The following is a 127,921-nucleotide window of genomic DNA, read 5'->3' as shown; positions in this document are numbered from 1 at the left end:
TGACAGTCTGTTCGATGCTTCTCTGCCTCTGTATCTATTTTGTTCATCAGTTATAATGTTCTTTATATTCCACAAATGAGTGAGATCATGTGGTATTTTTCTTTCACTGACTGGCTTCCACTTTCATTCTTGTTCCAAATAAAAGCACGAAAAAAAGCTTTGCATTGACATTTGAGAGGGGAGGAAGATAAATGCCGAGTAAATTTGTAAAGCCAGATGCTATGGAACCCAACAGGTGTTGAATAGGAGAGAAAATAATGGAGAAGCAGGTGACCAGCATTTAGCGGGAGAAACTAATAGGAAAGAGGATCCATAACAATACATATAGCCTCAGGTGGCTGTATGGTCAACAATGTCCAGCGCTCAGCAATGAACAATTGAACTTAAAGCTTTACCTAAGAGGGTGAATATGATCTCTTAGGCATTATGGAGACTTGGTAGCATGGAACAGAGAAATGGATCGATGTCACCATTGGAAGCCAATCTTTGGGTGATGTCCCTAACTATCCATCCATGCCACCAATGAAACTCAATTTTATCTCTCCGTTTCTTTCTAGTTCTGACATTTCATGAGCATCACCCATGGGTCATCCTCACAATTGGGCCTGTATATTATGGGTTTATGCAATCATTGTTTTCAGGTTTTTTAGTTACACATGTCCCAGCAATGGAAGAACAATTCTAGTTGTTGGGAGATGATGGTATATGAAACCAGCTACATCAGTTATGAAACATTTGTCATTGTGCAGTATTTATTTCTGGTTTCATAAAAATCACAATATTTTGACATCTACTCCATGGAAAATCTACCAATATCAAGTGAATTTGCCAGCTCCCTTCTCAATAATTTACTTTTTTTCCCACATGATGCTTCCAAACAGTGTTTGAGAGCTTTTTGGGTGAAAACTTTTTAATGCACAGAGATTATGGGGAGCACAGGTCATAGAATAAGGAAGCATTAAGGATAAGGAGCCTTTTGCGTTTCCTGGAGATGCAGAAATGTGAGAGAAAGGAGCGTCAATGAGCTGGCCTTTCAGTTCTGATACCAGGATGTCTATAATCCAGAATGCCGGATTCAGCCAAATTTGCATTTGTATCCCCACTCTGCGTTAATGATTTTGAGTAAGGTATTTAGTGTCTCTGAACCTCAGTTTCTCATATGTAAAATGGGAAAACATTACACATTTCATCCATTTTAAGGATGAAAAGAAGTAACATAGGAAGCATTTTTTGGCACATAGGACATAATAAATATTATTTTTTATCATTATTACAGGAGATATTGAAGGTTCAGTTCCAAACCACCACAATAAAGTGAGTATCTCAATAAAGTGAGTCATAATCTTCTTGTTGGTAGAGGGTCTTAACTTCAATTTGTAAAACAATGTGACATCTGTGAAGTACAATAAAGTGAGGTGTGATAAAATAAGACATGCCTGTATTTACTGTTTAGGAAGCATTCAATGTAGGAAGTATACCAATACAGGCTAAAGTGAATTTCTCACCCCAAATTTCATTTTCTAACTATCTAAGTTCTTATCTAAAATTAGACTTCATAATTTAAAATTACAAATTTTGATTTCTAAAAAATTAAGAAAAATGTAATTTAGAAATAAGATGAAAATGCAAGAATATTCAAAGGAGAAATCTAAATTCTCTAAATAGGCTATGAAATTGGAATATGCTTTATATCTTTCCAGTATGAAAGGCAACCTTTCAGTTTCATGTTGCTCTTATGATAACACTAGAGGCCTAGTGCAGGATGGTGCACAGATTCATGCACCAGTGGGGTCCCTCGGCTTGGCCTGTGCCCTCTCACAATCCAGGACTCCTCAGGGGATGTCGGATTGCCAGTTTCGGCCCAATCCCCGCAGGCCAGGCCGAGGGACCCCACTGGTGCACGAATCCATGCACTGGGCCTCTAGTATGCATATAAGATCTTTGGTTAATCTTTTCCCACCCTCCCCTTCCCCCTCCCCTCTTCCCGCTGAGATTCATCAGTCTGTTCCATGGTTCTATGCCCCCTGGTAGTCAGTGTGCGTCATAGCTACCAGTCGAATGGTTGAACGGTCAGACGGTTGCTTAGGCTTTTATATATATGGATTTGTAAAATAGCAAAAACATTTTTTACAGAATCATTTTTATTTAAAAAACTAATCTTATTTATTGGACAGTAAGTGACCACCACTGGCTTTTTATTTGCCCTCTTCTTTGTTTTATTTGTAAACTAAGTAGACAGTCAGTAGAAATGGTAAAAACATGTCTTTGGACAAATCATACTTTTGGATATGCATGCTCTGAACTGTAGCTATAAAAATATTTATATTTTTTATAAAGAAAGTGATGGGAAACCATGCAGCATCTTCAGAATATTACGAATTCTTGAGAAGGAATACTTGGGTAGATTTTCTAACCTACAGCCTACTTTGGGAAAAAGTAATGATAATAGAAACATAATTATATGATATTTTTAAGTACTTACAGGAGTTTAATAAACCTGTATTTATAGGTATTCTGAAACCATGTTTTTGAATGAATGGACAACTGTCCAGTTTTCCTTCTACTGAGGATGAAACTCAGAAAAGGAGTAAGTTGTTCTTTAAATGTGCAAGCAAAATCTTGATTTCTGTTTGATTTTGTTGGATAAAGTATTTTCTTCAACATTCTTAGGAATTATAATAGCAGCAGTTATTATTACTTTTTTCATGGAATCTCTCTCTCTAATTTTTATGTCTGAGTCTAAGTAGCACTTCTACTTACCTCCATATCCCTCTATACTTCATTCACCTCTATTATAGCTTGTCAAACTATACTGCGAGTAATTGAGGGCAGGAGCTTAATGAGTTTTGAATCTCTGCTGTTTAACAGGACATGTGCTCAATCAAATAGGCCGAATGAACAGTTGGAAAATGAATGAAATGTGTCTTGTGGAAGGAATAAAGGTGATATGTATGCCCATAGATGGAATGTGGGTAGCAGCCACAACATCAGGCTTCCTGTTTAATGAAACTTACTGGGAATGGAGGTATCTGAGAATTTTAGAGTGGCCTCAGTTAAGATTCAGTCCCTATTGAGTCTATTTTCCAACGCTCCCCCCCCCCCCCCGAGGCTAGTGCGGGCTGGAAAGAAAGGGAACAGAAATTAGTTCAGTGGTTCTTAGGGTGGGAAGTATGCCCCTAAGAGCATTCTGGAAATTGTGAGAGGGTGTTTTTTGGTTGTTAAACATTTGGGTAGGGGTCTCCATTATCATCTAATGAAGCTGGACCCAGGGATTCTAGATGCCTTGCCATGTATAGGAGCCTCCTGCACAACAAATGTAGATGTAGTCTGTGCACATTGCATATTCTCTTATCCTTGAGATAAGCGCTATCTGACATATGAATACAAGGTGCTTTTTATACAGTTTTACTTTATTTTCATTTTTAATTGCAGTTATTTTACTGACATTGGTTCACAAAACCATACAGGTTTCAAGTGCATATGGGGTTAATTTCCAAAATATATAAAGAACTTATACAACTTAACACCAGGAAGACAAACAACCCAATTAAAAAATGGACAAAGGACCTGAATAGACACTTCTCCAAAGAGGGTGTACAGATGGCCAATAGGAAAAAATGCTCAATGTCACTAAACATCAGCGAGATGCAAATTAAAACCACAATGAGATATACAATTTTAATATAGTTTATTTTCCAGGAAATGCAACTGATGTGTAAATAGAGAGGAGTCCAGTATTTTTTTGGAGTCCAGTATTTTTTGTTGGTTTAGAAATCTATCAAAAGTTATTTCAGACAATTATGTCACTATGTTGATCACAGTTGACATGTTACAGCCTTGCTAGTTTGCAGGTGTGCCTGTGATACCCATTGATGGATGGTTCTATGTCTTGCTTCCAGTAGCAAACCACTACAGTACTTCTACTCTGTCAAGTTCAAGGCTTACATCATGAAATGTATAGTTTCTTATGAATTAGTATTCTTTTATTTTTTTCTTCATGCTAGGGTTAGGCTGCTACATTTAGTTTTTTTTTTTTTTTATGTGAAGGTATGTTACATAGTTCCACAAGCCCTTTTCTGAATCTCTTAGCTCGAAGTGTTTTCAGTCTTGTTTAGATTTTAAGAAGGCCAATGGTGTATATATACCTGATAAAATATAACAATCTCAGTGGAATACAGAAGCACCCAGTAACCAAACACATTGATTTTGCTATAGCAAATACTCATAATAGGTGGGATAAACAGAATAAATCACTTCCATCAGTTCAGATCAGGGGATGTAGTCATGTGAGGTTTGGTGCCAAACTCTGATAAAAGTTGTCAGATTTCAGTTTATTGGGCTTTATGTTATCTCTGCATAGATTGACTATAGTGTCTGTGCATTTCATTTCAAGGTAGTAGGAGGGGGTATTAAAATATTTGGAGATCTGAGGTGTGTTATAGTTAGAGACCATTGACATAGTTAAAGAAATTCAGACTTTTACCAGTAAGTAACTATAAGCAGTGAAATCATTGACTGAGTTATGACCCAGATTCAAAGTCTGAAATAGTTCCCTGAGGCTAGAGTCCATTCATAAAATATGGAGATGGATAAGCCAGGTTATTTATCTTCATCTGCTTCACAACAAGGGATTGCACTCAGGGCCATAGGTGCTTTGTTGATCTGAGGATGTTATTTAGTCCTCTACAAAAATGAAACATACAAGCAACAGTCAAAAAAGCCAGATGAACTCTCTAGGTTGTTAAAAGGAGGTTTTGTTCCTTTCTATTTCTCATAAGTTCCCAGGTGTATCATGTTCTAAAATTGGGACTTATTCATGCCCTCACCAGGTACCAGGGCTTAAAAATCAAAAGTGGAGAAAGCTGAGACAAGATATTTCAAAAATAGGAAGTAGGAATAAGGATAGAGGTAAATGAAAAGGTAGAATAGAAAGAAAAAATAACCATATGGAAACACTTTGGTGCGATAAAGTGCACAGAGCATTTTATTAAACAGAGTGAATTGATTGGAGAAGAAATTGCCATTAATCCACCTAATTGTTTTAGTTGGATTGGCTGCTACTGGTTCATCCATTCACATTCTCTGGCTTACATTTTTACATTTAAAACAGAGGGGGATAAATGGTAATGGAAAAAATTAAATTAAATTTTTAAAAAACCTCACACACCACATAGGACCCAAAAGCCAGTTGAGAGGGGAGTTTGGAATAAACCCAGACTACTAATTCTGAGTGCAGTTTCCTTTCACACAGAGTAATTGGGCTTCAGTGGAGACTCCAAGAAGGAGGAGAGAGGACATACCTGAAACATGTTTAGAAGGGAGTACAAATAGTACTTGTGGATTTGGTAACCATGTAGAGGGAGATAGAGGAAAGAGTTGGAGAGCCAAAGTTTTACATCTGTTCAAAAGAAGAGTGCTATTGCAAACGTGGAGATGATTAGAAAGAAGAGAAGGAGGAGTAATGAGGTTCTAATTCAGATATATGCTTAGGTAACAGAATCACACCTTGTTGGCAGAGGGATGTGTAGAGCCTATGAAATGCCCTGACCCTGTAGAGCACTGACCCAGTGCAGGGACATTTGAACCAGATGATAGGTGAGACCCTATTATCCTGTGAGCAGTAAGAAGGTACTGCAGGGTTGGAAATTAAAATGGAAATGGGCAAAATAATCAACTCACAGGGAGTCCAGATAAGAGGACCTGAGAGGACATTGCTGTGGTCCAGATGTGTAACAGGCCTGCCAGAAGCAGGAAGCTGGCACCATTTCCCAATAGGGTTCCTTAAATCCCAAGTCCCCCAAGAGAGATCTGCAGCAAATAGGCTAGAAAAATGCATTCTCCTGAATCAAGACCAGAACCAGTGATAGGAAGGAACTAGGAACCAAGGAATGTCTTTCTGTTCTGCGATGCCCCTCCCACCCCAAAACTCTGCTGTGTTTCCTTCGGGATATCTGTATCTCCTCTTTCCCTCACTTTGCAAACAGTTTCTTAATTTCTCTGTGAATGGAGTGAAAAATTATCACTGAGAATGCTCCTGAATGCTAGGGCTCACAAAGTCTGATGGGAATCACTACATCTGGTTATAAATTGCCCAAGACAAGCTGATTGATCAAGGTTGGGGTTGAGGTCCCATGGACCCAGGGGTGGGTTCTGTGCACACTCTTTAAGGAGGGGACAGTGTACTTGGCTGTAATTAAATTGAGCAGCTAAGTTTATTTTCCTGTGCCCCCCTGCCCCCCCCTTGTGTGTTGGTGCTCACTCAGGAATCCCTTCATAGCCTCTCCCAATAGTGAGGTCTGCCTTCCCTCTTCTCAAGCTGTCCCCTGCCACCAGAGGCTGTGATGTCCTGTTTCCATGCTCTTCTGGGCTCCAATAAATCCAATACATGGTGGTGTTGGTTCCAGAATAAGACTTGGTCTGATCTTTGTTTTTGTCCTGAAAGCCCCTGGTCCCAGGACCCGCCCCCCTGGTAAACTGGGACTATTGGTCACCCTGAAAGTCCAATGAACACCTTGTTTGTCTCTCTGGACTAGTTACAGGGGTAGAGAAGCCTATTCTATTTTTCTGGTCCTCATTGCGCTAATCCATGTTGTTTATCCCTACAAATCTATACTAGCTTTAAAAAAATGTGTATTTCTTTGAGCTGAATTTCAATAAATACCCAATTTAGCAAGTATGCATTTATTACATCATGCATAGCTATAAGGACTATTCCACATAAATATTTCAAAAATTCTGTCTTACTTGTTCTAAAATAGCACTTCCCAAACCTTGATGTTCACAGGAATCCCCGGGGATCTTGTTAAAAGTCAGATTCTGCCTCACTAACTCTGGCTGGGGTCTGAGTGTCTGCATTTGTGACATGTTCCCAAGTGGCATGATACTAATCGTCTGAGGAACGCATGTTGTCTAGAAAGATTCCAAATCAATTAGAATACTGTTTGGGGGTATGCCTCTCTATGATCAGTTTCCCGAAGCAGTGAGAGCCAAAGAGAGGTTGATAACTTTATATAATTTCTACAACACAAATAGATCCTTTGGACATCAAATTTCAAACTTGTTCACTTGTTTTAATTTTTAAAGCTTGGATGTGCTTTGCTGTACAATGCATATGCAGAACTAGCTATGCTTCAGTTACTAAATGTCTGAGTGCACAAATAATTCCTGATTGAATATTCAACCTGTTTGGCTGCCAGCATCATCATCTGATGGAATATTAGATTTTTTTCTCACTAAGAAGCTATTTGGATGATCATGTTGCAAAATCAGCTTCTTCAGATCCCACTTTCATGACTTGATGTGAGAACCACTGGAAACGAAGGCCCTGAGAAAAATGCAGAATCCTACTATCATAACGTCATGAGTTGAGTGCCACCTGGACAGTAGCAAATACGTCTCAAGAGTCTAGTCTCAGTTGCCCTTGGCCGTCCTCCAGATTACAGAACATCACTTGGTGATCTTTGCATATTTCTGTTCGAAATAAGAACCTGAAGAAGGGATCCACTTAAAGGTGCCGGTCCATTTTCTATGTCCCCTCATTGATACCCCTTTGGCGTGTGTGTACTGTGCTGGCTGAGCCTGCGCAGACGTTGATCTTTTGAACAGCTGCCCATGACAAAAAGTTAGACGGGCTTTAGGGACGGCTAATGTCTCCGCGGGCTGCAGACTGTTATTAAGGCTTGATTGCAATCTCCTGACATGATAAAACTGAATGAAAGAACAGGAACAGCCTGCTTGGCAGGGCCAAGTGCAGTTGGAAAGCTCAGAGAAGGCCCAGGCATTAGGGAGAAAGAAGTTGACAGAAGCTGGGCAGGCAGACAGGGCTATTTAATTCAGAGGGGAGGTATTAATTAATTGATTTGGGGTGAGGGAGATCTGATTTCTAAGCTAGACTACAAGCTGTTGCCAGTCTAGTTGGGGACAATGCCCTCACAGCTGTAGGAATATCATCCGTCGTCTGGGTGGCTGACCTCATATCATATCCATCTTCCTGGGGCCAGACTGGCCAAGTTGTGCCATTTGGACGCCAGCAGCTCGTTTTTCTTACCCTTCAATGTGTCTCTTAATGTACCTGCCTGTCTAGTTGCTTGTCTCTGCTCCTAATTTCTCCTCCGACTCCCCTGGACCACAGAAACAATCCAGGCAGGTGGAAAAGAGGAAACTGGGAGTGAGTTGGAAATTATTGCTCCTTAAATTATTGCATAATTTTAAGTGTATGAAGTCTTGGCTTTCTATATTTTTAAGATAGGTCAAATGCTAGCCACAAAAAAAAAGTCAAGTCACTTAACATTTACTAAAGCAAATGTCAGACTCATGGTGTCCTGATTTCCTGTCTAGTCTCTGCTTTTTTCACTGCCCCAAATTATTTTCACTCAATTCCATTGTTTCACAAAACAAAGGACATGCCTAATGAGGTCCTCCCACAGTAGTTCTGTGGAGGCTTTTATTATAGTAATTAATGTTTCAAGGCAAACAAACGCCATGATGTATTCTGAAATACAAGGTGAAATGAATGAGTTTTGAGGTAACTTTTAAAAGTATTTTGATGGAGTGGAAAAAGCTTTGGATTTTGGTACGGAAGATCTGGTTTAAGCAAGTGACTTAAAAATCTAAGGATTCCTGTACAAATTTGTCAAAGCTCATCCATCTATAGCATTAAAACAGTATTTTTTGTATTTAAATTAAACCCACATAAATATAACTGAAAAATGTGAGTAATACTACGCTTTATTTATTAAATATGAAGCTAACACAGACTCATCGGAAACTACATAAAAGCATAGAATAATTAAAAAAAAACTAGCCACAACATTTCAACTATCAGATAATCACACATCCATTATCTGGTTACAGTGGGGTGAATTAATCATAAGCTGTTGATCGTGGTGCTCTATCACCATTGGTCCATGCAAATTGCCTCTTTCCCCCATAGTCCCCATTCCCATTCCCATTCCCCTCCTCTGTGTTATGTCTGAGCTTTATGTAGCTTTTATGTAGAGAATGAGGAAAACTTCTGAAAAGATGAAATAACCTTCCATGAAAACACTCTCTTTTGATATCACTTGTTCTGCACTCTGCTTTGTACCAGAACAGTCAGATTGAAGTTATTTAGGAAGGGCAAATATATTCCTTAATATGGGAGCTCAAGGCAGACTATACACTAGGAAATGTCTAATGTTTTTCTTGTGTACTTACTTGAAACAAAGAGATTTTTTTTCCATGAATAACACTATTTTTAGAGTACTACCATTTTAAACACGAGTGATTACTTGGGAACTTTTGGAGGTTAAACTATTCATGTTCAAATTGTTCTCTGTTGGTACTGGAACTGGCTAATGACTAGAAGAGAAAGCAGAGCAGGCCACTTTCTATGTGGGTGAGGATTAGCTTTGCGCATCAATGTGTGGGCAGGGCCAAGGGCAATGCTGAATACATGAGAAGTTCTAAGAAGTACTTGCTGAATAAATGAATGGGTTGGGAATTGAGCAATTGGATATCTAAGGAAAAAAGTAAAAGTCTAAAAATGAGGGTTGATTTTCTGACTTCCTGAAAGATTACTGGCATTCAACTTCAACTCAAACATTTCATTTATATAGGACATTAAATTGGGATAAACAGTGAACTTGGAATAATTTTATCTCATTGTGCCTCACTTTCTTAAATATGCAGATTGGACATAGTAATTTTTACCTCCTTTTAATTTTTTCTATGCCTCCCTTTTTCTAATTGCTTTAAATTTATGCTGCTATATGGTATGCATTTTTGTAAACTTCTTGTACTTCCTATAAGAATTGGGTGGAGTAAACATAAATTAAAAATAATGATTGCTATTTTATTTTAAATCAAGTTACACCCTCTGCAACTAAGCCGTCATAAATTCTCCATAAATAAATATCTGTAAACATACATGAGGAGTCATTATTAACACACACTTTGCTTATTACTATTATAATTAAATAAAAGATTATTTCCCCCCAATGTAAGTCACAGCTAATGTGCTGCTCTACCTGCTCATTCTATTGGTCCATGTTAGAGTTAATCTGTGACTCACCATTTAGTCTCACTTTTCCTATTTGTCAAATGGGTGTTTCATATCCCCTAGTCTCGGGAATGTTATAAGATTAGATAAGGTAACAGGGAGTGTCCTCTGCTGGTTTCACCCTGTTCATTCCTTCTCATTCTCACCTTTCCAGAAGGTACTCCCCTCCCCACCCACAGCGGTAGCATTAACATATTGCATTTGTGCCATGAGGTGTGATCAATATTGATGAGAGAACATGGTTTCAGAGGTGCTCCATTCTGAAAGCCCTGAGCCTGTTCCCACAGTGGGGTGAGAAGAGCCTGATTCAGTGGCTGTTACCACATGGAGGGACAAATACATGGAGCACTGGGACCCTGGGAAGAGAACAGAGAGGAAGAAAAGGAAGAGGGTAGTGGGGAAGATGTACATGGGGAGAGGAAAATCTTGGAAGACCCTCTGAGGCTGACTGTATTAGATAGGAAGGTGACCCTGTGGAGACAGCAGATAGCGAATGGCCTGTCCCCTGGATCCCAGTGTTTTCCTGACTAGTAAAGATGCCTCTTTTTACTATGACATGCACTGACCACCAGGGGGCAGACAGTTGACCAGTCGACCAGTCACTATCATGTGCACTGACCACCGGGGGGGAAGATGCTCCGACCTGTAGGTTAGCTTGCTGCTGGGGTCCATCCAATCGGGACTGAGCAAGATAGGCTGGACATGCCCTGGAGCCCTCCCGCAGTCCCTCCCTGGCTGACCAATCTCCTGCATCTCTCCTTGGCCCCAATCGTGCACTGATGGGGTCCCTCAGCCTGACCTGCACCCTCTCGCAATCTGGGACCCCGCAGGGGATGTCAGAGAGCCGGTTTTGGCCTGATCCCACAGGCCAGGCCAAGGGACCCCACTGGTGCATGAATTCGTGCACTGGGCCTCTAGTATTCTAATAACTATGTATGTGTGAGATGAGTTTTCAGATTTATCAGGATGATCACTTAGTGATATTTCTAATCACTGGGGTGTACATCTGAAATGAATATAATATTATATGTCAACTGTAACGAATTTAATTTTAATCATAGTTTGTTTCCCTAAAGATGACAAACTCCTTGAGAGCAAGGGTTATCTCAAATACCCTTTGTGCAAATCTTCTAATGGTGGACAGTCAATATAAGTGATTAAAGAATTTTTATTTAGCTTCTAATATGACTTCTATAGTCATACAGAAAAAAATATTCTATTTGCAAGCAGAGCTGATCTAAGACAAATCACTCAATTACCATCGAGTTCCAAATGCTTTGGAAACTGCATTAACTCACTTTGCAAAAAATTGATGAGAATTATATATCTACAAAAGCCCTCTCTACAATGTATACTTGGACTTTGGGAGAGGTGGCTGAGCTTCTGGGATGATGTGCTTTTTCAGCCACAGAGCTCACAATTCATATTGCATCATGCCTTCTCTTTAGGGGAAATTTGACCTCTTCTTGGTAACCCTCAAGTGCTCTTAAATAATTTTCTAGTTTATTTGTGGACTCAGGACTACAATCCCACCAGAAAGCCAAAAACATCTCTAGATCTCTAATTTAATACAGGGGTTTTTTTTGTACCTTGCTGTCTCCCCATTTTTCCTCTCCCTGCCAGCTTTAACCTTCATCTCAGACACTAGAATCAACAGTCCTCTGTAACCTTGGCAACAATGATGATAGGATAATAGAATTAGAATTTCCCAGGGGTTCGTTCTATCATCATGCTCTTGGAAGAAAAAAAAATACAACACAAATCGAATTATAATTTGTGATACTTTAAAGTGGCAGTGTCCAATCATTTTAAACTTATTACATTTATTGATAAAACATAATGTGTGTTAAAATTTCATTGATTTAAAAAAGTTCAACCACAAGAATAAGACAGGAAGTCTGTCTCATTTCTTTTCTTGTTCATTTTTTAAATATATATATTTTTAGCCAGACTTGTATGTTTCTCTTGACATTCTGCTTTTTCATTAATTTAAAATGAATAAGAAAAATTTATCAGCAGAGTAGTCTCTGAGAGGATTGTCATTTTATTTCAATGGATTTGAAATCCTGAAGGATCTTTTTATACTTTCCACCAGAACATTCTCACTATGGAAAAATAAATTGCCACTCTAGGGATTTACACTCCCAGCTGCCACAGGAAGCACTGACATTCTATTGTGCTGTTGATTTGAAGAACTGCATTTAAGTTCTAGGCTGATGTTTCTAAGACTGTGACTTAACGTCTCTGTTCTCTTATTTCTGTCCTGATTTTGGAAAAATCTCAAGGATAAACACTGGTCTTTTTTATATTTAGTAGGCTGTCTTGAGTATCCCTGAGTCTGAGTTAGTAATTTTGATGGTTTATTCATCAATCTTTATTCTTGAGTGACATGTTCATTCAGACTTTTTTCCTACCCCACAGCAGTTGGATTTGCTTTGGGTATGGTTCCAAGCAGAAATTTAAGAAGTAAACTCCCCATGTATAGGATAAGAATAGACATAATTCCATTCATTATTATCTCATTTCTTTAGGAATTAAAATATGTCAAATCCATATACTAATATCTTAGAGCTGTGGTCGGCAAACTGCGGCTCATGAGCCACATGCGGCTCTTTGGCCCCTTGAGTGTGGCTCTTCCTAAGCCTTAGGAGTACCCTAATTAAGTTAATAACAATGTACCTACCTATATAGTTTAAGTTTAAAAATTTTGGCTCTCAAAAGAAATTTCAATCGTTGTACTGTTGATATTTGGCTCTGTTGACTAATGAGTTTGCCTACCACTGTTTAGAGTAATAATGCAGTTAGTTTAAAAATCTTTTTTACCATAAGGCATATTTCTAAGTATTCTATAGACAGTGACAATCTGATTGAAGGACATAAAAGTGATTCTTTTCTGTATTGCAGTTTGAAAAATCTTAGCCACATGATACATAAGAAACTCATTATTCAAGAGGAAATAGGAAAATCCTTGTTTTGTGCTTGAGAATGAAGCGTAAGCTTATTAAGTGGGAAGTGGACTGGATGTGTGAGTCACTTGGCTTTTGTAAATTGAAGGCAGCTAAGTCAAGTTTTTAACACCATTTAACAGGTAAGCTTGATTCGTGATTCTTTCATTTCCTCTGGGACTTGGATTCTGTAGGCAGAGTATATTTTTGTTGTCCAGCATTCAACAATTTCTTATGTAGTGTAGATGGTCCTTTTATGATACCAATAGCACTGACTGAGATATTTTGCCCGAAAAGTTAATAAGCATTATTTCTTACCTTGCATTTGGACTGGAAGCAGGACAAGAAGAGATGGAAGTAATCATATTAGTTGTTATTTACCTCTCTCTTAATGTCAGTTTGTTTTGACTTTAAAATCTAACTTATCTAATTTTAATTCAGCAAACATTTATCTAAGCATTGTTTATATGCAAAATCCTTTACAAGATCCATTGGGGAATCAAAGATGAAAATTGAACTGTAAAAATTTATTTTGGGAAGCTGTTGCACTGTGGACTCTATTTACCATCCTTGTGTTAATTTTAAAGAGTTTGGGTATAACTATAAAATGGAAACGCTAGGTATGTGTTGGTTCCACAGCTGAGCAGCCCCAGGAGTCTGAGACAACTATGGCCTCTCAGGATCCATAGTGACAGGATGTATGCCATCCCCGCGGCTCCCTGCCCCAGCACAGCTCTTAGATACACTAAACTCTCAGTCCAGAGACATACAGCATGCTGGAAACCGGAGCCCTTCTCCAGGATCTACGTAGTGGCAGGCTGGTTTAATCTGGAAGCCCTAGAGTCAGACCCAAAACAGAATGGGTTGCCTTTATTCCCTGTCAGTTACTTATGCTTTTCCAGTTCCATTCTTCTCACTGTCCCCAAATAGTATGTATATTTAGCTAGTTTAAGTAAACAAATAAGAATTCATAGCTATTGCCCTAACTGGTTTGGCCCAGTGGATAGAGCGTCGGCCTGCGGACTGAAGGGTCCCAGGTTCGATTCCGGTCAAGGGCATGTACCTTGGTTGCGGGCACATCCCCAGTGGGGAATGTGCAGGAGGCAGCTGATAGATGTTTCTCTCTCATCGATGTTTCTAACTCTCTATCCCTCTCCTCTCCTCTCTGTAAAAAAATCAATAAGATATATTTAAAAAGAAAAAAAGAATTCATAGCTATCGTTTGTTGAGCAGCGTGCTAACCATTTCATATACATCACTCTATTTAATCTTTGAGACCACTCTATGAAATAGAAACTCTTTGACAGGTGAGGAAACAAAATGATGAACATCTCTTGTGAGATTATTTGTGACTTTCCAGCTTTGTGCTATTATTTTCTGCATTTTCTAACATAGGTATCAATTAAGGTCATAATCAGTTAAAACTATAAACATGAAAAAACTTGAGGGGTAGTAGGAGGGCCAGCTGCTTAATTTCTCTCTGGAGATGCAGACAGGCCAGGGCCCTCACTGCAGTGTGAGTTTCAGTATGCCTCTCTACCGCACGCAGTCCTTCAGGTGCCTGCCAACGTGACAGAAAATACACTGAGCACAGCATAAGGCGGACTCTTCTCTATGCATGGGTGATTTGGATATAATATTTATCAATGCCGATCACCTGGATTGCTTTGGCTGATCTGGCTGGCTTCGGGGATTTTCCATTCTTCCTTCATTGCTCCATATGTTTCATTTCCAAACCTTTCCCTCTGTCCAAGAGAACATTTCTCTACTAGCAGAAGTGGGAAAGTTCTCTCTTTTCACAGCCTGTTAAAAAATTATTCCTTAGAAAAGCCCCTTGTGCATAACGATGTAGGTTGCAAATTCGCTGTATACAAAGCTGGTAGTGATCAATGATTTAAGAACTAGTAATGAGAGCTCTATACAGAAACAGCATGTTCACTGCCCTTTTTAAAGACTGCTGGTTGAGAGTGAAATACAGAGGAAATTAGTCCTGTGAGAAGACTGTGACATCTCTGATGCTATACATTTGAGTCCCTATTTTATCTCTGGCCTCCACTCTGGACCGTGAACTGTAGAGATACTTCTGTCACTAAGATCCTTTTCAACAGTCCCTATTGGCTTCGAAGTCAAGTCTTTCATTTCCTTGCCCTTACTTATTTTCTGTTTCATTGCATGCCACTTTCTTGCACTTGTCCTGTTAAAGAGCCCACCATAGCTATTTAATATTTAATGGCTGGGATCGTTTTGCAGGTTTTAGTTTAAAGGTAACCATAGCACACACACACACACACACATACACATTCATTATTAATAACCGAGATGCACTGTAAGTTCTTGGGAATCTTCTTTCCTTTCGATGTTAGTTTCATATGAGTGCTGCTGTCAGCAGAATTACGTCCTGATATCGTTATGTGGCAGGTGGACTCATGCAGTGACGGGGGATCGAGAACGATGTGACCTGTTGTGTGGGTGGCTGTGACCATGCTCAAAAGGGAGATGAAGCCGGAGAGCGACAGGCCACGGAAAGTCCGGTTTCGGATCGCATCGTCCCACAGCGGGCGAGTTCTGAAGGAGGTGTATGAAGATGGGCAGCCGTCAGGCTCCCTGGACTCCGAATGTGCCAGTCTCTGCGGCATCGATGGACTCAGTGAGTCTGATGGACAGCAAAACGGCCACATAGGATCAGAAAGTGACGAGCACGAGAACGACCAGGATAACTTGCTGGTGTTGGCGAGGGCCGCCAGCGAGAAGAGTTTTGGTACCAGAAGGGTCAACATTTTAAGCAAAAACGGCACAGTCAGAGGCGTCAAATACAAAGTGAGTGCCGGCCAAGCTCTGTTTAACAATTTGACCAAAGTATTGCAGGTAAGTCACTGCCCTTCGCTCCTCCTGAACTTGTTCCCGGCTCACCATCTCCACACCGCTCTGCGCTCCAGTTTAAAGCCTCTCTTATTCATGGCTCCTACATACTTCATGAGCCACTTTCCCATCTAAGATATTGTCTCCATAGCCACTGGTTAAAAACGGGGTTATTACGCTTAGCAAACTAGATTGACTTCTCAGAGCCAAGTTTCTACCCGTGAAGGGGTCTTTTCTTCCAGCCTGTAATGACTAAAACAACATATTTATTTCTTAACCAAGAAAAAAAAATGACACACTATAGTGTTCAAAGCATCTGAGCGAAACTAGAAGTTAATTTCTGGTTTATCTTCCTTAAGACACCGGCTTGGTGTTTATCATTACTGGTGTAGGTATTTAAACCAGACAAAGAGTGAGTGCTGCACTCAGTGGGGAGGGATTCAGTTGGCTGTTGTAAAGAGAGGAAGGCTAATTCTGCCTCTCTCATTCCTGGGGAGGTTGCAGGCTCATTGGAGTTGCATTTCTCCATTAATTTGCTCTTTAGAACTCTGAGAACGGTACTTACAGAATTTATTCTTCTATAAAAGTACAGACTGAGATCCAGATTTCATAGTAAAGAATCCCCCTTAAAATGTGATGGATTCTGCACAGTGATGTAGGAATGTGGTATTCAGGTCCTGGGTCCGTGGCAATGATCTAATGTTAAGATAGTTTTTGAAATTGCCTGGAAACATTGGTAAAAATGATTTTCAGTTAAAAATAGGGCTCAGATTCAGGAATGAAATTCATTGTCCCTATCACTAAGGTAGCAAACCAATATTTTTCATTGTAATACCATTTTATATTATTCTCAGTATTTAAATAAAATATCTTGTGAATTATTTAATGCCTGACTTTATATAAAGCTGCTAGAGAAAGGATTTTTAAAAAGGTACTTGACTATTTTTTTTAATTTCAAAGGAAGTATTTAGAAAGATTATGCCATGAGGACTTTATAAAAGAAATTAAAGGGTAAAGGCAGTTAAGATATAAGGTTATCTATAATAATAAAAGCATAATATGCTAATTAGACTGGACGTCCTTCTGGATGACCTTCCAGATGAAGCTGGGGCTGCGAGAGAAGTCGGGGTCCCGGGTGCCAGAGGGAAGCTGGTGCCGGCAGCTGGGGGAAGGAAGGCCTATTCTTGCACAAATTTCGTGCATTGAGCCTCTAGTTTTCATATATAAAACCTGTGAAGGATTTCACAGATTAAGGGTGGGAGTGGGGAACCAAAAAATCCGAAACGGATGATTAGGTTTTACTAGGTTGGAAAAAATCTTGTTTATATTTCTAGATATGCTACTATTAGGTTGAAATCATCTTAGTGGCCTCTATGTTTCACTCAGTGCAGATATTATTTTTGCCAAGGGGCAGACTAAGACTGTACAACACTAAATTAAAAAATGATTGCATTCATTGTAATTCATTTAGCTTGTCATGATTCTAAAGGCTTTATAGTTTGGAGTATTATTTATAAAACTGCTGTACCAATTTTAGTACTCTGACTTGAATTTATTCAAATCTCTTGAAAAACTATCTTTTTTGAATAAGTACCTTAAATCTTCAAAACCTACAAGAGAACAAATTTTCCTCCTATGGCTTTATTTTGATGGTGCTATAAATTTGCAAATAGGAAATGGGAAAAAAATTCCAAGTAAATTTTAGTACTAGATTAGCTTATAATATTTACATGTATATTTTTCTATGCATAATTCCATTGCCCTTTTGGGGGGAGAAATAAATGAAACTGTCAGTTTTTAATACTTTAACCCCATTCCAATATACTTTAAGAAGAAAATAGTGGTTAATAGCAGAGGTCTCTCAAAGTCTTTGATATTGAATCAGTCCCTCTTCCCTCCCCCCCAACCTAGTCCTTCTTTCTTTATAATGTGGGTAATCAGCATATTGTAGGTATTCACAAATGTTGGCCATCAGCATCAGTTTCACCATCATCACTATCATCATTGCCACAGAATATTCTCTGGTCTCTCCAGGACAAAACATAAGTTAAAGGCGTTCCTACCTTGAATCAGGGCTGCCAGATGCACTATTTCAAGGGCTCCATTCACCTAATTGTCTGGGTGAACAGCACCCCCTGGAGTTGTGCAATAGAACTTACACAGCATTAGGTAGAGAGCTGACTTGGATACTTGCTGCTTGCTAAGGGATGTGTCATAAGTGGTGATAAGTGTCTTAGGCATGTGTCTTAGAATGATTGTTTCCACATGCATTCCACAATGCAATAGCAGAGAAGTTCTAGGGGCTAAAAGCAGAGGTTACATTTCATTTTTTCCCATACTTGGGTTATGGGACCAGATGTGACTCTTCCTTGGATCTCTTTATATTTTCCATATCCCGTGGAAAGTAAGCAGCAAACTTAGCTACATGCAATTGTAACAGCAATTTCTTAGCAAAGAAAAAGTGAGGACTTGTATCTTGGATATTTGATTAAGGTTCCAGTGCACAGGTAGTCTTACTGAAGCAAGGAACTGTGATTGGAGAAACAGTCAGCTCTTTCTTCCTATTTTCAGTTATGAAATCTTGAAGCACTCAACTTGAAACTTGAGAGGAAACTAAATATAACTAAAATCTTTCAAAAACCCTATAAATCACTTTGCTTCCTCTCTATTAGTTTACCATTCTGTTATTCCTATCTCATTAAATACTGGCCTGTGCTGTGTAAAAATTTTAACTGTGCAGAGACTAGTCATTGAAATCATTTGCTTAAAACATTTTTACTTCTTAGCAGCACTTATTTAAAAAGTCGTCTATGAAAGAGTTATTAGAACAAATTTCCATTTGATTTATCAATTAGTTTTTCTTATAGAATTCTGAGCAATTGAGGATGTACAATCTTAAACAAGGTTGCTACGGGTAGTGATGGATCAGAAGACGTAGAGAAAAAAAGTCACTTGGATTCTCAGGGGAGTCTTATAGCAGGTGGATTTTTGGTTCCTTGGTGAACTGCTCAAGGACCTCCAGCCGGTCTAGATTGTAGCTCTTCAGATCCAGATGTTTGACTTTTCTAGCTCTCATAGAGATGCCAAAAATTTAATGCTCAGGAGAGATCAGTTTGGAAATCTGAAAACCTAGAATCTAATAGAGGCCTGGAAGTATGCATTTATTGGAAGCTCTTCAGGTTGTTCTTACATACATTAAAGTTTGAGTATCATTGACCTAGAGTGTAAAAGGGAAATTCATCCAGTTTCCTAAAGTTAAACATATCCCATAATGTTTTTTATGTCTTCAATATTTAATGAGAACAAAGAAGATATAGATTGATCTATGATTTGTTAGATTATAAGGAGGGTCTTTCCTGAGTCAAAGATGAATAAATATATCCTGACAGACATGTTTCCTATGAGTACGCTAACATATCAATTAGTTGGTTCAGGAGCAGGCCCAGAAATCTTAACAGTACACTCTGATATTGGCCTAATGTTTTGGTTATTTTTAAGACATTCTGCTCTAAGGATATTTTTACCTAGATAAATGATTTTATTCCTCATTAATGGAATATTTTAGAACGAAATTATTATTTTTAATTTTTAAAAGAAGTCACTGTGTTACGCTATGCAACATAAATTACAGAACCACTGTATAGATCATAGCTCTCATCACTCAGTTTGCATGATTGGATTTGAACTATACCTTGTTCTTAGCAGCAACATATTTCCAAAATCTCTTAGGATGGGTCAGTGATTCAGATAATTAAGGTAATTAATTTTTCTAACTTATGCTTACAGGATTAAATTTCAGACAGTAATTAAATTTCAGACAGTAAGCTTATCTTGACCTTATCCTCAAACTTGTATACTTCATTGTATACTCCATTAGAATCTTCTATTGTAATTTTCAAAATATCATTTCCCTCTTTTTATACAAATTTAAAGTTGTCGTATAGAGAAAAATAGATACAAAGAAGGCAAATCATTACACCACATATTATAATTTGGCGGCTCCTTCTAAGAACTCAACTATGTATAAACATGCACATCTGTGGTTAGTGTGCTTATATTTATGAGTACTCTAATATTTCAAGACAAATAAAATAAGAGTACTATTGAATTTGCAGAATGAGTTGCATTTTGCAGAAGGTTTCCACATACATAATTTTGCTTCAGTATACCCGAAATTTTGTGAAATAAGCAAGAAAATTATTATTATAATGCAATTTTTAGATAATTGAGTGTCAGAGAAATCAAGCATCTGGCCCAAAGCTAGTAACATAAGAACTATGCCTTTCTCTGTTTTAGCTATGTACATTTTACAAAATATAATGCCATGTGCAAAAACTCCCAACTTTACCTTTTGAAGTGTTATAATTACAAATATGAAGATTTATAAGACTAAGTCATGTTATGGTTTAATCTGGTCTTTTGAAAGGTCAACATTTGGTTAGAAGATTTTAAAATCTATTATTTAATTATATTCAGTCTTCAGCCAGGGAAGGTTTTTCTGTAGAATTAAATCACCTCCATTCATTTTAAAATTGTATTTTTTAAATGTATCAAAACTTACCATGTCTATCACATCATTTGATTAAATTACCATGAAGTTACAAGGGACACCTTCGGAACAGGATGCCTTGATTATTTCAGTAAAGACTATGCTCAGTGTTGTTCACTGACTTTAGGATGGATAATATTAACAGAGCCATACTTATTATCTGTCTCTGGCTCACTGACTCTAGCTTTGTTAATAGAATATTACTCCAGTGAAAGCAAGGTGATACTCTTGATGACTCCTTGGTCTCAGTGGTTTATTTGGGCCACTTTGGAAAAGCAACAACAACAAAATTAACATTGATTAAGTGTTTACTGAATGTCAGGCACTGTTCTTATTACGTATGAACATTGACATCTTTATTTTTCACAACTTTATGACATAGTGTTATCATTAATCTATTAATAAGTTTAGCTTCTTCTCTGTGTATGAAACATTAAATTGTAGGATTAAAAGATTATTTTTTGAAAGCAGAATATAATAAATAAGTACCCACTATCAAAATAAGCACCCACTAATGGAAATATTGCCTTTTAGCTATCAGGGAGTAGAAAGAAACTCTAGAACTTTTAATACAATTACAAACGGTACAAGAAACTACATTAAGCAATTAGGTGACTTGTAATTCAAGAAACAGGAAAAAAAGAAGCCCCCATATGCGTTGGTACTACTGATATATTTTTATGTGCAATTAAAGACTTGCAAACCAATATTCTTTAAAATCCTGTGACCACCTTCCACATACTGTCTCTTTGCTATTCTTAGTCACAACATTTGACACTGATACTGACTAGGACCTCAATAAATTCTTTCTTTGAATTATGAATTAAGTGAAATTCTTTAAGACAGTGGTTATTTTGTTCTTTTCCATCTCTTTTGGCTTTGGAAATTTTCCATCTTGGATAAGAATAGAGTTTGCATCATGAAGCATTAGTAGCTTGCTCCATTCAATCCTTTCTGCTTCAATATTTTTTTCAGTCATTCATTTAATAGCCATTTACTGCCGATCTATTATGGAGCAAGCACTATGCTACATAACTTGAGGGATGAAAACCAATTCTTGCCTTCATGGAATATTCAGTAGTGTATTGTGAGTGGGTGTGTTAAGCGATTCAGGGAAGAATTCAGGTATGAAACTCACTTTTGTTTCTTATTGCCATAGGACTCTCCTCTGTTTTCGTGTTGGCTTAACATAGCCTCTGCATTTCTCCAATGCGTATATTTTTCTCCTTTTAGTCTTTCTCTGATTAGACTATAATTTTATTGCATCCCTTTCTTCAGCTTCTCTTGCTTTCTAATCTAGTTGTCTCCAGGCCTAATAACTGTAATTAATGACTCTTATCTTGATCCTGCAAGTCTCCAGAAGTCTGTAATGATGACTGACCATGAGCACTGACGTATCCATGTTCTATGAATCTTACTGAAACTTTCTCTCTTTAGTTCATTGAATATCTTGTTGGAATATCTCTTATTCTCCTCTGTTCATTAGAACCCTTGTGTCATCATGACATTTTAATTTATGGGAGCTTGGTTTTAATTCTTTGACGCTATGAATCTATCTGAATTCTGTCTTTAGAATAACATGCTGAGCAAAACCACAGGTTCCACAGATAACTTGGAACTGCTTAATGAACTCATGCTGGCAACCCATGGGTACCACATAATTAGGGAATTATCTTTAAAAGCCATATAACTGTAGAACTATACAGACATTCTTTGGGTGGCCTGGTCATGCTTGCAGAGTTTCTGATATTTTCTCTAAAATTCAGTATTCTGAATGTTGTATAAGAACAATATAAACATTTAATAGTCTATGAATTGACACACTATGTAACTATATCAGTCCCTCAACCATTATTGCCTGGGAGGAATTTAAAAATTATAAACAGAATAAAATATCATAAAGAAATTTTTGGTTATGGAAATTATATTTATGATCTCTTTGCTCAATTTCATTTTTCTAACAATTCATTATCTCAGCTAATTGCTGGCAAATTATTTGTGTCTTAGAATATTTCATTAGAAAGGAAGAAATAAATGTACATTTGTTCATAAAACTCTCCCACACAGTTAATATATCAAATTGTGGGAGTAGTCCTTATTTTATTGATTTCTAAACAATAAAATTAGGTCATGAAAGAAGCTGCTCTTTTTCTGAATCTTTTATGTAACTAGTGGTATGGAATTAAAGATCTCTTCTATTATTTCTTGCTTGTAGATAGACAGCAGGCTGACAGCTGGAATGGGGACATTGGGGTGGAGGTATTGAGCAAAAAAGAAAAAAAAGAGAAAGAACTCAGGAAAGAGACAATAGCATGGTGATTGCTGGAGGGAGATGGGGTGGGTGGAGGTGGAGGAGGGTATGGGGGGATAAATGGTGATGGACGGTGAACACACAATACAGTGTGCAGGTGATATGTGATGGAATTGTGTGCCTGAAACCTGGTGGATCCATCGTCATTGCTGCCCCTTCAGCCCTGTGATGCTGCAGGCAGCCCATGAGGCCTGTCACATAAGTCCTTTCCCAGGATGCCCAACTTCTACTTCTTCTGACTCTTGGAATTACCCAACCTCATTGCTTTATGCCCAGCTCTTTAAAGCATAGCTATATTGATTACTCCCAGGGGCAAAAGAAGACCCATGTTTCTAGGAACCAAAGCCCACTTTCTATGTGAGAGAAAGAAGAGACAAGTATCATAATCCTCTACTAGTCTCTTAAAAGATTTTGGTGCTTATTTTCTTTCCACTAATGGGTCAAGGTACTGTTCTCTGGGGGCAGATGACCTGGTTCAGAAGCAGAGTCTGCCGCATCCTAGTTGGGCGTTCTGGGAAAATTTACTTCTGTAAATGCCAGTTTTCTTCATTGGGAAAGTGGGGATAATGATAGTGACTATTTCCTATGAACTAGATGAACTGTCATGGATAAAGCATTTTGCACAGTGCATGGAACATGGTAAGGGCTCAGTGAACACTGTTACTATTTTTATTACCCATCCCTCAAACAAATTTTGAATTAATTTTTGCTAAAAACTCTGCTAGGCAATGCCTATGAAAATATGAATAAAGCATCATTCCTGTCCTCAGAGAAACTAAATTCCTTCTTATGAGGGAAACAAACACACAGTTACTGTAAAATGTAAGTATTCAGGAGCTTCCTGGGGGACAGAGGCGGGACTCATGTCCCAATTCTGTACATCTTAAAGAGATTCTGCCCCCTTCATTCTCCCCTTCTCCCCCACCTTACATCTTTTAAAAACAGGACTGCGTGGGAAGTAAGTCAAGGCCACTCCTGAAAAGCCATTCTGGTGCTTCACGCTTTATTGGTGGAACTCACTTCCCTTTGGGAAATTTCAGCTGCTGCCTCTACACTTGGCTTAGCCCCTGTCACACAACCTGCTTCCCCAAGGCTAATTCCTTTGTTCAAGACCCTGTCTTAGTGGCAGCCCCTACCTGGTTTGCTTTGTCTTGGATTCTGTAGTTCTAACCTCCCGTGGCTACTTGGCCATGTCGGTCAGCCTGGCTCTGCTGCACTTGGCTCCAGACCTGTGAGCTCTGCCAGCCGGGCACCCATGCGCCTTGTGTCTGAGCATTCCTCTGCAGTGCCTGTCATCCTGAAAGCCTGCTCCTTCTGCATAGACCTGGGCTCTTTCTCTTCTTTAACAATAGCCTGGGTTGATTTCTGATGTCTTGCAACACTAATCCGGGTAATTGTTTGTACCTATATGATGTGCTGTGCTACAAGCCACATTGTGTAAGAAGCTCAGGGGAGGCCTCTGGGGTTGTTTGCTGGCTTCATAATGTGATAAACAAGCCAGTTCCTGCTCTGCTCTTCCCTCTTTAGCTTATTTGTGATGTTCCCTCACAGATTCCAGATGGCTACTATAGCTTACAGCCAAGCCAGAATCAAAAACAGAAAGGGAGGAGTGACAAAAGAGAAGGTTTTTGTAGGTGTGCCTTTTCTATCAGAAAAGAAAAGAAAATTCCAGAAACTTCTTAGATGCTTTCTCATACAGTTCATTGGCAGAATAGAGTGTTATGGCCACTCCTTGTTATAACAGGAGGCTGGGAATGTGAAGTCATTTATGGCAGTGCCTCTATGGCAGAAGAGAGCATGGAGCATGGGGTTGGGAACGTACTTATCCTTGGAGCTTGTGGATAAGTAAGCAGTGGTGCTTGACACCTCATCATCCAAGAACTTTGAAGAGACCATTCTAATTTTATGCAATTTAACTCACATTTATGCTACTTGAATTACAAAACCATTTTAATAGTGATCTTATTTCACAACCTGCCTACATTAATTTTGCCTGTCCTTGTTTTTCTGTCTTTCCAGTTTGTTTTTTTCTTAATTATTTTCAGTTTCAATTCCTTTTGATTTCTGACTGTTACCTATTTTTTTCTCAGGCCTAGAGCTTTTTTTTTACTTGATGGCTTTAATTATTCTAACATGGAAACTTCAGCACCTCAAAGTGACCTTAGGGGTGCTAAACCATTTATTTTCAACTAACAGCAGTTAAAAGTCTTAAGTATATTAGTTATCTATTATATCTGTCGTGGGGTGTTAATTGTGCAATTTTAAAGAGGTTCATGCCACATTAGACCTAAGCTGAGCAATCTAAAACAGAAAGGAACTTCCCCCAAACGGTACATATTGCTTTATTTTTCCCCTCCTTATCTGACTCCTTTAAATCAAAACTAAAATACAAAACAAAAACTTAATGACTGCAGAGTCACAGCGATCATTCCCACAGCTCCTTCATTCCCTCCTCGCTTCCCAAGCCAGGCACCTGGGGGCTCGGGAGTCAGTGGGCTGGAACTCTTTCACACTTGAGAACAATGATAGAAAAGCTCTCTGCAGATGGAATAGGGCAGACCCTTCCTCAGAAAGCCGTTCAGCAGTGCTGCTCCAGCTCTCCTGCTTCTGTCGGTCATAAGCAAGCTTTCACAAAATTAAAAAACAAAACACAAAACCCTGAAGCGTATTATGCTAAGTGAAATAAGCTAACCAGCCAGAGAAAGACAAGTATCACATGATCTCACTCATATGTGGAATCTAATGAATAAAACAAACTGATGAACAAAATAGATCCAGGGACATTGAAGCATGGAACAGAGTGATGAATTTCAGAGGGAAGGTGGGGTTGGGTGGGTGGATGGGGAGAAGTTAACCTGGGCAACTTGTATGCATATATGCACAGCCCATGGACACAGACAATAGTGTGGTGGAGGCCTGGGAGGGGCAGGTGTTGGGTGGAGGGGGTCAGTGGGGGGAAAAACAAAGATGATATCTGTAATACTTTCAAAAATAAAGATAAAAATTTTTAAAAATTATTTAAAAGAATACTACTATAGGGTGTCCCAAAATTTACGCAAGATTTGCAGTTCTTTTCAACTTGCAAATCTTGCGTGCATTTTAGGACACCCTATAGTATTCATAATAAGGACAACTCTTTATTGAATGCCTACATGTGACAAATTATTTTAAGTCCCTTTCTTATAATAGTTTCTTTAATCCTCAGGGAAATTTGCAAAGTTGATATTAACTTGTTTTACTTGATAGGAGCTGACAAAACCCCAATATGATTTAAAGGACCATGAGAAAACATGGTCCCCAAATATTTTGGCCTTAAGTGTTGATTTGCTATCTGAAAATTGTTCTGCTGTTTTTCCTACTTCCCTGCTCTAGTAATCTCCTTTGTCCTAAGTTGAGTTCCCTAGAAATAGAATCTGAAATTGGCTTCCTATGGAAAGTGATTTGTTAAGTGAGCATTCTCCGAAGAAAGGGGGAGAATGGAGCCGATTAGGACAGGGGAAGCAAGCTAAGCCGGGCAGTGATCTTGGCTGGAAACCAGCTTCAGCCTGGACATTCACAATAGAAATTGCACCGTGCACTTGGTCCCCCTTACAGCAAAGAGTTGGCATTTTGTATGCCTGTGTCAGTCTGTCATTGGCCATTGGCTTTGCCTGTGCATATGTGTGTGTGTGTGTGTGTGTGCATGCATGCGCGCACGCGCGCGTGTGCCTTATAAATTCTGCTGAGACATTTTGAAATATTTATCTAGGGAAGGGGGAATTTTACCTTTTAGCAGCCAGTATTTATAGTACCCACTATAGTCTGCCTTTTGCACTATTCAGAATTAGTTGCTTCTTCCATTAAGTTTATTCTATCTGCACACAGCCTTGCCACAATTAGTGAGAAAATTAGGGGAATAAATTATAGCCCCAACACTGTTGTTGGTCTTAAAGTAATAACTAATATTTACTCTCCCTCTTTTATTATCCGTGTTAGACACCCCTCCTCTTAGCTACCACTTTTGCTCATCCAGGCAATTTGCAAGGTTGGGTTAGTCCCTGTGGAATCTGAGCCTCTGGTCACTATGCCTTTAATAGGCAGTGGTTGCTGTACTTGCCTATTTACATTGAAAACCACGGGAGGTACTCAAGCACCAGGCATATTTTTACCTGCCTTTAATATGTTCTTCCTCCTTGAGGAAGCAGTTGTTCTTCCTCCTTGAGAAAGCAGTTTTTCTTCCTCCTTGAGCAGCAGTTCTTCCTCCTTGAGACAATCAAGCTCTATTACCCCTGCCGGTTATGTAACTCCTTTTCATGTCAGCTGGATTACTGTCATGATGAGCCCAAGGTTACCAGGTGTCAAGTGTAGCTTTAGGTTTAGTGGGCCCCTTTCTGCATTGCTTGGTGGAAGTACTCCCTTCTGGGACCAAGGACATAGACTAACCATGCCTGAAGTTGCAGGGATGGAAAGCACAATTGTCCAGGTGGGTGGCTGGGAGTGATGGTGAATGGGATCATTCCTACATCTACCCATTGGTTCCTGGACCCATGAATTCTAGTTATTTGGCAATATAGCTCCATATAATGACCATTGGTTTAAAGTGTTGACTTTAAACAAACAGCCAGATATTTCTTTAAAAAAATGGATTTATTCAGGAACAACAAAGGACTGCAATTTGGGACCTGCAGTCTAATGACAAACCACTTTGTGCAAGTGCAGAGAACAAAGGAGAGAATGTTCTTCTATAGAGGAAAGGGTTATTATATATTCAGAAAGTTTGAGAGATGTTATGAAACCCTTGGCAGTTGAAATTGGCCATGGTGTGAGTATTCCCAGCAAATACTACAAAGTAGTATTTTGCTTTTTTCTTCCCCTTGAGAGTAACTTACCAGCATACCACTGCTACTAAAGAGGCCGAAAAGAACATCATCAAAATAGGAAAAGGTGAAGGCTCCTTAATAATTTATCCTGGAGCCAGAGCCAGTCCCTGCACATTTTTCCCCTAAAATGCACTCAGAACATGCCATCTGGTTAGTTATTTTCTCATTAAAAAATTGATCTACCTCCTGGATTTGGTCAGTAAGTCTATGTTGCTGTAGACATGAAGACATTCTTTCTATTTAATTTTCCAGCCTCCAGGCTTGCCTTTGGCGATCCTTTTTCCTGCAACTGAAAAGCTAATCATATTGCTCCCCTGCTGAAAACAAACCAATGGTTCTCTGTAGCATTTACATTTAAAATAAAAACGTTTTAGTCTAGTAGATGAGCTTGAGTTCCTCTCAAAAGCAGAATGTGAAGTAGGATGTGGGTACAGGTCGTGTATTGGGGAGGTCATCTCAGGGCAGGAGGGAGATGGAGGAATGAAGAGGGAAGGGGATAAACCAATGCAAATGTGCACTGACTACTGCCATGGGCAACTGGGTTTCTTTCCATCCTGGATCCTGCTGGGGCCTTCTGAGGAAGGACTAGAATGCCTTTCAGAACCCACACCACCTGAGTACAACAGGAAGAAACATGTATGGACTCTCTCCCCTTGGTGAGGGTGGTCCCAAGAGGTCTATAACCCCCACCCCACAAGGATGCTTCTGAGCACCATATACTGAAGAGCTGAGTGGTCTTCTCCCAGCGCCCCACACTGAGGACCTGGAGGAAATGAGGGCAGGAAGCAAAAGATTACACAAGCTCATGGTGAGCTTCTATCACTAAAAAATGACTTGAAGCTCATAGAGCAGCGGTTCTCAACCTGTGGGTCACGACCCCTTTGGGGGTCAAACGACCCTTTCACAGGGGTCGCCTAAGACCATCGGAAAACACATATATAATTACATATTGTTTTGTGATTAATCACTATGCTTTAATTATGTTCAATCTGTAACAATGAAAATACATCCTACATATCAGATATTTACATTACGATTCATAACAGTAGCAAAATTACAGTTATGCAGTAGCAACGAAAATCATTTTATGGTTGGGGGTCACCACAACATGAGGAACTGTATTAAAGGGTCGAGGCATTAGGAAGGTTGAGAACCACTGTCATAGAGCTTTCCTTGAAATGGGATTGTGAAGCAGAACAAGAGGCGGCTGATCCAAGGGCGTAGGGTGCTCTCCAAAGGCTTTCCATTTTCTCCTCCAGTCTCTCCCTGGACCTGTTCTCCCTGACAGCCTACACATACCAGTGCAGTCATCCTAACCATACTTTGCCATTTTATATAACCCCTTTTTGGGGGGCAGGTGGGAGTGGGTATATGCTTACCTGCTGATTTCTAATCTCAAAATGCAGTCGCTTGCTTCCCTTAGTTAACTAACCTCAGATGTGACTCTTTCCTGGAAGCTTCCATGTTTCCCCCAGTCAGTGTTCAATGTGCAATTGCTCTTGCGACCTCCTTATTGTAGCTCTACCAAAGCCCTCATTACCACATGCTGTAACTCTAACAGAAGCATCTACTTATACTCTGCACAGGGCTGTGAGGATCTGAATTCCAAATGCCCATGTTCTGAGGGCCTAGCATAGTACATAATTACATAGCTACATAATAAATGTTCTAGAAATACTGTGGACTGAATGAATGAGTACATTTTGATTTTGCAGTGGATTTATTTTACAAATTTATTTATTTTTTAAAAAAAATCGAATCTAAGACCATTCCAAAGCAATTGAAGCATGGATCTATTTTGAAAGAAGTCTACTAGGTGTCCAAGTATGTCATTCATTATACATATAAATAAATAAGTAAATAGCACTATAGAACTATATGTATAACTAACAAAGCAATAACAATGAAACTGTAAGAAAATCAAGCAAGAAATCAATAGTAATGAGTGTATGACTTCTGCTTAGAAGAATTAGATGAATAAGGCACAAACATAGAACAAGATGACTAATGAATGGTAAAGGGGAAAATAACATGCTGAGCTATGAAATAGTATGCTGTGGTGTGGGGGGGGGATGGGGGAATGAGTAGCAGGAAATATATTTGCTATGGTATCTGAGGACTCTGAGCCCTGTGGGGATAGAGGACAGGGAGGCTTCTAAGCGGCAGACTGGATTTGAATGAGGTGGCATGTGCAGTCGTTATCAGCAGTGACTCTGGGGAACTCTGAGGTTCAAACTCCTGTGTCACATATCACCCAATTGCTGTGTAGTCTTGGGTACATTTTGGCTGCCTCATCTATAAATGGGAGTTTATAATTATGCTTAGTTCTTGTGGTTATTATAAGGATTAAAATATTAATGTATTTATAGAGATCAAAACAATGCCTGGCATATAGCACACCTATTAGATATGATATACGGTACTTACTCTCAAACATGGGGAGGTTAGTCTCTCAGCAGACACATAGGATATGTTTGGGAGCCAGTAAAAGGACTCGTTTACTTTTAGCAAAGAGTTTATGTGGGGAAATGGCAAGGGATGAAACTGGAAAGCTGCTTTGGATTCTTAGTGAGAACCCCAAAAATCAGCTAGAGCCAGTAAGGACAGCAAACAAAGAAGATAACTGTATGTCTTGCTTCCCCTGGATAATTGTGGTTTAATTATTGTCTTGATATAATTATCAGGGCAATTTTCACATCCCAACATGTCTTGTTTGGATATAAGATACCTTAAAGAGTGACATTTAACCAAGGATCATAGCGATTTATGGAGATTATCTGGCATAAATATAAGGGGCACTGGAGCAGAGCAGTGTAAAGGTAGGTTGGTAGCAAACCATTGCATGTTTCTTTAAAATCATATTTATTGCCCAGCTCGTGTGGCTGAGTGGTTGAGTGTTGACCTATGAACCAGGAGGTCACTGTTCCATTCCCAGTCAGGTCACATGCCACGGTTGCAGGCTTGATTCCCGGTAGAGGACTTGCAGGAGACAGCCAATAGATGATTTTCATTCATCATTGAAGTTTTTGTTTCTCTCTCCCTCTCCCTTCTTCTCTGAAATCAATAAAAATATATTTAAAAAATAAAATAAAATAATATTTATTTCCTTTAGAATCATAAAAGCTCAGTACTGGAAGGGACCTAGAGATAATCTGGTATAACTCATTCTTCATTTTTTATATCAGCACATTGTGATTTGGTGTTTCCTCATGATTAGATTCAGGCTATGTATTTTTGGCAAGGATATTATATAACTGACCTGTCTTCTCTTTCTGGGGGCATCAGATATGAAGTCATATGATGTCCATTTGCCCCCTATTAGTGATCTTAATTTGATCACTTTATTATGTATTGCCTAATTTCTTCACTGTATAGTCATTTTCCCCATAATAATTAATAAATAATGTGATGGGATATACTTTGAGGCTGTGTGATTATCTTGTTACTCATCAAACTTCTACATCCAAGATTAAGCACCCATTGATGTTTGCATGGATCAATGTTTAACATCATGTTTACAAAATGATTATTTTTTTCTATAGTTATTAGGCAGCATTTTTCTGTAAGGATGATTCTTTGTTTATAGATTTATTTACCCATCTATGTACTATCAGCATGTAGACTCATAGATTTTTTAAAAAATATATGTCTTTATTTATTTCAGAGAGAGGAAGGGAGAGGGAGGGAGAGATAGAAACATGAATAATGAGAGAGAATCATTGATCAGCTGCCTCCTGCATGCCCCAATTGGGGACTGAACCCACCCTGACTGTTGAACTGTGACCTCCTGGGTCATGGGTCAATGCTCAACTACTGAGCCATCCCAGGTGGGCTAGACTCACAGATTCTTATTCACTGGGTTCTAATCCATCACTGTGCTTATTTATTTTAATGCTCTAAATGTTCCAGTCTTGGCCAGTAGGAGCCCCTTACAACTGTTACTGGTGTCTTCTTGACATGCTCGCATCACTTTTTTAAGCACTTCCTTTCTTTTGGCACAAGGTGGTCCAGGCTCATCTTGAACCTTTTCTGCCCATACCAGGAGTTAACCACTTCTCCAAAGAGCCTTGGCACCCTTTGGTGCAGAATGACATTAGGAAACAAAAATCTGGTTGGTAGGTTTGCTCCTTCCTGCTGGCATGCTGTTCACCCATTGGTCCTCTCAGTAGACAAGCTGCTGATGGTGGAGGGAGCTCTGTTGTAATTCAGCATTTATTTCTCTCGTTAACTTGAAGATTCTGCTATTCTCTCCCTCCTAGTGATTCTGAAAGCATGGGACATGCGCAATTTTATTTCTGTTCCCTATTGATCCTATTGTGGGGGGAGGGATGAATGGAGTGATTTGGCTTCAGGCAGCCAGTGTTATCTGAGGGCTGACCAGACCTCTGAGATCTGGTCTTTTGGTGTCTTCCTTATCTATGGCACTCTCGGTCCCCAGGCTAATTAACATTTAAATGAAGATTTCCGATGAACTAATGTATGTGTTGATGAAAACTCTGAGAACAGAAATGCATGCTCTATTTCCCCACAGTCTTTCATTTTAACAGCATGTGGTTGCTTAAGTGTCAAAGCTTGAGAGGAAACAAAGCCAAGAATTACCCCCTTAAAATGAACACTAATAGGAGGGTGGTTTCTGCAATTTGTTTGTATACATTGCCTTCAGAGGCTGCTGTTGTTTACCCAATAAACACTTGGCATTTTTTCTGTAGATAGGCATCCCTATAACCCAAAGTGCAATCCTTGGCATTATGAAAATCTAATGTGATTTTATTGCTGAAAGCAGAAATTTATGGAGGAGGAAAAAAGTGTCCCATTTCCTCCAGTATTGGTAGCACAAATGAGAGTTTAGTGTTTCATTCCAATGAGACTGTGGCTTTCATTAATCTCACACTCACAGCTGATGAATGAAAATTGCTTTGTCGTGCTAGGCAGACCGCTCCCGCAGAGTAATTAATCCCCAATGAAGGGCTGGAACAACTGCCAGTGAAAATGCTGCATGTTTGCAGCTCAGCTGAGCCTCACCAGTGAGGGCTTTACTGCACTGACTCATGACTTTACATTTCCTCTCTCCGACATGGGGAGAGGGACAGATGGAGCCGCCGACCCTGAAACAGGTGGCCAGTCAGTCAGGGTGAAGAAGGTGCAGGGGAGCATTATGCTAAGTGAAATAAGCCAGTCAATGACAGAAAAATACCACATGATCTCACTCATTATAAACTGATGAACAAAAATAGATACAGAGGCAGAGCAGCATCTAACAGACTGTCAAACTACAGTGGGAAGGCCGGGGAGGGTTGGGGGGATGGGGAATAAGAGATCAACCGAAGGACTTGTATGCATGCATATAAGAATAACCAATGGACACAGACACTGGGGGTTAGGGAGGCCGGGGCAAGGTCAGGGGGGAAAAAAAGGAGACATATGTACTACTCTTTGTAATATTTTAAGCAATAAAACAAAATTTTAAAAAAAGAAGGTGCAGGGGGCTTCTTAGGTAAGAGCTTCTGAGAGTGAATGTATTTCACTGGGAAAGATGCTTCCCTGGGCAGAAAGGCTCCTTCATGCTTCTGTGTGGAACTGGAACGATTTGGATTGTGAAGCACAAACCTTGAATAGGGAAACAAGATAGGAATCAGGCACATGGCTAGGAAGGAAGGATGTCCATGAAATATTCACCTTCATATATAGCTTTTCAGTATTAGGAGGTCTGATATGGAACCTAACTCATGAGTATACGTTTTAGGATTCCAGCATCGCCAGCACTTACTTATATTTGAGTGTGGAGTGGTTTGAAGTCAGTTTTGTATGCCCATAATGTTTCTCCAAAACTCACTCTGGTGAGTGGCTCCCTTGCTACACCAGCCTCACCTTCATGGAGGCGTAAAACTAGGATCACAGTTAAAAAGCAAAAGCAAAAGAATTAAGTCAAAGACAGGGTATGGCAAAAGGAGTACACGAAACACAGTTTATTTTTGTATTACTATTTACTAGAGGCCAGTGCATGGATTCGTGCACTGGTGGCATCCCTCAGCCTGGCCTGCACCCTCTCGCAATCTGGGACCCCTCGGGGGATACTAGACTGCCTGTTTTGGCCAGATCCCCGCAGGCCAGGCTGTACGCATATAAGATCTTTGGTTAATCTCTTCCCGCCCTATCTCCTCCCCGCTTCCCTCTGAGATTCATCAGTCTGTTCCATGTTTCCATGCCTGTACGTTGAGCGTCTGCCCCTGGTGGCCAGTGAGTGTCATAGCAAACGGTCGAATGGTTGGCTGGTTTCTTAGGCTTTTATATATATAAAGATTAATCATTGTACTTTTTTCTATATGAATAGCTGTAGACCTACTTTTGTCTCATCCTGTATGTATCTTGATCTTTGCTTTTTTGTGTATAGAAACTTTCTTTCACTTCACAGTTATATAAATAGCATAATTGTAATTTGGCTTAAAAATGTGTTCTGGGCAACATACAAATTGCCAATTTTATCACTTCTCATCTAGCCTTGCCCATGCTTCTGTGTTCCCACCAGCCTAGGAGATGCACATGCACATTATTCCCACAAATACCAATTACTTTAAAATTTCCAAAGATACTCCAACATTTTTCCCCTTAAGAAACATAAGTAATAGATATTGTTCACTCACCAGACACCATTTTGTGGGCAACAGTGAAGGTGATACACAGCTTCTTATATGATACCTTCACTCCAGTCTCTGTCTTTCAGGGGAACATTTCAGAATGTTAGTGAGTGAGCATGAAGTTATTATGGGGATAGTAATAGTTTACTCTATTCTATATTAAAAGTTAGATAACTTAGAGCCTGGCTGCTGTGGCTCAGTGGTTGAGCATTGAATTATGAACCAGAAGGTCATGGTTCAATTCTTGGTCAGGGCAAATGCCCGGGTTGCAGGCTCGATCTCCACAGGGGGCATGTAGGAGGCAGCTGATTAATGATTCTCTCTCATCATTGATGTTTTTCTCTCTCCCTCTCCCTTCCTCTCTCTGAAATCAATTAAAAAACTTATTTAAAAAAAAGGTAAATCACTTACAAACATCATTGCTATTACCAGTGATAAATTACCTGGCACAAATTGCACAACTGATGATGACACCAAAGTGTACAAGTAGTTCCCTAGATTAAGTAGAAAAAGCAATAGAGAATAAGGTGCTTGAACAAAGATAGAGGATCTGATTCCTGAGAGAAGCTCCAATTTATGGAAAGCCTTAGACAAATGGATCAGGTCCTATAATTCATTTTCAAATTCAACAAGCATTCATTAGCAACTGACATACACTTAACAGTACTGTACTTTTAGAAAAAAGATGTACAATAAACGTGTGTGTATGTGTAATATACCAGGAATAATGATTAATGGATTTATTATTTTAGGTATATTATCACATTTAATATTTAAAATAATTCCGTGGGAGAGATGAAGTTGATTTCATTTTATAGGTAAGGAAACAGAGGCTTAGAGAACTTCCATAATCTGCCTAAATTCATTCATTTAAGACAGAATGAACTAGCACAGTCACTATGGAAAGCATTATGGATATTCCTCAAGAAATTAAAAATCATATCATCCAGCAAACCCATTTTTGGGTATTTATTCAGGAAACCGAATCACTATCTGAAAGAGATATCTGTACTCCCTTGTTCATAGTAACGTTATTCACAATAGCCAAAGCAGGAAACAACCTGTGTCCACTGACAGGTGAATGAATAAAGAAAATGTGGTTTAAATAAAGCATAGTATCACTTTTATGTGGAATCTTAAAAAAAAAAAAAAGGCAAACTCCTAGAAAGAGAGAGTAGACATGTGGCTGCCTGGGGCTGGGGCAGGGGAAGTAGGGAGAGGAGGTAAGTGGGTACAAACTTTCAGTTAGAAGATGAATGAGTTCTGAGGATCTAAAGTATAACATGTGATATAGTTAACTCTGTAGGGTATAATTAATTTTGCTAAGAGACTTGAACTTAAATGTTCTCACCAAAAAGAAGAAGAAATCTCATACGTGAGGTGATGGACTAGGTTAAATAATTTGATAGGAGGAATCCTTTCACATATATGTGTACATCAAATCATCACTTTGTACATTTAAAATATCTTACAATTTTGTCAATTATACCTCAATATATCTGGAAACAACAACAGAAGCAACAACGAAAGAAGTAATGAAACTGTGCTGCAATTCAGGGCCTTCTGACTCTAAAACCAATTTTCCTTACTAGTATTTCTTTCTCATCCTTTATTTTTTCCTTTACTTAACAGAAATCGACAGAGTATGTGCAGGTTTTTTTTTTTCAGTTGTTCTTTTTAAATTTATTTTTTTACTTTTTTAGTTACAGGAGGGTATATAAAGCCTTGGACCCCCACCCAACTTGCTCTTCAGATTAGCTGAGAGCCCGTCTGCATCTAAGCCAGATGTATAGGTTTGCTTGCTTTGCTTTTTCAAAAAAGGTGCATGCTTTATAAATCGGCTTTTCACAATGCAGTCAAGGTCTCTCGTATAAATTCATTTACATGAGAAGGCAAGGATCTAGGTTGGGGACAGCCTTCTCCCACCAGTTCAGGGGGCTGTCCTGTGACACCTCTCTGGTGTCAGTGAGAGGTGCCTCTAACATTTGGTGCCGCTGCCTCTAACAATTCTGTATTTCTTGTTAATGTCTTTGCTTTAAAGTCTATTTTGTCTGATGTAAGTATTGCTACCCCAGCTTTTTTGTTTTTTCATTTTTATTTGGATGAAATACTATTACCTTTTCCATCCCTTTACTTTTAGTCTGTGTGTGTCTTTTGATCTGAAGTGAGTCTCTTATAGGCAGCATATGCATGGGTCTAATTTTCTTCTCCATTTTGCCACCCTATGTCTTTAGATTGGAGCATTTAATTTACATATAAATAGGTATGTAGTTATTGCCATTTATTATTATTTTAAATTTTTTCTTCTTCTTAAAGAAGTCCCTTTAACATTTCTTATACAATACTGGTTTGGTGGTGATGAACTCCTTTAGCTTTTTCTTGTCTGGGATGGAGGACTGGTTATGTGCCAGGTTTGTTTCCAGGTGCTGTATATACAGCAGGGACAATGAAAAATTTCTGCCTTTCTGGAGCTTATAATTTATTTGGAAAGGCAGATAGTCATCTAGTAAATACATAACTAAACAAATAGTGTACCTTCAGTTGGTGGTAAATGCTATGAAGGAAATCTCCAAAAGGTAAGGAGATTCAGAATGCGGGGTGGGTAACAGGTGGGGGCAAGAGTAGGATTGTCTTTCATAGACGGAAGTCAGGCAAGCCTAAAAACGGATGTGCTTCACAAGCCACTGGCTACTTTACTGAAGCATTCAAGTCCCTCCCCCCCCATGGCCCTGTGAACAACAGGAATTTGTTAGTAGAAACCTTTACTTGCTTTCTGCAATTTGTTTGTAGCTCATGAGCTGTTATGAAGCAACAAACACATTTGCTCTGAGCATCCCCCATGAGAGAGAGAAGTTTGTGAGATGTTTCTAAATGCATGGGACAATGTCTGAGTATATTTAAGAGGATTTTAAGTTCTTACATGGCAAGCAGGTTCAGATCCTATGTTTAGGTTAGATGCCCTTTAACCAAGACCCATATTACATGTTTGGAAGGAGTAAGAAAACTACAGTGAGAGGGTCAGTGAGGAATTTGGGAGGGCATTAGTAAAGGCAGCTTGCTCATGAGAGCAGAATATGAAAACTGTAGATTCCCCTCCATGGGAGCTTCTAGTTTGTTTTACTCAGGAATGTATAAAACTAGGAATAATTCAATTCTAGGAGCAAATAAAAAGTGAGTCATTTTACAAAGTGTATCAGCCCCCTAATTAGAGGTTCTTTTTTCAAAATAAATTGCAGCAGACCAATTAACTGAATTTTTCTAATTTCAGTTGCCTATTATTTTCCCAGCAACTTGATTATTGTTGTAATGTATTTAAGCATTTTCCTAATAACCTTCTCAGAATGACATTTTCAGATATAACTGTCTTCAAAAATATGCTGAATCTATGCATGTAAAAATTTTATAGTCTATTTCCTTTTCTGCAGTTATAATTGAAATGGAATCATTTGGACTCATGCCCTTCCACCATCTTTGCAGAGGATTTAATGAGGTGGAGAGAGAATGAAAGATGGAGAGAAAGTGATTACTTTGATAGAGACAAAAGGTGGAGGAGAAGGGGGTTGTACTGAAAGGTAGCTGATTCAGTTAATCCCACCAACCAACCATTTTCACCACCTCCAAAGATAAGACCCTGAAGCTGTTGAACACGTCTAGAAGTAAATGAGCAAGAAGTTCAATGTAGGATGCCTTTGGGTGGGAGAAGATCAGATAGCTCTGACTCATTAATTACTCGGTGAAATTTAAGCTGCTGTTGGAGAAATGGCTTTGACTGTACATTTCAAATCTCCTGAAGATAAAAGGTTTCTTTGAAATGGGTTCTAATCTTAACTCTTTTTATCCAAAGACGCTCAATCGATATTTGTTTAGTTCTTCCAGCTAATGTTGCTGTTTGTGAGTGAGGAGTGACTCGGCATGTCAGAGGTCTATTCTAGGTTATAATAAACTGAAAAGAAAAATGTGCAATGAGTTCTAGTAGAGAGTTATATTTATTTGTATGTTCTCTTCATTCTGAGTTTCTTTAAGCCCAAGTCTGGGCAAATATGGTAAAAATACTCAAAGTGTCTATTAGAATGTTAGCTCCGTATGGACTGAAATTATGTTTTAGTCTTTTTTTATTCACTACTGTATCAACAGTTCACAGAACCATGCCTGGCATATAGCAGATGCACAATAAATATTTTTAAGTAAATAAACAATTGATGTAGTATCACCCAATTTAGTGAATTTTTTCAAATTCACCATTCCTATATTTTGTGATTCTGATTTTTTAAATTATTTTTCTTTTGGGAAGCAGTCCATTGAATGAAAAGTAACACTGACTTTTCTGTTAGATTCTAAGGCTTCAGTGTATTGTGCTGTGTATTTTATTATTCAAAACCGATGTTACACATATTTCACATTGGGTTGTTTTGCAAAATTGTAAGTCATTCATGATGCTTTGTTAATTGAAGATCTTTTTAACACTGAAAACTTTGGCTGATTATTCTTTAATTGAGGCTGATAGCTAAGTTTGTGGTTTAAGATGTTTTTAATTATCCAACTTTTAAATTGTGGTTGAAGATTTTTTCAGCCAGGTTTATTGAGGTATAATTGACCAATGAAATTGTTTGTATTTGAAGTGCACAACATGATGATTTTATATTTATATAAATTGTGAAATGATTACCACAATAAACCCACCCATCAGCTCAAGATCTACATTCTTAGCAAATTTTAGGTATACAATGCAAAATTAATGACTATAGTCACCATGCTATACATTAAAGCTTCAGAACTTATTTATCTTTACTAGAGGCCCGGTGCACGAAATTCATCCATTGGGGGAGGAGGGGAGGCTTCCATCAGCCTGGCCTGCGCCCTCTCACAGTCCAGGAGCCCTGTGACGGATGGTCCCACAGAGGGAGACCCTGCCCACCTACCGTAACCCGCCAGTCAATGGCCTGGGCCTCCCTCTGCAGGACGATTGTGGGGTGATGGCGGGGTCCCCCCAACCAATCGCATGGCACCTGCCTTGGCTGGCCTGGCACCAGTGCGAGTCATAGCGTGGTCATCCAGATGGTCATTCTGCTGTTCAGCCATTTGGTCGATTTGCATATTATGCTTTTATTATTATAGATAATTGAAACTTTGTACCCTTTGACCAATATCTTTCCATTTCCCTCATCCCCCATCACCTAGCAACCACCAATCTACTCTCTATTTCTATGAATTTGACTTTTTTTTAAAATTCCACATATAAGTGATACTGTACAATATTTATCTTTGTCTAATTTATTTTACTTAGCATGATGTACTTCAGTTTTGTACATGTCACAAATGACAGAATTTCCTTTTTTTATTTGGTAGAGTAATGTATCATTGTATAAATATATAGTGCATTTTCTTTACTCACTTATTCATCAATGACCCTTAGATTGTTTCCATAACTCAGCTATTATGAATAATGCTGCAATGTGCATGGGAGTGTATATATCACTTTGAGATAATATAGCTATATATATTATGGTGATAGTTTTATAAGTTTTGTCAGTAGGATCTCTCTCACACTTACCATTTGTAAAGAACCTATTATTTGTTTGACAATCCTACATGTTGACAAGGATCTTATTGATCTTCATATAAGAGGTCACTGTGTGAAATCACAGATTTCTACTTGATCATTAACATCACATATATTAAACTCTGTATTTATCCATTATAATTTCTTAATAAACAATGAACCAAAAAGAATTATAAATCATCACCAATAGAGCAAACCAGGCTTAATCAATTTCATAATAGACTAAATATTCAACTTATAAACTTTAATAAAGAGAATTAATGAATGATAAAAGTAATATTTAAAAGTTAGGAACTATTTTATATGGCAACATTAGTTAATGTTCCACTCCATTAAAAGTAATAAATCGTCAGTTATTTTTATGTCTCTATATCACTGAAACAGCATTGTGTGCTTAGAGGACAATTGGTTATCAGAGGCTAGAGAGTAAGAATAGGTATACATTTTTATTAAAAGTTAATTGTGTAAAGTGTTGGTAATATTTAAAATCAAAGAGAAATTATTTTGTCAATGTCATTGAAAGGTAATATAGTCATTTAATTGAAATAATAAAACTAGAAGAGATTTCTAGAAACCCATGGGTACTGTTCCTTGACTCATTTATTGGGCTATACTAGAGTTACGATCTGATCATAGAAATTAACCATTTATCTTAGTTCAAAATACCCACTGAGATAATCATTAAAATGTAATAGTTTAGATTTCTGGTTTCAGCTCCAACATGTAAAAAGCTTAGAAGTGGTCACTTTCATCCTTACAAGAAAAGCTGAACAAAACCAAAATCACTGACTTTTCTTGGTCCCTCAAAAAACTCGGGTTGCAGGTCAAACTGCCATCCTGAAACCTGGAGAGACATGCATTCCTGGGCACTGCTTACCTGACGCTGAGAAGAAAGGAAAATAAGTATTAACTTTGGAGCCTGGAGCAGGAGAGTGGTAGTTGAAGACAATCTTATAGATTAGTCTTCATGGGAGGGAATTTACACAAAAAATATTAAGATTTGAAAGACTAAGCCTTAGGAAATACTAGCAATTAACAGCAGTAACTTACGGTTGTACAAAGTATAGGCATGTCATTCATTTTATTTAATCCTTATAAGAGCTCGGTGACATGGTGCAGGTGGGTTTTACCTATGTTATGAATGTGGGAATACATTTATTATAGGTTATTTTATTACAGAGTAGCAGAGATTAAATTCACAATTTAGGTTTTATATCTCCCAATTCAGAATTCTTAATGCCAAGACGTCAAGAGGAAGGCGATCAGCCAGGCATGCTGGAGATCGGCAGCCACTAGTTGCATCAAGCCTAGGTGATGCATGAGCATAGGAATGGGTCCCACGCCCATGAAAACGGAAAGGCTGGTTTCCCTACAAAAAAAATTATTTCTGAAAAGGATTTTATTTCTGGGAAGCAAAAATGTCATCATAAAGTTCCTTGAATCTGCTGGAATCCTGGGTATTATAACAGTATCTTTGGTTGGTCATGGCAGAATCAAGGCCAACTCAAACAAACAAATACACAGGAAGAGAAATTTATTTATTGACTCATGTAAATAAACCATGACCATGACAAGGATGGAGATGAAAATGAAAGTGGAAATACTGTCAAGACCCTTTCTTTTGTTTCTGATTCTTTCCTCCTTTTCCATTTTGGGGTGGTGGGGCCGCCATGTCTGACCTCTTCTACACTTACCTTCTCCGAGGCTGGGAACCAGAGAGAAGATGCTTTCTCTTCCCCAGGGCTGGCTGAGGGTGTGACTGTGGCATGCAGTTTAGAGGCGGTTGTTTCCTGATGGACTTTACATACCATGTCAGTAGATACTACCAGGAAAACAGTGGATGATGATGAAATCCATCAGGCTTTCCTCCGGCATGGCTCCCATCTGCACAAGCATTTCACCACATCTTGATGGAGAGCCGTGGACAAGCATGATGCTCTCCATTCTGGCTTAGAGGTGGTGAGCCAGCTTTTGTCGCACCTCCCACTTCACAGATGCATATTTTAGAGCTCCACTTCACCGTCTTAGTCTCTACTGTTTGTGGAATGGTCCTCGGCTTGAACAAAAGTACCTTCTTTCATTTTAATTGTAACACCACTCTTCCCTTTTCATATGTTGTTTAAAATGATGCAATGAAGACAAGTGAGAGTCCTTAGGTGATTTGAGTGCATCATGTTGGTTGCTGGGCAACACTCAGCTGTAGCTTTGGGCCTGGCGAGGGGGTTTCAGTGCAAATAGAGACAAGCATTACACATGATCCCACTCAGAATTCTATACACCGACCGGAATGGCTGGGCAACAGCAACAACCTGCAGTTTCACGCTGGGTATTTTGCAAAAGGTACATTAGTCATTGTTGTTATGTCAAAAATTTGTAAATGAGGTAGAAAATATATCCAGTGTACATGTTTCCCTAAGTGACAAATTAGTTTGATATATACTCGTGACATTTTGTTGGTTTGCTTATTTTGGATTAAAAACATCACTATGGAGATTTTTTCTTTTTTCTTGATTTTCTCCTAAACCACACCATATTGTGTTATTATATTATCATGGAGAAAGCACAAAAACGAGGTTCTCACAACTTTAGGTTTAAATTTTAGTTTATTTTTCATTCAGCAAACATCTGCTTACTGCCTTTGATTATGCTCTAGACATCTGTTAAGTATGGAGGACACAAAATCAAATAACACAAACCCTTCGTTCGATCTAGGAAGTCCATAGGGGGAGAGGGTGGTGCAGAGTGAGTGTGACGTGCAGAAGATGGGCAGCGCACATCCCACTGCAGAGAGGGCTGGGAGAGACGCCCTAAGACAGTGGTCGGCAAACTGCGGCTCGTGAGCCACATGCGGCTCTTTGGCCCCTTGAGTGTGGCTCTTCCACAAAATACCACGTGCGGGCGCGCACGTACAGTGCGATTGAAACTTCGTGGCCCATGTGCAGAAGTTGGCATTTTGTGGAAGAGCCACACTCAAGGGGCCAAAGAGCCGTATGTGGCTCGTGAGCCTCAGTTTGCCACCACTGCCCTAAGAGGTGCTGCTTGACCTGAATAGTGTCAGTTGAGAAAGAAGAGGGGAAAGTGTGTTCCAGGCACAAGGACTACATAAGAGAAAGGCAGAGACACTGAAAGATGTGGTGTGATTTGGAGAACATATTTTGGTGTTCTGGAGAAGTTGGCACATAGTTGGAACCTATAAATATTAAATAATCAGTACATGACAGGAGTGCTGTGGAAAACAGGCTAGGGAAGGAAGTAAGAACCACATCACAGAGGGCTTTGGGGGTATTTTTGACATTTATCCTAAAAGCTATGGGAAAATATTATTTATTATTATTATTTTATGTCAAGAAATGACATGATCAGATTCTTACATGCACTCTGGAGAAGGGATAGAAAAGGCCTACATTAGAGGAATGGAGGCCAGTTTAGAAGCTGGTGAGAAATTGTGGGGACCTGAGTTAAAGCTGTAGGAGTGGGGACAGAGAGAAGGAGACAGGTTTGAAGCATATAAGAAAAAAATTGGTAGGACTACTTGATGTACAGAACATGGGGAGTATAGAGGGAAGGCTCTGGAGGAATCTGTTCCCATATTTGAAGCAACTGTTTGAGTAGGTCTAGTGACAAATATGAGGTTAGCTTCGGGCATTCTGAATTCCAGGTCTGGAGGGTATATCCAAGAGGAGATGCTACATAGAGAGCCAGACATCCAACCTGGATTGTTGGAGCAGAGTCTGAGCTGAAGATGTATGCTTGGGAGCTCACCAATCTTTCCTTAGCTATTGAAATTTCTGATGAGGTCCTCCAGAGTGATGGTGGCCCATGGACCAAACTGAGAGTCCATGGGAACCAGCATGTTTAGGGGAAGAGTGACCATAGCTGAACATGAAAAAGGACTAGCCAGACATGTAAGAGAAAATATGAGAAAGAAGGATGTTATGTACAACAATAGAAAAATATTTTTAGTATTTTATGACCTTGAGCAAGTTTGCAATCTCCTTATTTACATTGACAGTGAGAGTGGAAAAATAGTAACGATTGCATTATATTTTGTCAGCATTATAGTGACAATAAATGCATTCATTTGACATAATGCCTGTAACGTAGAATTCATTAATGAATATTTTTTCTATTTCCAATGTTGATAGCATTGCTAATAAAATCCTTCATGATAAAAATCTTCCACTTAATGGGACTTACTTTTTAGTTCAATAATTTAGTTAGATCTCTTGCCTAATGTCTGAATCTCCAAAATCTAATAATCAGCTCCAGTAAGGAGCTCTGTTATCAAAGCAAGCAGTGTCTGATGAAGAACATTTCCAGAATTAATTTTATTTTCTTCCTTTTGATAATACTGTGATCAATCTTGTTTAAAAAAGAACAACGTTGGCATCTGTTTCTTATTTGAATATAAATCAATATCAAGTGTTAGACTTCCTTTACAAAATTACATCAATCATCTCGAACAACACAGTATATACTTGAAAACATAACTCCTAAGGTTTTGAGCATTATTTTTCACATCTGCTTCTGTTGGCTTCATTTCTCACAATTTACTTGCTGTTATTAAAGCAACCTAATTTTGGGGAATTTCAGAGGAGATTGGAAAGGCAACATTTTCTTGCTTTTGACTTATGATTATTTATTCTCTTTGAAGCTGAAAAATTAGCTAGATTCCTTTGTGGAGCTCACAGACAAATTGAACCTCTTAGTTTATGCAGTCATTTCAAACATTTTCATTTGTATTTTCCTTTTCATGTAATACAAAGTACCTTATTCATTTGGTTATACTTATTGTTTGATTTTCAAAACAATTTCTAAGGCTTGTTTGACAACGAGAGGCAAAGCATATTGAAAGGTAAGAGATAGAAAAGAGTAGAAAAGAGAGATGGGACATAGTTGATTGGTAAAAAGCAGGCAAATCTTTTTCTAATGCACTTCTTTTTTATTCACCTTTATTTGTTCAGGACCAACTTAGAGAATAGGCTTATTTGCAAGTAATTGTGTCAAAAGCCTTGGAAGAACAATGTGTTTTATACCTCCTTTACTAGAATTTATCCTCATTTTATGATTACAAACCAAGTAGATAAACACAATGAGGAAGATCTAACCTGATAATCAGAGGTTTATGTATTCTTTACATCTCATACATTTGTTCAAGTTGGGCTAGATGATCTCCAAGTTTCCTTTCTGTTTTAAGATTGTGTACCTTTCATTCCTATCCAGTATCTTAAACATCTATCTGTCTATCTATCTATCTATCTATCTATCTATCTATCTAGCTATCTATCTATCTATTATCTATCTATCTATCTATCTATCTATCTATCTATCTATCATCTACCTATCTATCTATCTAATCTATCTACCTATGGTAGGCTGAATAATCTAACTATCTACCCCCACCACCAAATGTGTCCATGTTCTAATTTCCAGTGAATATGTTACCTTACAGCCAAAAGGACTATGCAGATATAATTAAGTTAGGGATATTGAGATGGAAAAATTATCCTGGATTATTTGATGGGCCCAATGTAATCACAAGGGTTCTTATAAGAAGGAGGCATGACAGTCAGAGTCAGAAAGGGAGTGTGGTCATGGAAGCAGAGGTTGTTACAATACACTTTGAGAGTGGAGGAAGGGACCACCATCCAAGGAATGTAGGCAATTTCTAGAAGCTGGAAAGGCAGGGTAATGGAGTCTCCACTTGATCCGTTGAAGGCAGTGTGGTTGTGCCAACACTTTATTTTCTGCCCAGTGAAACCCATTTGGAACTTCTGACCTCAAGAACTGCAGCATAACACAATGTTGTTTTAAGCCACTAAATGTAGTAATTCATTATAGGAGCTGTAGAAAACTAATATACTATCTATCTCAAATCCCTATATATTTATGAAAATTGAGGATTCATAAATTTGGTATATATCCCTCTAACTTCTTGTTCTGTATCAGATGAAATAGGGTATAGGTGGACTCAAAGAGAGTCAGTACATGACCAAAAGGGTCATATAAAGAGGCCATTCTGTGACTTACTTGGATCAAATCCTAGCTCCATCATCTGATAGGTGTCTGACTTTAGGCTTATCACATACTTCTCTGTGCTTTACTTTTCTCATGTTGAAAAGATAAGACACTGATAGTGCCTACTTTCCTTATAGAATTGAAGGACTCGATGCTCATAAAATATTTTTTTTTGGCCTGAATACAGTGTTTGGAATCTGGAGAAGAACCTATTTAGGTGAGGTTGGGACCATGACAATCGGTATAGTCAGAGGGACATTAGGTTTAAACCTGTAAACCTGAGAGGAGGCAGGAATGAGGGATTTGCCTGAGGCTGGGTCCAGTCGTCTCAACTTCTGAGTTTCCACTGGCTCTGTTGCTCCCAGTCTTCTGTCTATTCTGGGAATTCCACAGAGACTGAGATGATGTCTCTTCATCAGACTGGCATTTATGAAAACATCAAGTTGAGAAGAGATGCAGCTATTTCAACCCCACTAAGAGAGAGATTGGCTCCATGAGGCTGATAAGGCATTTTCTTTGATGTAGAAATTCAAGAAAAGTTTTAATGTTTTGTTTTATTTTTATTTATGATATGTATGTATTTGGGAGAACTGAAGAAAAAGAACACCATTCCCTTTTAGAAAGAGCACCAGGATCCCTAGCCAGGTAGCTCAGTTGGTTAGAGTGTTGTTTCAATATGCCAAGGTTGCAAGTTCAGTCTCCAGTCAGGATACATGCAAGAATCAACTAATGAATGCATAAATAAGTGAAACAAATTGATCTCTCTCTCTCTCTTTCTCTTTCTCTAAAATCAATTTTAAAAAAAAGAGGATCAGGATTTTTGTAAAGTAATATGGTCAAGGAAGGACTATCTAAGCACTTATTACTTGGATGCTATCCTATCTAATAATATACAAACATGGTAATTGACCAAACCTTCGCTACGCCTCCCATTGGCTAATCAGCATGATATGCAAATTAACTGCCAACAAAGATAGCGGCTAATTTGCATACTGTAGGCAGGGTGGGACAGTGCCATCCTGCCTGCCCTGCCGCCATCTGGGCCTGCTATCTGTGACCTGGGGAGGCGGACGTCCATGTGCGACCCGACCCGGGGCGGCCGGGTGGTGCAGCAGGGATCGGCCAGCCCGCTCGGCCTCCATCTGGGCATCCCGTGTGCGACCCGACCCAGGGCGGCCGGACGGGGTGGCAGCGAAAGGCCGGACCGCCTGGGTGTCCCGTGTGCAACCCGACCCGGGGCGGTGCCCCAACCCCCGGATCGGCCCTGCTGTGTGCGCGATCCGGGGAGGCGGGGCAGGCACCGAGGGATCGGGCCTGCCATCTGCCACCCGGGGAGTGGGCCTAAGCCAGCAGGTGGTTATCTCCCAAGGGGTCCCAGACTGTGAGAGGGCACAAGTGGGGCTGAGGGACACCCCCCCACCCCCCTCCCCTGCCAGTGCACAAATTTTTGTGCACCAGGCCTCTAGTTGTTTAATATTTTTAGTTCCTCTTTGGTTTTGCAACTCGAATCTTTCAAAAGATGAGAGGGAAAAATAATTTTTCAGTTTCTCTATTTGCAGAATGTTCCTGATTCATTTGCTACCTAGCTTTTCACTGTTGTAGTAAGCACATCAGTTTGGGATTGGATGCTCCTAAATATGGTGATTTGGGCATTTGTTTTGATATCACTTTTATCTGCCAAAATGAACATAATCTCAATTGCTAATAAATAATGCTTGTGACAATTTCTATAGAAATCAAAGTATTCATATTGGGAGAGAGATATTTTTGTCTGATAGGAAGGTGGTTTTTATTAGATCCTTGTTCCTCTTCTCCCAGCCCTGTGACTTGGGGTGATTGATGATAGCTAGTGTGTTTGTAAAGTTTTATAATTTACAGTGTGTCTTCAGGTGCATTTTACCTGTGATCCCACAACTCCCTTAGGGGCTAGATTATAGCTACTCCTATATGAGAGAAGAGAAAACATAGTCTCAGGAAAGTTAACTTATTTTCCCAGCTTATGCAGGAAAGTGCCAGAACAATGGCTCAAGATACAACATGTTGCTTATCCGAAAAAGTTGGAGTCAAATAATTAAACTGTGACCCTCAGTTTCTTCCCATATAAAGTGTATGAGCAGACACATTAGACCAGATGTGATATCACAAATTCAGCTAAAAAGGAGTAGTATAGGCAATGTTAATGCAAGAAATTGTCCAGACATAAGAGACGAGTATTAAATGTGGCATCAAGAGACAGGTGCCACTAACTGGGGTACCTGCCACCAAGCTTCAGTTATTGTTTTTGTGCAGGAATTCAATAATACTAGTGTTGTCATATTTTCTGCTTTTTCAAGAAAAGACAAAGTCTAGCTCTGGAGGAAACCTCCCTGTGTTTGATGAATGCTAAATGGCAAAACTGACCCCTTTACCAGGTCTCCATGGTGGGAGATGGTGGGCATCCTCATTCCCATGAACTCTGATGTATTGTTAAATCAGCGTTTTCTTTCGCATGGAGGATTTATTAGGTTCATTGACTTTTCAGTTCATGTCTAGACAAATTCAGTAATAGATTTGGACACATAGATAATTCCTAAGGAAATAACTGAAATTCATTTATTTATAAAATTTTTGAGCATTATGAAAACAGAAAACATTTGCATATTTGCATGCATTGCTCAGGCATTTCTTGGGGCCACCAAAGAAACAAACTTTTCTGAACTTAGAAAAGGAGGGATTTTATGATGTCTGGTGTGTGTACACCGCTCTACCGCTTTCACTCAGAATTGATGGCACATGCAAACGAATGTGAAGTGGTGATTTAATTCATTAAAGAGATTTTTTTGATCACTATGTAATTATGAAGTTAACCTTTGTCATTCAAACTTATGAGGCTGATGACCTGTGAATTTGGATTTGTTGGTTATAATGATAGTGGTGATAGTCCTGGGGCTGGTGTGTGTCAGTAATATTTTATTATAATGATGATATTAATAATAAAGAGATATCATTTTACTGAGTGTTTATTATGCATCAGGCTTTATGCCAAAGGTTTTTCTATTCATGAAATCATTTAATCCCTACAAATCCCCATGAAGTAAGCATTAGTGTCCCTATATTTCAGCTAAGAAAACTGAGATATAAAGAGGTTAAGTAAATGATCAAGATTATCCAGTTACTAAGAGGCAGATTCAAACCAATGTGAGGGAAATAGGCCAGAAGATATACATTGAGCATGTACTAGGTACCAGGTTATTTCCTGGGTTCTTAGTTCTAGAGAACAAAACAAAGTTCCTGCTTTATTGGGGCTATATTTTATGTGTGGAGATTGACAGTAAACCAATAAACATACACAATATAATGCCCAGCAATGCTAGGTACTAAGGGACAGAACTGGGTCAGAAGATACAAGGTCTGTTTCCCATGGGATGCTGAGGGCAGGTCTGTCTGAGGGGTGACCTCTAGGCAGAGATATTAGAATGAAGTGGAGAGATAAATAGTGTGCATTTCTAGGACTGTCCTGTGACAGTCCCTTCATACAACCCAGGTTTCATTTCTAGAATGGTATGACCTGTTGCTTCTTTGTGTTTAAGGGGGATATGTGGTATATCCTACAATGAGAGCAAGGATTTAGGAGGCAGACCCAAGTCAAAATTCTAGTCCTGTTATTTTTTACTCTGAGCTATTTGGGCACCTTAAATTTTATTCAACTTTAGGGTCCCCATCTGTAAAATCTATCTATATATATATAAGCCTAAGCGACTGAACAACTGGTCAACCGGTTGCTATGATGCACACTGACCACCAGGTGGCAGACACTCAACGCAGTAGCTGCCCTCTTTCTATGGTCAGTGCACTCCCACAGTGGGAGCGCCGCTCAGCTGACTGACAGGCGCCAGATGCTGGGCTCACAGCTGGTGAGCGCAGCTGTGGGGGAACAAGCCTCTCCCAGCTCCGCAACAGTGGCAGGCGCAGCGGTTCCAGGATGAGCGGGAGCAGCCGGGCACCTGACCCCACTACTACATCCCTCGGGGGATGTGGGACTGCTGGTTTCGGCCTGATCCCTGCAGGCCAGCCTGCGGAGATTGGGCCAAAACCTGCATTTCAACATCCCCTGAGGGATCCCAGATTGTGAGAGGGAGCAGGCCAGGCTGAGGGACCCCACCGGTGCACTAATTCATGTACCAGGCCTCTAGTTTATATAGTAATCCTTCTCTCTTATGATCAGTGAAAATTGCACATCTAAAGTTCTAGGGACTTCAAATTGCACATTTGAAGTCCCTAGAACTGTATTTATATATATATATATATATATATATATATATATATATATATATATATAGACACACACACACACATATATGCAGGAGTCATACAATAAATAATAACTATTATACTTATTTTTATATTCTGTGCCTTACAGAGGAACAGAGAGAAGTTCCCAGGGTTTTCTGTGGTCAAAGTGTGGCAAGGGGATATGGCATAGATCGCTTTTCACTTTCAGGGCTGAATAGGGAATAATTGATGGAATAGAAACAGATCCAGGAAATAGGCTAAGAGAGGTACCTGGTGTGGATCAAGTGGGTTTCGAAATCACATTAGTTAAGAGCAAGAATGAGATTTCAAGAGGTGATTTGAGAGCAAGGTGAGCAGGGGGTTACTTATTTTAATTCAGTATTAGAAGCATCCCATAATACACATATAGCTAGCTACAGGAGCTCACAGGGTCGCATGGAGGAGAGAGAGAGAGAGAGAGAGAGAGAGAGGTTTGTAAAATTCCCTTCCCTTTGTAGGCATGTGGCTGTTATTGAAAATGACAGTTTCTGCAGCCAGGTTGGCCCATTTCCTGATAATCAAGAAATCTGGATCTAGTCCCCATTTGTCTCTGGCATGCAGACCCTGGAGCTGATCACTTCGCCTCTTTGCCTTCAGCTAGAGGAGACAAGACCCTGCACTTTGCCCATCTCAAGGGAATTTGTTTAGACAGAAAAAAGTAGTTTAAAATGTCCCTTCTGTGATGTTACTTACTGTTAAATGTGGGAGCATATGTTAGTGAACAGGCAAACATCCTCAAATCGCGGGCAATATCTCCCAGGCAATGAGTTAGATCTATAGCTGCCTCTGGTTTGGCTACAACTTTATATCCAGGGGAGGGGGCAGCATAACAACAGTGGCTCCCTGGTTCGATGTGGCTCAGTGGGAAGCACGCAGACTTTGGAAGAATGTGCATCTGGGTCCAGGCTTCTAACTTGGATGAATTTTAACTCTGTCACCTTGTCTAGGACACTGATCTCCTCTGAGCTTAGGTTTCTAGATCTATAAATAATGGCAGTGACACCACGGAAGCTATTGTGAGGATTAAATGAATGCAGAGCCTTATGTCTGCCACTGACATTTTTAAAATGTTACTTTGTGGGTGTGGGGGGAGGGCCTATGTTTTTTTTAAATCTTTACTGTTGAGAGTATTACAGATGTCCCCCTCTTCCCCCCAACCCCTCCATTTGGTTCCGGCCCTGCCCCAGGCTTCACCACTCTATTGTCTGTGTCCACAGGTAATGCATATATACATGTAAGATCTTTGGTTTATCTCTTCCCACCCCCCAACCCGCACCCCAGCCCCTTCCCGCTGAGATTCATCCTTCTGTTCATGGCAATAAATACATATCTATCAACAACTGAATCTAAAAATCAAAACAAATGAACAAGGCATCTAATGAACAAAACAAACTGATGAGTAAAATAGAACCAGAGGCATGGAAACATGGAACAGACTGACAAAAATAATGTTGCCTTTCATTTTTGTTTAAGACCTGAATTCCTGAAGTTGTCTGGAGGCCATAGCTTCTCAGTGGTTTGGGGGCAGACAGGAGGCCTTGTCGAACAGGGCCAGGCTGGGCAGGCAAGGGTCAAGTTGAAATGACCCATTGGATGGGCTGCAGCTGAGGAGCTGGGTCTGCTCCAAGTTCACCCTCTGACAGGAGGGCGGGGGTCTAATTCTTGTCCTGGGTTCCAGGGGCAGTTCCAGTGGGTGTGGGGCTCCAGAATGGTCCCAAGATGACCAGGTGACTAAAGTGCTTACTGTTCCACAGTGACTAGTGCTGAACGAAGAGCAGGCTGAGGACATGTGCTGGCCAGTTAGTGACCTCTGGGTCTCATTCACAGCAGTGTGCCCAACCCTTGCCCACATGTCTAAGTTTGCTGTGGATTGTTGTGAGGCTTCGGGGCACTGCTAAGATTCATATTTTTATTTTTATTTTTTTTTATTGCTTAAAGCATTACAAAGGGTATGTGTCCTTTTTTTTCCCCGCCCTTGACAATACCCCGGCTTCCCCTACCCCCCAGTGTCTTATGTCCATTGCTTATGCTTATATGCATGCATACAAGTCCTTCGGTTGATCTCTTACCCCCCTCCCTTCTGCCCCCCAACCCTCCCTGGCCTTCCCGCTGCAGTTTGACAATCTGTGTGAGGCAGCTCTGCCTCTGTATCTATTATTGTTCAAAAGTTTATAATGGTCTCTATTATCCATGAATGAGTGAGATCATGTGGTATTTTTCCTTCATTGACTGGCTTATTTCACTTAGCATAATGCTCTCCAGCTCCATCCATGCCGCTGCAAATTGTAAGAGTTCCTTCTTTTTTACAGCAGCAAAGTATTCCATCGTGTAGATGTACCACTGTTTTCTAATCCATTCATCTACTGATGGGCACTTAGGCTGTTTCCAGATCTTAGCTATGGTGAATTGTGCTGCTATGAACATATGGGTGCATATATCCTTTCTGATTGGTGTTTCTGGTTTCTTGGGATATATTCCTAGAAGTGGGATCACAGGGTCAAATGGGAGTTCCATTTCCAGTTTTTTGAGGAAACTCCATACTGTCTTCCATAGTGGCTGCACCAGTCTGCATTCCCACCAGCAGTGCACAAGTGTTCCTTTTTCTCCACATCCTCTCCAGCACTTGTCGTTTGTTGATTTGTTGATGATAGCCAGTCTGACAGGTGTGAGATGGTACCTCATTGTCATTTTGATTTGCATCTCTCGGATGATTAGTGACTTTGAGCATGTTTTCATATGTCTCTTGGCTTTCTGAATGTCCTCTTTTGAAAGGTGTCTATTTAGATCCTTTGCCCATTGTTTGATTGGATTGTTTATCTTCTTTTTGTTAAGTTGTATGAGTTCCCTATAAATTTTGGAGATTAGGCCCTTATCAGATATGACGTTGGCAAATATGTTTTCCCACGCAGTGGGTTTTCTTGTTGTTTTGTTGATGGTTTCTTTTGCTGTGCAGAAGCTTTTTATTTTGATGTAGTCCCATTTGTTCATTTTCTCTTTAGTTTCAAGTGCCCTAGGAGCTGTATCAGTGAAGAAATTGCTTCGGCATATGTCTGAGATTTTGTTGCCTTTGGATTCTTCTAGAATTTTTATGGTTTCCTGTCGTACATTTAAGTCCTTTATCCATTTTGAGTTTATTTTTGTGTATGGTGTAAGTTGGTGGTCTAGTTTCATTTTCTTGCATATATCTGTCCAATTTTCCCAACACCATTTATTGAAGAGACTATCTTGGCTCCATTGTATGTTCTTGCCTCCTTTGTCAAATATTAATTGAGCATATTGGTTTGGGCCGATTTCTGGGGTCTCTATTCTATTCCATTGATCTATATGTCTGTTCTTGTGCCAGTACCAGGCAGTTTTGAGAACAGTGGCTTTGTAATACAGCTTGATATCTGGTATTGAGATCCCACCTACTTTGTTCTTTCTCAGGATTGCTGCAGGTATTCGGGGTCTTTTTTTATTCCAGATGAATTTTTGGAGAGTTCGTTCTAGATCTGTGAAGTATGCCATTGGTATTTTAATGGGAAGTGCGTTGAATTTATAGATTGCTTTGGGTAGTATGGACATTTTAATGATGTTGATTCTACCAATCCATGAACATGGTATGTTCTTCCATCTGTTTATATCTTCCTCTATCTCTTTTTTCAACATCCTGTAGTTTTCTGAGTAGAGGTCTTTTACCTCTTTAGTTAAGCTTATTCCTAGGTAGCTTAATTTTTTTGGTGCGATGGTAACTGGGATTGTTTTTATAATCTCTCTTTCTGAAAGTTCACTATTGGTGTATAGAAATGCCTCAGATTTCTTGGCATTAATTTTGTATCCTGCTACTTTGCCAAATTTATGTATTAAGTCTAATAGTTTTTTGACAGAGTCTCTAGGGTTTTGCATGTATAATATCATGTCGTCTGCAAATAAGGACAGTTTTACTTCCTCTTTTCCAATTTGGATGCCTTTTATTTCTTCTTCTTGTCTAATTGCAATGGCTAATACTTCCAGGACTATGTTGAACAGGAGTGGTGAGAGTGGGCATCCCTGTCTTGTTCCTGTTCTTAGGGGAAATGGTGATAGTTTTTGTCCATTGAGTATGATGTTGGCTGTGGGCCTGTCATATATGGCTTTTATTATGTTGAGGTATGATCCTTCTATTCCCACCTTGCTGAGAGTTTTTATCAAAAATGGGTTTTGGATTTTGTCAAATGCTTTTTCTGCATCAATTGATATGACCATGTGGTTTTTTCTTTCAATTTGTTTATGTGATGTATCACGTTTATTGATTTGCATATATTGTACCATCCTTGCATCCCTGGGATAAATCCTACTTGGTCATGGTGTATGATCTTTCTGATGTACTGCTGGATCTGATTTGCTAAGATTTTGTTGAGGATTTTGGCATCTATGTTCATGAGGGATATTGGCCTGTAATTCTCTTTCATTGTGTTGTCTTTACCTGGTTTTGGTATTAGGGTGATGCTGGCTTCATAGAATGAGCTTGGAAGTGTTCCTTCCTCTTAAATTTTTTGTAGTAGTCTGAGGAGGATAGGTTTTAGTTCTTCCTTGAAAGTTTGGTAAAACTCCCCTGTGAAGCCGTCTGGTCCTGGGCTTTTGTTTGCTGAAAGCTTTTTGATGACTGCTTCAATTTCTTCCATAGTTATTGGCCTGTTGAGATTTTTAGATTCTTCCTGATTGAGTTTTGGAATGTTGTATTTTTCTAGGAATTTGTCCATTTCCTGCAGGTTGTCTAGTTTGTTGGAGTAGAGCTGTCCATAGTATTTTTTAACAATCATTTGTATTTCTGTGGGGTCTGTTGTTATTTCGCCTCTATCGTTTATGATTTTGTTTATTTGGGTCCTCTCTCTTTGCTTCTTGGTGAGCCTGGCTAGAGGTTTGTCAATCTTGTTTATCCTTTCAAAGAACCAGCTCTTGGTTTCATTGATTTTCTGTATTATCTTTTTGGTCTCTATGTCATTTATTTCTGCTCTAATCTTTATTATCTCCTTCCTTCTGCTCACTCTGGGGTTTTCTTGTTGCTCTCTTTCTAATTCTTTGAATTGTAGAGTTAGATGATTTACTACCATTTTTTCTTGCTTTTTGAGATAGGCCTGTAGAGCTATAAACTTCCCTCTCAGGACTGCTTTCATTGCGTCCCATAGGTTTTGGATTGTTGTGTTTTCATTGTCATTAGTTTCCAGGATGTTTTTAATTTCTTCTTTGATCTCATTGGTAACCTAATCAATATTTAATAACATGCTATTCAGCTTCCAAGTGTTTGAGTATTTTGGGTTGTTTTTATTGTAGTTCATTTCTAATATTATGCCATCGTGGTCTGAGAAGATGCTTGGTATGATTTCAATCTTCTTGAATTTGGGGTGACTTTGTTTGTGACCCAATATGTGGTCTATTTTTGAATGTGTCTTATTAGCCCTTGAGTAGAATGTATATTCCGTGGCTTTGGGGTGAAGTGTTCTGAAGATGTCAATTAAGTTCATCTGATCAAGTGAGTCATTTAGGGTTGCTGTTTCTTTGCTGATTGTTTGTCTAGAGGATTTATCCAGAGATGTCAGTGGTGTATTAAAGTCCCCTACTATGATTGTATTGTTGTCAATCTCTCCTTTGATATCTTCCAGGAGTTTTTTTATGTATTTGGATGCTCCTGCATTGGGTGCATAAATGTTTACCAGGGTTATATCTTCTTGTTGCATTGATCCCTTTAGTATTTTGAAGTGGCCTTACTTATCTCTGGTTATGACCTTCACTTTGAGGTCTATTTTGTCCGATATAAGTATTGCTACCCCAGCTTTCTTTTCCTTTCCATTTGCCTGGAAGATATTTTTCCATCCCTTCACTTTCAGTCTGTGTGAGTCCCTTCTAATGAGGTGGGTCTCTTGTAGACAGCAAATGTATGGGTCATGTTTTTTTATCCATTCAGCCACTCGATGTCTTTTGGTTGGAGCATTTAGTCCATTTACGTTTAAAGTTATTATTGAAAGGTACTTGTTTGTAGCCATTTCTTTTTTGTGTGTGTGGCTGTTTTCTTTCTGAGCTTTTTATTTCTCTTTTTTACACCAGTCCCTTTAGCATTTCTTGCATTGCTGGCTTGGTGGTGATAAACTCCCTTAGACTTTTTTTTGCCTGTGAAGCTTCTTATTTCCCCTTCAAATTTGAATGATAGCCTTGCTGGATAGAGTATTCTTGGATTCAGTCCTTTGCTTTGCATCTCTTTGTAAATTTCCATCCATTCTTTTCTGGCCTGATGTGTTTCTGTTGAGAAATCATTTGATAGTCTAATGGGAGATCCCTTGTATGTAACTTTCCGTCTCTCTCTTGCAGCCTTTAAGATTCTCTCTTTGTCCTGAACACTTGCCATGGTAATTATGATGTGTCTTGGTGTGGGTCTTTTCGGGTTCATCTTGTTTGGGACTCTCTGTGCTTGTGTGACTTTTTTCTTCCCCACCTCAGGGAAGTTTTCTGATATTATTTCTTCGAGTAGGTTTTCTAATCCTTGTTCCTCTTTCTGTTGTTTTGGCACCCCTATTATTCGTATGTTGTTTCGTTTCATGTTGTCCCAAAGCTCCCTTAGGCTCTCCTCCTGTCTTTTAATTTTTTTCTCCTATTGCAGTACAGTTTGGGTGTGTTTTGCTTCCTTGTCTTCTAATTCACTAATTCGGTCCTCTGCTTCTCCTAGTCGACTGTTGATGCTTTCAATGGTGTTTTTTATTGCAGCTATATCGCTCTTCATTTCTTGTTGGGTCTTACATATGTTATTGATTTTTTCATCTGTTTCTTCTTGCTTCTTGCATAAGTTGTTGATTTTTTCATCTGTTTCTTCTTGCTTCTTGAATAAGTTGTTGACTTTTTCCTCCGTCCGGTGTATGCACTCTAGGACCCTTATTCTGAATTCTTTTTCTGTCATGTTGCATGCCTCTGTGTCACTTAGCTGCTTTTCTGGCGAGTCCTCCTTTTCTTTCCTTTGGGGGTTTCTTTGCCTACCCATGTTTGATTTTGCTGACATATGTAGATGTTGAGTCGTTCAGTGGCTGCTCCCTGGGTGGCAGGGGCTCCTTGGGTTGTGGTTGCTGCTCGGACGGTTGCGGTAGCAGCTGCTTCCCAGTTGGCAGCAGCTCCTCTGGTGGGTGCTGTTCACAGCTGTGGTGGCTCTTCTGGCTGGTGGGGGGAGGCTTCACGTACAGCTGCTGTTCCTTAGACAGAGGGTGTGGTGATCAGGAGGCTGCGGTGATCAGGGGGCTGCTGTTGCTTGGATCTGCTTTCCAGGGGAGCTCTGCCCTTCCCGGCTGCAAACCATCTCACCAGCTGAGTAAAATCGCCAATTCGGGGTAGGTGTTATTAGTTTCAGCTGCTTACTCCGTTTGCTCCGGCAAGATTCATATTTTTAAAATAAATTTTGTATTTAAAAATTTTAAATTACAGTTTGTATTCAATATTATTTTGCATTCATTTCACTTGTGCAGCAATAGCAGGTAGCCAGTCACACACCTCACAAAGTGATGCCCCTGATATTTCCAGTACCTCTCGGGCACCAAGATTCATCTTTTTAATCAATGGAAAGGAGGAAATAGCCTGCTTTTATTAGCATCTAGGTCAGCTCTCGGAACAAGCAGGCTACAAATCCTGCTGTCTCAGACGCTTCCTCCTTCATTACGCTATTCCCATGGTAACCCTCAGCAAGGGAGAAGAGGGACAGCTAACCATGGAGACGCTATTTTTAGAATCAGGCAGATGCTTTACAAGTCTGTTGAAGGAAAGAAAATGAAACAAATGTAGGAGAGGATTTTTTTTTTTTTAGGACCAAAGACAGTATCATTGAAAATTCATATTATAAAACTGGAAAAGACCTTGAGAAATCATTCAGCCTACCTTTACCTTTAAGAAGATCTACTTCCAAAAGTTGTGCCATAAGATGATGTCAGAACATTTTACTTAATAGGCTATTCTAATGGGTACCCATATCTCTTACCCTGAATTTACCCTGTATTCAATCTCAGCTCCAAGACCAGGGGAATTGGGAATGAGACTATGCATTGTATAGACTCAGGCTGTGGACTATACAGCCCTGAAGGCATAACTCATTTAGCCTCTGCTACCAACGACGCTCCCGAGGTCTGTGCAGTGCATGTCCTGTGCAAGTCTCCGCACTGGCCTCGCCTCACTTCCCTGTTTAAAATGTAAGTGCCTCCCATCCTCCTTAAAAGCCTCAGGGACTGCTCATTGCTCTTAGGTTACAGGCCCTGCGTCTTTCCGGTGGCTATAAAGTACAACATGATATTGATCCCGCGCACCTGTCCAGAACCATTGAGTACTGTTACAACTCTCTCTGTTTCAGCAAAAGACCTATTTCAGAGTCTCAACATGCCATCTGCCTCCCATTCAAGATCTCTGCACTCACATATAATACCTTCCCCCATGCTCTCTACCTAGGTAATTTCTCTGTCAAATCCTTCTTATACTTCCAATCAGTATTCAAATATCAGGAGACACTTTCTCAACCTGTCAGATAAGAGAAGGCACTCCTGCCATAGCCCCTCCTAGCATTTTGTGCATTTCCTTACCAACATTTAACAGTTGTAACTTTTTATGTAACTTTTTGGCTTCCTTTTTATTACTTTAGTTCTATGTTGTTAGGGAATTATATACTTTGGTCACCATTATGCATCTAGCGCCCAGCACCATGTTTGACAAATGAATTGCTCTAATAACTGAAAGAATGACTAGCAGTTATTTTAAAGGGATATAATCCCTGATTCTCTGCCAAGTCAAACTGCCTAGGTGATTGCACTGGAGCTCTTCAAAATGTCACGTGGATCTAAATTTCCAGAAAACTTGCTAAAATGCAGATTCGGATTCAGTAGATCTGGGAGCGGACTATGATTCTGTATTTCCACTGGTAACTAACTAACTCTAGAATGTGGTTCCCCATTAGAATCAACACAGGAGCTTTAAAAAAAATCTCGGCTCTGCAGTCCCAACCCTGGAGATTCTGATTTGATTGGCGTGTGCTTGGCGTGGGCTTTGGGGATTTGTAAAAGCTCCCAGTTTATTCCAATATCTAATATCACTCTAGGAGAGCCACTCATTCTAGACAGAGCTCATCCTCAACAGCAGGTAAAGGGATATTTTTGTTATCCTTTGCATTAAACAGCATCCAACGTAACCACTGGATAGGGATGTATCTCATTACTAGTTTTCAAATGCACAACTCACAGAGACACACAGGAGGGTGGTACCTATTGTTTAATGTGCGAGTAGAGAGCATCCTACGTGAGTTGGTTAATGTGGCAGCAGAGAGATCCAATCTCAAACTTCCCCACTTCTACACATGGAGCAAATGCATTTCTGATCAAATATTTTTAAATTACATGAAGCAATTGAAAAAAAGTGGAACATTTTGGGAAGACCACATGCAGTTAAATGCAGTCTTTGCAGCCAGAAGAACAATGCATGATTACTCAGATAATAACAGGAAAAAGAGAATGTTTCCTAAAAGCTACAGCACTGGCAGCGAGTCCCCTCATTCCAGGCTTGCCCGTGATGGTGAACGTGAACAGGAGCGATAGGCTCATGGGTGTTTGTTGCTCTTTGAAGATCAGTGCTTGGTCACCTAAAGCACAGCAGTCATCTCCTTGTCTTCTCGTGCATTGCCCTGATTTTTCCACTGACTTAATTTTTGTGTGGTTTTAATCTGAAAGATTTCACAACGTATAATAACATGTTTGCACTTAGCACAGTACTATATTTCAAGCCCCATACTAATTGTTTTCCTATTCTTGCTTACTTTATCTTCTCAGCAAATCTGTTAGGTAGCTGTTGCTATTATAACATCGTGCAGATTTAAAAAAAAACCCACTAAGACTTATTAGTTCATTAGCTTCTAAAAGACACACAGATGGCCAGTGGCAGAGTCCAGGTATATCAGATGCTGTTTCTACACCAGTGTTAAGATATTAGCAGCTTATAGGCCAAATTCAGCCATCTCGGTCTCCATGTGCTCACGTTTAATGAGATGCTAAAATTTAGAAAGAAGAACATTTACTATAAAAATCCATGTTTCAAGCATATATTTAAAATAACCATGTCTGACAGCAGTGAATAACATGCCGGCAAGCCTGAAGCTTGCCTGAAGCTGAGTAACATTTTCCTCTTTCATATGACACTCTCCTTGCCTCTCACTAGTATTTCTTTTAGTCCTGACCTGCCTGAGAATTTATGACACCTGCTTGTCCACTCCAACTCTCTGGGGTTTCAACCTAGCCTCTAACCTCTTATTGAGGGAAGAAATAGTTCTTTCATCTTTAATCAACTTGATCATCAGGAAAGAAAGATGTCCTCTCTTGTGGTGAGGTGGAGAACATTATGTTGCCGTCTTCATGACTTTGGACCTTTTTAGAACTATCTGTACATATGCATCCAGCAGAGTGTTCTGATTTCTTTGAGGACAAAGTGGTGGAGCTTAGTATCCTGCCCTCTGATTCTGGTGTTTAGCTGGCTGGAGCAGTTTCCATTCAACGTTTGGACTTCACCTGGGCTTACAAATTGTGTGGTTGTGTTTCAACAACTGGAGCCCTGTGAAGACTCCCATGTCCCTTGTCTCATGGTGCAGCCATATTCTGTTCAGTCTCCTGCAAGTAGCACTGTGATAAGGAGGAAAAGGGTCTTTCCTGATGATGTCAGGACCGACCTGGTGTGGTCTGAGCAATGTTGGGCAGGGATTCCCAGGAATACAGTCCCTGACTTCTGATGTAGCAGGATCTGTTGAAAAAACAATTCTCACAGAAGGAGACTTCTCCTTTGTTTTGAGAGTTGCTTGCCTCCATTGCAGTGTACCTGTTGTTGTGTTGTTGTTTTTAATATATGATTTCAGAGAGAGGATGTGAGAGAAACATTGATTGGCTGCCTCCTGAATGCCCCCCACTGGGAATCAAGCCCACAATCCAGCCATATGCCCTGACTGAGCATTGAACCAGCGACCTCCTAGTACATGGGACAAAGCTCAACCAACTGAGCCACGCTGGCGAGGCGCAGTGTACCTGTTTCTTTGTTTCCTTGTCACGCCTGGCTTTGACCCACTGCCCATTTGGCTGTTGATTTCTATGCTCTCCCCCTGAGTTACTCAGTCTTTCATTCCTTGTGGCAGAGCCTTCTCACTGCACACTGGGGACCTGTGACTCAACAGAGCTCATGCCCATGTGTTGTGCTGTTTAAACCTCAGAAAATTCCTATGACATAGGTCTTGTTATTCCCAGGAAATTGTGGCGCAAAAGACTATGAAATTTGGTAAATTGATTAGTAAAAGAATTTTCAAATGGTTAAATGCTAACCTATTTTGTTCCATATTTTACTTTGGGTTTAAAAGGCAGATATAGTAATTTAACAATGTCTACAAAACATGAGAAAAATAATTCAACCAGTCCTTATTTCACCACATGGTATGCCACGTGAGACATCATCAGTTTTAAGATATGCCATCATTTGATGTGCCACTGAGAACAGCAAAAATACTGTCAGTTGAATTATGTCATTTAAATTATGTTGATTGCTCTCTCTATCTCAATTACAGGTGTTTTAACTTAAAAAGTCATGTCTGAGATTACAGCGTTTATTCAACTTGTATTGCATGCCCTTCTTATATAAGACACTTGCTAAAACTTAATTGTCTTAAAATTAATTGTCTTAAAATAAGAAGCAATAAAGTAAATGCAAACATATTTACACTACAATGTTTTCCCTGTAGCAACCATCAACGGAGCTAGAATTTGACCGTGTGGTGATTTATACCACTTGCCTTCGGGTGGTTCGGACAACCTTTGAGAGATGTGAACTGGTGAGAAAGATCTTCCAAAACCATCGAGTAAAATTTGAAGAGAAAAACATCGCTCTGAATGGTGACTATGGAAAAGAGTTAGATGAACGCTGCCGACGGGTTTCCGAAGCTCCCTCCCTCCCTGTCGTGTTCATCGATGGCCATTATCTTGGGGTAAGGAAAATCTTATTTTTATCAAACCCAGCCGGTATTGATAGAGATCTGTAAGCCAATGGCAAGGTCACTTGCAACATAATCACCGGGACACTTGCTATTTTTCTTTCTTTTTTAAAAATATATTCTATTGATTTTTTACAGAGGAAGGGAGAGGGATAGAGAGTTAGAAACATCGATGAGAGAGAAACATCGATCAGCTGCCTCCTGCACACCCCCTACTGGGGATGTGCCCACAACCAAGGTACATGCCCCTGACTGGAATCGAACCTGGGACCCTTCAGTCTGTGGGCCAACACTTTATCCACTGAGCCAAACCAGTTAAGGCAACACTTGCTATTTTTCAAGTTCAAACCAAAGGGAATCAAAACACTTATTTCTGTCTCAAACAATGTATGTGTTCAACAGTGTTCATCCCTACAGAAGCACGGTGAGATAAAATCAGCATGGAATTGCCTTTTTTAATAGGATACATTTTTTAAATGTTTAGTAGACTCGAATTTTGCGTTATGAAGCTCGACATGAGGTATTAAAAACTATTTTTTTGGTAGAGGCAAGAAAAATGGATTATTTGTAAGATGTATATTTGTGAATTCTCTTATACCCCATTCATTACCCAGCACTCAGTTTCCTACCTAATGAACCTAAGATGACAGTCCTGAAATGAAATCAATGAAATGGAGCCTGGAGCCAGAATTTTATCTGCTTGTTTAAAATTATTCTTGATTTTGGTCATGCAGCAGCATGAGACACAAATTCAGGCTTACAACAAGCAGAGAGAACTCCCAGAGCAACAAGAAAGCATGCCTGCTTCACTTAATAGCTCCCATTGATCTATGGGCACGCTTAATCTGTGAGAAGGCCAGGAGAGGGCTCTAGAGAGCACACTTTGGAAAGACAGGGAGCAAAGAGAGGGGGAGGGGGCTGACTACAGGATCTCTCAGAGAACAAAGAGGGACTGTGGAAGGACAGACAAATACTTGGATTTAGGTTTTGTTTTGCATCTGGCCTTAACCTTCAACTTTCAGGGGAGTTTAGAGGAAAAAAAAAAACAGAGCAGAAAATACTTATGTTTTGTTCCAGGGAATCGCATATTCTTGTCATATTCCTATAGGGAACCTGTGTTCTGATCTCCTGTCTGGAGACACAGTTATTTGAGGCAGCCTGTCATCTTATGGAAAGATAAACGCAGGGAGTCATGACTCAATAGCTATGACATTATGCCGCCTGACTTTCAGAGCTGGGGACAGACTGCATTCCCAAGCAGAGGAATTTTGATTTGAAGTATTGAGCCTCATGTTTGCTATTTCCGTATAGACCCTTAGGTCTCAAAAGCTGTAACAATGGTGGTGATAATCATGATATATCACAACGATAATACTAAGATTAATGCTAAACTGCGCTGTCAGCCTTTCACGTGCCTTCTGATCCAGTCCTCCCCACAGCCTTGGAAATCAACACTCTGGCATACTGGTTAGGAGGCCCCGGGATCAGCCAGCCTTGTTTCAAAGTCCTGCTCTGAGGCTTCCATATCATTCTGGGCAATTTGTAAATCACTTTGTGCCTCGATTTCCTCAATTATCAAATGAGAATGATAATAGAACTACTCTCATTGGCTAATTGTGGAGATTTTATGATATATATATATTTAGTTCCTGTGCCTGGAACAAAGTTATATTTTCAATAAATATTAATAGTTATTATTTCTGTTTTGCAAAAGAGAACATTAAGTCCTCTGTACCAAGTCACATACATAGCTGGTAAATGGCAGGGCCAGACCCAAGGTTAGGTCTGTCCAACTCCTTAGAACCCTGCTCTTTGGTCCATGACCTCAAGGAGAGGATCTTTAACTGGTTGCTGTTGTCTTAGCACCAACTACAGGGCTTGGCACAAAGTCTCAAAAACAGATGTTGAATGGATGTGTCAATGATGCTCTCTCATCTCCTCAAAATCTTTCCTTCTCTCCTGAAGACATTCTTCCATAAGGAAATAATCTGATAAACTCACCCACACCAGGGAGCAACTCACTGACAAGGGCTGTGGGCGTTTGCCTTTTAACCCAGGGAAAACTCTTCTGACAATGTAAGATCTTTCTAATTGTGGAACTTAAGTTTCTGTGAAACTGCACAATGAAACTTAGTGGGCGACCGCCTGCTTACACAGGTACAAGTTCGGCCACGCCTGTCGCCCTGCTCTGGCCCATGCTTCTCCTCTTCCTGCCTCTGAGACAATCTAACAGGCTGGGGTGCCTTTTCTGCTTTTGTCTTGTAGTTTGGGGAATAGAAAGAGGGTGCCACAAAGGAGGTGGGGTGCTTTTGCTCGGCCATCACTTTATTTTCACACTTAGAGGAGGAAGGATCTCACAGGTGCTACCTGGTTGCTTCTGAAATTTGAAGCTTAAGGTCCAAACTTGGAGAGAGGCCAGAGACAGTGATTTCTTCCCTCACAAAAGGAGAATTATTTCTAAATCCATAATTCAACATGGAGGTAGACACTCGAGAATAACTTATATGACAAATCCCCCTCCTCCCACAAAGCCTCTTTACTTGAGTCAGAGTGCCCAGTTGTCAGCGGAAGACACTGCTGGCATTTCGGAGCCTTTTTGCTGCTTCTGAGATGGAAGGATGCCCTCTGCTGGGTGTTGGCACGTGGAGAAGCATAATTTTTTAGGGAGAAAAAGAAGCCGATGTTGGTAATTTCCTTATAACTGTGATGTTTTAAACAGTCACATGAAACCATTTGGTTTCGTTTAAATTTAGATGAGTGATAAAAATTAAGATGTGTGAATCATCTGCATAATACAACTTCCTGTATGGAGGGAGAGAGAGAAATAGAGTGACAGAGGGAGCCAGGGAACTGAGACAGAGGCACCTGGAGGCAGACTGTGTGACAATGAGATGGGTTGCGGAGAGAATGAGAACATTTTGCAGCTCCCTTTTTTCCTGTCATCATAGCCAGTCAACCCAAGTGGGTGGTGCCAAAGGAAGTCAGTTACCTTCATTGAAGAGAAGACAACAGAGTTCAATGGGCAGGAACAGGAGAATTGATAAGGATGCCAAGTTCTTTTCTCCTGAGGACTCTCTTTCCCAGCCAAACTAAAAACTAAAGGTAAAAGCAATGCAATCATCAAGGGAAAGAAATTACTTTAGAAAACAAATTTATATTGCCCTAGGATGCTCCATTGCTTGGGAGTGTGGTCTGGGGGCTAGGACATAGCGGGTGGGAGCAAGTTCAACTTGGAACTTACTTAGGGCAGTTGTCCTCTCCTTTTGGCACCAGAAAATCTTTTTTGCACAAGATTATGTTCCAATAGTTTAGAAAGAAATTATCTTAGAAATTGCAGTAAGAAATAAGTTAGTTTTTGATTCTGGACCAGCCATAAAACTCTACAGTGGAAATCCACAAAACACACACTGGAACTGAGCTATAAAACAAATAGAATGAACCTATGTGGGGACTTTGGTAAGAGAGAGAAGAATAGAAGGCCTGGTCATTTAAGTAGGTCTCTTAAACTAGCTGATATTGAGGTGTGACTGTTCGATAATTCTATGCCTGGAATTGAAGTACTGTTTATTCCATTAAGAATGCAAGAATCCTTACCAAGTATAGCTAGTTTACAGACTTACAGACACTTAATACGTTTCTAGGGACCATTTGCAAACCTTCTCTCAGGCCTGTTTACTCAACTCAGGGAGTCCACCAGGCTCTGCTTGGGTTCCCCTTTTTACAGAACTTGGTAAAGCTGTCATGATAATAAGTTTAAGAAACTATAGATCTTACCTCATGTATTTCCTGCCACTCAGACATCATAGTTCATTGCTACCTAAAGTCCAAATTCATGAAAACAATCCTCTGAAAATCATTATTTATTGAAATGAATCATCAGTTAGTCTACCTCCAGGCAGTATCTATAATAATAAAAGCATAATATGCTAATTAGACTGGACAGCTGAACGACCTTCTGGACATTATTCCAGATGTCCTTTCAGACTAAGCCGCGGCTACGGGAGCCGAGGCAGAGGTGATTAAAGGCAATCAGGCAGGCAGGCGAGTGGCTAGGGGCAATCAGGCAGGCAGGCAGGCAGAGTAGTTAGGGATGATCAGGCAGGCAGGCAGGCGAGCAGTTAGGAGCCAGCGGTCCCAGATCGCAAGAGGGATGTCTGACTGCCAGTGGGGTCCTGGATTGTGAGAGGATGCAGGCCAGGCTGTCCCTTCCTCCCTCCCCCCTCCCACCCCCCATGAAAGAATTTTGTGTACCGGGCCTCTAGTAACAAAATAAAGTGAAATTGGCTGGATGTCTGTAGCAGTTATGAATTACATTATTTTTGGAATAACAGTGATCCTTTCCCACAAAAAATTCCTAAACAAACAACAGCGAACCCCAAAGCATGAAAAACCAGGGCTTTACCCCCCTCCCCCTACACACACACATTAAAAGTACAGTACAGGAAGATGCTCCAGAGAGGTTTAAAGTTGCATGGCATCGCCCAGGACCACTTTCTCTTTGACAGCTCTGCCATTCTTAGCACATGCCTTCCATCTCCAAGGCCTCCTGAGTTCAGGATAGTGGCTGAGACTCTTGACCTCATGCCTGCATTCCTGGCAGGAAGGGAATGAGAAGGAAAAGTGCTAAAGGAACTCCCTTTTTAAGAACTCTTTCATGCCGAAACCGGTTTGGCTCAGTGGATAGAGCGTTGGCCTGCGGACTGAGGGGTCCCAGGTTCGATTCCGGTCAAGGGCATGTACCTGGGTTGCGGGCACATCCCCAGTGGGAGGTGTGCAGGAGGCAGCTGATCAATGTTTCTCTCTCATCGATGTTTCTAACTCTCTATCTCTCTCCCTTCCTCTCTGTAAAAAATCAATAAAATATATTTAAAAAAAAAAAAAAAAAAAAAAAAAAAAAAAAAAAAAGAACTCTTTCAGAAATCCCACTCAACTGCCATGTGCATCGTATTGTTCACTTTTAGTTGCAAAGGAGGCTGGGAATTGTGGTCTTGATAAGTTGAAAAAAGTCAGGTTTTTCTTAGATGAGAAGAGGGATCATGGCTATTGGGAAGGCAGTCAGTCAGTTTTGATATTTTAGCATTTAATTATGGAATCAATGAATTTAGATTTGTATCTTCCTTTTTCTTTGGAAGCCACCTTCATCCCTTTTTGGTCACTTCCTGATCATTAGCAATTTCATCAGAGGTCTGGATGGGAGAAGGATCCAATGAACGTTAAAATCTACCCCTATTGTCTTGCATTTTGTTTGTAATAGACAAGGTAAGTGATTAATCTTCAAGCCTCCTTGTTCAAAGTCATCAAGTATTTTTCCCTGGTCTGTTCACTCCACTTCAGACAGTGCAGGGATAGAGAAGTATGTAACTTAAGCCTTAAATCAGGCTCTTGGAATTGAAAGTAAGCAATGGCTTTCTTGTATGATTGCTTTTTTGTCTCTTTTTCCTGAATAACTGAGGAGAGTTTTTAATATCAACCACAATGACAATGACAGTAAAAGCTAACTTAAATGATAATACTATTACCATCTCTCCCACTGCAAATTTTGTACCTGAAGAAAAGCAAGGCTTAGTGATGTTAAGAAGTGTTTACATACCTTCAGATCACAAGTGATCATTAAAATTTAGTTGTGTCTGCTTTTAGAGTTTAGCCATTCAAAATCGAGGCCACACAGTTCCTTAACCCTCATCTCCAATATCTTTCCATTTCATTTTTTAGCAGCATTTACACATCTTGAGTTACTTCATCATTTGAAACCACTCCACATTCAAAATCTTGAACTTAGAAATGTCCTGCTCTGGCCATAATGTTCTATCCTTTAATCTCTCTCCTTTGTCTCTCTATTAAAGTTACTATATCATCATCAGTATTGTTTATCCCATCCCCCTTTCCATTTCTCTCAGCTGATAGTCACAATTTTGGTTTCACTTGCTTCCCTACCATCTTGTACTCAGGAATATAATAACACCTACTGTTGTCACTTGCTGGATAAACTCTTGACTTCCAAGATTATTAGTTCTCAGTCCTTTGCAACCCTCTCCATCTGTTTCCTCCTTTTTTACTCCAAGGGCATTATTGGAGAAAATCACAAAATCATAGCAAAGACGTCTACACCAGAGTTGTAATATCAAGGCCCATTATCTATTATTCCAATTAATGTTGTCTTGGTTTTCGATTGTGAGCCACATAACCAGTGCTCTCAATGTTTTCCAATTTCCCCAAACATGAATCCCATTGTCATCTTCTGCTCCCTCTTTTTCACATTCATTATTATCTTTATCTTTTTCCAACCTTCAAATCGATTTACAGTTCCTATCTTGTAGGGTATTTTAAATTTTTGCAGATATTTTATCTCAACATTAAAAAAATACCATAGGATTCTTCATTATTAGTTTCTTATTCCAAATCTCTGGTTTTGATTAATGACCCCCAATTCTCCTTGTCACTCAGACTCAAAATCTCACTTTTCTTGGACTCCATCATTTTCTTCCTCATATGTAGTCAATTGCCAAGATTTACATTGTATCCTGTGGAGTCCCCCATCTTAGGGGCTCCTCCTGGAAGGTGAAGTAGCAGAACAAAGTGGAAGCAGGTGTCTGGAAGCAAGAGTAAGTTCTTTGTCTAACTGGTATGTATGTTGGACAAGTTATTTAATCTCTTCAAGATGAACATAATAAAATACCTATGCCTGGGTATTTTAGGAATTAAATGAGATCAAGCATAAATACTCACAGTTCCTGGAATATGGTACACACTAAATACACCTTTGCTAATATTATTAAGGCAAGAGCTTTAGAGAAAGCTTACATATAAGGTCTATAGGTGGAAAGAGATGGAGAGAAAAAATCAGCATTAGGATAGTGCTGGATCAATGAGTCATTCATGAGAGGAGAAAGGTGTAGACTATTATTATGAGACTACGCTTAGACATCTATGTCCAAGTGGTCTAATCCACGGGGACAGGATGCTTCACAGCATCTGAGCTTCTGGATAGAGGTCTTGTTCTCAGTAGAAAGCAGGTATCAAGGTCAAATAGCATTAAGTTTCATGTGAGCTGATATGTGGGATGTTAGAGATACTCCATCTCCATTCATGACACTTTTCCATGAGTAGTAAATATAATTATTTAAATAGTGTTATATTTGTTTGTTTTAATACCAGATAAGTTATTATTTTAATTAAAAATGCTATTTAAAATGTATTAATGAAAGTCTATAACATAAGAGATTTAAAAATTAACAATATATCTCTTAAAATGAAACAGAACTTATGCACAAGAAATTCTATACCTTGTCCACTTTTTCCTTATAATATAAACTTTGATTTCTCTCTCCCTTTAATAGTAAATTCACTTTTACTTTATTCAACTCAGAAAGCATTGCATTATACCAGTAGTTGACATCTGATTTGCTACTTATTATTAGAACAAAGCTAATAAATTTAACATGTGTGCCCAAGTCGGGGAATTAGGGTGAGGGAGTTAATTTCTTACACTCTTTAGTTAACATCTCCCCTTAGTCTCAGATCAAGACTAAGTTGAGAGACAGGTGGAACAACCCTGGAGATGAGATTGCGGAAGACTTCCTTTATTAGGTTTTGTAAAGACAAATGTAGATATATGCACATAGAAGTTTCACACAGAAGCATAGACTATTGGATTTGAAAGGAAACTTCGTGGCCATCTTATCTAATGTTCCTCTCAGCACAAGAATCCTTTCTACCACATTCCTGGGCAAAGATGAGCAATCTTTGAACACAGCTAGTGACAGTATCCTCACTACTGTTTAAGCCAATCTATTTTATGGTTCTACCCCTTTGAGTATTAGAAAGTTCTTTTTAGGTTGAGCACAAGCCTGCCTCTGACTTTCTTTACCTGTTGGTCTTAGTACTTCTACCTAGAGCAATGCAAATTACAACCAGTTCCTCATCCTCATAACTAAAACTTCATATACAAAAATGATGGCATGTTTCCTCCATGGTCCCCTTGATTCGTACTCTGATCACAAGGTTTTCTGAACTTTCACATCCTAATTACACTCCTTAGGACACACTCCAGTCTTTAAGTGCAGCACCCAAAGCTAGAGCCAACCTTCTAGATCAGTAGTTCTCAACCTTCCTAATGCCTCGACCCTTTAATACAGTTCCTCATGTTGTGGTGACCCCCAATTTCATTGTTACAAATTGAACATAATTAAAGCATAGTGATTAATCACAAAAAGAATATGTAATTATATATGTGTTTTCTGATGGTCTTAGGCGACCTCTGTGAAAAGGTCGTTCGACCCCCAAAGGGGTCGCGACCCACAGGTTGAGAACCGCTGTTCTAAATGATTATCTCCCTGAACAGGGTCTCTATCCCTCTAATAATGGAGCCTAGATTTCCTCTAAGCATCATTACCATACAATTGGTCATACTGAGTCGGAGACCATGTACACCTTGGTCTGCTGGTGGATTGGCTAGAGCTGGGTGGTCCGGGATGGCTTTACATAGCTGGAAAGGGATTTCCTCCACCTGGCTTCTCGGGGAGATTATCTGGGATGTGTTAAATGGCGGCAAAGGAGTTTCTAGCAGTGAAAGAGGGTGAGCCCAACGCTCAAGCACTTTTCAAGTTTCTGCTTGTGTCATGTTTGTTTTTGTCCCATGGACTAGAGCAGGTCACATGGTCAGATCCAAATACAAGGTGGAGAGAACAGACTCCAGTCTTGATGGGAGGACCACCAACGTCATGTGGTAGAGAGTGTCCATAAATGAGACATGGACAAGTCAGGGGCAATTACCATATAGTCTTCCAAAATGCAGAACTTTGACATCATCTAATCATGGCTTTTTGCCTGAGACAGGTGTGCTCACTGACATTTTCATATTTTCATGGAGGACTGGATACTTTTACTAAAGTCAGTCCAGATAATTATGTTTTAACATCCCACGTGCCCATGAAATTTGTTTGTGGAACAGTTTGGCATTCAAGGAACAGCTGTCTGGAACTAATCAAAGTACCAAATCTCCCTGAAATTTCCAGAGTCACACACCATCACCTTGTTCCTTCAGTAATACTGTAGCATCACTAGTCACACCTTGTGACATCCTTGGTCCATTGACCAAACCGTCGCCTTCAGCTTTACAGATATGTTTGGCTATCACCTTATTCTCACAGAAGAAATGAAGCAGCAATAGTTTCTTCATCTCATATTCAGGTGCTGGAGTTAATTCCATAACATGAAAAACCCTAGAGCAGTGGTTCTCAACCTGTGGGTCACGATCCCTTTGGCGGTCGAACGACCCTTTCACAGGGATCGCCTAAGATCATCCTGCATATCAGATATTTACATTACGATGGTTGGGTCACAACATGAGGAACTGTATTTAAAGGGCCAGAAGGTTGAGAACCACTGCCCTTAAGTATTAAGTACCTCAAAACCTGTTTATGCACAATTCAACTTTCACTCCAAAAACTCAGAGTCTGTTAAAGAGAGGGAACTTTTGAGGCATGCAGACATTACATTTTTTTTAATGATAGGCCCAAGGAACAACTTCACCCACATAGGCTTTTCTCAATATGTATCCAGAACCTGGCTTCATCCTTTCACAAATGTAAATCTGCTGTCTCATTTTCCCAAGGCTTTGGTACCACTAGTTTGTCTGCTGTATTTCTCTGCACAGCAGGATACCTTACAGTGTCTGGGAGGTCCATTGTTTACTGATTTGCATACTATGTCAAAAACCAAGTCTTAAATTTGGTGCTTTGGACCTGGGCATGTAAAGTATAAATCAGTTGTGTCTATTTGTAACTTGGCCACAGTTAAAAGAAGCTATAGAGCCCTAACTGGTTTGGCTCAGTGGATAGAGCATCGGCCTGCAGACTGAAGGGTCCCAGGTTCGATTCCGGTCAAAGGCATGTACCTTGGTTGCGGGCACATTCCCTCTTCCTTCCTCTCTGTAAAAAACCAATAATAAAAAAAAGAGGCTATAGAACGTGCCACTTAATAAAGGGCTCCAGGAGCCAATTTGCTTATATTTCAATTTAGATGTAAATTGCTAACTATTCTCAATCTGATTGAGAAAAAAATGTACTTGCACATAATCAGTGTTTTCTTATTAGGATTTAAAGACATAAGCATTTAAGATCTTTTTTTTAAAACCTAGAAAATGCATAAAAATAAAGGAATTACAATGATATGAATAGTGAAAATTAATAGAAATTTTAATAATCATACCCATTTCTAATTGAACTTGAAGTCAGTATCTCAGTTAAAGAAACCAGGGGGGCGAGGGCATGGGTGGGGGCAGCAATGGGGGAATAAGGACACATATGTAATACCTTATCAATAAAGAAAAGAAAGAAAATAGAATATGGGCAGTGAACCACTTTTATACCAAACTGTTAAGATGAATACATTTAAAAGAAAAAACTGGGAAACAGTTGCTGACTGCATAGAAGAGGAAATTTCACTACTGATTCTTAGTTTTTTTTGTTACGAAAGCAATGATTTTGCCAAGTTTCATAGTTCAGGCATCAGAACTTTCTACTGTTCCAAAAACTAAAAATAAATAATAACTAGTTAAAAAAAAAAAAGCTTTGGTTTGTAATGAACTCTATTTCTGTTCTTGTGAGTATACAGGTTTAGTATCCTTTCCACCACCAGAGGGCGCTCACAATATAAGAAAATACATTAAATAGGAGAATAAAGGAAAATGGATGAACTCATTTATGATACACTTTAGCGCTCAATTTAAGTTAAATGTCTTAAATAAATAGATTATAAACAAAATTTCCAATATATATTTCCTTTTAGGAAAATAAAAAAGATCAGGGGAATGATTTTAAATAGACTATTCAAGAACCTTAAACAAATATAATAAATATTTTATTATGTGGAGGCTTAATCCTGAATAAAATGCATATACCATTTAAGTTTTGACTGGGGGGGGGGGAAATAAAAGGAAAGTGCGTATATATTCTCTGAGAGTTTCTGGCCCATAGGACCTATTTTTCTATAAACATCTAGTTTGTTACCATGATATTATATATAATTACAACTGAGCAAACATCTCACAGGGGGATTTGACAAAGTAAATAGCTCTGGAGCCAAGTGGCAGGCTGCCTTCTGCCAGGTGGAATTATGATACATTATGTTGTGGTTTTGTTTTGTTTTTAATCACTCCTTGGACTCCCAGTTTGGTTAAGCTCATCCCAAGATGCCCGTCTCTCCAAAAACAAAAAATTAAGCTAAAGACCTGACCATATGTTTTTGTCCTGATGGTGTTTATTCTCTGGATTAGATTCAGAGAATGAATAGAATGAATACAGTGAAACAAACCACCTGTCTAGCAACAAGCCCTGAAATGCTGATGGGGGGGGGGGTGGAGGAGGGAGGAGGGGGGCTCCTCTTCTTTGGGTGTAACAGAGGTCAGTCTTGCAGGAAATCAATAACATTCAGTCCCCAGGAGCCAGGGCTCAGCTTTTTTGTGTGAATTTCAGAGCCTCTCTAAGACTCATGTGGTTCATTTGAGGGACTGAGGAGGCTGAATCAGAACTAGTGCTTTTCAAATAGTTCTCTGTGGTCCCCTAGAGATTCCTTCGACCTTTCCTTAGGGGGCACCTGGTGGGTAGTGTGAACAGGAGGGCTGTCAGTCAATCTATTCTCCAAATGCCAAACAACACTGCCGATCCACACACTTTCTTGTATTCCACACATGGTTTCCCTTGAATGACCTGAATTAAACCAAAAAGTTCAGTTAAAAGACTTGGGAAACACAGAAATAAATAAAAGTTCTTTTCAAGTCACTAATCATCCGAGAGATGCAAATCAAAACAACAATGAGGTACCATCTCACACCTGTCAGAATGGCCATCATCAACAAATCAACAAACGACAAGTGCTGGAGAGGATGTGGAGAAAAAGGAACACTCGTGCACTGCTGGTGGGAATGCAGACTGGTGCAGCCACTATGGAAGACAGTACGGAGTTTCCTCAAAAAACTAAAAATGGAACTCCCATTTGACCCTGTGATCCCACTTCTAGGAATATATCCCAAGAAACCAGGAACACCAATCAGAAAGGATATATGCACCCATACGTTCATAGCAGCACAATTCACCATAGCTAAGATCTGGAAACAGCCTAAGTGCCCATCAGTAGATGAATGGATTAGAAAACTGTGGTACATCTACACGATGGAATACTATGCTGCTGTAAAAAAGAAGGAACTCTTACCATTTGCAACGGCATGGATGGAACTGGAGAGCATTATGCTAAGTGAAATAAGCCAGTCAATGAAGGAAAAATACCACATGATCTCACTCATTCATGGATAATAGAGACCATTATAAACTTTTGAACAATAATAGATACAGAGGCAGAGCTGCCTCAAACAGATTGTCAAACTGCAGCGGGAAGGCCGGGGAGGGTTGGGGGGCAGAAGGGAGGGGGGTAAGAGATCAACCGAAGGACTTGTATGCATGCATATAAGCATAAGCAATGGACATAAGACACTGGGGGGTAAGGGAGGCCAGGGGATTGTCAAGGGTGGGGGGAAAAAAAAGGACACATATGTAATACCCTTTGTAATACTTTAAAAAAAGGACATATATGTAATACCCTTTGTAATACTTTAAGCAATAAAAAAATTTTAAAAAAAGTTCTTTTCAGCTATTTTATGTCATTTGAATGTCTTTGGAACTTGGGCCATATTGCTAAAATACAGTGTGGATGGTGATCTACAATATGAAGGCACAGGACTGTACATGTGTCTTTGCACAGCCTCCAGACCTTTGTAAAAATAGTCACCTTGGAGGGCCCAGGAGGAACAAACATTGAGCACCCTCTGTGCTCAAAGCATCAGAAAATAGTCTAGGAACATAAAGATTTTAAATCTCTAGAATCCGAATCTAGGCTCAAAATTTAAAAGGTGTGTCAGGTGAGGAGGTGGGGTGAGTATGGATACAAACTATATCACACTGAACTACTTGCGCTATGTACTAAGTTGATGGTAAACCAGTTTATTTAGAAGGAAGAGTCATTTCAATCAGGGCAACGGCAGAAGGTCCTACAAAGGAGACAGCATTTGAGCTGTGCTGTGTGAAATGAGTTAGACTCCATCCAGAAGTGGAGGGAATGAGCCCTTAATTCCATGCCACATGTGTCCCCAGCATAAGAGGTTTCTAGAGAGAAATCTGGCGCTGCGCCTAACTGGTGGACATCTCTGAGTCTTTCTCATGAGGTGGGGTTCAGTTCAGTTCTGAGAAAGAGTTAGCTGATGAAATGCAGGGTAAAGAACTCTAGGGAATAACTGAGTTCCTTTCTGAAAGAAGAACGGGCCAACTTAGATCTCTTTGAAATGTTAGTACCAAAGGAAAACATTATGCGCCTGGTCTGACATTCAGCTTAGCTCCTTGCGATTGTCTCCAGGTCCCTGCTGCCTGCCTTTCATCGTGGCTGCCAAGTGAAAGGCCCAGGGGCCTCCGGGTCCACCGAGGGTCCCAGGGCCCGAGAGTTCCTCCTTGTTCTTCCCATTGGGGTCCTCGGATGTCACGTTTTTGGAGTATGCTGTGCTTTGGAGCTTGAAATGACTTGAGCTTGAGCTTGAGTCCTTTGTTTTCCCCTTGAGTGAGTCAAGAGAGTTCAAACATGTGGCAGAGGGTGTGGGAAGGGGGTTTTAAGGACGTGGGTGTTGGAAAGTGCTATCCTAGCCATGGGAATGCTTGCTGCGAATCCTGGCTCCACTCTGCCTACTGTGTTTTGTCTCTGGAGTAAAAAGGGCAAGATCTACATTTTCAGATTGTTTTTTTCATTTTCAGATTTTTATAAGTCAAAATGAGAAATCAATTTCAGGCTGTCACTGGCTGAGAGCACTGATGCAGAATGACACCAAATCTCAGTTCTTTCTCAAGCAGAGGATACAATAAAAATGACAGTATGATTTTTCCTGAAGACTGCTAACTCCAGTCCACTCATTCACTTTGATAGTGCAGAACTCAGGTTAAAGGGAGATTATTCACAATAAATATTCTTTCAAGGTCACTTGTGTCCTACATTCAAAATCATATATTGTAAAATGTCTTATAACTCATAGTATAATAAATTATTAGGAAATTAGATTTGAAAATAAAATTGAATAATCAGCTATATTTTTATTTTTTAGGAAAAGGTACATTTTCCTGAATGTCTCCTCATCATTCACTAGTTTAATATTTTTTAAAAGATTTTTAAAAATTGATTTTAGAGTGAGGCAGAGAGAGAAGGGAGAGAGGAAGAGAGGAAGAGAGGAAGAGAGGGAGAAAAAGAGAGAGAGAGAGAGAGAGAGAGAGAGAGAGAGAGAGAGAGAGAAACTGATGCAGAGAAAGAAACATCTATCAGTTAGTTGCCTCCCATTTTACCATCCCTCTTACCAGGGTCAAACACACAACCTGGGCATGTGCCCTGACCTGAAATCAAACCCGTCATGGGCCAATGCTCTAACCAATTAAGCCAAACCAGCCAGACACTAGTTTAATATTTTTGAAATGACCAATTAATAAATGAATGGGAATCTATTATGCACTGTGTCAGGCCTTTTGGAAGATTTAACAGCAATATAAGCTATGAGGTTTGCATGCCAGGAACTTGCAGTAAGACTGAAAAGACAAGAGTATATATGGAGTCCTGTGTGCCATATAGTCTTTTCCCAGATTGTTAGTGCTATAGAATATCAGCTGAGAAAAAGATCACTGAAAACTGGAGTTATCCTAAAAGACTTCTTGAGCTCATCGAGTTTCATTATTTCATACTTTCCACCACCAGAGAGCTCTCACAATATAACAAAGTATATTAAATAAGAGAAGGGCCACTCATGAGTTCTAGAATATAATTTCTCACACTGCCTATTGATCAAGACAAGTCAGAAGCGCAGATACAAAGTAAGGGGGTAGACCCTACCTCTTGATCAGTGACGTGACATATGTCTACAGGGAGAGGAGGAAGTGATGGTGGCGATTATTAGAGATCATCTATCAAATGTACATAGAAACTGTGGGAAATGAAATTGGAAAGGTTGCTGGAGCCAGTGAATGGGATAATTCATGGGCTGTGCTCTGATATATGGAGCTGATTGGTTTTATTTATGGGCTTCTAGAGCCAGACTAAACTGATTTTAGAGTGTCCATAATGATAAAATTGTTTTTAATGGTTTTATACATTTTTTAACATGTACCACACTTTTTTCCTTCTTTTCCCTACTCTTGACTATTTAGGCCCACTGTTTTAGAAAGTACTGCAATAAGCATCTTTGTGAATATAATTTTTATATTGTTAGACTATCTTCTTAGAGAAGTTTCCAAATATGAGATAATTGAGGCCAAGGTCACAAACATTTTCACTTTTTTGGAGACATTATTGTCCTTATTGAGAATATGTGCTCGACAGAGGGGTCTTCTGACCACCACTCACCTCTGAATGAGCAAGCGTAGGTCATGTATTTGCAAATATTTTCTTCAGGAAGGCAACTCCCTTGATGGTGAAGTTCATGGAACATTCAGTCCTGTCTGCCCTTCTTTTTGCATTAAGTACCTGACATGTGGATATTATCTTGTTCAAGTTTTTATTATTAAGTCAAATTTTCCTCAACTCTTACATTTCTTTTTCTTTTCAGAGGAAATCTAGTTGTGGAGGATAGAAGAGTTAGACTCAAAGGCTTATGTCACCATCATACTCAGAAAACCATATGGCTATTTCCTAAGAAAATTCTAGTATTCATAGGCATGGCATTAAAACTGAGCAAATGCCTTTCTTCAGAGAGCTAAATAATTTAACACAGTTGATAATTAATAGTCAGGAAAAAGAGGAGTACTATAAATCAAGCCTGGAGTAATCATTTTATTGGAATGTCAATATCTTTTGCACACCAAAAGTTACTCTTCAAATTACTTAGAACACAGCTGACTAACTTATTGTGATTTTGTAGTTTATATATTATAATGTAAGATGTATTATGCTGCCTACTATTTTTTTCTTTGAAGATCGAAAACATTTGAAGGTCACAAACATCTTATTATTCAGATACATAATTTTCATTCTTTCCTCTTGTCATAATTTCCTTACTTATAACCCTAATATTAGTGTTGAAAAAAGTTGAAAATCAGATTTGTTCACATTAAATTCCATACATGCACTGTGGATCATGCTATAGTCTTAGTAATCTCAAAATCTTTGCCCTTATTTTCATATTGGGATCCAGAAGCCCATAATGTGTAGTAGCTTGATTCAGGCTAATAACATGCTGAGAAAATGACTTTGCATCGTTCATGTCAGTACATTCAGAATAGTAAAGTGAGGTGATTGTCGGTGAAGTAAAGTTCACTCATTTTAGTATAATTACTTACATATCCTATATAATAAAGATGTAATATGCAAATTAACCCTCACACCCTTACAAGATGGCTTCCTATGACCAGGCGGGCAGAGGGGTTAGTGAGGGATGACCAAATGACTGAATAAGCAGGCTGCATGGGGCGACCAGGCTGGTAGGGAGGGCAGTTAGGGGCAACCAGGCTGGCGGGGGGTGTGCATTTGGGGGCGACCAGGCTGGCAGCGGGGGCAGTTGGGGGCAATTAGGCTGGCAGGGGGGGCAGTGAGGGGCTACTAGGCCGGTGGGGGGGGGGTTGTTGGGGGTGACCAGGCCAGCAGCAGGGGGCAGTTAGGGGCAACCAGGCCAGCAAAGGGGGGCAGTTGGGGGAGATCAGGATAGCAGGGGGGCAGTAAGGGGTGACCAGGCAGCCAGGCAGGTGAATGATTAGGAGCCAGCAGTCCAGGATTGTGAGAGGGATTGTGAGAGGGATGTCCCTGGGATCGGGCCTAAACCAGACATCCCCCAAGGGTTCCCGGATTGGAGACGGTGCAGGCTGGGCTGAGGGGACCCTCTGCCCCTCCCCCGTGCACAAATTTTGTACACCAGGCATCTAGTAAAATATAATTGAAATGGGTTTCTTAAAAAGGATTTTAAAATCTTTTCTTTAATTTCTTTATTATTTCCCAATTTGGGGAAAAAATAGTAAACATGTAGTTTTTAAAAAAATATATTTTTATTGTTGATAGTATTACTTATATTTCCCATGTAAAAATTTAGTGTTTAAAAAAGGTCTTTTCCTTCCCCCTCTTTCCCCATCTTAGCAAACATCACACACACTACATTTCAGCATAGAAAATACAAATGCGATTCAAATCAATGGTGGGATTTCCTCCCTTCCTCCCTTTCTCCCTCCCTCCCTTCTTCTTTCCTTTCCTCCCTTGTCTTTCCTTTCTTTCTTCCAACTAGAGTATGTTTTATCTTTCACAGGCAAAACATGCGAGAAATTAAAAGAACAGCTGAAAATGTGCTCCAGCCAGATTGGAGCAATTCACTTCAGTGACATCTCAGAAACACTCCCTTTATCTTCTTTGTTATCTGTCTCCTTCTTGCTTTTCCTGAACTCTGGGTTATTTATTTCTTGGTGCATCTCTGAGCTAAAAAGCCTATTCTATCAACTTCTCAACAATAAGCTCTGGTTTTCAATTACTTACTTTCAACTGGGAAACATCATTAGGTTCCAAGTAGGTATCAGCAAGTTTGCTGGAGGCTGTGTGTATTTTGAAGAGTGGAGCAGACACATTGTCTCTTTGTTTCTTTCATTAATAATCAAGTGTGGAAGAAATCAAGTAGAGCTCTGTGAGCATAAGGCTCCATTTGCTAATGCTGACCGTGAATGGGCCTGGAAGGAGCTTTCTGATTTGGGAAAGGAGGGTGAAATGCTTGATAGGGCTATAGCCGTGGTCGGAAAACTGCGGCTCGCGAGCCACATGCGGCTCTTTGGCCCCTTGAGTGTGGCTCTTCCTGAGCCTTAGGAGTACCCTAATTACGTTAATAACAATGTACCTACCTATATAGTTTAAGTTTAAAAAATTTGGCTCTCAAAAGAAATTTCAATCGTTGTACTGTTGATATTTGGCTCTGTTGACTAATGAGTTTGCCGACCACTGGATAGCAATAGTAGGTCAGCAGAAGTTCACCAGATCCAGGGAATAATTGGCCAAAGATGATTCTTGAAATAGGCAGTATTATTCTTAGAGATTAGCAACAACTGTTGATCAATTTGGATAATGTCAAGAAGGATGAGAGGGCAAGATAAGGGCTGAAGTCATGCACAGGCAACTATGGGCAGAATCAGCTTAGGTCACAGAGTGCAAAAGTGAAAAATCCCTAGTGCTCCAATGTCTCTTCTGAAGGTAATATGAGTGGTTGATAAACAGGAAGAAGTGAAGAGATAGATTCCTATGGACACTACCAAGGGTACTAGATAATTTTAGTATCATCGAAGTTCTTATGTGGATTGGTAGAAATGGCCAAAAAGAATGAAGAACACCCCTACACCTTGCTCTGCTCCAGATCCTATGATAGTGGGGACACGTTGTGCAAGTTAAAATCTCATAGAGTATGTGCTGATATTCAATTTATTCCACCATTTTTTAGTATTTCCTATGTGCACAGTCTTCTCTAATAAACTAGTAGAAAGAACAAACTTTAATAATCACCATAATGAGGGTATAATCACAAAGTGAGAGAGTCATTCTGAAGGAACAGAATAAGGTCTTTGAGAACACTTAATAGGGTAGTTTCACTCAAAGGGGTAGGGTTAGAGAAGACTTTCCTGAGGAAGCAAGAGGAGATGAACTATATGGTGAATAGAAGTTGAAGAGAAAGCTGATTAAATCTGAGTTTTGACAAGTTTATTATTAGCTTATCCTTATTACTCTGAAATAATTTGCAATCTAGATATGTTTTATTCTTTAACTTTTTGGGGAAAGATTAAGGATTTTTAAAATATGAATATGCAATACACAGTATTTTAGGGAAAGTACTTTATATGATAACATAATGATGAATACATGCCATGCATTTGTCCAAACTCATAGAATGTGCAAACACCCTCATGTAAACTATGGACTTTGGGTGATAATGAAGTGTCAGTGTAGGTTCAAATTGTAACAAACATCACTCTGGTGGGGGATGTTGATAATGGGGGAGGCTATACATGTGTAGGGGTCGAGGTATATTGGAATTCTCTGTGCCTACCTCAAGTTTGCTGTGAACCTAAAAATTCTCTAGAAAAATAGTACTTGATAAAAACATATATAATACCACTACAATCATGTTAATTTTTCATATTGTCTTCCAGTATGTGAATATATATATATATATATATATATATATATATATATATATCTACACACATATATTTATATTTATGGTGACATTCACAATAAATGGACCATTTTTTTACTCTATTTGTTAAGCCTAATATATTAGCAAAAACATTTCTTATTTTTTCCATATATTTAAAATTAAACTTTGAGAATGATTTTATTATACACCATCATGATGACACAGTGGAATTGTTAAAACATTTCCCTCATGTTGGAAATTAATATTTCTAGTTTTGTGGTTTGTTTTATGATAATGTTGGATAGAGATTTTTGTTCATGTTGAGTTATGTTTTAGGACAAAATCCCAGAGATGGGAGTATGGAGCTCTGGTCATATTGTAGCAATATACATCAATAAATTTTAGTTTTCTTGCTGTGGATACTTTACAATATGCTTTTTATTATAAAGACTTTTTAAAAAGTTTATTTATACAGTGTATTTTGTTTTCATATGTAGAAATGATCCATTTAAAAATATTTCTGGTAGCAGTAATTTTTTTGGAAGGGATGAAGCAGTATATATTATTTTTCCAATGCTTTTTAACTCTCCTGGAAATAGTTGCACAATTATATAACCACCACCAGGAGTCACTACTTTCCCACATCTTGGCTGTAAGGAGCTCATACTTGGCAAGCCTGCACACACAGCTGATTTGGGTGGTGTTGAGGAAAGCTACATATGGTGCAAATCTTACTAAAATGCCAATACATTTGCTGCCTTAAAACAACAACAACAAAACACAAAGTATATGTGTGCCACACTTTAGGCCAATATAATGAATTGGTAAATTACAGAATGATATTTTAATTTTTTCATGATTCTTTCCTTCTAAGGTGATGTACAGAGTAAGCAGTTTTATTTTATTTTATTTTTTTATTTATTTTTTTATTTTTCGCTAAAAGTATTACAAAGGGTATTACATAAGTGTCCTTTTTTCCCCCCCGCCCTTGACAAGCCCCTGCCCTCCCTTACCCCCCAGTGTCTTATGTCCATTAGTTATGGTTATATGGATGCATACAAGTCCTTCGGTTGATCTCTTACTCCCCTCCCTCCTGTCCCCCAACCCTCCCTGGCCTTCCCACTGCAGTTCGACAATCAGTTTGAGGCAGCTCTGCCACTGTATTTATTATTGTTCGAAAGTTTGTAATGGTCTTAATTATCCACGAAAGAGTGAGATCATGTGGTATTTTTCCTTCATTGAGCAGTTTTATTTTTATAGAATTGGAGGGTCCACTCAGCCAGCTCAGGACAAAGTCTCATGGAGTCTGAAGGCTTAGAAGTTGTTTAAAGCAAAACTATGGTTTATTTACTCAGGAATGATGTCAGGCAAAACCAGGCATTACCTACTACTGTTTAATCTTACTGGGGAATACCTCAAATACAAATAACTGAAGCATTCAGATTTCTTCATTATGCCACTACTATATCACAAGCTGCATTTAATCAATAAAGAGTAGATCGTTTTTAAGAATGCTGTTGTTTCTCTAGAAACATGGAGATAAATTTATATATTTTTTCAAGTATGTTTTTAAAGATGAAATTTAGGATCAAACTGTATTCATCAGAGGCAAATTTATTATGGAAGTGAAGTGGATTTGATTTATAAATCCTGCTTTATATGCAATGTCACAGAAACCGATCTCTAACATAAATAGAGTTACTGTCATCTGTCCTCATGACTTGTGGTTTGCTCTGCTGTGGCTAATACTGTCTGATTAAAAATACACATGATGGCCGGGTAGAAATAGCTTTGGTTACAAAATGACCGGGAACAAAGAAAAGACATAAATTTCCTATACCCAGTGCTATTTTATGATGCTGATAAGTCATCTTTCACTTGGACTTGAAGTGACTTGGAGACTAAATCATTTTAGTTTTTATAACTTGCACTTACTGATATGTGGGCCCTTTCGTTCACACAATGAAGACATCTTGATTAATAATCTATGTATTTGGAAGATATATTTGTAATTCTAGTAAAATAACAGATTTGCCCGTGACTAATTTTATTTTTGCTTTAAAATTGTCAAATATCGCCGAAACCGGTTTGGCTCAGTGGATAGAGCGTCGGCCTGCGGACTGAAAGGTCCCAGGTTCGATTCCGGTCAAGGGCATGTACCTGGGCTGTGGGTACATCCCCAGTGGGAGATGTGCAGGAGGCGGCTGATCGATGTTTCTCTCTCATCGATGTTTCTGGCTCTCTATCTCTCTCCCTTCCTCTCTGTAAAAAATCAATAAAATATATTTAAAAAAAAATAAAATTGTCAAATATCAATTTTGTTGTGAATTTATACAGCACAAACATAAGTCCTACAAGTTTGGATTTATTGTGGAGAGCTGTCATCCTCAATTATAGTGTTTTGAAGATAACTCTGTAATTTCCCCCCAAAAATTGCAATTATAAAAGATGGTAAAATAACATACTGACTTATAAAGATATAAATTCTAGTAAGTTCTTTACATTTTATGTTAATATTTTATATTAATAAAATAGACATAAAATATGAATATCTTATCATATGGATGTATTCTCCTCTATTTATCTTTTTTCTCACAGTGATCACCCTTTGTTACAATCCCTTGGCCACCACCAAGTATTCTGGGTTCTACTTTCTGAATATTGTTTACTTCTGTTCTTTTCCCTCAATTTTCATTACATTAGTTCCCTATCTTATCATGTTTAGTCTTTAGCCATTTTGATATTTTGTTGATCAATTGAATGGCACATAAACTCCTTTTTATTTTGTTTGTAGGTATTTTCATTGATAAATATATAAAATATTCTATATTATTAGGAAATTATTACTCACAGGTGTGGTACATTTGGGTAGGTGATGTCTTAAAGCAGACCACTGAAAGTTGCAATTTGGATTGCCTATAGGCTGTTTTTTCCTTGCCGTCTGTGGAAAAATTCAAATATTTGGTACTCATCACTTTAAAATTGTTTAAAAATTATATTTGACACAGAACATTGTATAAATTTAAAATATACAACATGTTGTCATGATATATTTATGGTGAAGGTTATTATTGATCACAGAGTAGTCAGCAAATTGCAATTTTTGTGAGCAGAAACATTGTATGTCGGTTTACATAGGCAGTTTTCTGGCTAATATGCAAACTCCAGGTAAAATTTATGGCAGAGGAGAATCATAAAATATCTTTTATTGTCCATATTCTCAGATGCCGTGACATCTGGGGCCTTGCGGACATTGGAGGGCCTCCCCTCCCGGAGTCAGCTAATTCCTACAGACAACTGGCTGTGAAGTTTGCCTTTGACACGCAGACCAGCCAACCCAGAGCCCAATCCTCAACCATCCTCTCTACCACTCAGGGCCACTCTGCTGCCCCAGGGTCTGGTACTGGGCCACTAGAGACAATCCTTTATTCCCTCAGGCCCACTGAAACTATTCAAGCCAGCCATTATTAGTCTGTTCAGCCTGTCTTCCCTTGTCCTGCCTGTGGAAACCACAATGTGGCTCATGCCCATATTCCCTCCCTGCCACCCCTTCCTCCTGACCCAAACTGGTACTTCTCTGTGTGGTCCCTCCATGGCCTGGCATCCTCATCTTGGGGATGAACAGCTAAATTTTCCATTGCAATCGTCTTCTGATTTGTTGGCTTCACCATATTTGATCAATAATTAAACCTACATTTTAAAATAGAAGATAATGTAATATTTTTTCAAAAGCTTACATGTATTGAGTAGTCTGTGACTGGCACAGTGGTAAATGCTTTACAAGTGGGATCTCACTAAATCCTCTCAGCTTTATGAGGAAGATGCTGTTATCATTTGACAAACAAAAGGACAGAGGCTGTGAGAGATTAAGAATTCTACCCAAAGTTCCACAGCCAGGAAGTGGTGGGGGAAAGTCTGGAATTGGGCTTTCTGATGCTAGAATCTACGCTCTCAGCTCGGATACACTTCCTATCACTTGGTGCACTCTGCTTGGTATCACTTCCTAAAAAATTAGCAAGTTCATTTCCTTCATTTCCATTTCTCCATTTCCTCAATTAGCTGATTCTTTTCTTTTCTTAACATAGAAATGACCTTGAAAATACTGAAAATTCTATTCCAGATAGTTCTATATTTTTATGTATATTTCAATATGCCCCATGTACATGTAATTAAACAGAGCACAGACTACTTCAACATATCAAACTATGTAGCACAGGGACATCACAATTTCTGAAGATAACATCACAGAAATACGTTAGTAATATGTTTAAAAAATGTAAATAAGTGAACGAAAGGTAACCTAAGTGGTCAGATTTTACAAGGAAAAACACACACACACAAAGTCTGTTCATGGCCTTTCTAAAGCAAACAAACAAACACAGGGGGGGAAAAAGAGAAAATACAGCAGGCTTCCCATTGGGGCAAGCATACTTGAACTTCACATTTTTAGCATGTCCCGACAGGGACTCACCCATTATAAACATTTCATGCGTGTCCTGACTTCATAAGGAAGAAGGTCTTGTTTCAAGGAATAATCACCTCTGATAAGAATTTAAGCAGAAGCAATGTTTTGCACTTTTTGATCATTCTTCTTGCCTACAGTCATTGGTTCAATTTTTTCACAGGTGAATTTTGAGAACTAGCTTAAGAAATAATTAGCGAATTAGTCGATTTGGCTTCCCTGGCATTGAAATACAACTGATGTTGTTAACTTGATATCTGGTACCTATGATAGACCTACTGGGCTATCAAAAAGTATTTTAAAATCAATAGTCAACCTAGGAACAAAACGGCATTTTCGGTACCTGTCCAAAATCCTCACCAAGATTTTCATGAATTCTTGAGGATGAAGGGGAAAGGAGGGGAGAGAAGCTTCAATCTAGGATCGCTTCTGCCTCCGGTATATTCTTCTTTGTGCAGTTTCTCTCTTGCACCATATTAAGCCTTCGTGTGAGATTCAGACCTTTTGTGTGTGTGCCTACAGGATACTTGCGAAGTATGCGGGGCAGAATTTACTCAGGACGCAGAGGGATGAGCGAGGAGAGATAGCAGAGGGACCTGCTGTGCACTGAACAAACTTGCTTTGCAGACAGCTTCTAATGAAGCAGGAGTTTCTTCAGCGTCCTTAGGCTGCCCAGCCTTAGATTGCCCAGTTTATCACCTCACAGCCTCTCCCCTTGCCCCTCCACCACCTCCAATCTGCCCTCTCCCATTCCTTTGAAAGTGAAAACCAAGAATCCTTGTCCCTACAGAGCAGCCAGGCCATTTCTCCTTTGCTTCCCCTGGGCTCATATTCCTCTCATTCTCAGGCCTATTTTTTCTCTCTCCAAATACCCTCAAATTAGGGCATTTGCCCCAAATAGCCTTTTCCCTTAAAGGTATCTTGCCTGGGCAATTATTAGGACTTTCTAAAAACTCACATAAAGTTCACCATATACTGAATTAAGAAAATAGCTTTAGTTCACTAACAACTCCCTAAAAGTATACAAACCATTCAACCAACTCAAAGCATACAGTTGAAAAAAAAAAAAAGCAAAAAGAAAGCATACAGTTGGCTCAAAAGTTTGTAAGCCCCAGTCAGTGAACTCCAAGCCCACTAAAGTCCTAAGATGGTTTGATATTAGATGGTTGCCAGAGTTTAATTTCTGCTTAATGTACTGTTTTTGTTACCTGCTGTGGTATCTGAGCCTACGGTGATAGTGTTATTACCAAAACATAGGGTGTAGGTGGTGAGGACTATGTTACCAATTCATGTATAGCTCCAAGTATTTCCCTCTTTCTTTAATTCCCTCTTTCTCAGAGATTATTGGATGCCACTGTGCTACAGTCAAACTTTTCTTCCTTAGTCACAATGTACTGTTTGCAGAGTCTCTGCTTTGTTCTTTTGCTTGTCCTAAATATAGTTGTCTTAGTTAGTTAGTTAATTAGTTTTGGATTCACCTTGAGCTGGGGAGGAGGTTCAATGGACGATGGCTTGGCATGGGGCTTAATGCTGCTAGACTTTGCAAAGGGCCAAGCTCACTCTCTTAATTGAGGTTTTGACTCTTGGAAAGTACCCATTTTTAAACACCGAATTCAGGAATCAGTGGCAGGTATTTGTTCTGCACTGTGAGGTAAAGCACCTGGATTTATGTGCAGTTTCCTGGAGGAAAATCTGTGTAAGTCCTCTTCAAAATTTAAGTCCTCAGCAGTGCATATATGTCACTGAAAGCTTCTGAATGGCTTGTTAGTGATTGTTTGGACATTGTATGACAGCCTTCTTATATTTCCGTTTATTTGTTCCCTAATGCCAGCTTAAATCAACCATTGCTGTATTTCTCCTGCTTCTTGTCCTCTTTTGCTCTGCTTGAAAATCCCAGGAGAAAGAGATGATGGGTTATTTTGGTCTCCTAGAAAAATGAGGTGCTGATACTTAAGGGCTGATGTTGACAAGACCTGTATGAACCAGGGTTTAGTTTCTGAGGTGTTTTCTCACATCTTTCATTTAAGAATATACCTGTATGCTGCAGTTGTCTTTGAGAGACTGCTCAAATGCATTTTATTATTTGTAGCACACCCTTTAGTTATTTTTTTTTTTTGGTATAATGATGTGTATTTATTAAGTTGAACTATAACAAATTTCCATTATTGCATCATTTTTGACAATGATGGTAATGTCACATTGTTCAACCTTATATTATTCAAGAACAAAGAGCCACCACAGGAAGGGAGACTGTGACCAGGTTGCAAACTATCGGCATCAAGGAGCCAAGCCACAGAACTCCATCTTACTGTACCGAGTTATCCTAACACTAATATCTAAGGTAGACAGTACACCTGGAGGGAGATGCCAGACATGGGGATGGGCTTGGAAACCAAGCATCCTGCTTCCTGTTCCTTGGTTTTGAATCTTGAGGATTCTTGTCCATTAGGAAAGCCACGGCTTTGGAAAGATGCCATTAGTGTGGTTTTTCATTCAGCAAGTATTTATTGGGATTATGAGTCTGATTCCATGCTAGGTGACAGTTTTGAATTAAATGATGTTGAATTAAATAGCTGTTGTCTCTGCTCTCATGGAGCCTACACTCTATGAGCAGGTGGGGGTGAGCAGGTAAATAAATATGCCCTAAATTACATATTGAAACTGTTATGAAGTGAACAGGATCTAGGATTGAGAGTAATTAGGCAAAGAGGTTAATTAACTGGGGTGATGGGAGAAAGCCTGCTTAAGAATTCAAACATGAGCTGATGTTCTAAGGCAGGAGGAACTAGAACGTTCTAGGAGCTAAAAGAAATGGAGAGAAAGCTCCAGGAGAAGTCCATGAGCTCAGACAGAGGTGAGGCTGTGAGGTAGGTTAGAGTGTTAGGCAGGGCCATGCTTTACAGAATCCTATAAATCATGGGAAGGGGTCTGGCTCTTGTTATAAATGGAAGGCAAAGGTGTTCAATGTTTTCCGAAGGGGAATGGCAAGCAACATGACCATTTTGACTATGTAAAAGATATAGTATCACTGGTATCTTTTTCCTGGTTTTTATTTGCTTAATCTGGTTTTCATTAATTATAATAAGCCTCTTTTTATTCTCAGGATCTACTTTTTTAGTTTACTTTTTACTGCTTCCAGCATGTTTTCCTTTCTCATAGTTTATTTCATCTTTTAAAATGTTTAGTATGTTATCTTTTATCTATGACCATGCTTTGCCTTATTAAATGGTTGATAAGATAAATGGTCATTTCATGGATAACTTTTGTATTAGCCCATCCTCTGAACAAAAAGACTATGTATTACTCTTTGGATGTCCTGAAACAGATGTGCCTCTGTCCTTTAACCAATGACCTATATTTCTATCCATTCGTTTCTGTGCTTCACAGGAAGGAACATAGGAGACACACAGATCATAAGCTTGCCTATATTGATGGCATAAATGAAATGTTGAAATGGTCTATGAGTGATAAGAAATGACAAGATCTAAAATCTTTGTTTTGTCATCTACCATCACTGAATATTAAATGGAAAAAGTTTGCCTAATCTGATGGCATAAATGAAATATTGAAACAGTATATAAGTGATAATAAATGCCAAAATCTAAAATCTATCCTCTTTGTCATCTACCATCACTGAACATTAGACAGAATCCTATATAATAAAAGCCCAGCAACTGAATGGCGGAACAAGAACAACTGGTCGACCAGTCGCTATGACACACACTGACCACCAGGGGACAGACGCTATCATAGTGGGAGTGCCACTAGGCTGACTGGGATGAGTGTCTGCTCCCACTGCAAACCCTGGGTTGACAGGTAGGAACTAGGCTGCAATCATCGCCTCCTCATTCAAGGCTCCTCCTCCTCGCTCCCTGCCACCTCCTCCAGATGCCCGCAGGCCACACAGCGCTGCTGGGCTCACAGAGCTGACCCCAGAGGCTGGGAGGTGGGTTCGTGGCCATTGAAGGACTGAGGCCTACTCCGCTGCCTCTCAGTGCTATTGTCCCTGGGCCCAGCCCCGACTGAGTCCACTGGAGAGGTGAGTGCTCCGGCTCGACCGAAGATGCCGGACCAGGGAGCAGCTGCTCAGAGGGCAGGTCCACAGCTGCTTGGCTGACCCAGATGAGCAGCGCTCCCACAGTAGGCTGATCCCCGCAGGTCATGCCACCACCAGTGCACGAATCCTGTGCACCAGGTCTCTAGTTTATAATATATTACTATCATGGTGTTTGAGTATAATAATAAAATTAATTTTAATAGTAGTAACAGATATCATTTATTACTATGTTGTATATTAAACCATAGCTTAACATGCTTCATTCTCCTAATATCTCTTAGAGGTAAATGCTGTTTCAAATTATGTATTTATTTATTTATAAATGGGAAAAGTGAAGTTCGGTGAAGAAAAGCATAGACTTTGGAGATAGGTAGATCTCAATTTGGACCTTGACCCTGCCAAATGTTAGCTGTGTGAGATGATCTTGAACAAGCACTCTTATAACACTTGTGCTTTTATAATCTCTTTGAGTCTCAGTTTCCATATTTTAAAACTGATGGTTTTAAAAGACAGGTTTCAGGGATGCCATGAAGGTTAGTTAAATGGGTGATACTTATAGAGTACATGGTTAATGCTACTTTCTCATTGCACAAACTCTGTCCTCTTTACATCAGAAATTGTACAGCATTCCATTTTCAACTTGAACTTTATATTATCCCTTCCCCTCTCCAAGAATTATCTCCTATTTTCTTATAAGCTTGCATCTGAAAATCTTTTGTTGATCACTCTAGCATACTTTTCTGAAACAATAAAAAATGTGTACACATAATTTTAAAAAAATAGGACGTTCCTCCTGGCACTGTCCTACTCACTGAAAAGACAATGTCCGCAGGAGATGAATCACGGAAGCCCTGTAACTTTGAGAAAATTCCAAGCTCCCTTTCTTTGGAGGCTGAAAAGGCCAGGACAAAGGGAGATGACACATGAGTACCGGGCTTTGTTCTCATTCCATTTTTAGAGACTCAAGTTTATTCATCCTCCCTGAACTTGCCTACACAATTATTCCTTAATTTGCTTCTTCAAATTGGAGACAGTTCTAATAGGGGGAGTCCTTGGAGGAATGGAGGGAAGAGTCCTGAAATTTCTACAATAAATTTCACTGGACAGGGTTTTGTTGCCACGTTGTTTTTCTTCTTTTCCTAAATACTGTAGCAAAAATAAATAAATAAATACATAAATAAACCAACCCCCAAAATGGAAGAACCTTTCATTTGGGCAGTACATAAGAGTTTGTGCTGGCCTCCAACTCATTCTAGCTAATGTCATCTTCTCTCTCTCTCTCTCTCTCCCTCTCTTTCCATCTCTATCTCTACCTCTATCTCTGTCTCTAGCATCTTTATCTTTATCCATCTCCATCTCTATCTTCCTCTCTATCTCTATCTCTATCTCTATCTCTATCTCTACCTATCTATCTCCATATCTATATACATTTATCTATCTAACTAGAAGCCCATTGCACAAAGATTCATGCAATAGGCCTTCCTTCCCCTGGCTGCTGGCACCGATTTTCCTCTGGCACCCGGGACCCAAGCCTTTGGTCTGGCCTCAGCGGAGAAGCCAAGCCTCTTCAGTCTTCAGTCTTCAGTCTTCAGTCTTCACTCCGTGCCTGCATATGCAAATTAACCGCCATCTTTGTTGGGTTAATTTTCATAGTCACTCTGATTGGCTGGTGGGCGTAGCGGAGTGACACCAATTTGCATGTTTCTCTTTTATTAGTGTAGATTATCCATCCATACATACATATGAACATGTCTATTTATCTGTATCTGTCTCTGTATCTATCTATCTATCTATATATATCTATACCTACCTTCTCTGGACCGTAGCCTATGATTTATATATCGATAGATAGATAGATAGATAGATAGATAGATCATAGGCTACTGGTCCAGAGAAGGTAGTTATTTGTCTCTTAAATAAGTTGGTGTGGTGCAGAGGTATAGATATCTCTGTTTCATGAATGATCCTTTCATCTTGTTGTGCCTCCCTTTCATGGTGAGTCCTTACTTCATGGTTAAAAATGGCTCAACTCCATCATATTTTTTCCAGCTTGTTAAAAGGTAAAAAGAGTAAATATGAAATTATCAGTTTGCTTTTAAGAGGATGGCCTGGAAGCTATATGCATTACTCTGTTCATAGTTCACTGGCAAGGACTTAGTCATGTGGCTACATCTAACCATAAAGAGGTTGGGAAAACAGTCTTTCACTATATGCTCTGCCCAAATCAACTGCAGAGGATCTTCTAACTAAAATGGAGAATGGAGAGTGGGCAGTGACAATGGGGCAGGGGTAATTAGAATTCTCTATACACTATTAACAGAAGTAGGATAGTCCTAATAAGAGGTCACTGTAGCTAATTTTAAAAAAAACAACCACAACATTTGACAATAAATCCTTCAAAAAGGATCTTTGAAATTGGGGTCAATGGAAAATCCATTACTTCTACTAGTCTGCTGAAAAGAAAAAGAATAAACAAATGTTATTCTTGTTACTAAAGCTCTATGTGTGCCTGGCACAATGTATTATCTCATTTAGTTCTTACAACACTACATGCAAGAGTTATTTTCTTCACATTTTATAGCTGAGAAAACAGGCCTTGAGATGTTTAGTCACTAGCTCAAGTTCATACACTAAATAAGCAGCAGAGAAAGGATTTAATGCATGGCTGAGCCCACCAATTTTAACTCCAATGCTACAGCCTTCCCAACATATCTTGTTATCCACACAATTCACTTTCCTTCATCCTAGGATTATGGGAAGACTCTCATCCTTATTCTCTTGTTCTGAAGACACATAATGAATGGATTCAAACAGGGATCTACCCGACAGAATGAAAGCAGTCCTCTGAGTCATTGCTGGCTGGGCAGGTTACTTCCTGTTTTTCCTTCCAGATCCACTCTCTCCCAGGCTGTGGCCCGTCCTGAGCCTCGAGAAGGCAAACTTACAATTGAAGCACTAGTGGTTACTAGTTCCTTCCCCCGACTTCCAGTCACAGGGAGGCCGGTGTGCGAAATCTGAGTAAGGCGGGACAGAAAGGCTGAGGTAATCATTTTCCCTGCCCCCATCATACAGAGGTGCTGTCTTGTCAGGCCCCATGTTCCTTTCAGCCCATTCCATGGCTACATTTTTTTTATTTTTTATTTTGTTAAGGTTTGGAATACAATACCTTCCCTATGAACATGATACCTCTGGATAGTAACAGCTTCCTATTGTTTAAAAAGAACCACTGTTAGACAGTCACAATTCTTTAGCATTATAATACTTTATAAAAATGGGATCTCTGCTTCATTTCACAGTCATGAACTTTAGGACACTGCAGAACAGTCTTTCCAGGTGGCAACGGGGGTGGCATCTTCAATCTTTTGGTAGTTTTACTAAGATGGCCATATGAGCCCTGGCCGGTTTGGCTCAGTGGGTAGAGCATCGGCCTGCGGACTGAAGGGTCCCAGGTTCGATTCCAGTCAAGGGCATGTACCTTGGTTGCAGGCACATCGCCAGTTGAGGGTGTGCAGAAGGCAGCTGATCGATGTTTCTAACTCTCTATCCCTCTTCCTTCCTCTCTGTAAAAAAATCAATAAAATATATTTTTTTAAAAAGATGGCCATATGAAAGGTAAAGTAATTGTTGTTGAATCTATAACCTGCAGTGATGAATCTTTAGTAAACTATCCAGGTCTACACATCCTTGGACACCATCTGGGATGAAGGCCCATTCAAATTGTGGCTCCCTCCTAGAAATGAAATTTTAATTGACATTTTGATCAACTAATTATATTTCTCAATGACTCTGGTCATTTTATTCTTACTCAAATATTTTTCCTGCTCAGTGATTAAATACTAATATTCTCCCAGAAAAACAAATCAACTCGATTTTCTTCAGCAATATTGGTCACTAACTATCCTCAGTTTTTTTTTACTCTTCACAGAGCCCTAGCTGAAGGCTAGTTAAATATTCTATAATAAAAAATACTTTAGCCACTCCACAACTTAGCTGAGAAGTTTTATGGTCTACAAAGTCCTCACATTTTATACCAATTATTCTTTTTAAAAAGTCACAAAATTGAGTATTTCATTCCAATATATTGCTTTAGCCTCCTCTCCTTTTTACTTTATGGTGATATCATCCAACAACAATGTAAACTCTTGTAGATAACCTTTTATTTTTTATAAATTATTGACTACATAGAAAATGTTTGTGGACTAAATTGTGTGTACTCAACATTGATTCTAAGTTATAAATGCTCTCAGGGAGTTTGATAATAGTAATAATAATACAATGGCTATTTATTGAATTCCTATTATGTATATTGCCATGATCTTTGAAACACTATAAACATTATTATGCCAAATTTACAAATGAGGAAAGTGAATGTCAGAGTTTACATTGTTTGTCCAAGATAAATTAATTTGTAAGTGGAGGTGTTAGAATTTAATCCAGAGTCTTATTCAAAAAGCCTTTGCTAAGCTTAGTCACTGCATTCCAAAATTCGGATAATGCAAAGAGAATTTTATGAGATAGGAGACAGCAATCTTAAATCTATTAAATAGAATAGTCTTCTGGCTTCTTCTAGCTCAATCCTCAATACTATATTATTGTTCTAACCTGATGACTTGATATCACTTTTGTGTGATTTTTATATTAACTTTAAAGAAACAAACGAGATGGCCTTCTGCCATAAAGGAAGGGAATAATGCATCCCCATGATCATCAATTTTGATGATACAGTATTTATTTTTATTATTAAGAAATCAAGTTTGGCCTCTATTGGACATTGTTCTTTATGGCTACACTGAAAAACGTGGCTCAGCACTAACTGTATACAACTAAAATCACCTTCTTCAGCAGGCATTTCCTAACTCCCGAAGGTCTGCATTACATAATCACACACAACAAGTCAACTAGTTTGCAGTTAATTCTTCCTGCCAGGGAAGCAAGAAAGCTATACTCTTTAGAATGGGATTATCCACAATGCTTGTACTGTGCGTTTGAAGACACTGGTGGGATACTGCTACACCTGCTTTGAGCATTTTTCCAGACTCGTGTTTGATGTAGAACTTCAGGGTCTTCATGGAGTTGCTTTACATCCTAGAAAAGACCCAGAGCTGATTCCCGAAGCAAATTCTGACTTTGTCAACAGGGCTCAGGTGGCCGGTCTCCAGGGTTGATGTAACCTCCCTCTCTGGTGGGCATGGCAGCCAGAGTGACACACATTTATGGAGCACATCCTTCGGCAGGCGCCATGCTGAGTGCTGGTTGAGCTCCTTGAACGCCAGCCCTGCCATCTGCTCTCTGATTACACAGCAGAAGGCCTCCCCAGCAGCCAGCACCAGACAGTCCTCGCTGCCTGGTTGCACCAGAGAGTGCAGCCTCCAGTGGTTTGCTCTGCACTTCCCATCGGGTGCCTGGCTGAGAGAAGGGATGGTGAGGGGAGATCCTTTAACACAGTGCTCATCCCCTTCACTCCTCTACTGTGTGGCATTCTATCATCAGATCACATCAGCTTGGACCTTTTGCAAATTTACCTCCACCAAGGTGCGCTTGATTCACACCTTTGCTTGTCTTTCCTTTTTAAATCATCCATCTTTATAAGAAACGGCTATTTGGAATTTAATGCTGCATTTATTACAAAATGGCTGAAGATACAAATATAGCAGATACGTATTGAGTGTCTATGGTGCACCACAACAAAGTGCTGGATCCTTGAAAGTGTAGCCCCTGTCATCACCACTGTGTTCACTGTGCAGAGGGGCAAAGTGTGATCGGAGGGAACATCTGCTTTTTGTCCTGGGAAAATCAAAGAAGCTCCATTGAGAAGGAACATCTCCATTGGGGTTGAAAGTGTGTTTAGGAGTTTTCCGGGAGAAGGTGGTGGAGAGGATAGAGGAAACTTTAGGCAAAGGATGGAGCATGTATGTGCAAAGGCATACTATCTCATGGAAGGACCAGGAGAAGGGGAGGAATTCAGAGGGTCAGGAGCATATGGTATTAAAGGACAGGGCTGGAAGGATTGATGTAGCCAGAAAGTGGAGGCCTTTGTAGACCATGCTAAGAACTTTGGGTTTTATCCCAGTTACTAGAAGACGTTCCAATGAGCAGTGTACTGTAGGATATACAATAAAATAGGAAGAAATAAACGGCAGGAAGGTAATTAAATGAGAGAGAAAAGGAGCCTTGTTTAACCCAGCAGGAGGGATGAAAGCTTACTGTTTGATTCAAGAGCCAGTTCTATGATGGCATTTATCTGGAGACTATGTTTTTATGCTTAATTAAAAAGCAAGACCGTTATTTATCGTATCAGCCAGTTCCTCTAAAGCCTTATGTAAGGCGTTGCTTTGTTGGACTACTGTGCTAAGAAAAACTTTGTTTTCACTGAGGAGCTGGCTCGGAATTAAATGTAAGCCTCAGTTAGCTATCATTTTGAGATTCATTTAGGACATTTCCTATGTCCTGAATTCCTATTCAAATTTTATTTTGTTATATAATTATATGGGTCTTTTGTTGCAAGCTGCTTTCTGAGTAACATGAAGTGTGTATGAATAGATGCAAGTAAAAAATAAAATAGATAATCTATATATGCACAAAGTTTATGTTTGGTTTTGGTTACTGAGAACATTTTTCTACTTCTTATGGACCTCTCAGACATGTCAGTTGAATAGCTTTCAAATATTGGTGTTCCATGTAGAAGCCAGAGCCTGGGTATCAGCATGGAGATGCATCAGCGTGGAGAAGTGTCAGCGTGACGACAACTAACGTCTGTGTTTCTGGTTTTAAACAGTGTTTGAAAAAAATATCCTTAAGTGTTTATATTGTTTATCTTATTTTGTTTTCAAAATATGCTTTTATAAATTGATTTTAGAGAAAGAGAAAGGGAGAGAGAGAGAGAGAGAGAGAGAGAGAGAGAGAGAAACACTGATGTGAGAGAGAAACATTGATTGGCTGCCTCCCGCATGCATGCACCCCAACTGGGGATCAAGTCAACTACCTGGACTTGTGCCCTGACCGGGAATCGAACCAGCAACTTCTCAGTGCTTGGGGCAATGCTCAACCAACTGAGTCACACAGGCCAGGGCTATTATATGTTTTTGATAATGGTGTCCGGAAACTCTTGAATTAGTAACTCTTCCCGGAAATCTAGAATAGTGCTAGATACAAGCTGGTTTATACCAAGCTGTTATTTTCTTCAGCTTACTGTTGAAATAGATTGCTTACACTGGCCTGCTGTCTTACCTCTGTTTCCTCCAGGGCACTGATGCAAAATAATATGCAGAATATTGTCGAGTGTGTTTCCTTCCATGTCCTGCATGGATTAGGGTTTGGGATCTGAAAAGAGGAGCCACACACAAATGAGAGAGAAATGACACGAGATAATTCTGAAATATTGGGGGACCAGGCGGGCAAGTCCAGAAGGACTTCCACTGATGCTCAGGCCTCTCCAACCTTTTATTGATCTGGAGTAGCCCTTAGGTAAGGAGATTTCAATGACACACAGATTAGCTCATCAGCAGACAATTTCCAGAAATAGGCAGAATATCTAATCAACAATAATCAACAAGGATTTACATAAGTATCTAAGGAATTAAGTGAACTAAGGTGGGGATGATGCTCCAGCTACCATTACCTTAATTAACAGGGTGGTTCCTAGATTAACTGGGTGGTTCACAGCCCTGACCTTTGCTAGGACTTCAAAGGTTACTAGCTTTGGGGAGTCTCTGTCTATACTCAGCTAGTGAAGACAATAAATGGACTCTGGCAAAATATCACAGAAAGTTTCATGAAACATAGATTTTCTCATTTTGAATGAAAGGATATGGTGACTACAAAGGGTGATGTAAATATAATATTTGGTAACCCTATTGCCATAATTAATTTCTTTCCCTTTTTCTTTGTGCTCAGTGAACTATTATTCTTCCTAAAGATATGTAACCATTACATCATTTTAAAAAAATTTTTATTTTTATTGATTTCAGAGAGGAAGGGAGAGGGAGACAGAGATAGAAACATCAATGATGAGAGAGAATCATTGATCAGCTGCCTCCTGCATGCCCGTCTCCCCCCCCCCCCCCCAATTGGGATCAAGCTCACAATCCGGGCATGTGCCCTTGACCAGAATAGAAGCCCGGACCCTTCAGTCCACAGGCCGTCGCTCTATCCACTGAGCCAAACTGGCTAGGGCATCATTACCTTATGAAGAAGACATTTACTGATCTTTTTAATTAGGTTAAATTCACCTTGTTATATGCTTTTGTAGCATCTTGTACCAATGGCTCTTTTGTAGCATTGATGATAGTGGTAAGTTTATACTTATTTATGTGATCTTTGGCTTAACATCTGTCTCCTCCAAAAGACTACATTTCCTCAGCAACAGGGAGCCATTTGTTTTCTTATTGTGGTATCTCTTACGCTTAGCATAGCGATAATAGGGACTCAAAATAGTGTTGACTGTGGAAATGAGTGAATGGATGTACATATAATTGAGCACACGTTGCCCATTCGTGCATCAGAAATGGTGGGCATGTCCCCTGGCAGTCCTAGTCAGCAGGGGGCTGATTTCTTCTCGCAGCCTTTTCTTATTCCTTGAAGGTGTGGGTCTCTTCCTGGGGGCCCACACATGAGGGAAGGTTATGTAAACTGTCTTATCTTCCTCTGAGACATTTGTTACACGTAAAACAAAATGGCTTGTTCACAAGTCACAGCTCACCACTCAGGATTTTAAGGTGGGAACTAATTGAGAATAAAGCTAATTTTGTGTATGGAAAGGTAATGAAACAGATCCTTTCCTGGCATATGCAATGTATTAAAAATAACTAGGGGGATTGATAGTCTGATCGCTGTTTCTCTGTCTTTGGATCTGTCCCTGTTCATCAGTCTATGTTGTTCTCTATATTCCACAAATGGTGAGATCATGTGGTATTTATCTTTCTCTGACTGGCTAATTTCACTTAGCATAATGCTCTCCAGTTCCATCCACGCTGTTGCAAATGGCAAGAATTCCTTCTTTTTTTACCGCAGCATAGTATTCCATTGTGTAGATGTACCACGGTTGTGTGTTTTCTTTACTGCATTTCTGTGAAATGTCCCCCCCACACTCCCCCCCCCTTGGCATATCCCTGGAGGCATCTCCCCACAGAAAGCAGATTAGTGACTGCCTGGGGCTAGGGCAGGAGGGCAGGGAGGGGGCACTGGGAAAGGGAGGTGACTGTTAATGGATATGGGTTTAAAGTCCTACAATTGGCTCCTCTCTGAGGAGGCGTGGCTGGACTCTAGGGCGGACCCAGCCAGCTTAAAACCCTGCGGAGGGGTGGCTGCCCACTCTGTGGTGGCTGTTAAGAGTGGAGGCATGGAGGAGTGCGCTTGCCTCTGCCGCGTGGGCTCTTCACGGGGATGTCGGTGTCGTCAGGAGTGCCAGGGCCCAGCTGAGAGGGCAGCAGCTGAGGGCAAGCCGGCCCCAGCAGAAAAGCACATGGAGGCGGAGGCGGCATGGCGGTGCTGTGCGGGGAGTGGAGGAATCTCGAGCCCCATGCGGCCCCCGCACTGCTCGCTGCAGGACCTGCCTCCAGAGCTGCTAGTGGAGATCTTCGCCTCGCTCCCCGGCACCGACCTGCCCAGCCTGGCCCAGGCCTGCACCAAATTCCACCACATCCTGCACACTGACAGCATCTGGAGACGGCGCTGCCGGGAGGAGTTTGGCGTTCCTGACAACTTGCCGGACCAGGAGAGGAGGGGTATGTCTTATCGAGAAGTCTATGCGAAGCTGTTCCACCCATACAGACACATTTTGGGATTGTGGCAGCTAGATCATAGCTATCGAATACTGCTGAAGGTCGTGGTGGACGGCTTATGCATTACTGGTTCGAAGTGCTGGCCTCCCCTTATGACCGATATGGAAGGCCCTCTGCAATTCCCGCCCTCGTTCAGAATCCGCCTGACGGAGAGGAAATCAGCCACGGTGGAGTACATGGACAGCTTCTACAGCTTGTCCCACAGCCGCCACATGCAGATTCAGAAAGACAGGTTCAGCATCCAGTGGATCAAGAGAGACCAGCAAAAGGATTCACCAACGCGGCTTAGGGAAGAAGGGGGGCGTGTGCTGTTGGAGGAGGACAGCCTGTCCGATTACTGCGTGACCTCCCGCCGCGTCTACCTCCCGCCCAGCCACCCTGACGACCTCATCAGGCCAGGCCTTTTCCAAGGCGGATTCTATGACGTCCGCCTAACGATTGCCATGCTCAGCTTCCATGGGAAGTATGCCAGGGTCACGAACCTCACGGGAGGCTTCATGTGGACCTTAGAGATCCACCTCATGCGCCGCATCCAGCCGCCAGATGGCGAGATCTTCCGCAACTTCAACGAGCTCTCCCACGTGGTCCAGGAGATTGAGGAGCAGGTGATCCTGGAGCAGCAGCAGCAGCAAGAAGACGGGACTGAGGAAAGCGAGGGCCATGGCTGGCAGAGCCCTGCCCAGCCCAGCGCCGGGGAGTCCGGGGCTGCAGCTTTGGAGGAGCATCCTGTCCCGTTTGTTCTGCCTGTGGGTGTGCGCACAAGAGACCAGAACTACCCCCAAACCTGCAGGATGTGTTTCTATGGCGTGAACATTGTTACCTCAGATGGCTTGGCCTACCCCAGTCACTGCCCTGGCGTCTTCATCCTGTTCGATGAGAACCACTTCGGGTTCATCTGGCTGAAGCTGAAATACTTATTCCTGTTCTGCAGAGTCCAGAACACCTTCCAGAATGTGGAGGCACCATCCCCGCAGGCCTTCCTGGAGATGCTCTCGAACATTCAGTCTGGACCCTCTGAGAGGAGCAGCTTCTATTCACTTTGAAGATTTGACCTTCTGACCAGGTTACCCACCTTTGTTTGTTTTTTTAATCCTCACCCGAGGATATTTTCCCATTGATGTTTAGAGAGAGTGGGGGAGAGAGGGAAAGACGGAAATAATCCATGTGAGAGAAACACATCAGTTGTTTGCCTCCTGCCCAAGCCCAGACCCGGGCCAGCAATTGAGGTAGAAATAAACCTTAGACCAATGGTCTCAACCTTCCTAATGCTGAGACCCTTTAATACAGTTCCTCATGTTGTGGTGACCCCCAATTTCCTTGTTACAAATTGAACATAATTAAAGCATAGTGATTAATCACACAAAAAAATAAAGACACCTTAGTTTATATATATTGTTTATTTATTGCATTGAATTCATGGACAATAGCAATAGAGCTCATTCCTTAAGAAAGCTCTTATCTAACATACATTATCTCCATAAAGCATAGCTAGTGCTCTGGCACTAAGGCTGTGGGCTATTTAAACAGCCCGGGCCACAGGCCCCTGGGATGGCGTCTTCAGAGACAAATGGGGACTGTTCTCATTCCTCACGGGGATCTGAAGAAAAGAAGGAACATGGGGGAAAGGCAGAAAGCAGCAGCTCCTCAGACTCCAGCAGTAGCGATGAAGATGCCAGCAGCTCCAGCTCATCTTCCTCGGGGGACACCTCTGACTCAGACTCCAACTGAGCTGTGTTCATTCCTAGGTGGCGGGACAGAGAACTTCCCAGCAGAAGTCTTGCCGGGAGCCGGTCCATCCTTGCTGCTTGACACAGTCGCTGCAGGAAAGAAACATCTGCACAGCATATGTTTCAAGGGACCTGGCATATATAGCATATTGTTCTTAATATGTTTGCTCTCTTTAGCGCCATGTGTTTTAAGCAAGGTCACCTCTCCAAGAAAGGTTGTTTCCCCAGGTGGGGATTTTTCCCTGAGGTTAGGGAGGGGATACAACCCCTTAATTAAGTGCCAGGCGGGTAGTTAAGCTACATAACCTTTACTCCCTGGAATGGAGATAAGAAACGCCCTAACCTTTGTAATAGAAATTGACAGGATTAAAATTGGCTGGTATAAATACGGATGTAACAAGACAATAATCATCAGATCCTGATCAGTTCCTAACCAGAGCTCCGACCAGAACTTTGGCTGGAAATCCTGGCTATAGGTCCTGACTAGGCTGCTGATCAACTGAAGGCTGTCTTTGTGTCATTCCTTCTTCGCCGACTCCGTCCACACCTTTGGGGACCCCTGGACCCGCTGGGATTGGACCCTAGCAAAGTCTTTGGCATCTATGTACACTGCAGGGCTCTTCTCCCTGTCCCTGTTTATTGCTTTACTTCCTTCCTTTGCCCTCCTCCTCCTCAATACAGAGTAGGATGGGTTGGGAAGCGGGGAATTGGGACAGAACTCTCAATATCAGCTCCACACACCTGGGAAGAGAGGTTCCTGCTGGGAGAAGAAATATATCTGAGCCTGTTTTGGGTCCCCCTACACCAGTGATGGCGAACCTTTTGAGCTCGGCGTGCCAGCATTTTGAAAAACCCTAACTTAACTCTGGTGCCGTGTCACATATAGAAATGTTTTGATATTTGCAACCATAGTAAAACAAAGACTTATATTTTCATATTTATTTTATATATTTGAATGCCATTTCACAAAGAAAAATCAACCAAAAAATGAGTTCGCGTGTCACCTCTGACACGGGTGTCATAGGTTCGCCATCACTGCCCTACACCATCAGTACCACTCCCTCTAGGAGCCCCAAGCAATGAAGGATCTTGAAACAAACAGATGATTGGGCAGCTGTGAGGAGCACACTGCACTGGACTGCGTATTTGTGAAGAAATAAGTTTTGCTTTCCTTATTTTCTGTCTGCCAGAGGTGGTTGGGGGCCACCATGAGCCCGCGACTCCTACATTCTCTGCAAGAACTCTACCTCTGGACTCTTATACTACATCTGGTGTGAGAAAGGAGTTGCCATTCTTTATGTGAGAGTGGTCATGTAGCAGACAATATTTATACCTGTATATTTAACTCTGACATCTCTATGAGACTTAATACAAATTTCAAATAAAATTATATTTTTTTAAATAAAATAACTAAAAAAGGCATGGTAATGAGATATAAAAGGGCAAGAGCTAGGATGTTCTGTGGCTTCTCTGGCACATTCGCTCTGTTTGGAGTCGTTGTGAAAGCTTCCATTCACTTCACAACCTTGAGCTCCTACCCAGCAGTGATTCAAAGTACAGACTGAAATGTCCCTGTGATCTGTACCACTTTTTTGGAGGGCACTAATGCAATCATATCAGTAAGCAGTTAGCATGCATGGCACAATGAAAAGAGTGTAGGTTATGGAGTCAGCAAGACCTGAATTCGAGATCTGACCAGGCCTTGTGTTGATTAACTAAACTCCCTGGGCATGTCCTTCATTCTCTTTAAGTTTCAGTTTCTTCATTTAAAAAATTGAGATAATAATGCTTACTTTGCACTGATGATAAAAAGAGCCACTGTCTATAATGCTCTGAATACATTGCTTTTATCACTATTTTCAGGATTGAATTAATTTTTTAGGGGAAAAAAAAGATTCTGAATCCACTGAACAATACACTAGTAATATTTATATAGGTCTATTGGAAGTCTTGGTAAACTATGCCAGGTAGTAGAATGATTACTTGAATGTGGAGTTGTTGTTGATGTGTTTTTCCTCCACGTTCCGCGTGGTTCAGGGTTCGGGGTCTGGAAGAGGAGCCTCACACAAATGAGAGAAAAGAGACAAGAGACAATTTGGAAATATTGGGGGACCAGGCGGACAAGTCCAGAAGGACTTCCACTGATGCTCAGGCCACTCTAATCTTTTATTGATCTGGGGTAGCCTTAGGGTAATGAGGTTTCAATGACACACAGATACTATCATGATTAAAGGTAGGGAGGTTGCTTTAGCTATTTACATGAATAAAGGTAGGGAGGTTGCTCCAGCTACCATTACCTAAATTAACTGGGTGGTTCCTAGATTAACTGGGTGGTTCAAAGCCCTGACCTTTGCTATGACTTCAAAGGTTACTAGCTTTGGGGAGTCTCTGTCTATACTCAGCTAGTGAAGACAATAAATGGACTCTGGCAGAATATCACAGAAAGTTTCATGAAACATGGATTTTCTCATTTTGAATGAAAGGATATGGTGACTACAAAGGGTGATGTAAATATAATATTTGGTAACCCTATTGCCATAATTAATTTCTTTCCCTTTTTCTTTGTGCTCAGTGAACTATTATTCTTCCTAAAGATATGTAACCATTACATCATTTTTTAAAAAATTTTATTTTTATTGATTTCAGAGAGGAAGGGAGAGGGAGACAGAGATAGAAACATCAATGATGAGAGAGAATCATTGATCAGCTGCCTCCTGCATGCCCATCTCCCCCCCCCCCCCCCCAATTGGGATCAAGCTCACAATCCGGGCATGTGCCCTTGACCAGAATAGAAGCCCGGACCCTTCAGTCCACAGGCCGTCGCGAGTCCACAGGCCGTCGCTCTATCTACTGAGCCAAACTGGCTAGAGCATCATTACCTTATGAAGAAGACATTTACTGATCTTTTTAATTAGGTTAAATTCACCTTGTTATATGCTTTTGTAGCATCTTGTACCAATGGCTCTTTTGTAGCATTGATGATAGTGGTAAGTTTATACTTATTTATGTGATCTTTGGCTTAACATCTGTCTCCTCCAAAAGACTACATTTCCTCAGCAACAGGGAGCCATTTGTTTTCTTATTGTGGTATCTCTTACGCTTAGCATAGCGCCTAACCCATAATAGGGGCTCAAAATAGTGTTGACTGTGGAAATGAGTGAATGGACGTACATAGAATTGAGTACACGTTGCCCATTCGTGCATCAGAAATGGTGGGCATGTCCCCTGGCAGTCCTAGTCAGCAGGGGGCTGATTTCTTCTGGCAGCCTTTTCTTATTCCTTGAAGGTGTGGGTCTCTTCCTGGGGGTCCACACATGAGGGAAGGTTATGTAAACTGTCTTATCTTCCTCTGAGACATTTGTTACACGTAAAACAAAATGGCTTGTTCACAAGTCACAGCTCACCACTCAGGATTTTAAGGTGGGAACTAATTGAGAATAAAGCTAATTTTGTGTATGGAAAGGTAATGAAACAGATCCTTTCCTGGCATATGCAATGTATTAAAAATAACTAGGGGGATTAATAGTCTGATCGCTGTTTCTCTGTCTTTGGATCTGTCCCTGTTCATCAGTCTATGTTGTTCTCTATATTCCACAAATGAGTGAGATCATATGATATTTATCTTTCTCTGACTGGCTAATTTCTCTTAGCATAATGCTCTCCAGTTCCATCCACGCTATTGCAAATGGCAAGAATTCCTTCTTTTTTTACCGCAGCATAGTATTCCATTGTGTAGATGTACCACAGTTGTGTGTTTTCTTTACTGCATTTCTGTGAAATGTCCCCCCACCCCCCCCCCCCCCCCTTGGCATATCCCTGGAGGCATCTCCCCACAGAAAGCAGATTAGTGACTGCCTGGGGCTAGGGCAGGAGGACAGGGAGGGGGCACTGGGAAAGGGAGGTGACTGTTAATGGATATGGGTTTAAAGTCCTACAATTGGCTCCTCTCTGAGGAGGCGTGGCTGGACTCTAGGGCGGACCCAGCCAGCTTAAAACCCTGCGGAGGGGTGGCGGCCCACTCTGTGGTGGCTGTTAAGAGTGGAGGCATGGAGGAGTGCGCTTGCCTCTGCCGCGTGGGCTCTTCACGGGGATGTCGGTGTCGTCAGGAGTGCCAGGACCCAGCTGAGAGGGCAGCGGCTGAGGGCAAGCGGGTCCCGGCAGAAAAGCACATGGAGGCGGAGGCGGCATGGGGGTGCTGTGTGGGGAGTGGAGGAATCTCGAGCCCCATGAGGCCCCCGCACTGCTCGCTGCAGGACCTGCCTCCAGAGCTGCTAGTGGAGATCTTCGCCTCGCTCCCCGGCACCGACCTGCCCAGCCTGGCCCAGGCCTGCACCAAATTCCACCACATCCTGCACACTGACAGCATCTGGAGACGGCGCTGCCGGGAGGAGTTTGGCGTTCCTGACAACTTGCCGGACCAGGAGAGGAGGGGTATGTCTTATCGAGAAGTCTATGCGAAGCTGTTCCACCCATACAGACACATTTTGGGATTGTGGCAGCTAGATCATCACTATCGAATACTGCTGAAGGTCGTGGTGGACGGCTTATGCATTACTGGTTCGAAGTGCTGGCCTCCCCTTATGACCGATATGGAAGGCCCACTGCAATTCCCGCCCTCGTTCAGAATCCGCCTGACGGAGAGGAAATCAGCCACGGTGGAGTACATGGACAGCTTCTACAGCTTGTCCCACAGCCGCCACATGCAGATTCAGAAGGACAGGTTCAGCATCCAGTGGATCAAGAGAGACCAGCAAAAGGATTCACCAACGAGGCTTAGGGGAGAACGGGGGCGGGTGCTGTTGGAGGAGGACAGACTGCCCTATTACTGCGAGACCTACCACCGCGTCTACCTCCCGCCCAGCCACCCGGACGACCTCATCAGGCCAGGCCTCTTCCAAGGCGCATTCTATGACGTCCGCCTAATGATTGCCGTGCTCAGCTTCCATGGCAAGTATGCCAGGGTCACGAGCGTCATGGGAGGCTTCATGTGGACCTTAGAGATCCACCTCATGCGCCGCATCCAGCCGCCAGATGGCGAGATCTTCCGCAACTTCAACGAGCTCTCCCACGTGGTCCAGGAGATTGAGGAGCAGGTGATCCGGGAGCAGCAGCAGCAGCAGCAGCAGCAAGAAGACGGGACTGAGGAAAGCGAGGGCCATGGCTGGCAGAGCCCTGCCCAGCCGAGCGTCGTGGAGTCCGGGGCTGCAGCTTCGGAGGAGCAGCCTGTTCCGTTTGTTCTGCCTGTGGGCGTGCGCACAAGAGACCAGAACTACCCCCAAACATGCAGGATGTGTTTCTATGGCGTGAACATTGTTACCTCAGATGGCTTGGCCTACCCCAGTCGCTGCCCTGGCGTCTTCATCCTGTTCGATGAGAACCACTTCGGGTTCATCTGGCTGGAGCTGAAATACTTCTTCCTGTTCGGCAGAGTCCAGAACACTTTCCAGAATGTGGAGGCACCATCCCCGCAGGCCTTCCTGGAGATGCTCTCGAACATTCAGTCTGGACCCCCTGAGAGGAGCAGCTTCTATTCACTTTGAAGATTTGACCTTCTGACCAGGTTACCCACCTTTGTTTGTTTTTTTAATCCTCACCCGAGGATATTTTCCCATTGATGTTTAGAGAGAGTGGGGGAGAGAGGGAAAGACAGAAATAATCCATGTGAGAGAAACACATCAGTTCTTTGCCTCCTGCCCAAGCCCGGCCCGGGGCCAGCAATTGAGGTAGAAATAAACCTTAGACCAGTGGTCTCAACCTTCCTAATGCTGAGACCCTTTAATACAGTTCCTCATGTTGTGGTGACCCCCAATTTCCTTGTTACAAATTGAACATAATTAAAGCATAGTGATTAATCACACAAAAAAATAAAGACACCTTAGTTTATATATATTGTTTATTTATTGCATTGAATTCATGGACAATAGCAATAGAGCTCATTCCTTATGAAAGCTTATCTAACAGATACATTATCTCCATAAAGCATAGCTAGTGCTCTGGCACTAAGGCTGTGGGCTATTTTAAACAGCCCGGGCCACAGGCCCCTGGGATGGCGTCTTCAGAGACAAATGGGGACTGTTCTCATTCCTCACGGGGATCTGAAGAAAAGAAGGAACATGGGGGAAAGGCAGAAAGCAGCAGCTCCTTAGACTCCAGCAGTAGCGATGAAGATGCCAGCAGCTCCAGCTCATCTTCCTCGGGGGACACCCCTGACTCACACTCCAACTGAGCTGTGTTCATTCCTAGGTGGCGGGACAGAGAACTTCCCAACAGAAGTCTTTGGCATTGATGTACACTGCAGGGCTCTTCTCCCTGTCCCTGTTTATTGCTTTACTTCCTTCCTTTGCCCTCCTCCTCCTCAATATAGAGTAGGATGGGTTGGGAAGCGGGGAATTGGGACAGAACTCTCAATATCAGCTCCACACACCTGGGAAGAGAGGTTCCTGCTGGGAGAAGAAATATATCTGAGCCTGTTTTGGGTCCCCCTACACCAGTGATGGCGAACCTTTTGAGCTCGGCGTGCCAGCATTTTGAAAAACCCTAACTTAACTCTGGTGCCATGTCACATATAGAAATGTTTTGATATTTGCAACCATAGTAAAACAAAGACTTATATTTTCATATTTATTTTATATATTTGAATGCCATTTAACAAAGAAAAATCAACCAAAAAATGAGTTCGCATGTCACCTCTGACACGCGTGTCATAGGTTCGCCATCACTGCCCTACACCATCAGTACCACTCCCTCTAGGAGCCCCAAGCAATGAAGGATCTTGAAACAAACAGAAATGATTGGGCAGCTGTGAGGAGCACACTGCACTGGACTGCGTATTTGTGAAGAAATAAGTTTTGCTTTCCTTATTTTCTGTCTGCCAGAGGTGGTTGGGGCCACCATGAGCCCGCAACTCCTACATTCTCTGCAACTCTGGACTCCTATACTACATCTGGTGTGAGAAAGGAGTTGCTGTTCTTTATGTGAGAGTGGTCATGTAGCAGGCAATATTTATACCTGTATATTTAACTCTGACATCTCTATGAGACTTTATTACTAATTTCAAATAAAATTATATTTTCTAAATAAAATAACTAAAAAAGGCATGGTAATGAGATATAAAAGGGCAAGAGCTAGGATGTTCTGTGGCTTCTCTGGCACATTCGCTCTGTTTGGAGTCGTGAAAGCTTCCATTCACTTCACAACCTTGAGCTCCTACCCAGCAGTGATTCAAAGTACAGACTGAAATGTCCCTGTGAGCTGTACCACTTTTTTGGAGGGCACTAATGCAATCATATCAGTGAGCAGTTAGCATGCATGGCACAATGAAAAGAGTGTAGGTTATGGAGTCAGCAAGACCTGAATTCGAGATCTGATCAGGCCTTGTGTTGATTAACTAAACTCCCTGGGCATGTCCTTCATTCTCTTTAAGTTTCAGTTTCTTCATTTAAAAAATTGAGATAATAATGCTTACTTTGGACTGATGATAAAAAGCGCCACTGTCTATAATGCTCTGAATACATTGCTTTTATCACTATTTTCAGGATTGAATTAATTTTTTAGGGGGAAAAAAAGATTCTGAATCCACTGAACAATACACTAGTAATATTTATAGAGGTCTATTGGAAGTCTTGGTAAACTATGCCAGGTAGTAGAATGATTAATTGAATGTGGAGTTATATTTACAAACACTCAAACTCACCTGTGACATTCTTAGCCAAATGCCACCCAGGAAAAGATTATTTCCTAAGAATATCGTCCTGAAAGGAAATACACTCCTTTGTGGACACAAGAGTCTCTTTTTAGGCCAAGCAATAATTGAGATAATTGTGATGGAGAATTTCGGGGAAGGAGACCTTTGGAATATATAGATGGGGTGCCGAGCAGGAGAGCTTGAGAGCCTCCCTAGTATAAGCCCCAAGGGTGAGGATGGCAGGGGTCTGAACTTGCCCTGGAACTTGCCGATGAGGCAGAGATCCCCTCCTGCCGCTGCTCAGAAGCAGAGAAGGCACCGTCTGATCTCCTTGTCGGCCTGTGGGATATTGTACTTCAGTTCTGCAAGGATGTGGGACCCCGTGGAGATACAGGGGGGTCTTAGCTACTGTTTCTGCTCAGCGTGTACACAAGGACCAGAAGGATCCTTCTAAGGAAACAATTTGAAGCCTGGCCAGATGGAGTTGGGGGTGGAGGCCATGTTGAGTAGCAACCTTTGAGAGAGAGAGACCATCAGGTCTCTGTTCCAGGGCAAAGTTTTTCCCACCTTAAGCACTTGGTGCATCACCTGCACACTAGACACCCGAGTGTCTTGAAGAGCAAGGATTAGCGTGCCTTTAGTTAGGTACATTGCTCGGAGTGCGCAAAACCCTCATTTCATCTGAAACGGGGAATCTACTTCCATAATAGTGATGGTGCTGGCATTATTTGCCTGAGGCTGAGCATATGCCAGGCATTTAGTGGTAAGGAACCAGTCCTTTCCTGACCTATGCACTGCACTCTGTGCTAAATAGCAGACTGAAGCACACTGACCGCTGAGCTCAGCGCTGGGAAGCAGGCGTGTGATAGCTTCTCTGGCCCATTCATTTTGCTTGGAGTGATTGCGATGCGTTTTCTTTTGTTGATGGAAAATGACTCACATATTGTTTCCTTACTGCTTTTGTTCCTGTGCCCAACTCCCCAGAGGCGTTTCCCATCATAGCTTAGCTAACTCCTAAAGGAAATAGAATGTAGCAGTGGTAAAATATTACCGGATATTACTACGTTTTAGACTTTAATGTTTTATTTTGGTGCTTTTGTTACCTTTGGTCTCACATTAGGGGGTGTCACATCTATATTCCTAGCAGAACTACCCACAAATAAAAGAATATAACCTGCCCGTACAGCTACATATATTCTCTGTCGCCCTGTGTATGTTTTCATAGTGCTTTTTAATATATCAAGCTGACATCTCCGATGGTGATGAAGATGTCATGAATTATGTAAGATAAACGGAAGTGAAGTGAAACCCAGAACCAAAGGCTCCTTTACATCACTATGGGAGTGGCCGAGCCTGCGTAGTAACCTCACCTGTACCCTTCAAGGCCACATCAATTGCCACCAAGTTCAGACATCCTTCTCTGCCCTCGCCAAGCAGATCCTTTGTTCCCCCTGCTGAGATTTCCTAGCTCGCCCCTTGTCTGCAGCATTCCTTTGGCTCTAATTTTCCATTCTACCCTGTGCATGCCTCTGCCTTGTGTTTACATAAAAGTGTGTTGTAACCTCCTTCAGAACTAGGGCCTTTCTTTTTTGAAGTGAGCCTGTGTTTTCTACCCTGCCCTGCAAAAAGGAATCCAAAAAGTATGTATCGTGTGATGATATTTTTCCCGGTCTTGTTGATGAATAGACAGTGAATCCAACATTCTGTGCCGGGGATATGGTGTGAACAAGGCAGATGGGGACTCTGCCTTTGATTAGAAATAATTACCCCAAGTTTTCCTTCTTCCCGCTCTATGTGTACATGCTGGGGAGTTGAGTGGGAGGATGTAAGAAGAGACTGGAAAGGAAAGGAAAGTGGGTAGTTAGAGGAAACACGGTGAGTTTTTGGAAAGTGTGGAAAGGGCAGACATTGCCCCAATTCTCGTTTTCACGGTGCGTTTGAGAAGTTGAAAACATGGGTTCTGGAGTCAATCCCCTGCTTGTGTTCAAATTCCCACTCCGCTTCCTTTTTGGGTGACCTTGGACTTATTTAATCTCACAAAGGCTAGATTTCTGCTATGAATAGAGTCAGACGCATCAGATTAGATGATGTTGGGTGCCTCCCTCACAGTATGTGCTCAGCGGCAGTGGTTATTAACTCTTTTATTATTTTAGCTACTGTTATTTTTACATGCACGACTGTAGGAAGACTGTGCCCAGGACGCCTGGAATAGGGCAGAGACAGCCCAGGCTGGGCATGTGCTCAGAGGTGTAATTTCCCAGATGGTAGAGCAGCTCCAGGCTCCCTGCACACCTCTGAAGGGAGTGCTGGAGCCTTTTACATCTGGGCTTATTCTGACAGCGGTGGGCTCTCTAGCGCTCCCCTCCTGCTGGCCGCCCCCCTCTTGCCCGCAGTAAGCCTTACTAGATGGGAACATGTGAAAGGAAAGATACATTTCTTCTCCTCTTTGGCCTCCTGGTTGTAAATTTACTGAGATCTGATGGGAAGAATCATGTTCAGTATTTTGTAGCTTAAACTTTCCTGGCTAGAACTTTATTTTCTCCAATACTAACAAAATCATTTTCTTCCCCCCCGCCCCCCACCTTCTCTTGTTAATAGGGTGCTGAGAAAATTTTGTCAATGAATGAATCAGGAGAACTGCAAGACCTCTTAACCAAAATTGAGGTAATTGTGCTTTTAGCAACTTATTTTTAGTAATCCAAATGTTAAACACATTCTGATTGTAACTGAGTTTTCCTTCTTGAGTTTTCCCATGTTCTTACACATATGTAACAGGATACATGTGGCAGTTTTAATTTGATGTCACCTGTCATTAAATTTGCTCTAGATAGAGTGGCTTTAGTGTTCGTTTCTAACAACCTCATAGTATTAGGTGAAAATTCCAGCCTGCTTTAGTAGAGCCTAATTCTCTAATAGAGGTGATGTTGATGAGGTGTTTCAAGTCAAACACTTGTCTTAAAGCACATTTAACATTTTTTATGTAAATTATTTTATTTTTCTCAAGGATCATTTTTTTAAAAAATATATTTTATTGATTTTTTACAGAGAGGAAGGGAGAGAGATAGAGAGTTAGAAACATTAGGTGAAAATTCCAGCCTGCTTTAGTATAGCCTAATTCTCTAATAGAGGTGATGTTGATGAGGTGTTTCAAATCAAACACTTGTCTTAAAGCACATTTAACATTTTTTATGTAAATCATTTTATTTTTCTCAAGGATCATTTTTAAATATTACAAAAATTTATTTCTATAGAGTGCACATTTAAATTTTGTTCCTATACTGATTATTACAGCATCAGAGAAATACTTATTCAAATATGCAATGTATCAAATCAGTATGCAACCAAAAAGTCCCTAATCCTTCTCTGCTAAGCTTATTTTTCTCTATATGTAGGAAGACCATGTATTTTATCATGGAAACTGGGAGACTTTGAGAGTGCAAAGGGATTTATAATTTTTCTGGGATAGCAAACATGAGCCTAGATGTTTCCAGGTGAACTAGGCGGTCTGCTTACCTGGAGTCTAGTGTGTATGCCCCTACCAGCTCGTCCAGCTCTAGTCTCCTTTGCTGACCTTGTTTTTCATTGTCTACCATTCCTTCCACTTCAGTTAAAACAAAGAACTCTTTGTGCGTTATTACTGCCATTCCTTTGTGCAAGCTGTTCTGTTTGCCTGGAATGCTCTTGTTCCAATTCCTCCCTTCCCTCCACAGTCCTCGAGGCCCATCTGCAACATCACTTCTTCCCCAAATCATTCCCGATCTCTCCCACCTCTGAATTCCTCTGACCCTCTTTTTGTTGGGTGCTTTTCAAAGTATTTTGATTTTTGTATGACTTTTCTTTGGGTTTTTGATTCATGTCCCAAATGAACTCTGTGCCCCTTGGTTTTATTCATATCATGTTTCATATTGTGACCTTCTCAGAAGGACAAACAATGAGGGTATGCACTTGATAGTTTAAAAGTCCTTTTGAAAACCTCTATGGGAGGAGCTAATTTCTTTCCCTTGGTACCTATATCCTACTCCACCTGCATGGAACCATTAATTTGTGTGAATATGTATTTTTTTTATTTATGTGAATTAAGTTAGTTAATGTGTATTATTTTTTGTGCACTTTTTAAACTTATGTAAATTTAATGAAATATATGTTATGAAATATATGTAGTTTTGTGCCATATTATTTTCTCTAGGCACTATTTTTTCGGTACCATCTATATTGCTGTGTGAACATTTAACCTGTTCTAAGTGCTGTGTAGTTCTGCAGGACAACAGTGCTCCATAGAACTTTCTTTGGTGATGGAAATGTTTATATCCATACCATCTGAAATCCCGCCAAAATATAAGATGGCGCGTTAAAATGCCTATATCTTTTGAAGTATGGGTTCGATTGAAATGAAATATTTGGTAATACGCAGTTACAATCGGCCCGAGTTTAAGACGGCTCCCGCGGAGTACGCGCAATTCACGCGAGCCGACTTAACTCGTTTCCCGCAACCCAAGTGTTTATATCCATACCATCTGAAATAGTGGCCATTGCTGCATGTGGTTATCTAACACTCAAAGTGTGACTAGTGCACCTGAGGACTTAAACTTTTAATTTTATTTAATTCTTCTTGATTTAAACTTAAGTTCAAATGCCACATGTGGCTCATAGCTCCTGTTTTGGATTGTGTAACTCTATGAAGCCCACCTACTATTTTCTTATCTACCCTCTTGTCCACTGATGGGCACCCCGATGTCCCCCAACTCCTTCCATCAAACTAACAGTGCTGCAAGGAACAGTCCTGCGCATGATCCCTATGGGTTTCCTGGAGTAGAAATTGCTGCTTCTGAGCTGATGCATAGACTTAGTTTTCCAGGAAGTGCCAGATGGCTTTCCGGAATGGTTGCACCGTTCAACACCTCCTCCTGTAGAGAAAGAGGTTTTGTATATTCCCGCACTCCTGACAATTAATTTACACTGTTCTCTAATTTACAGTTGTCTAATTTGTGCCACAGTAATAGGCAAATTGCTTTATTGAGCTATATTGATTTATTTTTTTTTTAATTTATGTTTTTTCTGATTACCACTGAGTTTGGACATTTCATTGTATACTTGTTAGATTTTTATTTTTATTTTTATTTTTTACCATTTCCTCTTCTGTAAATTGTGCATTCTTATACCTTGACTATTAAACGTCTTGGACTTGCTTTTTGGGGTTGATTTTTAGAAGGTCCTTCTATATTATAGATGTTAAATTTTTGTTGGTTTTAGTCATTGCAATGTTACCTTCTCTTTGTTCAGCTTCTTTTGTGGTATTGTTCATGCAACAGAAATTCTCTAATATAATCAAAACCATGATTTTTCCTTATATTTTGTACTTTTGAATTTTTACTTATGAAACACCCTTCCACCTTAAGGTCAGAAAAATATTGTCTCATGTTTCCTTATATTAACTATTATTTTTCACATATAGGCCTTTAATTCATATAAAACCCAATTCCATTTTCTTACATATGATGATCCAGCTTCTGAATTCATCTACTAAATTATTGCTCTGTTGTGTTGATTTTATATTATAATAAACCCCCATTTATACTTGGGTCTTGTCTGAGCTCTATAGTAAGTTCCACTGATATGTTGTTTCTTATACCAAATCATACTGTCTTTCTTTTTGTGGTTTAATAACAACTTCCAGGTTCTTAAAAGGTGAATCTCCCTCACTACTCATCTTAAAGATTGATGATTGACTTAGCTATTCATGGGCTTTCATTTCTTTGAGTCTGTAATTCTTTAAATCTACAACTTTATTAATAACACCAAGTTATATTAACTTAACTTATCTCTCTCAGCTCAAAATATTTTGGAAAGAAGATTTTGTTATCTTCATTAGGTGTGTCTCCATTCTACTGATGACATAAACAAGGCACAGATATTTAAGATTGTTTTTGATGTTAAAAAGAATGGGATGGTACTGGCTTCTAATGTTATGGGAGTTTTAAGGTGCTATAGCTCTGTTGGGCTGCTTTGCCCATATAACCAAACTGGTAGAGAATTTGAAGCCATTCGAGAAAGCCCTGGGCTCTGTCTGTGAAAGGGGCTGAGGTTTAAGACAAACTAACCCAAATAAGAGACTGGCTCTGGAGAATCAGTAGGAGGAGCCAAACAAAGTGATTAAGGTTGCAAGATTCAGATCCAAACCCATTGCATTCTTCTAGTTGGCTTTTGGCAATGGAGCAGGAGTTAAACATTCATGAGGTAGGCAGCGTTGGAGTCTTTACTCTGTAGCAAGTAATATTCTTGGTATTTTGTGTATTAAGTCTCTGAAACCTCACAACAACTCTGCAAGGTGGGTTCTAATATTATCCCTATTTTGCCAGCAAAGTAACGGAGTCACTGAAGGTTGAATCACTTGCACAAGACCTTAGACAGGGTTCAATTTATGATTCCACTCAGCCTGACTCCAAAGCCCATGATATTAACCATGAATCTATGCTCTCATCACTCTTGAATTAAGTGTCATGTAGGTTTCTGGGAGATATGACCTTAGTGGCAGGACCCAAGGCCCAGGTGGGAAGTTTACTGGGAGGTAGATACAGTATTAAGTCCTGGGAACAGATAGTTTTAACACTGGGTTCTGAGACTTGTGGTGCATCATGGAAGATATGCAAATTGGTGGTAACTTTAGAGAGAAATCAGACAGATTCTGTTCAGTTTTAATTTGCTGATGACTGTCCTGGTCCTGGTAATTCAGGCCCCAGTAATCCCAGGTGATGATGAGGAAGGAGGCTAACAGTTGCAGCTGGGCCATCAGAAATAGTGTCAGCAAATAATTTCAAGTTTCCTGGTCCCCAAATCTTAGTATCCATCTCTCCTGAGTGAAAATTGCTCTGGAAAGATGAGTGGGTCTGATTCATTAATGAAAATTGTCAGTGGCCTCTAACATGAAGAGCTGGCCAAAGGCAACAGAAGCAAGTGAAATATGGTGGTGACAGCTGGTATGAGACTTGGGTTCAATCAGGCTAGCTGTACCCATGCAAGCTCTGCTCCTGAGAAGAGGTCCTCCCCACAGAATAGGAGCCCCATGTGGACACAGATTCTTGTCTACTTTGTTCTGTTCTTCTGTTCACCCGCTAGTGCCTAGAACAGGGATTGCAAATAATAGGCACCCAGTAAATATTTTTTAGTTGAATCCTTTTTTATCTAAGGTATTCTTTATTTTTTATTTTTGAGAAGGCAAAGCAGTTCATTGATGAAAGAGATGAGAAAAATCGTTATTTTAATGTAGGAGAATGCTTGGGCAAAAAAGATGAATAAAAACACAATTTTTAGGTAAAATCGATTTATTGCTATATTTATGTATTTATTTATATCAATAAACAGGCTACAGATTAGAAGCAAAGAGGTAAGACTTTCCCTGATCCTGCTGCTGTCCATACAGAGAACCCAAGGGAGCCTGAGGTGTCTCAGCAAACACTTTGTACTGGCAGATACTGGGTTAAAGTTCTCAGTTGGTAGAGAAGATCTAAGTAAGTTTTTGCCTTGCTATTTTTTTTTGAAGATGTGAGCAAACATTTTGTTGTCATTTCTAGTAAGATTGCCAACATAGTGTCCCTTTTCTGCCTGATTCTTCCCTGAAGGCTGGGGACTACTAATTTGCTGTTCACATAGAACAGAGGTAAGATGCCCAGCAACACACTGAGGATGCTGGAAAGGCCCAGGCTGTCTGTAGAAGACATCTGAGCTGTCAAAGCTTGTCCTCACCCTCCCAGGAGAAGCACCGTTCTATATGATGGCCCGTCCCAGTGGGGAGATGGCCACAGCCTGTTCAGAGACTATAGTCTCAGAGCACCACCTACTCACTGGGGAAATCAGGCCATGTGTTCAGTCTGCTGCTCTCTGAAGTCTGAACATCTTTTTAAGTAGGTTTATGGCAGTATATCCCATTGGGTTCAAGAATCAGACTCATACATTCAGGCTTATCCATTGAGTATCATAAGCTACAAATTTCCTGTGTCTGCATTTTGTTCAGTGGCTTCTTTCGCAACTCTGCTAATTGATGATGCTACCATCTCTATTCTGCTAACTATTCATTAGCAGCGTGGTCAGACAGAGAGGTGTTTATTAGCTACTTAATAAGCATTTGCTGAGTTGAAATGTTGAATACAGTTTAAAGCAAAATACAGGGATGAAGCTGAATCATGCAGAGATGATTACACGCCAAGTGTGCACTCTTTGACAATTTGTTGCATGGATTAAGTCTGCTTCATAGACAATCTGAATGATGAGGTTTGTTGTCACAGAAACTCAGATAAGTTGCTTCCTCTTCGGTTGAATGCTTAAGGGACTTTCAAGCTCTTCTGGAATAGGATTAGATGATCTGAAGTTAAGAATAAGAAGTGTACTTATTTCCTGATATTGAAGATTACTGAACTTAGCACCTTATTTCTATAGTAGATAGCAGCAAAGCCTTTTTATTTTTGAAATTTCAGTTTTGCTACCAAAAAATCCATTTGATTATCATTTATGAACTCCACACTTGTATCTTTGTCCCTTGGACCTTTATGAGAGATTTGGGAGTTCCTGTTGCTTCAACTCAGATGACTGCAGTATGGAGTGGACCTCTTCAAAGATCTAAGGTTGGGGCTAAGAGCTATCTTTTATAGAACAGGGAAGTGTCTGTTTCAGGACTGTATCCCTAATGCATTGCACAGTGCCTGGCAGTAGACCAGCGGTTCTCAACCTGTGGGTTTCGACCCCTTTGGCCTAAGACCATCCTGCATATCAGATAATTACATTATGATTCATAACAATAGCAACATTACAGTTATGAAGTAGCTACAAAAATAATTTTATGGTTGGGTCACAACATGAGGAACTGTATTTAAAGGGCCAGAAAGTTGAGAACCACTGCAGTAGACACTCAACATATTTGTGGGATGAATGACTAAGTATTTTTTAAAAGTCCTTAAGCAAGAATATGTGAACAGAAAGAGATGAAAAAAAATACTTTTTTACTTTTTAAAAAATTGAATTGTACTCCAAAGGGGCATGCTTCTACCCGAACCACTATTCAGAAGATTGACATTCTATAGATTCTGTGCTCTGAGCGCTGTTCTCAACTAAGTCTCCATGGATTCTCACTCTGCTGGGCACCAGGACACTGAAAAGTTACCCTAGATTCTTTAGTTGCTTGAAGGTCAAAGTCCTGAAGTAGACCTCTTCATTGAAATGGAAGTCTGTATTGTTGCTAATATTGACTAATGTTAACTTCAGTTATTTCTCCTTCCTCCAAGCTGGAATATCGTCTAAGTTTTGGGAAAGTTCTTAGCTCATTTTACATTTTCCCCTGAGGGCGAAACTGTGGAGGTGCTGGATTTAGGACACAGGAGCATCCTATATATTAAAAGCCTAATATGCTAAGTGTCTGGTCGTCCAGTCATCCATTCAACCAATCAAAGCGTAATATGCTAATGATATGGTAAGGCCACTCAACCGCTCACTATGACGTGCACTGACAACCAGAAGGCAGACACTCTGGCTAGTAGGTTAGCTTGCTGCTGGGGTCCTGACGATCAGGACTGAGCGAGATGGGCCGGACATGCCCTGGAGCCCTCCCGTGGTCCGTTCCCAGCTGGCCAACCTCCCGCATCCCTCCCCAGCCCCAATCTTGCACCGGTGGGGTCCCTGGGTCTGGCCTGCACCTTCTCGCAATCCAGGACACCTTGGGGGATATCAGAGAGCCGGTTTCTACCTGATCCCGCAGGCCAGACCGAGAGACCCCACTGGTACACTGGGTCTTTAGTCTAATATAAGCCAGCTTATTTTCTTTATAAGAAACTCTTTGAGATGGAGCCAAAGTTCCAGTGCAACAAAAGTGCTCTTTGAAGGAGATGGCTGGGCATGACTGGATTGTTTATCTTTACTAGAAGACCAAATGGAGGAGAATATACAGGAATGGGATTCCTGGAGGCTAATGGAGTACTGGGGAAGCTTAGTGAATAGTCTCAAGACCCACCTCCACCCCTCACCCTATTCTGCTTTAGTCATAGCATTTATCCTCTTAACTGTTTTACATTTGGGAATCATATGTGATATAGTATTTGGGAAAAATGGATGTAAATAAGGTTGAAACTACTATTAAATAGAAAGAACAATGGCTTTTGCTCTTGAAGAGAGTGCTTCAGTTTCTAGTTTTCTGATCCCCTGTACCCTGAACATTTTTTTACTCATTCAGAGGCTTTATTTCCTCATTTATAAAATGAGGTTGGTGTGAGCACTGTGTATAAACTCTGCAGGCTATATAAGCCATCCTTTCCAAGTTTATGGCTGAAACAACTAATTTTTCTTAGGAATGGAAGTGGCCTTATAATTTTTCCAACACTGTGCTCCGAGACATCAGAATTCACACATGTATAGAAATACATTTATTCTCCCTTAAGACCTGAAACCAAAAGACTAAGTATAGAAGTGTGTAAATAAAGTGACTTTAAAAACGATAGACAGTGGTTGTATCATGTGACTACAAACAATTTAGATCAGTAGTTCTCAACCTTCCTAATGCCTCGACCCTTTAATACAGTTCCTCATGTTGTGGTGACCCCCAATTTCATTGTTACAAATTAAACATAATTAAAGCATAGTGATTAGTCACAAAAACAATATGTAATTATATATGTGTTTTCCGATGGTCTTAGGCGACCCCTGTGAAAGGGTCGTTCGATCCCCAAAGAGGTCGCGACCCACAGGTTGAGAACCACTGATTTAGATCAAGGCAGCAGTTAATACAAATCCTTCAAATAAGGATTTATTAATTAAATAACAATGACTAACTTTATTGAGTGGTTACTATGTGCCAGGCGATATTCTATTTATTTTTCATGAATTAACTCATTGAATCCTCTCAACAACCCTTTGAGTAAAAGGCAGATCTTAGAATAGCACAGCATGGATTCTGATGACATTATTTTAGGGTGGCCTTTGTCCATCTGTGATTCCCTTTAAAATGACAATTTAGCTTTTAATATTTATAAAATATTTATTTTAGGAAATTTATTTGACCTGACTTGTGGAAGAGCTTTGGATCTCTACAAACTTGACAAAGTTCCTTGTTTGTGTCATTCGGGTTGACAGCCACTACTTTCCATCAAAGTAATTCTGTGCCACTAAAAATGAGCTATTACATGGATTTTCCATCTTGATATAATAGCTGAGTCAAACAGTAATTGCACATGAATCTTGCAGAAAATGCATATCTGAAAAGTGGTCTGGGAATATATACATTTTAAGGCAACAATGTTCTTAATGGTTGTTTCCCAAAGTACCTTCCACAAGGCATTACATATGAGCAAATTACAGTTGTTTCTTGGGAAAAGGGTTCATATAGTAGTTTGTGCTGGGGAAATGGTGGGTTAAACACACTTAGTCAGGCGTGTTTTTTCAGTTAGATTTTTTGGAGACTTTTATATGTGCAATTGTGATGCTCTAAAGAAAAGCTGTATGTATGTGTAAGTATGTCCAGTATGTTTGTCTGAGAGTGTGTGTGTGTGTATGTGTGTGTGACTATCCACATTTCTCAGCATTAGCCATTATTCTTGTTTCAAAGCTGCACTTTCAAACATTGCTGCAGATTCCTATTTTGCAAGTCAGAAGCTTGGTTTTCACTCACTTTTTTCTTTGTCTTCATTTTATAATGGCTCCTAACCTGTCCCCAGCTGATGGAGGCCACCAGTGAACTCCAGCAAAGGTTACACATGCAAAACAGCAAATAGAAATGTGTATGGATCATTTTCAAAATGTTATCCTCCACTCACTGGCTAGTTATTTTCATCCTACTACCAGGGATCTTTATCTTTCCTTGAGGTAGAAAGGCTGATAGCAACCATGAGAAATTATACAGACTTGGGGAAACATCCTAAAATTTTTATGACTGTTTCTTCAAATATAAAATGAGGGAAAATGTTGCTTGAATTTTCTGCTTTACGGAGGTGTTTATAGTATATATGTGAAGGGAGAGGCCAGGGAAGTTTCTATATACTAATGCATTGAAAGTACTTTTTAAAAAAACAAACATATTCAAATGGGAAATATAACCCGGGGCCTCCAGGTGGTAGTGGCTCCTCTGCACTTCAGCTTTTAGTTTTCGCAGTTTCCAGACTCAACTGTTATTGATAGTAGTCTATAAACACAACCACAAAACTGTTCAGAGACACTAGAGCAGCCGTGGGCAAACTACGGCCCGCGGGCTGGATCCGGCCCGTTTGAAATGAATAAAACTAAAAAAAAAAAAAAAAAAAGACCGTACCCTTTTATGTAATGATGTTTACTTTGAATTTATATTAGTTCACACAAACACTCCATCCATGCTTTTGTTCCGGCCCTCCGGTCCAGTTTAAGAACCCATTGTGGCTCTCGAGTCAAAAAGTTTGCCCACCCCTGCACTAGAGAGAAAGTTGCTGTATTTCCCTTTAATGCAAATCACCATCTTCTGCATTGTTTGGTTTGTAATATGTGGTTTTATATGATGGGTTTCTCTAAGTGTACGCCCTTTGACCAATAATGCACCAAGTTTTATAAATTAAGCTCCTGCTATTGATGGCCATCAATGGGGCAGCGAAGGAAACTTCATCTAGCTCTCCCAATGCATAGCTATATTATGCCAATAGTATTTTTATGAGCATCAACAGTACAGAGGGACAGGGAGGCTGACTGAGTGGTCCATGCTAACACATTTTCTGTTCTCTGTTGTCCTCCTGCTGCCCTATACAGAGAGTGCAGCATCCACATGAGTGTCCTTCCTGTGGAGGCTTTGGCTTTCATCCGTGCTCCGTGTGCCATGGGAGCAAGATGTCAGTGTTTCGAAACTGCTTCACAGACTCTTTCAAAGCCCTGAAGTGCACGGCGTGCAACGAGAACGGTCTTCAGCGCTGCAAGAGCTGTGCTGCTTAGGCAGCGCTTCCACCAGGGAGAGCCTCGTTTTATCAACCGAGGCCATCATTTGCTTTCTACTTTTTTTTTTAATGGTCATGTTTATGGATTAATCAATAAACTTTGTTTATTATAAGTGCCTTTGTTTTGAATTTTTACTGTGACCATTTGATTTGTTATCAAAAGAATGTTGATTTAACAACATGCCAAGCCCTGTGCTAGTAGATCCCGGTTTCTATTTGGAAATACCCAGCACCATTCCAACATGTCCATAGTTTGACTCCTTAAATGGGTTTGATTTTCTGAAGAAAAGACACAATGTATCTATCTGATGATGCCTATTGCAATGTCACCCTATGGATGAATTAATTAAACTTTCTAGGTGTATAGTACATATTTCTATGGGAGAAGAGAGCTCTGGGATAGTGGGAAAGAATATGGTCATATTTATTCATAGACAGCAACATTTTTACTACATCTTGGAGCAGATGATTTTAATGATAAATCAATGTTATCAGATGGATTTCATGGTGATGATAAAAAACAAGCTGCCAGAAGACTTATCCAGACTTATTTTTTTTCAAGCATCTGCTTTGTGTGTCATGGAAAGCAAACAAAGGCTGCCATTATAGTCCTCTTGAGCTGGACGCAGAGAACTACATAGTTTGAACACATCGTAGGCAATGATAGAAAAGGGGACAGAAGAAATTTTGCTGCAATTATTGGCTGATGCCTAACTGTGCACACATCTGTACTCTGATGAAATCCTTTATCAATGATTTTAATAAATCACCTTCACAATATTTGTAATGTCATCAAAATATTTTATACCTTGGTTTTAGACCAAGTTATATTTACCAAATACTTCCTAATCATCTAGGCACAGTATTTGGTGTAATTTCTGCTTTCATGGCACTTACTCTGTAAGAAGGAAAGAAGTATTAACTAACTATAAGCAGAATAAGTCTTATAAATACTAAATGAAACAGTGTGCTCTGGGAATGTATAGCAGAAGAAGCAACCTGGATGAGTTAGGAAATGGTAAGAAGAGATTGTTGAGCAACTGATAGTGAAACAGACATGAAGGGTAATAGGAAACTAGTTAGTCAAAGAGCCTGAGAGATAGTGCTTCAAGGTCAAGGATAGCATATGTGGAGACTCTGAGGTCAGAGAAAGGTGTATGTTTCTCTGTTGAGGAACTGTTAGAATCCAATACGGGAAATTTCAGTCTAGTAATAGTGAAACAGTTATGGAGGACTAATAATATGTTTACATGAACAAGATAGGAAAACATAAACTGCTCAAGCCCTTGGAAAGCAACTAAAATGGAAAGATACAGGGAGGGATTCAATCACTAGACAAAGGGAAACAAAATGAGCCCCACATTTATCCAGCTTATCCTCTGAGAGCACTTCCCAGTTGGCACCGTATAGAGCTCATGAAGAAAGAGCATTGAAACTAGAGACATCTTTAAAATGTTGTCATGCAATCCATAAACATGGTAGATTTCTTCATATATTTGGATTTTCTATAATTTCTTGGCGGAATCTGCACTGTAGTTTTCGATGTGAAAATCTTACACATCTTTTGTAAAATGTATTCCATGGACTTGATGTTTTCTGATAGTGTTATAAATTGTATTATTTTAGTTTTGTAGTCTAAGTGTCTGTTGCTTGTGTATTGTATTCAAATTTTTGTCTAAAGACCTTGAATTCAGCAGTTTTGTTAAGGTCACTCTGAGGTTCAACAGTTCGTGGATTTCTTTGGATATTCTACATATCAACTGTGTTATTTACAAACTAGTGGCCTGGTGCATGAAATTCATGCACAGAGGTGGGGGGGGTAATCCCTCAGCCTCACCTGCACCTCTCCAATCTGGGACATCCCTCTCACAATCCGGGACCGCTGGCTCCTAACTGCTCACCTGCCTGCCTGCCTGATTGCCCCTAACCACTCTGCCTGCCAGCCTGCTCGCACCCAACTGACCCTCCCTCCCCGCTGGCTTTCTAGCCCCCAACTTCCCCCCCTTGCTGGCCTGATTGCCCCTAACGTCCCCCCCTTCCGGCCTGCTTGCCCCCAACTGCCTCCCTGCTGGCCTGATCACCCCCAACTGCCCTCCCTCCTGGTCAGATCCCCCCTAACCGCCTCTGCCTTGGCCCTGCCACCATGACTTTGTCCAGAAGGTCTCCCAGTCTAATTAGCATATTACCCTTTTATTAGTATAGATGATGAGCTTCATTTTTTTTTCAATCTTTGTGACTTTTTTTTTTTTTTGCCTTATTTAGGACCTTCATCACAATATGAAATAGAAGTGACGAAAGTAAACCTTCATGCACTCTTCCTGAAAAAAATAAATGTTGGAATTTGGGGCTGCAGCATGCCTTAAATTGAATGGATACTTCTAAGAAATGAGAAGACCAAAGACAAGTCCCCAAATCTGCTCATCAATTCCACTCAAACCCTTGGCTGATTCCCTGACTTACATATACAGACTCATATCCTGAGACCAAGCAATTCTCGGACACCACCTGGGTATCCTACAATTCAACTCAGTTCTGACACTAGATACCTGAATATAAAGAACTCAGTCCTATAAAACTGCCCTCCCTCCCCCAACACTTGTTACCTGTGCTTTCAACCAAGTGGCTATAGATCACAACTCCCTGCTTAGTTTCCATTAATTTGCTAGAGGAGGTCACAGAACTCAGAGAAACATTTTACTTGCTAAGTTGCAGGTTTATTGTTAAAGGACAGGACTCAGGAACAGCCAGAGGGAAGAGATGCATAGGGCAAGGGATTGGGGAGAGGGCACAGAGCTTCCATCCTCTCTCCAGGTGCACCACTCTCCCGAATTTCCATGTGTTCACCAACCCAGAAGCTCAGACCCTGTCCTTTTGGGGGTGGAGGCCTCTTTACATATATGTTATTTATTGAATCATTGCCCATTGGCAATTGATTTGACCTCCAGATCAGAGTGGGACTGAAAGTTCCAACCCTCTAATCACACGGTTGCTTCTCCTGGCTCTGGGCCCTAATCCTTAGGTGAGGCCCAAAAGCCACCTAATTGACATGACAAAAGACAATGTTATGCCTTTATAACTTAGGAAGCTCTAAGCATTTTGAGGAGTTTTGTGCTAGAAAAGGGGATGAAGACCAAATATGTGTTTATTTTTATAAATCTCAATTATGCAGAGGAAAGAAGTCACTAAGAGGCCAAAGAGTTGAGCAGAGAGTTCAGGAGCTGTTTGTGTTGCAAAGTCAGTTTGGACTTCACAAGGAAATGCATGAATGTTCCCTTGAAATCTTAGAAGGGGCCCATCTTCAGAGTAAGGCCCGAAATTAAGGGCTGTGTTGTAAAGCTAAAGACAAAATGAAACACAAAACATACTTGCCCTTAGAAGGCATCAAACCAAACTTCCATGATATCATCATTATCTTTTAATATGTGACTACCTGTTAGAACAAAACTCAACACGCAAACAAGCAAAAGAAAGGAACTTGGTGAATAGGAAAATCTACAGCTAACGTAATTCTTAATGTATATACAATGTTAAATACTTCCCCCTCAGATCAGGAAGAGTGCATAAATGTTCATTTTCATGACTTTTATTTAACCTTGTGATGGAGATCCTAGCTAGTGAAATAAAACAAGAAAAAAAATGTCATAAACATGGGAAAAAAATAAATCTCTTTATTTATAACTAACATAATTGAAATATAGAAAATCCAAAGGAATCTACAAACTGTTGAACCTCAAAGTGAACTTAGCAAAATTTTTGGATTCAAGGTCATTATACAAAAATTAGAAATACAATACAAAAGCAACAAAAACTTAGAATATAAAACTAAAATGATACCATTTATAAAACTATCAGAAAACATCAAATATACGGGATACATTTTATAAAAGACTAGAGGCCCAGTGCACAAAAATCTGTGCACTCCAGTGGGTCCCTCAGCCCGGCCTGTGCCCTCTCGCAGTCTGGGGCCCCTTGGGGCCCCTTCCCCTGGCTGCTGGCACCAGTTTTCCTCCGGTGCCCGGAATCCAGGCCTTCGATCTTCGCCTGGAGGGGCGAGGCCGGCGCGGCCAGCAAGGGGCTTAGCCCTTCGCTAGCCGCTCGGGCCCTGGGGGCGGGGCTGGTGCGGCGGGCCCCCCTCTTTGCTCTTTGCTCGCCACGCCGGCCTTCTCTCACTGCTCCTGCCCAGGGCCAGCTGGCTTCTCTCCGTCGCTTGGCGCCTGCATATGCAAATTAGTCACCATCTTTGTTGGCGGTTAATTTGCATATCGCCCTGATTAGCCAATGGGAAGCATAGCAAAGGTATGGTCAATTACCCTTTTTGTCTTTTATTAGATAGGATGTGTCATACTTCCACATTTAAAACTACAGTGCAGATTTTGCCAAGAAATTGTAGAAGATCTAAATACATGGAACAAGCTACCATGTTTAAGGACTGGGCGACAAAATTATAAAGATGTCTATAGTTTCAATGCAATCTTAAAACCCTACCAGATGTTTTATATAATTGACCAATAATTCTAAATTTATATGAAAATGCAAACCATCTAGAGCAGTGGTTCTCAACCTGTGGGTCGCGACCCCTTTGTGGGTCGAACAACCCTTTCACAGGGGTCACCTAAGACCATTGGAAAACACATACATAATTACATATTGTTTTTGTGATTAATCACTATGCTTTAATTATGTTAAATTTGTAACAATGAAATTGGGGGTCACCACAACATGAGGAACTGTATTAAAGGGTCGCAGCATTGGGAAGGTTGAGAACCACTGATCTAGAGTATCCAGGAACATTTTGAACAAGTAAAGTAAGTATAGACAAATAGATTAATGGAATCTAATAGAATGTACAGAAGTTGATGCACACAATAAGGTCAATTGTTTTTCAATAAGGATAATAATTCAAAGCAATGGGCAGTGGAAAGTCTTTGTGACAAATAGTGCTGAAAACCACCAGATTCCCACATAATCAGAAAAATGACTTTGAAAATGACTAGTACTACCATTGCTACCACTACTGCTACTGACATCTAATGGCTAGAGAGGCAAGCAATACTGAAAAACATCCTACAAAACACAGGGAGACTGCTCCCCTCCACAAAGGATTATCCAGTCCAAACTGTTAATAGTGTCAAAATTGAGAACATCTGATGTAAATGTCAAAAGCTAGACCAGGAGAATAACTTCACCATACTGTGGTAGGCAAGATGTTTGAACAAGGCATAAGATGCCTAAATATGTGACTTGTTCAGGTAGAAAATAATAAATTGGACTTAATTAAAGTTAAAATCTCCTCATTAAAAGAAATTATTTATACAAATCAAGAGGGAAGCCAGAACTGGGATGATATATACACAATACAAATATCTGCCAAAGGACTCATATCTAGGTAATTTATAGAATTCTGAAAAAATCAGTAATTAAGACAATATAAGTGGGGGTTGAGGGGCAATGGGTAGATAAGAACACATGTGTAATACCTTAATCAATAAAGGAAAAAATGTTTTTAAAAAAATAAAAATAAAAACAGAGAAAAAAAAGAATCGTAGAGATTATAAAATGTGAACCTTATTTTATAGGTAAAAAAGCAGAGGCACTCAGAAGTAAATTGTGTTTCAGAACTGGTTTCAAACTGAGGCTCCTGACTTCCAATTCTGTGCTCTTTAGGCACATCACGTGGTCAATAATAAACCTCTGTTGAAAAATTATTAACCAAAAAAAGACAATATAATAAAAAAATAGGCAACAGACACCTCACAAAAAAGACATATGGATGGCTAACAACATAGGGAAAAATACACATCACTAGTCATCGTGGAATGCAAATTAAAATCACAATGTGATATTACTACATCATATTTAGAATGACCAAAATCTGAAAAGACTTAAAATGTAAAGTGTTGGTGTAGATGGGCATTGCTAATGAGACTGTTCATTGGTACAACCACTTAGGAAAACCATTTGATGGATTCAATGGAGCTAAGCATACACAAGTGGTATACTCAACAATTTTGCTCCTAGTTGTTTAGTCAAGAGAAATAAAAAC

At 40.2% G+C, this 127,921-nt stretch overlaps 1 protein-coding gene across 1 annotated transcript; it reads left to right on the top strand.

Annotated features, from left to right (window-relative positions):
• Positions 1–15,453: 15,453 nt before the first annotated feature.
• On the top strand, positions 15,454–121,991 carry GRXCR1 (glutaredoxin and cysteine rich domain containing 1). The gene is made up of 4 exons (XM_006088464.1): positions 15,454–15,849; positions 61,827–62,069; positions 111,551–111,616; positions 121,697–121,991. The coding sequence occupies exons 1-4, from the start codon at positions 15,466–15,468 to the stop codon at positions 121,874–121,876; spliced, it is 873 nt and encodes a 290-aa protein (XP_006088526.1). The 5' UTR covers positions 15,454–15,465; the 3' UTR covers positions 121,877–121,991.
• Positions 121,992–127,921: the final 5,930 nt, after the last annotated feature.

The sequence above is a fragment of the Myotis lucifugus genome, unplaced genomic scaffold, assembly GCF_000147115.1.
Source record: "Myotis lucifugus unplaced genomic scaffold, Myoluc2.0 scaffold_48, whole genome shotgun sequence".
Lineage (NCBI taxonomy): Eukaryota > Metazoa > Chordata > Mammalia > Chiroptera > Vespertilionidae > Myotis > Myotis lucifugus.
This window is presented reverse-complemented; position numbering and strand designations above follow the sequence as displayed.

Excerpts from the sequence above, each read along its gene's own strand:
- GRXCR1 (XM_006088464.1), top strand. The coding sequence starts at position 15,466 with ATGCTCAAAAGGGAGATGAAGCCGGAGAGCGACAGGCCACGGAAAGTC. Across the intron at positions 62,070-111,550 it reads TCGATGGCCATTATCTTGGG|GGTGCTGAGAAAATTTTGTC; the intron begins GTAAGGAAAATC and ends TCTTGTTAATAG. Across the intron at positions 111,617-121,696 it reads ACCTCTTAACCAAAATTGAG|AGAGTGCAGCATCCACATGA; the intron begins GTAATTGTGCTT and ends TGCCCTATACAG.